Genomic DNA, 123,172 nt, shown 5'->3' on the forward strand with positions numbered 1-123,172 from the left:
AAAAGCCCGTGAACAGCTAGAAGAAACAGAAAAAAATGCAGCCAAGCTGGCAGAACTATTGCCAGAAAGCCCTCCTGATTGGGGGCATGGTAGCAATGACTTAGATAAGCACCGCAACTATGCCGCCGCTGTAGTACAGGGCATGAAGCGCTGTATTAGAAAAACACCAAATTGGGCTAAGCTGTATAATGTTCGACAGGAAAAGAGTGAGAATCCAGCTGCCTTTTATGAACGTCTGTGTAACACTTGTAAGAAATACACAGACATTGATCCGGACAGTGCCAATGGAAAGCAGGTGTTGATTCCCCTCTTCATTGGACAATCTTATGAGGACATCAGGAAAAAGTTGCAAAAATTGGAGGGCATCGGGTAAAAATATAAGGAGCTTTTAGAGATTGCAATGAAGGTTTATGATCGCAGAGACGATGAGGAACGAAAGAAAGGGGCCCATTTGGCACTGGCCCTAAGGGAGGGAAATGAGGAGAAGGGGGCAAGGCTAAAGGACGACCAGGGCCACCGAGTAAGAGTAGGGAAAGGGTCCCTTTAGGCGAAATCAATGTGCTATCTGTAAGGAGGAGGGACATTGGAAAAACGAATGCCCCGGCGACATGCCAAAGGAAAGAGTACACGGACAGGGTTTTCCCTCCCCGTTTACTACAACGGTACAGAACTTTCAGGAGAGAGATCTTCCTGGCAGCACAAGCTGCCAGCTTGGATAAATTAAAGTGGAGGGCCGCCCAATTGAAGCCCTAATCGATACTGGGGCTACCCTTAGTCTACTCCTCAATAAGGCTCCCGTAGAACACAGGAAGTGCAATTGTTCAAGGGATTGAGGGCAGATCACAGTTTTGGAAAAACTCTCCCTCTCCTAGTAAAAGTCGGGGATCAACAAATCTCTCACCAGTTTGTTTGCAGTCCCTCTTGCCCCATAGCATTGCTCGGACGAGACATCCTCACTAAATTACAGGCGGAGATCTCGTTCGAGAACGGAAAATGGAAGTTAGAATCCCGAAACAACAAACCTCTAACTACCAGATGGCTCTCATAAGTGCTGGAAATCACTCCTCGGAATGTCAGGAGAGTGGCGAGAGCCAGCTGCCGGGGGTTAACGCTGAAGTTTGGGCGGAGGGAGGAGGGGCTGCCCGAGCTAAGAATGCTACCCCAGTCCATATCTAATTCGACAATACCCCCTAAGTTAACCATTCGGATCGGGCTGAAACCTCTGATTCAAAAATTCCTGCAGTGTGGATGGCTAAGAGAAGGCACATCCCCATACAACACTCCGATAATGGGAGTGCCTAAGCCAAATGGACAGTATCGATTGGTCCAGGACCTGAGACAGATTAACAAACTAATAGAAGCCCCCTACCCAGTTGTCCCAAATCCCCATACGATTTTAGGCCAAGTACCTAAAGACCACGGGTGGTTCTATAGATTTAAAAGACGCCTTCTTTTCCATTCCCTTGATTTAGAATCTCAAAAGTTGTTTGCTTTTGAATGGGAGGATCGGACACCCACTACAAGGCCCAATATCTCTGGACGCCTGAGATTTTTGGCAGCCAGCTAAAAAGGACCTGGCTCCATTCCTAGCTAACCACCCTGCATGTAACATAGTTCAATATTGTGATGATCTACTCTTAAGCACTGAAACAGAGGCAGCATGTAAAGAACACACAATAGAGCTCCTTAATTACTTTGGGAACAAGGATATAAGGTTTCACGGGAGAAAGCTCAATTAGTTAAGCAACAGGTCACCTTCCTCGGTATCACCTCTGCCAAGGAGTCGCAGTTTGGGGAAAGAAAGAATTCAGGTTATACTCGACAGCCCTCAGCCCGGAACCCCGAGAATTAAGAGCATTTCTGGGACTGACCGGCTTTTGTCGACTCTGGATTCCTGACTATGGGGAAAAGCTAAACCATTATATGAGTCCCTAACTAAGGAAGGTTTGCTTCACTGGGTATGGACCAAGGAAATGGAAAAAGCATTTGAGAGCTTAAAGAAGCCTTGGTTCAGCCTCCTGCTCTGGCTCTCCCAGATTCCTGAAAGCCATTCACCCTATACGTTCATGAAAGGAGAGGGGTGGCAGCTGGAGTCCTGTGCCAGAGGTCAGGGCCAACCTGGCGACCCATTGGGTACTATTCAAAAGTCTTGGACCCCGTCGCCAGGGATGGCCTGCCTGTTTAAAATTAACCCTGGGTGGAGATACTGAAGTTGTGGTGGTGCCTCAGATACTGGGAACTGGTGCTGGGGAAAAGCATCTAAACCCCAGTCGACATACTAGATATGAAGTGGGGCTCCTGTTGGCAATCTGACCTTTAAGACAGTCAGTTCCCTTAACCCGCCCTCTACTGCCCCGACCTCAGGCCTCCTCTGAGGCCGGTCCTATTCATGACTGTATTGAAGTCTTACAACAAGAGACCAAACCCGATCTGATCTCTCAGACCTGCCCTGGCCCAACCCGATGTTGAGGATATGTTGGTCTAGTTATGTGGTAAATGGCAAGCGATTTACTGGGGCGGCAGTAGTGATTAAGGATAAAGGGATACACAAATTTAAACTCAGCCCCAACTTATCTGCTCAGGCAGCAGAACTAGTGGCTCTCATTGAAGCTCTGAAAACCCTTAACTTGTATACTGACAGTCGGTATGCCTATATGGTAGTGCATGCACATGGGACCCTGTGGAGAGAAAGAGGATTCACGGCCTCAGGCCAAGATTGCACATGGGAGCCTCATTAAAACGTTGCTCGAGGCCCTAATGCTCCCTCTCGGGTTGCCGTGATACATGTGCGTGCCCATGGGAAAGCCCCAGAGGCCGAACAGCGGAGGTATAACCAGCTAGCTGATCGGGGGCCTTATGGCTTCTCATGGTTCAGGATACCGAGGCTAAAACCCTCCTCCCAATACGGCCGAGGAGATAGGTCAAGCCCAGGCTGCGGGAGGCCGGCAGGTTTCCTCTGGATGGTGGAGACTGCCTGGGGGAGAGGTTTTTGTCCCCAGGCCAGTACTCCAGGAAATCTTCCGGCTCTTGCATAAAGAGGGACATTTGGGGTCTGGGGCAATGGTTGGATCCTGAAGGGACTAGGTATGCACATGGAAGCCCAAAGAATTGTTAGTAATTGTGCCATTTGTCAGCAAACAAACCAGAAGGGATGTGGCCCTCCTGCCCGATGGGAGGCCGACCATGGGCTATGTTCCCTTTTCAAAGGTGGCAAGTGGACTTCGCTGAGGTGGGGCTATAAATACCTGCTTGTTTTGTCGATCAACTTACCGGATGGGTGGAATGTTACCCCAGCCGGCATTGTCAGGCTGTCACCAAAGCCCTGTTACAGGAGATACTCCTCGCTCCATCTCCCGAGGTAATTGAATCCGATAGGGAAGCCACTTTGTTTCACAAGTGGTCCAGCAGGTGTCCCAGGCTCTCGGCATACAATGGAAACTACATACACCCTGGAGGGGTCAAGTAGAAAGGATGAATAGAACTCTCAAGGATACTCTTACTAAAATATGCACAGAATCTAACTTAAAGTGGCTCGATGCTTTGCCACTCGCCCTCAGTCTTAAACTTTCACCCTTTGAGCTGGTCTTTGGATTTCCTCCCGAGTACTTATCCCAGGGTTGGAAGTGGGAAATGACTTACTATGGAAACAGGTTTCCGGGTTGCAATCTGTTTTGTTACAGCTGCATCGATACGCGGCGCCTTTCCAGGCCCTTCCCTTGGACCAGACCGTGCATCCATTCCGGATCGGTGACCAGGTCCTTATCAAAAAGTGGGCGTGACCCTCTCACGCCCACACTGTTTCGCTCATCAGCCAAGCCGCGGTTAAAGTCCTCGGGAGCGACAAATGGACACACCACACACGGGTTAAGCGGTTCCTGAACCCGAACCTGGAAGCCGACTCAACAGAAGAGGACATCAGCCCTCTGTCGTCTGGGAATATCAAGGACTAGACGGACTAAAAGGATTGTTTAAGAGAAAACGAATGATGGCTATGTATCACCCAGTAAAAGCTGAGGACTGGGGGCCGTAAGGCTCTCAAATTGCTTTTTAGGGGGGAATTGTTAGACAAAAGGGCCAGATATATGCTTAAGCCAAATATATGCTCAGGCATTTGTCATTTTCCCCGCTTGTTTTTCTAGTCGCTATCCATGTCTAAAGTTACATGGACACAGGATATATATGATGTATACCTAAAAAGGGAATGAGTTAAACAGATGTGCCTACCCATGGGAGAGGATGTATGTGAGGGAAAGGGGGAGGCGAATAGATGGCCCCTAATTTCTACCAGACACAAATTTAGAGAATGCATAGGTTAGCAGAATTAGAGAATGCATAGGTTAGCAGAATTTGACACGCTACATTGTTTGTTCATAGGTATAAAAGAACATGTCTTATGCTTATATGGTGTGCTCCTTCTCAGGCACGAGCCGAGAAAGACACCCGCTCAGCTGACCGAATAAAGAATCTGGTAACCGTCCCCCTGTCTCTCCGTGCCTCCTTGGGGTATTTGGCTAACACTAGGGAAATGTGGTCTAAGTGAAATTACTATAAGGTGGGTGAAAAACTGGTTTAAAGTCCATACTCAAAGAGTAGTTATCATTGGTTCAATGTCAAACTGTGGTTCCACCTGGGTAAGTCCTGGGTTTGTTACTATTCAATATTATCACGAATAACTTAGATAATGGGGTAGAGAGTATGCGTATAAAATGTGCAGATTACATCAAACTGTGAGGGGTTGCAAGTGCTTTGGTGGACAGGATTAGAATTAAAAACAACTTTGACAAATTGGAGAATTGGTTTGAATTGAACAAAATGAAATTTAATAAAGACAAGTGCAAAGTACTTTACTTAGGAAGGAAAAATCTAATGCACAACCACAAAATGGGAAATAACTGGCTAGGTAGTAGTACTACTGAAAAGGATCGGGGGAGGGGGGTGATAGTGGATCACAAATTTAATATGAATCAACAATATGATGGAGCTGCAAAAAAGACTAATATCATTCTGGGATGTATTAGCAGCAATGTTGTATGTAAGACATGGGAAGTAATTGTCCCACTCTCCTCGGGACTGGTGAGGCTTCAGCTGGAGTACTGTGTCCAATTCTGGTCCAATTTAGGAAAGATGGAGACAAATTGGAGAGAATCCAGAGGAGAGCAACAAATACAACAAAAGGTTTAGAGAACCTAACATATGAGGAAGGGTTAAAGAAACTGGGCATGTTTAGTTTTGAAAAAAGAAGACTGAGGAGGAACTTGATTACAGTCTCCAAATATGTTAAAGGCTGTTATAAAGAGGACAGTGATCAATTGTTCTCCACGTGCACTGAAGATAGGACAGGAAGTCAGGGGCTTAATCTAGAGCAAGGGACATTTAGGTTAGATATTAGGAAAAACTTTAACTATAAGAACAGTTAAGATCTGGAATAGGCTTCCAAGGGAGGCCGTGGAATCGCCATCATTGAAGATTTTTAAAAACAGATTGGATAAACACCTGTCAGGGATGGTCTAGATTTACTTGGTCCTGCCTCAGCACAGCAGGCTGAACTAGATGACTTCTCGAGGTCCTTTCCAGCCCTACATTTCTATGATTCTATGAACATTTTGGATCCTGTTTACTGAAAAAACATCCAGCTGTACAATGGACTGAATTTGGGGAGGAAATCTACTTTATTAGATAGGAAAGGTAACTATTGATAAGTGTAGACTCTGGTTTGTTTTCTATGATTTTGTTTTGTATTGTAACCACTTGTTTCCATCACTCTCTTATTTCCTCTTAAATCTTTATTTTTACTTAAATAAACCTTACTTAGCTTTATTGTAAGTGCTCACAAGTGCTGTGTTGTTTAGAGGAGTGGTGGTTTCAAAAAAAAAACTGTAAATTGGGGGGGGGCGGCTAGAAGAAGAAAGCTGGCCGGCGCAGCGCAGCGCCGCGCCGCCCTTCCCCCGTCGGGTCCCCCCGCGGCCCCCTCTGGTTGCTTGCCTGAGCTCCTGCCGTGCCGGGGGGAGAGGGGACGAGCGAGCCTGCGCGCGACGAGCCCTGCGCCGCCGCCGCGAGCTCAACCGAGCGCGCAGGAAGAGGAAGAGGGGACGCGTCCGCAGCCGCAGGTCCCCCGCCACCCCGCCCGGTGCGGCCGTGGCCGGGCCATGCCGGAGACGGATGGAGCGCGCACCGAGCGCCCCCCCGCGCTTGGCGCCGCTGCGCGCTGCTGCCCTGGCTGCACACTCTGGGGCCTTTGATGACAACACACTACTTAAGTTAGTAAAGTATATATTTTTATACTTTTTTATATTTTTTTTTTATTTTTTTTTTAAAATTAAAAAAAAAAAAAAAAAAATAAATTCAAAATTTTTCTTCAAAAAATAAAAAAAAAAAAAAAAAAAAAAAAAAAAATTGCAAAAATAAAAAAAAAATAATCTGTGAGGAGACTAAGGCCTGTAGGGTGAGCATAAAGTGATGTAAGTGTCAAGCAACTTAAGATGTAAACTACTCTGCAAGCTCCCACCGATGTAAGTAGCACACAGTTAGCGAGTAGCAGTGCAGAGGCAGTGTCTAGGTTAGGTTGATGCAGTGTCTAGGTAGATCTTTGCACTTGAGCCCATCTTTTGCTGCCTGACAGCCAGAGCCCCACCCCCAGGGGGGGACAGAACCCCCCCCTGGGCTGCTGGGCCAGCAGCCCGCAGGGGGCTGGGCCCTGTCAGGTGCCCCCTGCTCCCCCTGACTGCCCAAGTGTTCCCAGAAGCCCTGATGATGAGTTAGTGAGGAGTAAGAAAAAAGAGATAAATGTGCGTGTGAAGTGCTTTGTACTGTGGTGGCTGGTGGCTGATTTTATTACTTAAGTGAGTGGGCTTGTGGAAGATTTAGACTTTAAGAAGATTTTGAGAAAGAGAACCACTTTTTTTTTTAATTGATTTTTTAATATATATCAAATATATTTTTCAAACCAAATATATGTGAAATTTGGACACAAACTAGTTTTTACACACTAAATTTGCTTTGCAACACAAACTAGTTTTAAAACTGCACAAAGCTACCTAAATTTTTTAACACAATAGATTTTATTTTTAGATATAAAATAGGTAGATAATTACAAAATTATTAAAAAATATAATTTATAAAATAATAAAATAATAAAGAATAAATAATATTGGCATATGCAATGGTAGGAATGGATGGGGCATGATGAGGTTTGAGGGGAGGGGAGCTTCAGGAGGGAGAGTGTGGGAGTGGTGGAGGGAGGTGTTTGTGGTGTAGTGGGTGTGGGTGGAGTGGGTGTGGTTGCACACCAGTGTATACACTGGGGAGGGGAGTTTGAGAGAAATGTAGTACCATTGTGAGAGGGGGGGAGCTGCCCCGCTGTTTGGAGAGGGGGGACTGAGTGACCTGGTGTATTTGGGGGAGTGATGGAGGCCTGGCTGTGTGATGTGTTTGCTGGGGTGGACTGCAGGAACTTGTTGTCAGTGTATTTAGAAGGGGAATTACAAGGGGCCTGGTGTTAGTGTATTCAGTGGGTGGACTGCAGGGGGCTGGATGTATTTGGTTGGGTTGCTGTGGCCCAGTGATATCGGTGTATGGGGGGGCAGGGTGTTACTGGTGTATGGGGGAGTGTATGGGGGGGGGTTGCTAGGCGTTCGGGGTTACTCATGTCTATGGGGGGGGGTGTTGCAGGCCCGGTGTGGCCGGACTATCGGGGGGCGGGGGACTCGCTAGGCCCGGCGGTGTCCGGCCGGGGAGGTTTGCGGGCAGGCGGCGGTGCAGTGCCGCTGAGGGGAGGCGGGCTCTGGAGCGTTATGTCGGCGGCAGGGTGCGCGTTCTTCTCCCAGGCTGCCCCGGGCCCGTTTCCCGTCATGCCTGGCGGGCCGGCCCGTCCCCTCTGACCCCGGCCCGTCGCTCCCCCATCCGGGCTCTCGGCGCCACACGGGGAAGATGGCGGCGGCGGGGGCGCTCCCTGCCGAGTGGATAAAGAACTGGGAGAAATCGGGCAAGAGCGAGTTGTGAGTGCGGGGCCGCGCGGGGGGAGGAGGGGGCCGGGCGCCGGAGCCTGGGGCCCGCCTGCCGGGCGGGCGGCAGGAGCTGGAGTCTGGGGCCCGGTCGGGCGGAGGGGCCGGGAGTTGGGAACGCAGAGGGCAGGGCTCTGGGCTGCCTTCCCCACACCGCACCCCAAAGGGCTCAGCGCCCCTGCCGGGTCTGTGCCCCTTCACCCTCACTAGCGCCTTCCCCGGGGCGTGACCCGGCCCCCCTCCCCCGGCCCGGCTCGGCTCGCTGGGCTCTGGGCGCACGAGTCCCAAACGCCCCTTCCTGCCCTTGGGCTAAGCTCCCCCGAGCGTTGCCCCGTGGGGCTGAGCCCCAGGCTCTCGAGTTCACCTGGCTCCGCCAGTGCCGGAGCGTCAGGCGCCCCAATACTGAGCTTCCCCGGCAAGGCCCTAACCCCGAAATCCTTCGATCCGAGGGATTTAACGCCCACGTCTCTTCCCCGAGCCAGCCCAGAGTGGTCACTACCGTGCATGGTTCACCCCATCCTGGTGCTCCTGCGGGGGGGCCTTTGTGTGCCAAGAAAGTTCCACTCAGCCCTCCCAAATCCATCTGTGTCCATTGGGCTTGGCAGAGAAAAGAAATGCCTTGTCAGTGTCACCTATCAGGGATCGGCAACCTTTCAGAAGTGCTGTGCCGAGTCTTCATTTATTCACTCTAATTTAAGGTTTCGCCTGCCTGTAATACATTTGAACGTTTTTAGAAGGTCTTTTTCTATAAGTCTGTAATATATAACTAAACTATTGTTGTATGTAAAGTAAATAAAGTTTTAAAAATGTTTAAGAAGCTTCATATATAATTAAATTAAAATGCAGAGCCCCCCGGACCGGTGGCCAGGCCCCGGGCAGTGTGAGTGCCACTGAAAATCAGCTCACGTGCCGCCTTCGGCACACATGCCATAGGTTGCCTACGCTGACCTAGATCCTATTCATAAGAGGTCTCCACTTTGGCAGGTTCCCTGATTGTATTTATTGCCCAGTATGTATTGGGGTTGCCTCTGATCAGGAGGTTTGACTTGAAGTTCACAATCTCCTCAATTTAACATTGACTTGTTACTTGGGATGAAGGTTTTTTAATGTAGATTAATCTGAAGAGCTCTTAAAAACTTCCATCTCTCTGCCATTTGTTAAAAGTGATGACACTTTCAAAGTTAAATTTTAAGCGTAGAATATTTTGAGGTGAATTTCAGTGAGACATTATAGTATTCACAGCATCAAATTTCCCTTACTCAAATTGGCACAGCTGTACAGTCCTCTTAAAAGCTGGATGAGGGGAAGAGGTGGTGAGGTGAATGGAGAATGTAAAGGCCCTCTGCAAACACCACTGTAATTCCCTTGATCTCTTCCATTTTGTAGCGAAAGGAGTGGAATAGCTTTGTTGTTAGTGCCCTTGCATCATGCTATATATAGGCTTGACATAACCATGGCTTAAACACGTTTTGGTCTGTACTAAAAACTAAACTGTATTATGACCAAATAAAGAAACAGCTGTATGGTATAGGGTCCCCTGACAATATAGGCCCATCTACACTGCAGTTATTAAAGAAACTAAAGTTCAAACTCCTTTTTAACTTTCCCTGTTTAGGATTCTATGTTGACAACTGAATTCACAATAAACTTGAAAGATAGTGAATAAGTATAGAGACCGTATATTAGCCATTGTTTACAAATTTTTATGTGTATATAGCAAGAACAATGGAATATACAAATGTAATACTTAAGCAGTGTCTATTAAATATATATAAATAGATGTAGCTCAGTAAATTACACAGTATTTTTCATATAACATAGGTTTCACGTACAAGGCATGTAGTCAAGACTTACCATTTTTTTTCTGGTCCAGTTCTTACTCACGTTTGAGTTAGCAAACTGTTCAATATGATTCATTTTTGAATACCCTCTTATGATAGTGGGGTAATAAAAAGTTAATGTTGAGATATATTTCATAGTTGATTGTGTAAAGATACGTGCGTTGTTTGAAGACTCGGTAGTGCTATAAAAGCAAATTTTCAGCAGTTTAGAAGGGATAGATTAGCTTAGTCTTTGGCTATTATAAGATTCATACAGATCAGCTAAACCATTTTCTAACAAAAAGACTATCTTGGAAATATGTTACATGAAAGTATTCTAGCCTAGGTTTTGAGTCCATGCTTTTAAAAAACAAAACAGAATATAAAATGATTTTGGTCCATCCATGATGGCTTATCACAGTGTTATCAGTTTAAATCTTTTAAAGGTGAAGAATTGTATCTATCAAACATTCCAGAAGATTTCTTGCACACCAAAATTCTGGTTTCCTTGAAAGTACATACTGAGTAATTTTTCTAGAATTTTTATTTTGAAACACTGACCAATCCCTTCTGTTAATAAAGAAAAGCATTTATTGATTGCATTTTACATTCATTTTAGATATCGAAATGAAATGCTTCAAAAATATTTTGTAACAGTTCTAGAAATGAGGAATTAGAAGCTTAGAAAAGGTGCTAGGTGCTTTGCAGAAGACCTAGGACATGATTCCAGCTCTAAAGAGCTTGCAGCGTAAATTAAACGCATAGCATGACTGATTAAGTTCGTAAAGTGTGGGAAGGAGATGAGCTGTAGAAGGACACCACCTGTATTTCTAGCAACTAAAGCTAAGTGACAAATGTTAGCAAAACTTGTTTTACCCATCTTTTTCATTGGGGGCAAGCTCCTATTCTCAAGCCTATGTTTTGAACCAAAAAGTGTCTGGGGAACAATCTACGGTTAGTAGGAAGGAAAGGTGAGGACAGCTAGGAAAATTCATTAATTTCTGGTAATGTAGGGTAGCTCATGAGATCCAGCAAGATCACAGTCTGAAATGGTATGTTGGCAAAGTTATTAGTTATCTATACTTAAACATTATTTTACAATTTGGGAATTGTCCTAATGAAATAGACCAAATAGATTCTTGTTTAGTATTTTGATTCTTGACTGTGACCAGTTCTGGATGCTCAACAGGCAGATGTAAACAGCCCACTACATATTGCTCCTTATATAATACTGTATAAAAGTGTGGTGATCAGGTTATGCTCTGAAGCATGAGAGTTGATGGCTTTTGTAATATTAGGGCTGTCAAGCAATTAAAAAATAAATCATAATTAATCACACTGTTAATAGAATACAATTTATTTAAATATTTTTGGATGTTTTCGATAATTTTCAAATATATTCAGTTACAACACAGAATACAAACTGTACAGTGCACACTTTACATTTATTTTTGGTTACAAACATTTCCACTGTAAACCCCCCCCCCCCCAAAGAAATAGTATTTTTCAGTTCACCTAATACAAGTATTGTAGTGCAATCTCTTTACCAGGAAGGTTGAACTTACAAATGTAGAGTTACGTACAACCCCCCCTCTGCGTTCAAAAATAAAACAATGTAGAACTTTAGAGCTTACAAGTCCAGTCAGTCCTACTTCTTGTTTAGCCAATCAAGTTTGTTTACATTTGCAGAAGATAATGCTGCCTGCTTCTTGTTTACAGTGTCACCTGAAAATGAGAACAGGTGTTTCAATGGCATTGTAGCTGGCATGTCAAGATATTTACGTGCCAGATGCGCTAAAGAGTCATGTGTACCTTGGTGCTTCAACCACCAGTCCAGAGGACATGTGTCCATACTGATGAAGGGTTCTGTTTGGTAATGGTCCAAAACAGTGAGGACCAACAAATGTTCATTTTTACCATCTGACTCAGATGCCACCAGCAGAAGGTTGATTTTCTTTTTTGGTGGCTTGGGTTCTGTAGTTTCTGCATCAGTGTGTTGCTCCTTTAAGACTTCAGAAAGCATGCAGTGGAAGTGTTCTTAAAATGAACAACGTGCTGGGTCATCATCCGAAACTGCTATAACATAAAATATATGGCAGAATGTGGGTAAAACAGAGCAGGAGACATACAATTCTCCAGCAATGAGTTTGGTCACAAATTTAATTAACACGTTATTTTTTTAACAAGCATCATCAGCATGGAAGCATGTCCTCTGGAACAATGGCCAAAGAATGAAGAGGCATATGAATCTTTAGTGCATCTTGCACATACATATCTTGCAACACCAGCTACAACAGTGCCATGCAAATGCCTCTTCTCACTTCCAGGTGACATTGTAATTAAGAAGTAGGCAGCATTATCTCCTGTAAATGTAAACAAACTTGTTTCTCTTAGCAATTGGCTGAACGAGAAGTAGGACTGAGTGGACTTGTAGGCTCTAAAGTTTTACATCGTTTTGTTTGAGTGCAGTTTTGTAACAAAAAACCCTAAATTTGTAATTTGCACTTTCATGATAAAGAGAGTGCACTACAGTCCTTGTGTGAGGTGAATTGAAAAATACTATTTCTTTATCATTTTTAAAGTGCGAATATTTGTAATAAGTAATATAAAGTGAGCACTGTATTTTGTATTCTGTGTTGTAATTGAAATTGATATATTTGAAAATGTAGAAAATCATCCAAAAATATGTAATAAATTTCAATTGGTATTCTGTTGTTTAACAGTGAGATTAATTGCGATTAATTTTTTTTTAAGTTAATCGCATGAGTTAACTACAATTAATCAACAGCCCTACATATTATCCTTGCTAGTCTGATCTTTTGTACTTTTTAAAGAGTCTTTGTTTATTTTGATAAACATGTATGACAAATGTATCAAAAAGCATGGAGTGGATCATGCTACTGTAAATTAAAAAATGCAATATCTATAGTCAGCATTGACAAAGAGATTAAGACAATTCAATCTCTATATTATTCTAAGCAGTATGAAAAATACTAAGTCATAACAGATCATAAAGATTCTGGACATATGCATAGATGGCTACTCTCTAAAATAAGAATATAACAGATTAGTCTAAGCAATCAGCAATCCGATTCCTATAAATTCTTCACAGCCCTTATTTATAAGTATTTATAATTGTACACTTTATAAACGAAGGATGTAAATAACATATAAAAACAGTAACTGTGTAACCGATTAAGTTTCTGTCAGTTACACAGTTAAACGTTTACCCATAGGAACTAGGGTGTGTGTGGGGGTACTGCAGCACCCCCACATTTTACATGGGTCCCCGCTGCTGGCCCCTGCGCCCAGGGGTCCCTGCTGCCGCCTGGCATCCTGGCTGCGGGGCTGGCAGCCGCACTGGGATGCCAGGTGGCTGCGGGGCTGGCAGCCCGGAGGGACCCTGGGCAGAATTTAATCGTTAACAGAAACCGGTGAGCATCAGGCTTATCAGTTAACCAGTTAAACTCGTACATCTCTATTCTAACTTAATTTAATGAGCTTTTTTACTGACTTGTAATGTCTAGTCCTTCTTAGACAATTTTTGAACTATTTGTTGCAATTAGTGAGTTTCACATACCAGTTATATATTGGAAACAAGTATTTAAAATTTTTTGCCTTTTAATTTGTGTGTCACTTGTTTTTGAGAGAGGTTAGTTAGTGCTGGTCCTTTTCTTTTCTTTTTTCTTTTCTTTTCTTACTAACTGTTCTTAATCTTCTTTGAAGCTCCCACACTTGTAACTTTATTTTAGTCCTGTGTTTTTTTTAAATGAGGTGACCCAAACTGAACATTGTTCACGGTAAGGTCATTTTTATATGTGCGCGTGTTCACATACACACGCAGAGTGTACATGTGTCTCTCTTAACCCTTCTAAGTATACCATAATATCTTATTTGTGTGTATTTCGCCACTGCTTGGTACTGGGCGGACAGATCCATTGAACTTATACAATGACACCTTTGTTTTCTTGTAAATTAAAAAACTAATCCAGGACCGTGTAGTGTGTCAGAGTAGCTTTAGTGATTTCTTTGGCCACGTTAAACAATGGGTTGATCTTCAAGATGAGCTGAAAGAGCATTCTTGATATTTTGAGTCTCATTTCAGTTTGTTGTGTGTGATGGGAGTTTATATTTGTCTGTAGTATAGAAACAACTTAAAATCCTTGAAATTGCACTAAGATCTACTGAAGTGGACACTTCAGCACACAGTGGAGTTCCATTAACATCACAGCTTGTTGATCCATTATAAAAACTGATATCGGAAGGACTTTGTGCTCCAAAAGGTCTGCCTGAGTGGATCCCAGTGTAGGATCAAGGACTTGGTTTGACGGTTAATTTTAAGCAGATAGTAGAAATGACTGCACATAGGCTGACTGTAATGTGTACTAATTAATCTATTTAATATTTAAAAAAATACATAGTAGACTCAGAAGAAAGACTAGTTTGAGATCAGATGGCCTGAAATAGTTCTTTTGAAGAAATATTGATTTTTGTAAATGCTTTTAAAGGTCTATTTATCTTGGTTAATAATGAATAGAAGAAAATTCACCATTAGTGAAAGAATGAAATAGAAGCTTCTTGGCCCCAACTTTAGAACTAGACCTGTCCATGTTATGTGGTATGTTAGAGAGAATCTATTGTGTTTTCTGTGACAGTAAAAAAGTAATAATAATAATTTGAGCCATACCTTTACTTCATATGGCACAAAAACTTCCATAATGTAGCTGTACAGTGAACCTGCTTATTGCATTATGTTTACATTTGAAATTGCACATTTTCTTAATGTTTGACACAGTATATATATCTTTTTGTTGTTAAAATCATCTAATCCTTTGATTGATAGAACAGCTGTTTGGATCAGATTGGAAGTGAGTTGTGTGCATTGGTTTCAAGCAGCCTGAATGACTGGCTATGATTGTTGTATGAGCTTTCTTTACAAGAGTTAATATATAATTTTGGTTATGATATCAAGGAAGCCTAATATTTTTATATATAATCTACATTATAACATACTGCTATGAGTTTATATATCTTTATGAGAGAATATAGAGATTGCATAGTTTCGATGCTGTCTTCATTTTTAATTCTCTCAGACGCTGAAATGAATTGTAATATATCTAAAGTTGTGGTCCTTACAAGGATATAATTGTTCTCTTGGAAACTTTAAAAGAATCCGATTTGAGCAGTCTACTACATTTTTATCAGTGTAGGCATTTACACATTTTTTAGGTCTCTGCTCTTATGTTTTGGGGCCTAATCTTGCAGTGAGAACAGCGCAGGAAGATCCCGGGTACCCTTGAAGAGCATTTTTGAAGTCAAAGCCCCACCTGGGTGCACAGATAGCTATTTTAAAAAAATAAATAAAAATCTTAAAATATATAAGGTCTTCTCTTTCACAATCCAGTGTTGTTTTTAAAATGGATACAAGATTTAGAATGCTGTTATGTAGACATATTTTTTAAAATATGGGATTTGCACAATATAACACAGACAATGATCCAGAGGACAGAACCCTCCAGCCTATAATTACCTTTTTATATTTTTATTCAAAGATTAAAATAGTTACTTAGTGTGTGCACACTCCTTCCCCTTGCTGGGATTATGTTCTGTGAAATTATGTGAATGCTTTATGCCTAGCATTAAAAAGTGAACAAATATGTCAAACATACATATGGGCAAAAGTTCAATAATGGACATTAGAAAGATACTTGCATGTCACTTCTTAATGATATTATGTAAATGGCAGTGTTTCCTTGCCTACTTTCATGTCCTTATATTGCTTTAATTTCTCAGCTTTCTGGGAGTCGTGCTGAGAAAGTGTGGCAATCCAGAAGTTGGTGTATGGAAGTACTACAACATTTGTAACTTTTCTAAATTAAGATCATAATTTTAGCTTTAAGTATTGAATAAAGGTTATGTTTTGGTTTTCAACTGGTTTGGTTTGTCAAAATAATCTAAAATAACTAGATACATATAGAACAGCAAACAGTACTATATAATTTTATTTGTAACTGAACTTTGACTGTTTTTGAAAACTGAAATTGTATAAAGAATATTTTTCTTTTCAGTTTGCAGTTATGCCGCATGCTCAGTGAAAATAAAAGCCATGAAAATGTGACTTTCAGAGGTAAGTTGATATCACCCAATATACTTGGAGTGTGTATATACACCTCTACCCCGATATAACGCTATCCTTGGGAGCCAAAAAAATCTTACCACATTATAGTAAACTTGCTTTGCTCCACCATAGCGCGCAGCCCCCCGCTTCCCCCCACCCGCCCCCGGAGCACTGCTTTACTGCATTATATCTGAATTCGTGTTATATCGGGTCACGTTATATCAGGGTAGAGGTGTATATGAAATTGATCAGGGTCCATATGTGTGCCTAGATGGAATGTCAATATGTATGGTGATTGCTGCATAATAAGAAGGGGAGCTCATTGCATACAGCAAGGAGGATATCCATTTACACAGATTCAGTTAATCTCAAACATTCACATAGGAAGTATGTAAAGGGAGCGCTCTGCAGACCTGCAACCAGTCTTTGGTTGGGGAGGTGGATTTAATCTCCAAAGCTCCTTGTGAAGTTCCATAATGAAAGTCCAACTGCTTACATTTTGTGGAGAGCTGAGTTTTATTCTAACAAGGAATTAGGTATATAAGAAATGCTTGGAACGTACAGAAGTAGCTGCTTAATAATGCAAATATAAACTCTTAAACATATTGTTGAGTTTGCTCCTATTGAGTTATAGTTCTTAGTTTCCAATTCTGTCTTCCTTGGGTAAATATATTGCCAGTTTTAGTTTCTAAAGTTCCAATTTTTAAAAGGGTTTTAATGTTCATTCTAAAATGCGCATACTTACAATTTTGATGGGCAGCTTTAAGAATTAGAATGATTAAAATGTCGAAGGAAAAATAGAAAAGCATAATTTTTCAACATAAACAAGATAAATTGAATTTTGGCTTTGTTTGCTCTGCATGATTCCCTGAAAGGAAAGATTCAATATTATGGAGTCTGCAATGCTGCTTACTTTGTTTAGGTGGTGTCTGGGGATCTTGTTAAAACAGTTGCCTTGGGAAACGATAAAAGCAGAGGGGATTATTATTGTGAAACACAATGTGATTTAATTAATTTTGCAAAATAAAAAGTATTTAATGTTAAACAAATCAGTAAAATTGCAAAAATATATTTTAACTCCCAAATATGTTTAGAATAAGTCATTGTTTTAATACAAGGCTGATGGCCCAAAAATGAGCTGTTTTCAGTCATCATCTTCCTGTATTGACTTTTATAAACTTGAGATTAAAACTTTCAATACAATTTATAAAGCTGTCTAGAATTTGTGATGTTTCCTTCTGATTGAAGAAAGTAACTAGATTTGGTGACATACTTAAAAAAATGAAATTTATGCAGTCTCTATAATTGAGCAATTCTCATTCAATTAAAACATAAAAGGGTCTGATTCTGCTCTCACAATGATGTAAAATGGGAATAACTCCATTTAAATCAGTGTTTTTTGTTATAAAACTAGTGAGAGGAAATCAGGCCCACAGTCTACTGGGGAACTCCTATTTATCTATTTCAGAAGATAAATTAGCTTCATGAAGACAAAACACTTTAAATTTTATTTTTTTCTTTTTTAAGATGCTTAGATACAACAATGGTGCTTTCAATAAAAAAAAAAAACTGTGATTAATTCATATTATTTTTGTCTGAATTGTTACTACCAGCACTTCTTAAAATTCTGAGAATGTTCTATATCAAATTCAACTGCTGCTTCCTTTATATATTAAAATTATTTATTTGTATTTTGATTATTATTATTGTAGTATCCTAGAAACACCAATCAAGGATTATGGTTCCATTGGGTTATGTGGTATACAAGCAGATAGGACAGTCTGTGCCCCAAGAGTTTTTTTGCTATACTTTAACATTTGCCCCGGATGCTGTTTCTCTCTCAGACTAAGTTGAGATTTAAGCTGAGAACAGAAGGTCTGTAAGTGTAATAGAGATTGATTCTGTCTCATCTGATGACTAAGGTATTAAACTTTTTAAATTATTTCTGGAGCATATGTTGACCTACTATAAAATGCTTCTTTTTGAAAATTATATATTTCAAATATCCTAAACATCCACCCAAAATTTAAACAACCCCCTCAAACATCTACTTCATATTGGATCAGACCTGAAGTTCATATAGTTCATTGTCCTGTCTCCAACAGTGGCCAGTACCATATGCTTTGGAGGAAGATGTAAGATTGCTGCAGTACGGAGGGTTGGGGTTACATGTCCCCACATTAGGTCTCCTCCTGAATTCTAATAGTTAGAGATTGGCTTAAGCGCTGACGAATTAGAGTTCCTTCATCAGAAATACTACATGGGGTCTCGTGCCCTCCCTCCACCCCAATTTTAGCCAGGGTTTGCTGGCCGTGGTCAGTTAACATGCTGCAGCACGGCCCCCTCCCTGCAAGGCAGCTGCTGGATCTGGCAAGCTGGGAGCTGCAGCCGTAGTGAGAGGCAGTGGCAAATAGCTGGGAGCTGCAGGGTGAGCCACTGCTTTTGCTGTTGCCTCTCCCTGCCCCTCCCTGCAGCTCCCAGGTGTTTGCCATTGCCTCTCCATGGAGAGCTAACACCTGGGAGCTGCAGGGAGAGGCTGCTGAGGGTAGGGGGTCATGCCTAAGAGGGCATAACTCAAGCTGTTGGGAGGGACCTTTAAATTGTGCCCCTCCCAACAGGTACCAGTCATCTCTCTCAGAAGTCCCTAACCCCGTCACCCCGCCACCTCAAGCTTCCCCCCCTGCTTCCAGTCTGCTAGGCAGAGAATGAGGGGACTCTGTGAACCATACTTTAACTGTAAAAGAGCCTCATGTGGCTCAGGAGCAGCGATTTGGCCACCCCTGGCCTGTAATATAGTTATACGCATAATGAAAATGTACCTCCTTTGTGTTTTGTCTTTTAGTCACATTAGTTATTATAAATGTATTACTCACACTGTAATAAGGTGTTTTAAAGACAATTCTCTATACATTTAAAATAGTGTAGCCATCTGTTTTTGCTGGAACCATGTGTACAAAACAAGCATGTACTTAATGTTCTATAATTCTCCCCTAACACACAGTCTCTGTTCCAAGGAGCAGTGAAGAACTTTGCAATTTAATGTAACGCTCTGAAGCATGTGACATTACTTAGTCATAGAAGTTTTTCTCTCACTTTTCTCTCTAGGAAGTATTCAGCCTGACAAATTGTTACTTAGTTATTAATTTTCCACCTAAAGAAGTGGATATTGATTATCTTAATTTTTATAGCTGCAACTTAGTTTATTATAGTATTTTTCCTTCGTCATGACGTAATCTCCAATTTATGTGGACTATGCAAATGTGTCTTTATGTTTAACTTTAGCCAGTTAAACTCATATTGTTGTGCATGAGACTGTTGTAATAATTCATCCCATTTTAGTCTATGGCATTTAACTTTCTTTCCATAGAATCTCTAGGGCAAGGACCATATTTTGCTATGTGCTTGTACAATGCCTTGTACCGTGAGGCCAGATTGGGACCTCAAAGCGCTGCCTTATACAAATAAATAATCTGGGTGAAATGGGGGAAAAAATAGATTTTCCCTAAAAGTTAGACCAAGGATTACCTAACACTTGTGATCCTATGTTTTATGTTTGACAGATATCCAGCAGGCTCTGTATGAGCTTGCAAATCACGTTGTCAAGGGAAACCTAAAGCACGATCAAGCTTCTAATGTTCTCAGTGATGTTATAGTAAGTATATATTTGTACTACTTGCTGTAGGTTTATTTAATATTTTAGTTAGCTTATTACTTACGGAAGTCAGAGTAAATGGTTAACCAGCAGAAACACACCAGACCCTGCAGCCATAGTCCCTTAAAACTTCTAAAGAAACTGCTTTTACTCTTGGGGCTTGTACACACTAGCACTTAGTTCAGTATAACTCAAGTGCTCAGGGGTGTGAAAAAGCCACTCCCCGAGTGACGTTAGTTGCATCATTCTGAGCACCGGTGTGGACAGCGCTGTGTCGGTGGGGGAAGCTCTCCTGCTTGGTGAAGTGGACTTGGAAGTGTAACTCTATGCCAGATACTCTGCCCATCTTGTTCTATCCCTCTTCACCCCTCCCCTCCCAATTAAGGTGATACTTTTGACTGTTAGCACCTTATAGTTTCAGCATAACTTTAAGGTCTACTGTGTGTTGTGAAATATCAGAGGGGTAGCCGTGTTAGTCTGGTTCTGTAGAAGCAGCAAAGAATCCTGTGGCACCTTATAGACTAACAGACGTTTTGCAGCATGAGCTTTCGTGGGTGAATACCCACTTCTTCGGATGCAAGACTGTGTGTTGTGAAGAGAGAGGGAATGAAAACACTGAAATGACAAATATTACTTGTATACAGTTATAACTATTGTGCCAAGACCACTGTAAAGAATATGTTGGTGATGCTACATCTTTCCTGTTGAAGTGCACTGTAATTGAATGAAAATTTCCCAAGGCTAGGTTAAAATGGTATTTGTGGAAAGTATATTGAGGATCATCTGGTGAAAAGCTGAAGAGAGAAACAAATGTTTTATAGACATACATGGGGGACATTCTTGACTGGGAAGTTTGGATCTTTTTTAACTTTATTGTTCTTTTGTGTACCCACAATGCTAGCGAAGCCTTTCAGTTTTTACAATCAGTACTTTTACTGTAGAAAATAGTTTAGATACTAGAATGTTCAGGAGGGAGGAGTGGGTGTTTGGGGTAGCTATAGAACAGCGCTGTGGGCTTTTTAGCTAATGCTATGTCTGATTTATGTGGAGCTCACTTAAATTTCCAACATATTTAAAAATACCTCAGGACTGAAGCTATGGGGGGCGGGGGAAGGGTGGACTGATTTAGATAACCTGTTTTAATTTTGTTTGGCTGTTGTGCTTTTTAATTATTTTCTTAGAGAGGTTGATTTTCACTGGTTGGTAACCATTAAAACATATTGATTTGCAACTGAATACAGCCGTTATGCTAATTTTGGTATTTCTTTTTGCTGACCTGAAGGATATGCTATATCTAACTACATTTTTCTCATATTGTATAATTGTATAGCTAATGTGCACTTAATTAGATTCTAAGTTTTTACTTCTTTATTATGTTAAAAAATGGTGAGTGATGCATTTCTTATTTACTAAATGATTATTGTTTTGGATTTTTGCCCAGCTGTATTTGGATGGAAACTGGAATGCACAAAACTAGTTTTACGTCACTTAAAAACTACTTGCTTACAAAATCAGACATAAAAATACAAAAGTGTCACAGCATACTATTACTGAACAATTGCTTACTTTCTCATTTTTAACATACAGTTATAAAATAAATTAATTGGAATATAAATATTGTACTTACGTTTCAGTGTATAGTATATAGAGCAGTATAAACAAGTTGTATGAAATTTTAGTTTGCACTGACTGCTTTTGTGCTTTTTATTAGCCTGTTGTAAAACTAGACAGATATCTTGATGAGTTGATGTACCCCTGGACGACCTCTGTGTACTCCGAGGGGTACACATACTACCTGGTGAGAACCACTGCAGTAGGCTGCCCCAGCAACTTCCACCAGTTCAGTAGTTTGAATATCATTAAATTCTGGCAGCAAACATATACTGTTTGAATATTATTTTTATTTAAATCATATAATAGATTTAAAGTAAATTTAGTAATTAACATAGATTCTCAATTTCAGTTTTAAATAGATTTATTTTTAAAAAGAAAACCATGTATGATTTAATTTAAAACAAACTGTTTTTTTAATTTAATTTTTTTTAATCTACCTTGATTTATATGGCATTGTCTTTTCAATGTACTCAGCCTAGGGTGAAACGGGAACCCCAGGATCTGGAGTTACTGTGTGTTAGTGTTTGGGTACATAGTGTATGGTGTCAGTTTGGCAGATGATTTGTTACATGAAGCCATTTCTTAAATTCTCTGATTTTTAACTTCGAAATTAAGGGAGATGTTCAAAGGCACAAATGACATTTAGGGTACCTACATTCTCTTGACTTAGGATACCTGACTGTCATTTGTGCCTTTGACACTCCACCTCTTATTTACACCATTTCTGAAACAGTCACTATTGTTAAGTGGTGTTCAGTCATTTTAACTTTAATGAAATGTGTGTTTTATATGTTTATATAAGTTAAAAACGATATTATGGTTCGGATTTTGTAAGTGCAAAAGTCAGAACTTTGATTTGTTTGGGACACTATATAGTTTTGAATAATTATCAAAATGAATAAAACTGGCTGTGGACATGCTTTAAACTGTAAACTTGGAAAATTATATTTAGGAAATTCAGTGTACTGTTGATGCACAGTACATTCTTAAAATAATTTTAAATTTGATTATTAATCAAAACTTTTTTGAAGTTAGCTGGCTTAAAGTATTCTTCAATATGCTGTTCAGGCAAAAGAATATTCTTAAGGCATGCAGAATGTCATTTCTATTTAACTGTGTATCACCACCACTTAGAATAACAAAAAGAACCCAAACCCGGTTAATTGAATCTTAATTGTGCACCCAAAAAAGGCATCTTTGGGTTGAAGAATAAATATAAAATACTTAGTTCCAAAACTGAATTGTAGAAGCACTTGAAAACATGGACGTACAATGGGCGTGTCTTGTCAGCCTCTAATAATAGCATTTCTAATTCAGTGCACTTTTAAAACTTATACCATACCCTCAGACATGAGTTTAACTGTTGTTGAGATTTTTCTTACTGGATTTTTCTTTCAGTACTTTTCAGCTCACTTGATAATGATTTCCTTTGTATTAATATGTTCTTTTGTATTTTACCAAACACATCAGGCACAATAGATAGTTAAACCACTCCTGTTCATTGATTTAACAAGAGTAATGTTAGTGGATCTAAATTGACATTTCTGTCAAGACTCTATTCCTTTATTAAAACACTAGACTAAAATATTCTTATTACACATTGTGGTATTCCTGCATTTACTGTCTTTTTTTTGTTTTTGTTAGGAATTTCGGGATGACATGTCCTCCATCCTTGCTGATGTATTCTGCATATTGGGTAGGTTTCTTTCTTCCTTTCATCACACTGAAGGAGAAGTGTGTGTTACATAATAAAACACTACTTATGCCTTACCAAACTATATGTACGTTGTTTAGAAGTCAAGGAAATTGATGGTAATTACAATCTGTTTGAACAGGACTATTATGCATCTCCCTATAACTAGCAGAGTTGAAGTTTCTGCCATTAGTACTAATGCATTGGTGCAGTGTGTCAGGCAATCCAAATTTCCAGACAACAGAGGCAGATTACTGGTCTTAATGATTGACTATTTTTAGCTGAAGATTTTTTGGTAGTTTCCCAGCAGTCTCTAGGCATTATCTGCCCTTTATTGTAGTTTTGTGGAAGAATCCATGTTGGAGATGAGGCTCTTATTTACAAAAATTCCTTTCAGAACTCCCAATAAAAGGAGCAACATATGTACATTTCTGTCCTGATTGTGCAACCTTTACTTATTCCAATAGTCCCATTAAAGTCGATGGAAATACATGCACAAAAAAGTTACAGAAGCTTGCTCTTAGAGGTTGTGAAGTCACTGACTTAGCAATAGTAACCATAATTATGACTTTTAAACAAAAGCTCTTATAAACATGTTAATCATAATTTGTCTTTAATTCTTACAAATCCGGATTGTAAATAGTAATGGTAGTTGCTATTGTAGCTGTATTTACACTTATGCTGTTACTGAAATGGAGCTTAGTCTTACATTATACCTATTGTTCAGAAATACAGTCAGCTGGGTAGGTACAGGAAGAACAATGAGTATAGACAAAACACATACTTTAAAGATAAGATGCAAGAGAAAAAAGTACACTTTATTCTTTTACAATATATGAAGTTGACCAAAACTTTTCTTTTTATATAGAGGTATATAAAATCATGAGTGATGTGGAGAAAGTGGATAAGGAAAAGTTATTTACTTATTCCCATAATACAAGAACTAGGGGTCACCAAATGAAATTAATAGGCAGCAGGTTTAAAACAAATAAAAGGAAGTTCTTCTTCACGCAGCGCACAGTCAACTTGTGGAACTCCTTAACCTGAGGAGGTTGTGAAGGCTAGGACTATAACAGCGTTTCAAAGAGAACTGGATAAATTCATGTTGGTTAAGTCCATAAATGGCTATTAGCCAGGATGGGTAAGGAATGGTGTCCCTAGCCTCTATTTGTCAGAGGATGGAGATGGATGGCAGGAGAGAGATCACTTGATCATTGCCTGTTAGGTTCACTCCCTCTGGGGCACCTGGCATTGGCCACTGTCGGTAGACAGATACTGGGCTAGATGGACCTTTGGTCTGACCCGGTACGGCCTTTCTTATATTCTTATGTTTCCCTCTATCTACTAAAAGTTCTTCCTGCCTTTTTTTAACAGTAGAAAGATGTCATGGTTTACCTTGTTTTTAATTAAGATATTTTATTGAAATTTTCAAACAGACTATATAATATATAAAACAAACTAAGAAGATACTTGCAGGCATGATGTAAATCCACATATATCTGGAAAAACACATACTATGAAAACACAGCTACTAATAAAGTACCTGCTGCCGCAGTCAGATCCGTGTGGACAGACCCTTGTGCCCTCAAAGATCAGATTACCCCAAGAGGGTCAATCTGTGTACAAAAATAAATAAATATAAAATGGTATAAAACACAAGGCAAAGAATATTGTGTTCTAGTTCTTTAATCAAAGGATGAACAGTCATATATTTTAAGCAGTTTATGTAGAAATTTTGGTAATTTTTACAAAAATGGTGCTAACTGACCTATGAAAAATTTATTATATAAGAAGATTCAAATTCAGGAAGATTTAAAATTAGAAGGAACATAGCCCACCCATTTCAAAGGAATATTCTTTCTAGCTACAGTGATAGCAATCAGAAGAGCTGTTTCTTCCCATACCATCAAACATATGAGCTCTATAACTTGATAAGTAACCTGATCTGTTATGAGCGCATTTCTGGCGGGAGGTCAGATTTGTGTTCAATTTCATATATATATATTTAGTGAGATAAAGATTCTGAAAAACAGTTTTAAACTGTAGTTCAAAAAGTTAAATTGAATTGAGATGTGGCTTTAGTTGAGTGAGTGATCTTGCAGTTTCATTTGACTAATGAGGGACAGTGAGTCTTCTCTTAAAGATATTTAAGATTTTGTTATCCAGGAATATATAGCATTTTACCCAAAACTGCTAACATCACTGAAATACTGGCCCAGCTACTACCATTAGTATCAGCAGCAACATCTTCTCTGTTTTTGGTTTGACATCTGTATGGACCACCAAGAAACTCTTGAGACTGTTCTTTTTCTTTCTTTTCCAGATTTGTAATCTACAAGAATGTGTAAATGTAACTGCTGATTTCATTTAGGAAACTGACTTTTTTCTCCCCCTTTATGTTGGAGGGCTCTGTCTGATATTGTGCATTATTGCCAAAATCCTGCAGCAAAAACATGCGTATTTTGGATCTGATTTTTTCAAATGTAAATAAATAAGCAGAAACATTTGGGGCTGGGAAAGAAAGCTAATTTATAAATAAAGGAGATGTCATCTTGCTTTGCATATCACCTGAGTGCTCAACAGTAGCTGTTGAGAGAGTTGTGGCTACAGGAGAAGATAATGCTGGCTTGGCCTACCCTAAATTGTTTCTGAAAACAGAATCCTTGGGATCACTCAAATTCTCCATTAGTAGAAACAAGGGATTGGCAAAAAAGACCTTTTTTAATGTCTCGTGATCGATATCATTCTAGCTTCTATATTAACATAATTTTGATTGATTTTTATAGTGAAGATTGTGGGCTTATTAATATCCCTGAATTAAATAGTTCTGGAATTTGTTCTTTTAAAAAATGTCAGGGAAAATGAGGGCTAGTTTGTGCATTAATGATCTTCCCTGAGATAGGGGTTATGCATTGTTGCATTGTGTCTGGAGTAGTTCAGGAGAGAGATTGTGACTCAGGGCTAATCTATACTACTGTGCTACATCAGCTCATCTGCACCAATGCACGTCTGGGGAAGATATGCTATGCTGACAGGAGAGGCATAATTACTCCACCTCAGCGAGAGGCAGCAACTATGTTGGCGGGAGAGCGTCTCCCGCTGACATACCACTAGTGTGAACAGTGCTTAGGTTGACGTAACTTGCATTGCTTGTGGGGGTGGCTTTTTCACACCCCCTCCACCCCCCACCCCCCTAGTGACATAATTTACATCGCCTTAAGTGGTAGTGTACACAAACCTTCAGTTTGACTGCTGATCTGGGAAAAGTGTAAACTTCACTGGCTCTGTACCTAGCTTACTGTATGTTTTCTGACATGCCAACCTAACTATGCTCTATGCTTCTATAGAGGCTGCTTCATTCACCTTCTGTGTTGTGAGCCGTGTAACGGGTAGTAAGGTAGTAATGGGGCACCTTGTAGTGCTGTACAAGTGGGCCACAATCTGGCCCTAAATGCAAATAGTAGTATTTAAAGCAACATGAAGGAGGTTGAGAAATCGAATGGCAGGAAGTTCAAAATGGAAGTTCTTCCTGCGATATTAACCAGAGCCACGTTAAGTGCTCTGTGATTTTGATATCCTACTTTAATAATACAAAATATATCACTGTTTAACAAGACAAATACATACTACTAGGTACATTCAAAGCAATGGTTAATATTGCAGGAGTAACTTTAACTTTTGCACTTGATTTCTCAGCTTCAGTGTTAAACTAACAATTGAGATTTTTTTGTACTCAATGTAAATGATTAGTTCCAAGTAAGGCCTGGTCCCTTTTCTAGTTCTAGATTTAAAACATAGTTGTAGAAAACATATTTGCATATATGTAGAAAACATATTTAAAAGGATTAAATATTGACGTATAAAAATCTGGTGTGGGTGTTTATTGAAAAAGTCAAAATGATTCTTTCTTTATAGAATATGCAGACTAATTGCCCAGTTACTTTATAGACAAGCCATTATAGTTAACTGAGCGCACAGCTGAGTTAAAATTCACAGTAATTATGCTACTGCATATTATTTGGTAATTGCTACTTGATTTCTACATGTTATGGATAATAGGAAATATAGGGTAGATTGTTTTCTCTTGAATAACTCTAAAAGCTGATTACAAAGAAAATTTGTTCAAAAAATTCAGATGCAGAAACTTAGATAAATTATACAGTATCACATTCACAGAGCGATAGAGCTCAGTTTGTTTAAAAGCAGCAAGTTCATTACAGTTTTTCAGTCTCAGGGCAAATTAATTAGACTTTAGCGGATTTAAAATATTGTTGAATAAAACAGTTGTGGCATAACTGAAAAATCTGGAAAATGTCAAATAATTGTTGATACTCAAATCTCTGCTTTTGTCACAACTGTATGAATTAAGGATGTATACATGCTGGAACTGGGTTCCTTGGCTTGAAGTAGTAATAACTAGGGCTGTTGATTTAATCACAGTTAACTCATGTGATTAACTACAAAAAATTAATTGCGATTAATCACAGTGTTAATCACACTGTTAAACAATAGAATACCAATTGAAATTTATTAAATATTTTGAATGTTTTTCTACATTTTCAAATATATTGAATTCATTTACAACACAGAATACAAAGTGTACAGTGCTCACTTTATTTTTATTACAAATATTTGCACTGAAAAATGATAAAAGAAATGAGAAATACATCTCTACCTCGATATCACACGACCCGATATAACATGAATTCGGATATAATGCGGTAAAGCAGTGCTCCGGGGGGCGGGGGCGGGGCTGCACACTCCGGTGGATCAAAGCAAGTTTGATATAATGCTGTTTCACTTATAACGCGGTAAGATTTTTTTGGCTCCTGAGGACAACGTTATATCAAGGTAGAGGTGTAGTATTTTTCAATTCACCTCAGACAAGAACTGTAGTGCAATCTCTTTATCATGAAAGTGCAACTTACAAATGTAGATTTTTGTTGTTGTTGTTACATAACTGCACTCAAAACAAAACAATGTAAAACTTTAGAGCCTACAAGTCCACTTTGTCCTACTTCTTATTCAGCCAATCGCTCAGAGAAACAAGTTTGTTTACATTTACAGGAGATAATGCTTCCCGCTTCTTATTTACAATGTCACCTGAAAGTGAGAACAGACGTTCGCATGGCACCTTTGTAGTCGGTATTGCAAGATATTTACATGCCATATATGCTAAACATTCGTATACCCCTTCATGCTTTAGTCACTGTTCCAGAGGACATACTTCCATGCTGATGATGCTTATTTTAAAAAAAAAATGTTAATTATATTTGTGACTGAATTCCTTGGGGGAGAATTGTATGTCTCCTGCTCTGTTTTACTCGCATTCAGCCATATATTTCATGTTATAGCAGTCTTGGATGATGATCCAGCATGTTGTTTGTTTTAAGAATACTTTCACTGCAGATTTGACAAAACACAAAGAAGGTACCAATGTGACATTTCTAAAGATAGCTACAGCATATGACCTAAGATTTAAGAATCTGAAATGCCTTCCAAAATCTGAGAGGGACGGGGTGTGGAGCATGCTTTCAGAAGTCTTAAAAGAGCAACACTCCAATGTGGAAACTAGAAAACCTGAACCACCAAAAAAGAAAGTCAACCTTCCGCAGGTGGCGTCTGAGTCAGATGATGAAAATGAACATGCATTGGTCTGCACTGCTTTGGATCATTATCGAGCAGAACCCATTATCAGCATGGACGCATGTCCTCTGGAATGATGGTTGAAGCATGAAGGGACATATGCATCTTTAGCACATCTGGCACGTAAATATCTTGTAATGCTGGCTACAACAGGGCCATGTGAACACCTGTTCTCACTTTCAGATGATGTAAACAAGAAGCGGGCAGCATCATCTCCTGCAAATGTAAACAAATTTGTTTGTCTGAGCAATTGGCTGAAGAAGAAGTAGGACAGAGCGGACTTGTAGGCTCTAAAGTTTTTAATTGTTTTATTTTTGAATGCAGTTATTTTTTGTACGTAACTCTACATTTGTAAGTTCAACTTTCATGATAAACAGATTGCACTACATTACTTGTATTAAGTGAATTGAAAAATACTATTCTATCATTTTTACAGTGCACATTTATAATAAAAATAAATATAAAGTAGGCACTGTACACTTTGTATTCTGTGTTGTAACTGAAATCAATATTTGAAAATGTGGAAAACATCCAAAAATATTTAAATAAATGGTATTTTATTATTGTTTAACAGCACGATTAATCACGATTAATTTTTTTAATTGCTTGACAGCCCTATTAATAACTCTAATACCTGGTTTCTACCTTCAGCACCCTCACTATAAAAATTGTTCCAGCACCACTGGCCATATGTGCTTCATATTTAAATGTCTTTCCTTTAGTCTGTCACAGATCATCGCTCTTTTTATTTAGAATAGAAGTGTATGTGTAATATTTCCAAAAAAGTGCTGTCATTCTATTTTGAGAAAACAAAACGTCAATGGAAAATTGAATTTCAGAGACTAGGCCAGTACATTTCTTTGCTCCCTTTTAGTGAAAATGGTTTTATTTGTATACTGCTGTTATTTTAGAAATCAAACTTGCTTAAAAACAATTTATTAATTTATAAGCTGGATTTAGTTTCATTAGTAACCTCACATGTCCATCGAAACAACATGCTTCCTGTCCCTAAAAAATTTATAATCCAAATACTTGATCATTAATTTTGCTTGGGTTCAAACGTAATACAGTTGCTAGTAAAATTTAATGTAGCCAGGGGTCTTCAGGATAGTAGTTCTGTTTCCAAATCAAATGATTTTTGCGTAACTGGCATTTATTTTTGATATGTTCATTACCTCATTTATTATCTGTAGCTCAGTGGGTGAGTGAATATCAGTTTTACATGCAGAAATAAAAAGATAAAGGGCTGAATTCTCTCTTGTTCCACAAGTGTAATTCAGAGCAAAATTTCATCTAATATTTCTCCCTGAAGAGTTCGCAATCTAAAGTGATAACTGATAACAGATATGGAGTAAGGGATTGTAAGCAACAGGATCAAAGATACAGGCTGTGAGAGGCAGAATACATAATACAACCTGGGGTTCAAAACAGTTATTTTTTTATAATTTTAAAATCTTTAAGGAAACATGTTTTATATAACAATGGAAGACTCGAGTTAATAGGCCTGGTGAAAGGGGGAGTGTTTTTTGAGGAAAAATTTGAATGAGGAGAGAACAGTTGTTCTGTGCACAAGATTAGTTAAACCAGGGGTCTCAAACTCAACTGACTACGAGGGCCACATGAGGGCTAGTTCATTGGCCCAAGGGCCACATCACTGACACCCCCCGTCACAGCCCCCAGCCCTGCCCCCACTTCACTCCTTCCATGAGGCCCCGCCTCTTCCCACCCCTTCCCTGAAGTCCCCACCCCAACTTCACCCCCTCCCTTCCCCCAGAGGGTGCATGAAGGGTGTGATGGGGGCTCAGGGCAGGGAGTTGAGGTGCAGCAGGGGATTGGGGTGCAGGCAGGGGGATCAGGGTGCAGAAGGGGTGTGGGATGCAGCAGGGGCCTCAGGGCAGCGCCGCCCAGAGGATTCAGGGGGCCTGGGGCAAAGCAATTTCAGGGGCCCCTTCCATTAAAAAAAGCTGCAGTACTATAGAATACTAAAAGCAACAAAGAATCCTGTGGCACCTTATAGACTAACAGACGTTCTGCAGCATGAGCTTTCGTGGGTGAATACCCACTTCTTCAGATGCAAGTCATTTGCATCTGAAGAAGTGGGTATTCACCCACGAAAGCTCATGCTGCAGAACGTCTGTTAGTCTATAAGGTGCCACAGGATTCTTTGTTGCTTTTACAGATCCAGACTAACACGGCTACCCCTCTGATATAGAATACTATATTCTCATGGGGGCCGGGCCCAGGGCACTCCCTCCCCCCCCCCCCCCCGGGGGGGGAAGCCCTGGGAAAAATAAACATTTAAAAACCTTCCGCATCTTGGCACAAACCCAGTTTTGAGAGAACTTCTTTTCAAGTCACCTTTACAAGGTATCACTTGTTCTCCGCATCAGCTAGTGCTAAAAGGCACTAAAGCTCATTAAAAGGGTTGGACAAATATTTTCCATCAAAACTTTTTTTGGATCAAAAACTAGGGGTTTTTAAAAAGCAGAAAAAAATCACGGACAATGTCTGCTTTCCTTCAAAATTTGTTTTTTTTTTTTAATTGAAAAGCTGAAATTAGTCTGCCAAAACCTGAACATGGTTTGTGGTTTCAGAAGTGTGTGGCCGAATATTTGCTGCTTGCTGTGTTTGTTTAAAGAAACAATAAAAAATTCTGCTTAAAAAAAAATCCAAAACTTTTGAACCACCTCAGCTTGCGACCAAACGCCTGAGCCCATCCAATCAGAGATTTTTCCAGGTTTCTGATACTCTGCTCGCTTCCTTGACTCATATCTGTCTCCATAACTTTGGGTTCATTTAGCTTAGAACATAAGAATTGCCATACCGGGTCAGACCGAAGGTCCATCCAGCCCAGTATCCTGTCTACTGACAGTACCCAATAACAAGTGCCCCAGATGGAATGAACCTAACAGGTAATGATCAAGTGATCTCTCCCCTGCCATCCATCTCCACCCTCTGACAAACAGAGGCTAGGGACACCATTCCTTAGCCAGGATGGGTAATAACCATTAATGGACTTAACCTCCATGCATTTATCTGTTTCCTAGAGACTGGCTCCATGGGGTCCCTCACAAACTGGAGACAGTTACTGTGGGTTTGTCTTTAGTATAGACTATGTACATACTCCACGAACTGAGCATTTGAGCTTGTTCCAGAATCTGGAATAGGCCTATGTTGTGAAAACTGAAATGCTCAAAATAGCACATGCATGTGAATGGACACAGAGTACTAAAATTAAATTAACTCAGGGGTTCTCAAACTGTGGGTCGGCACCCCTCAGGGGGTCACGACCCACAGGTTATTACTGGGGTCATGAGCTGTCATTCTCCACCTCAAACCCGGCTTTGCCTCCAGCATTTATAATAGTGTTAAATATATTAAAAAGTGTTTTTAATTTATAAGGGGGGGGGTCACCTTCAGAGATTTGCTATGTGAAAGGGGTCACCAGTACAAAAGTTTGAGAACCACTGAAATAACCCCTCTGGAGCCTCGGGGAATGCAAGGGGGGGGGGTCTTCCCTGGTAGGGTTGGGAAGGAGGTAGGTGGTGTAGGATATTGCTCTTCTCATGTGATCCCTCCCCCATGGAAAAGATAATGGCTTGGCTCTTTGTGTTAAATAGCTGTCTGCAAGCCTCAAACTGCTGAATGAGCTTTAGGGTAGGGAAAGCTGTGCCTCCCCAAACAGCCTGGCCCTGCCCCCATCTGACCCCCACCCACTTCCTGCCCCCCCTCAGAATCCCAACCCATCCTGCTTCTTGTCCCCTTACCACCCCTCCCGGGACCTCCTCCCCAACCACCCCCGTGGGACTCCACCCCCACCCCTCCCCCCGTTCCCTGACTACCCCGACCTCCACTGAGTCCTGACACCCCCAAAATGCCCACAATCCAACCCTGTTCCCTGTCCCCTGACTGCCACCCCAGAACCTCTGCCCCCCTCCCTGTGCCCTGACTGTCCCCAGGACTCCCTGCTCCTTATCCAACCCCTCCCCCTGCCATGCTACTTACCCCCGCCTCCCCACTCTTCTGGAGCCTCAGCGCGCCGCATCCAGTAGCAGCCCTGGACAGTGTTGCAATTCCAGCAGGGCCCCGAAGCTCGCAGCCCCGCCCCCTTACCACATGGCTCCGAGCGGGGCAGAGCTCAGGCCCTGCTAGAGCCACGCCGCTTTAGCTTTGTCCAGGGCCGCTTCTGTACGTGGCGCACTGAGGCGCCGGGGAATGGGGGGAGGCGGGGCTGGAGTATTCTCTTGGGGGCCCCTGCTGGGCCCGGGGCCTGGGGCAAATTGCCCCCCCTCGGTGCGGCCCCGGATTTGCAATATCTAACATCATAAAACAATCACTGATCCCCTTGGCCTTAGCAGTGCTGTTTTGGCACTGGTTCAGTCTGAATATAGCAAGTCTCAAACCTGTCACTTCAGTTCCAAGTCTAATTAAGTTCTGCAGAAGAGCCGTTGGGGTTTTCTCTTAGTAAATGGAAACTAAATCCAAATTTCTTAGTGGCTTCCTGGGGAGAGCTTCATGACTAGAAACTTGAACCTCACATTGCCAAATATGGCAGCTGGTCTAAAGAAGTTCAGCCACAAAGGCTGCTCCTTATTTTGAAGAGCAAGTGCTCATCTCTGCTTGAGATAGTTAATACCTGACTGTACTCAAAGATTTCATATATGTCCTATGACTGGGATAGTTCTCCACTGGCTATTGAAGCTGGGGAAGAAGCTTTTAAAGGGGGCCACTACCTTAAAGTATTGCATGTACCCTTTAACAGCTCTATTCTGGAGGTCACCCAGGGAGAAAAATCACAACAACACGAGGACCTGAGATATGGGACTGGAGTGGGTGGTAGCCCCAGCCACACTCCAGCAATCAGGAAAAGGCAGAAAGGCACCCCCTTCACTCCCAAGTAACTTTTTTTTTTTTTTTTTTTTAAACCTGGTCATAGCTTTGGGCCCGTCAGTCTCACCAGGTGAGTCATTTCAGCCCTAAGCTGCACAGCCTTTCTTGAGGAGAACAGGAAAACTGTCTTGGGAATTGATAGCAGATGTGGTCTGGTAACTTGCATGACCCACCACCTTGCTCCCAAGATTGAAGGGAAGGGGAAAGGTTTGCTTTCCATCACAAGCCACCCTGTTCATCTGAATGTCTGCCTACTACAAGACCAGCACATGTATCTGAGCTCATGTGACTCTAAGCAATGGCTGTATTGTACCAGAAGAGAGACTTCATTTAAGGAACCACTGCCATGGTCTTCAAACTATGTGGTCAAATACGCTATCTTTTAAAAACAATCATGCTCTTTATGTGTACTTAATTTCTCACCATTGATATATTTGAGTGAAAATAGATTTCCATTTTCCCTCCAGTATGTATCCATCATTGTCTCGCCTGATTTGAAATCCTCATTTGCTGTGACTTTTAAACACATAGTTTTTCACACTTTTTCTCACTTTCTCATTCTTCATCCCAAATCCACAATCATGGAACAGGAGATGCGGAAAAATGCACATTTTAATGGGGTTTGGATAAAATGTATTGTTTGCTATAATACTACAGTAGTGGGTACGCTATCACTTGTAATTTTTAAAACTGTGCTGGTCAGAGCATTTCAGGATAAATCTGTACTGAAAGGGGGGATAACTTAATAGACTTTGGAGATGACGGTACCTAGGAATCTAAGATTGTGTCAATGGAAGAAAAGTCAAGAATGTGAACTGAGAAAGGAAAAATTGAGGATGCATTTCAGATGCCTTCTCTCTGTGGAATTATGGAAGCATGTAACAAAAGAGTAAAACACATCTAGGTAGTATTATAAAGATCATAATGTTAAGGCAGTCTTCTAGTACATTTAATGAGTACTCAGTCCAGACTCTATCAAACTGAACTCAACAGGTTATGGCAGTGGTTTTGAAACATTGTTTGAAGCCCCTGTTGTGAATGAGTGGGCAATCTGCCTGCACCTCTTGGCATTTTCTCCTTGTTTCTGCTCTCTCTCCATTTTTCTATCTGTTTTTCCCCTTGCATTTTCTTGTAGGTTTTTCCTTTTTTGCTCTTCCCTGTCTTGATGAATTAGAGGGATCTAAAGTGCTCTGGACCGGGGTAGTTTATTGGTTACTGTGTAGTGGAATGTGCACTCCTGTAGGACCTGATTAGCTGCCTGATCGGCTCTCTCATGTTGCTGCTTCAACAGCTGACTGTAACAGCAGAAAGAAAGAAAGAATGTGGAGAAAAAGCACAGGGAAGGTAGACCAGTGATGTAGGGGGAACAGATAACTCTTTACCAGCTTCAGATAGAGAGAATTTTTATACTGTACAGAGTATAGTAGAATCTCAGATTTATGAACACCTCAGGAATGTAACTAAACAAAATGTTATAGTCCTTTCAAAAGTTTACAACTGAACATTGACTTAATACAAATTTGAGACTTTACTATGCAGAAGAAAGATCTTCTTTTAACCATCCTAATTTAAATGAAACAAGCACAGAAAGTTTCCTTACTTTGTCAAATCTTTTTTTAAACTTTCCCTTTTTTTAGTAGTTTGTTTAGCACAGTACTGTACTGTATTTGCTCTCCACCCCCTGATTGCGTACCTCCAGTTCCAAATGAGGTGTGTGGTTGACCGGTCAGTTTCGTAACTCTGAGGTTCTACTGTATGTTGGTTTCTCTACCTCCTGGTCTTATCCCTCCTTCTACCTGCTGTATCTACTGCTGGTCATAGGCCTCACTCAGACAGGGAGAAGGGCAAGCAAAAAGTGAATTCTCTTCTGTAATTCATTCTTGTCTCCCAGCATTTATGCCACCAGTGTTAACAACCAATGGATTTATAGCTGTGCAGCGTGTGAACTCTTTTTATCAATAGAATCAGCCACTAAATATTACAGTAAGCCGAGTGTTAATGAATGGTTAGACTAGGCACAGAATCAGAATGTTAATTATAACTGAATCTTGAACACTAATATGATGTGCAAGCAGATTTTTACCAGGATTTATCACAAAAGGAAGAATGGGCCTTCTACATTGCAGTGGAGAAATCAGAGAGAAACCAGAAAGATATGTCTCCATGACCAGTAATGTCTCATTTTCCCCTGCCCCATATTCCTTTACTTCAGATATCGAAACAAGTTGTTTAGAAGAAAAAAGCAAAAGAGATCATTTTACGCAACTGGTGTTAGCCTGTTTGGTAAGTTGCACTTATATACTTCTTTGGTAGCAAAAAACGTCCATGTTAACATATGACAAGAAAATTGAAATTGGTATCTTTTACCAGATATTTTTTTTAGGGAAAAAATTGTATGTAATGTAATTATTGAGTTTATTTTTAAATTATTACTTATTTTGTAAGAATTACTGTGTATGTATATGACATATACTAAATTGTTGTATATTTCAAACCACAAGTTTTTATTGCCAAGAGAATAACTACAAAATTATTTCATCCTTGTCAGAATGTTTGTTAATGTGAGGTAAAGCAGAATAACAGACTAGATAGACCAGTTGTCTTAGCACATATGGCAAATCCTGTGGTTCTTTATTATGTAGACTTATAAGAACAGAGAACTATTTTAACTAGTTGCACTATAATTGCACAGAATGACTAGTCATTAGTTTCAGGCAAAATAGTTTGTGAACAATAGTGTGTGTTCTTCCTCCTCCAAATTTACTCCTCTTTTATTGGTTAATTCTTTCCCACAAAATAAAGATCACGGAGGAAGGAATTAGATAAATTGTCTATCTAGAATTTTAATGATCCTTAATTTGTCACAGTTTTTCTAGATTTAGTGAATATGTGAGATGTGAAACTCCAAAACCTGTTGTAATGAAGTAAATTTAATTATAGCCTTTCCCCCTCCCTATAATTATTAGAGGCACTCTTGTTATGTGACAGTGCTATTTTGGACCTGTCATGTGCCTTATTTGTATAAAACAGCAGTTTTTTCTTACGTTGTGAGTTTTAGTTTGTGTAAGATGCTGTTTTATTAAAAATGTGTATTGTGTTCAAGTTTTTGTTGAGTTTTTATTAGCTGTCAAAATATTAAGCCCCATTGATCACTGGATGGACTCAAATTACTTTACAGCTGAAAATATCCATTATAGTAGTCGTCAATTTTTTTTCCCCCCATATTTTGGACCATTTCTTAAGATGCTGATCTTCTCACAGACACCTCCCTTCCAATTTTGATTCGACATCTGGGCTTCAAATACAGCATTTGGTTAGTTAATAAAGATCTGTTAGGCCAGTGTTGTACTAGATGAAAATAACCTTGTTTTTATGTGAAGAGGTTTGGTTCTACCTGTTTTTTTCTACACTATTTGTTTCCTTGTCTGAGCACTGGACTGTATTTTAATAATATAATTGGGGCTTAATCTACAAACCTTTTGTCTGGATTTTGAACGTGACCTTTCCTATCCCCAGTGTTTGGATATATTCATTTTTGGTTTTGCTATTATGACAATACCAATGACTAAATTTGGATCTAGGTTTGGATTCCAGTCTCTCACCTTACTAAAATTTGAGGTTTTGAGATACAGGATTTTTCCTTTTGGGAGCATTTCTAATTGGTATATAATATCCCCTGGGTGCTTGCATCCCAAACTGTTCTTATATCTCCATGTCCGTTTGTAGTTAGGTCTGGTCCTCCTTTGTATTTGCTGCTAATCCGTTTTTTGTGTTGTCTGCTGATGTGACTGTGGTGGAGTTTGCACTGGAGAAATGTGATAACATTAAGCAACCTTGCAGTACGTCATTTTTTTGTTTACTTGGTCAAAGAGCCTCTGGAAGCCCTTACTGTCTTGCATGGGACTACAAGTAGCAGAACCCGTCACTTCACCATTGGAACAAAAGTAGCTTTGCACATCACCTTGAAGTATTGCTCATACTTCAAGGGGCTCGCAGATTGGGAACCGTATTATAGACAGCCAACAGGTGATAGTTGGTCTCATTTGAGCATAACATGGTGGATGCTGTTAAAAACAAATAATAATTATTTATTTCCAGGGAATTAAACGAGACTCTGAAGCTCAAGTACTTTGGGCTCATATAGATGGTTTGAGAGCTTGCTTCCAAGTCCCTACTTGTATCCTTATCAGTTAGATGTTTTTCTCTTTGAGTAGTCAATCTAAAAACGTTCACTTATCCAAACTACAGAGAGCAGGATACCATTATAGGGCATCTGGAATTTAATATCAGTGATACCGAAGGATTTCTACAGGAGCTATTTTGAAAAGTGATAGAATTTAATAAAAATTGTTAAATTTTCAAATTCTATAGGATAGTTTAAAAAAAAAATCTGTAAAAAAAAAGATAGCATTTTCTGTTAATTGACAGATTTCTTTCATCAAGGTGTGTATGGGTGTTCTGCTGGACATCCCCTTGGTGCAGCTTCTTTTGTGTCTAGGAGTTGGCCTTTTCCACCATGTAGAATAAGACTTTAGTTGTAAGAAGCTTTTGCATATGAAAATGAGTGTTGCACTTGTTTTTCAAAGCATGTGAAAAGAATATATAGTGATTTTGGCTACAGGCAAAAGTTTTAATAATCAAGCTAAAAAAGATAATCCTATGGTGCCATATACTGCAAACTCCGTAGCCTTCCGTGTATTTTATATAGATTCCTCATTTGTAGAATTGTAGCTTTTCAGTTGCAAGCTTTTGAAACTGAGTTTATATGGTATGTTTTGTATTTGAATTACCTTTAATTTCACTGTTAATATACATTCACAGATAACCCGTGGTCAAGATCAAATGCTATTTAGTTTAATATACTTATCAACTCATATGTATGACATGTATGTTGCATTCTTGTTTTGTGCAGTACCTTGTTTCAGACACCGTCCTAAAGGAGCGTCTGGATCCGGAAACACTGGAATCATTAGGGCTCATCAAGCAGTCTCAGCAGTTTAATCAGAAATCTGTTAAAATCAAGACAAAACTTTTGTAAGTGTGTGTGGGTAGATTTTTTTGGGGGTGCAGATCAATATCTTTAAATGTAGCTTTTTATAATCTATACATTTTCAAAGTAATGTTCTCTGTTGAAAATTGTATGAAATACTTGGTGTTTTTTAAAGTGAAATGTTTTGTTGTACTTAAATTACTCATTGGTAATAAAACATAATTTGTCCTTTTATATTTTTCATAGATACAGTAAAAGCTCTTTTATCTAGCACTTCACCAACTGGCAAGCTCTATAAACTGACATTTCTGATCTGCACTGAAAGTCCAGTTTCGAGTGCAGTTGGTGTGGGGCCGGCTGGGCTGTGGGAGGGGCTGCAGGGCATGCTCTGGGAGGGAGTTTGGGTCCGGGAGGGGCTGGGGTGTTGGGGGGTGCTCACCTCTGGCGGCTCCCCACAAGCGGCTCCCTGTCCCTGCTGTTGCTGGCGGAGGCACAGCAAGGCATCTTGCAGGCATGCTGCCTCTGTCCCCCCTCCCCAAGCGCTGACTCTGCAGCTCCCAGCCCATCGACCGGGAACTGTGGCTAATGGGATCTGCGGGGGGCAGCGCCTACAGACGGAGGCAGCGTGCCTGCTTGCAGAGGCAGAGCCACCTTGTTGTGCCTCTGCCAGGAGCAGCAGGGACTGGGAGTCATTTGTGGGGAGCTGTTGGAGGTGAGCACGCCCACCCCATCTGGCACCCCGAGTCCCTCCCAAGCCCCCTCCCAGACCCAAACTCCCTCCCAGAGCGCACCCCGCAGCCCCTCCCATGCCCCCCACCCCTGCACTCCAAACCCCTCCCTCTGAGTTAACCAGCATTTTTAATTTACTGGCTCCACGACGTCCCGTCCCCCCCCCGGTTCCCCAGCGTACGGGTTAAAAAAGCTTTTAGTGTATATGAAATTTACATCTATTTTTATTATAACCCTTAGTTACCTTTGATCCAGTGGTTTCAAATATTTAAACTTTTAATTGTAGAAAATGCTAACTTGCAAAATACTTAAAAATAAATTACTAATATCTCTGACTTAAGCATAGGCTTTTGATGTTTCCCTAAACTATTTAATGCAGTGTTTTTGGTCTTTGGATTGTAGAGCAATGGTTCTGTATCTACATGTCTACTGTTTATTTTCAGTGTCTATGAAGTGCAATTAAAATTAGTTTAGATCCCTAGAGCTCAATCCTGCAAGGTGCTGATACTCTGACCCCATCCAACAAAGCAGTTAGGAACAAGCTTAATATTAAGCATATGATAGTCCCATTGATTTAAAAGGGATTAATCACATGCTTAAAGTTAAATGTGAGCTTGATGTTTTTGTTGGTTTGGGACCTGTGCTCAGCAACTCAGGGTCCTTAGCCACTATTTGAAATGAAGCTTATTGTTTTCTGCATTCTGTAGTTTTCCTAATGGTTGGAAATAAAACTATTAATTCATAAGCATGTAGTCAATGTTGGTAGAGAAGTTTAATATTTATAAAATACTGTATTTAACCTGTATAAATGTTATTAATATGAATAGCTGTCTTGTGCTGAGCTGTACACCGCATTTTATAGTGTTTAATTTCTACTTATCTAATTGCAGTTATAAACAACAGAAATTTAACTTATTAAGAGAAGAGAATGAAGGTTATGCAAAGCTGATTGCTGAACTGGGGCAAGATTTATCTGGCAATATCACTAGTGATTTAATCCTAGAAAATATCAAATCTTTAATAGGTAAGGAATTTATTGAAGCAAATATAAGTAATTATTTTCTTATATAGTCACCTTGCATTGCTTCTGTAGAGAGCCACTCTGGACAACTTTTTTGGTGTCTTTTGGGGATCAGACAGCAGATTTATGGTGCTAAGGTAACACATTGCATTGTATAGTCTCCGGGGTTGGTTCTGTAGGCGGGAGTTTCTGTGGTAGTGTTAATTTTGTAAATGCTATGTATTTCAATTTACTTGTGGTGCTGAAGTTGTCAGCCCAGCTTTACATGTGTTTCTCCACAATTAATTTATTTTGGACTGATATTTAAGAATGGAGTTTTATGAAAATGCATCCTCCTTTTTAATTGGTGAGAGCATGGTGACTTACCGGTGCCTTTTTTTTATTAGCTTAGATACCCAGAAGAATAAATGGCTATCCAGTTAGTCTAAAAATCAGAAATCAAAGAAATGGGGTATTTCTCAAACGAAATGAAAATCAGTAAATGTTGTTGGCTCCTTTCACCTAGATCCATCTGTGGTTGATTAAGTACTCCTAAAGGATTGAACTTGGCAAAAGAGTGTCACAATGGGAGACCAAGTTAGGTTTAAAAATAAATACATAAATAAATCTGCTCAGATCAGCTATATATAAATTTATTTTTTAGTACGTGCTTGCAAATTGGCCTTCCACATTGAGACTAAAAGTTCTATATGCACCTAATGCAGCACCTTTGGCAAACTAAAACCTTAAGTAATTTAGCTGTTTCAGATTTGCAGTTCTATTAAAAATAGGTAAAATGACCACTTACTACTTTGTTTGCTTAATATTATAAGTGAGCAGACAACAGTAAAATACAGACAGAGTCTGGGTTGCCTGGTAAATTAACCATACTGATTGCTTGTGTGTCTATACAAGCCTGTATTTTAGACCAGGGGTTCTCAAACTGGGGGTCATGACCTCTCATGAGGTTGTGAGGTTATTACATGGGGGTCATGAGCTCTCAGCTTCCACCCACAAACCCCGCTTCACCTCCAGCATTTATTATAATGTTTCATATAAAAATTGTTTTTTTAATTTATAAAGGGGGCCGCACTCAGAGGCTTGCTATGTGAAAGGGGTCACCAATACAAAAGTTTGAGGACCTTCACATTGTCCCGTTCTCTTCCGCCCCCCGCCCTCCATCCTGCCTGAAAGACTGGGCAGGTATTGCCTCCATACGTCATAATCTTCTAACTCCTTTTATTCCCCTGGAGCAGAGGATTTTTTTTATATGGGTTCTTTAAGAACGTAGACCTCCAGGGACAGAGGAAGAGTGTACAGTACTGTGTTTAATGTAAGACATTTCCTGATGTTTATAGGTCCAAGTTTGCTTTCCTTCTTACTAGGATAGCAGTCAAGGAGTTGGAGTGAGATCACTTAGCAGTATTAAGAGTGGGAGATATCAAGTAATCCCACTGAAACAATTAGTTTAATTAAGCTGGACTCAAAACTGGTTTTGGGCATTTCCACCATCAGTTTCCCCAGTTTGTAATCCTCACTTGGCATTATAAAGTGTGGGCTAGGAGTAGCAACAAACCTGCTGTGGAGAGCTGGAGTGAGAGAAACTGATCTTTTATAATGAGTCTCCTTTCAACATATTTTACTTCCTCTGTAATTGATAGTGAGCAAACAATCTCTCTCAGCTTTTAGGCTTTCTCCCCAGAGAACTATCAGGGTCTATTTAATACTTTCATAGTAGAGAGGTTAAACCAGGCATGTCTAAGATTACTTGCACAGGAGACGTTGATAATTTAGTTTTATTTTCCACAAATTAATAAAATACTTAGCAAAATTGATAGTATGGGGGAGATAAGATATATTGAAAGTCTATGAATAAATGAACATTTCCTACACTAAAAAGATTGCAGTGGATTAGTGTGTGTCTTAATAATTTAAAAATAGTGCTTGCCGGCCTTGAGGGAAACAATGATATATAGGCTGCAATGGTGAGTCAAATATTCACCCATCTAATTATATGCGTTTCTCCAAGTATATATGGGGGCTGTCCTAGTTTCAGGATAACTGTACCAGTATTTTCACCCTCTGCAGTGCATGCCAGGAGTGCCCGGGCACATCTCAGTTCTTCTATTGTCACCTGTCTCTAGGTAGAAACCCTTGTCCCATGCCCTTCGGATTGCGGGTTTTAAGACTGCCCAACTCCCGGCCTTACACTGTCATATCCCCAGTCTGCCTAAAGGCTAGCACCTGTTCATTGCTTTTTCTCTGAAGGCTGTGAACAGTGAATTGCTCACAGTTATAAGTTACTACACAGCTCTTTCTAAGCAAGCACATTTATTCTTAAGGTAAAAGCATTACAGAGAGAATGTATAAAATAACCCATAAATTGATTTAAACACACACTAAATATACCAGGAGTCACCCATCATTTTTTAGGGTCCTAGTAGGCCAAAGCCTTTCCCACCTTTCTGCAAGGATTGGGGGCCTCTCATGGTGGCCCCCTCTCTCTGAGTTGCATGTGATCTCTAGCCCACAGTGATACATAAACTTAGTTGGATTACAATATCTGTCACTGGGCCTTGAATAAAGGACTTCAGTTGATATGCTTGAAGATTTGTGGCTTCCCTCTTTTTCAGACCTCTTGAAATCTGATACCTATTTGAGTGGGTGTCTGCCAAGCCAGATGAAATGAAAGAACAAACCCTTCAAGTCAAATACCTCTCTCTTGTTTAGAATCAAAGGGAGCATTTGTAGTAAGCATTATGTTAGGACATATTGTCATTTTAATTAGGTCATTACTACTCATTAGAGATAAGAGGAACAGTTCTGGAAGGTCATCTTTGATTTTTTTTTTTTTTTTTTGTCAGCAGTGTATACAATTTTTGCAGGAATGCAGAACTGGGAATACCTAGATAGCCAGGTGATTTCTCAGCATTAAAAAAGGAGGAACTGGTTGTCTGAATGCAGGGATCCCTGAAGGACTAGACAGCTAATACCTCTGTTTTATTAGAATTACTGTTGAAAGCTAAAATTTTACCAGAGTGTTTGATTAAGGCAATTAAATTAGAGCTGGATAAAATTTGAAGAGTAAATAGCCTATCCTAGGGGTTCTATAGCAAGGACAAAGAGTATGGGAGAAAGTGGGTAATACTGCCTTGCCCCTCTTTAGGAGAAGTGTACAAAATCTGGTGCCACTTAAGGAAGTTTCTGCAAAAGCTAAATCTAAATCATGTGGAGGAGGTATCTCTATTCAAATCCTGTTAAAAGCTGCCTCTGTATATTGGGTAGCTACTTATGTTTGGGGCTTGCTGGGGCTGAGAGAAGAAGGATTTTGCAACAAGACCCTGTTGTTAAACATTGAGCCAAAGCTAAATTAATCTGATTTAATTAAAATGAAGAGGAGACTTCAGGCAAGAGACTTAAATTGTATAGACACTTAACATTAGCACTGGAATGGATTACCTAGGGAGGTGGTGGAATCTCCTTCCTTAGAGGTTTTTAATGTCAGGCTTGACGAAACCCTGGCTGGGATTAGTTAGTTGGGGATTGGTCCTGCTTTGAGCAGGGGGTTGGACTAGATGACCTCCTGAGGTTCCCTCCAACCCTGATATTCTATGATGCTGTGATCAGTAGGGAAATGAGTTAGTAAGAGCCAGAACTTTCAGGCCTCCTTTCATGTTTTAGCATTTAAGGAATAATAGTTAAATTAGATGATGGGGAGAAGATTGCTCCAGTACTCTATACTCTACAAGGGCTGTGCTAACATCTGATAAAGTTCAGCTTCAAATCTAGCAAAGATCAATTTTGTAGTTGCCTGAGGTAGCTGATATTGCAGGTACTTTGATGCTTGTTTTAGAAGAGGGCTATGGAATGCTTTCGCTATTTACTACAGAGAGTATAGTACTACTCAAAATTTAAAATACGTTTTACAGATCACCTCTGTCTTGCGTAGTTCTCTTGACTCAAAATTGTTTTTCCATAAAATATCTGTTCCTTTGTAGTACTAATTAAGATAGGTAGTTAGAAGTATTGCAAGCATTGGGTCTGTTTTTTTTTCCCCCCCTTCAAATCATCTTGTAGCTATTAAACCAGCCATTTTGTTTCACCACAAGGTATTTCCATTGCAATTTAAAAATTAAGATGCATTACTTACTCTTCAGTGTGCAAGTATCTGACACACAATTGGTATATTGTGGATAACCTGTGTCAGTCTTTAACCAGAACTTCCTGTTTCGCAATGGTGAGGTTAACATTTTACTAAAGAAAATACTTGATCTCTTATCACAGTGAATATTTGTATTTTCCCTTGGCAGGTGCGGCAGAAGGAACTGACTAAAAATAATTTTTTTTTTCAAAGTTCATAATGACTTTTTCTTGCTGAGATCTGAGTGTTAATATACAAAAGTATTTAATAAGAACACTGAATTTTTAGCTTTTAGTGTAATCTAAATCTCAATTATATCCTTAACTTTGAAATTCTCATGTTTAATACAGCTTTCAACTTCTATATTTAATATAGTACCATAAAGCCAAAATATACACTGTTCTGTTTAGTTGTGCCTAATTATTTTGATGTAGAGAGAATTGCTTTTTATTCAAAGTAAATGGCTAAAAAATTTTTTTTAAATGGTGCATTTGCAATTTTTCCTGATTCTAATTGAATTGTGTTGTATTAGAAAATAAGAAATAGCAGAACTGAATTTTTAACTTGTATTTTTTCCCCCAATAGGATGTTTTAACTTGGATCCCAACAGAGTTTTGGATATTATCTTAGAAGTCTATGAATGTAGGCCGGAATATGATGAATTCTTTGTACCTTTGATAGAATCATACATGTATATGTGTGAACCTCAAACTCTGTGTCATATCCTTGGGTTCAAATTCAAATTCTATCAGGTAATATAGTTGTATTTTTACTACACCTCTATCCCGATATAACGCGACCTGATATAACATGAATTCGGATATAATGTGGTAAAGCAGTGCTCTGGGGGGAGTAGATTAAAGCAAGTTCAATATAATGCAGTTTCACCTATAACACGATAAGATTTTTTGGCTCCTGAGGACAGCGTTATATCGGGGTAGAGGTGTATGTGAGCACCCCTTCTTCTGTCAACTCCTATTCCTGTGTAAATACAGTGATGTAAGTTTTTGATGCTTGTTTAAGAAAAAAGTTTTCTTTTCACAAAATACTATTAGCATGGGTTGTAGAAGTCCAATTTTAGAAATAGTACGTTTCTCTATTTATGAGACTTTAATGTGGGATAACTTTTTGCATTTTTTAACCATCAATATATAATCCAAAATGGAAATTGTTCAGTACTATATTTGAACCAAGCATTTTTTAGAGTACATTTTAAGTGTTTAACTGTATTGTCCTCCATTTGAACTTGTAGATGAAATTTGCAAGTTCTTACATTACTGGAAATGATGCGTTCTTATAAACAGCAGTCTAGACCCCTAAGAATGAGGAAAGCATGGCTGATTTTTAGTGTGATATCTTACCAACTTAACTGCAGAACTAGTAATTTCATGCAGTCACTGTGAGATGCGAAAGAAGATAATCAGTTGCACATCTTTCTTCATTGAGAATCAATATACTAACAGGACCATATACAATGACAGAATTAATATATTTGATAATGGGGATAGGGAGAGCTTTTATTAAGATGCCTGCTTTCTCTGTTCATACTGGCCCTTGTTATTTTTTAAAAGTAAGTTATACTTTTCTGTGACATTCTTGATTTGCTGTTTCTAAAAATGGTAATGCTTGTCTTTTAGGAACCAAATGGTGAAACACCTTCCTCTTTATACAGAGTTGCTGCAGTACTTTTGCAACATAATCTTATAGATTTGGAAGATCTTTATGTACATGTAAGTTATTTATTTTTTCTCTACATGTTACTAGCAAGAACAATGAATATGAAATTGGGCTTTTTTTCTTAAAAATGTTATCCGTTTAGCTTGCAACTGACCTGTTTCTCATACTGCTAAAACTGTTACCACAGAGACATTCAGATAAAAGAATTTAGATGGATTACCTGCTCCAATCTTGCACACTCTCAGCCAAAATGTGTCCCAGGAGCTCCAATACCTCCTGTGTACTTCAGGCAGGAGCATCTACAGCTTGTAGCTGGTGTGGTCAGCTGGGCAATTACACTTAACAGAGAGCTGCTAGGTGTGTTCATCAAACCAGGCAACCAGGAAAAATAATTTCAACAATTTGTGGGGCTTTAAAGGGGAGGGGCGGCTTCCTGTCTAACTGACCCCTGGGCAGCAGTGTTCACAATGGTGACCAGAGTGATCAGTATGGGTTATTGTGGACAGCTTCTAGAGGCCAGCAACAGTCGATGTAAGTAATGCAGTGTCTACACTATCCCTATGTCAACCTAACAACATTGATCTTAGTTGGATTTCAATACTTTTTTGTTTTGTTTTTTGAATTATTGATGGCTCTGAGGACAGTGTGCAGTATAATTCCTCAGTCTTCCTTAACTTGATTAGGGTATGTCATGGATGTATCGTTCTTTGAAGTGGTTCTGGGAATTTAAAACAAAACAGAAACTCTCCCGCCTAGGCAATGACCTGATTTCTTGAGGAAGAAGAAGGGATCTAGCTTTTTCTCCTTCAAGCTTATTGATCAAAAAGTAGTTTCAGGTGATTTTTTTTTTTAAACGTATCTCAACACCATCCATGTTTTATTTTCTCAGCTTCTTCCAGTAGATAATGCCATTCTTGAAGAACACAAACGAGAGATTGTAGAGGCAAAACAAATTGTTAGGAAACTTACAATGGTGGTTTTGTCCTCTGAAAAGACTGAAGAGAAAGAGAAGGAAAAGGACAAGGAAGAGGAAAAAACTGAAAAGGTATTTTTTCAAACGAGTTAATTATAATTGTAAACATAACATGGTTATTGCTATGAAAATTACTTTTTTGTCCTTTTAATACAGTGTATCCAGTTGTGATGATAAATTTAATTGACTGTTTATCTAAAACAAAACCAGAATTGTATTCAAACTGTTTTCTCCCCTTAAAGCCCTATTTCAACTTCTGATGTAATTTTTGTTATGCAAGAAACCCTTCCCCCCAAAAAAAGTGTTGGTTTAGTGTCTGTTCCTGAATTCATTCAAGGTTGTATATTCAGTTCTATAGTTAGATAGTTTGATTCCCTCCCCTCCTTTTGTTTCTTATCACCTTCAATAAATATCGCTCAAGGTTTGCCTATCTTTTGTGCTGGTTTAACAAACTTTGGTATGTTAATAATCTTGGTAGGAGGTGTCATCATGTAACCCACAATTGATTTTTAACTATGTAGGGTTTATATAATCTATTACACACAAACTGTGCCAAAAGAGCATTATTAAGGTGCAAAGTCAAGCACTTAAAAGTGAGGAATACCAGAACTAAGGTTGCCTGTGCAGCCTCATTGTGTGAGTTCGTTGTGATACAATCTTTAATTACGTGACCACATACTATTTTTTTTCACAGGACCTCTTTCTCATTCAGTCCACAGAATGGACAATGCTTCCTTAATGAGAAGCTATTAAATATTTTTTCTTCTCTTCACAGTTTGTGGCCCATGCCTTATTTACTGCATACTATTCAAACTCTGTGCTGAAAACAGTTATTAGTTTCCTCATGGGCTTTCTTATGGTGCTCGTAACTATTGTCTCTGAGTTCTTCACAGACACTGATTAATTTATTTTCATTAATTGGGGGAGGGAAAAGGGGGCTTATCTCCATTTTGCAGGAGGGGAACTGAGGGCAGAGAGATTAAGGGGATAAGTATCCACTAATTTTGCATGCCCAGTTTGAGATGACTAGGATCTGATTAGTCAGAATACTTAGCATTTTATAGCACATTATATGTTCACGCATAGCTCCCAGTGACTTCACATGCATTAGAATGCTCAGCACTTCTGCAAATCAGGCTGCCAGGGTGTCAAGTTGGGCACCCAGAAAACGAGGAGAGCACAGTTGGTGACTGCCTGTGAAAAGTTTGGTTTAAGTGACTGGCCAAGCATCACACAGGAGCTCTGTGGCAGACGTAGTGATAAAATCCAGACCTCTAGGGTGGCATTCAAGTGCCTTAACTATGAGACCGTTCTTTCTTTTCCTGCAAGCCCCTGCCTAATTCACTATTCACCTTCCAACTTCTGCAACAAACGAAGTGAGGATCAGATAAGTCTCCTTCACTACACAACCCTGATTTGCCCCATAACAGTTCCATTCTCTGCACTGAATGAGGCAGGGGTCCTATGGCGAAAAAATAACATGATTGTGTAATTTTTCACAAGGGGCCTGAATTGTCATCGCACAGGCAACCTTAGTATTAAGAGGAGTTGTGTTGCTGTCTCTCCAAGTTGTCTTTGAAAATCTTAGCCTAATTCTTTTGTAGCTAATATGAAAATAAACCTGTTCTAATCCATGATTTTTGATGCTTTTATTATGTATGGTACAGCTGGGTGAGGACATTTGAAAAGACACAATTTAACTACTGTGAAATAAAGTTGGTTGGATGATGGAGCATGATGGAGAGATGCTCATTACATACATCTTTAGCTGTCGTCTTCAGTGCTAGAAATTAATATTGTCTGAAAACAGACTATTGTGAAAAAGTCAATAGTTTAATACTGAGAAAAAGCAGTATCCACTTTTGCCTGTGGAGATGAGTTTAGTATACTGAATAAACAGTCAGTTTCAGAATACAGGTAGTGCAAGTGTTAGAGGTCGCAGGACAGAGCAATGTTACTAGATTTGTACCTCTGAGAACAGTTCCATGCAGTGAATCTTAGGTGCACTGTGCTGCTGTAGCTTTTCAGTGAAGACATGCACTATTGTGATGAAAGAGTTTCTCCCGTTGCTGTAGTTAATCCACCTCCCTGAGATGTTGTAGCTTGGTCGACTAAAGAATTCTTCTATTGATCTAGCACTGTCTACATGGGGGATTAGGTTGGCATAGCTATGCCTCTTGGGGGCGTGGGGTTTTTGCACCACAGAGATGTAGTTTTGCTGATGTATGTTTTCAGTATAGACCAGCCTGTAGTCTTTTGTATCCAGTGGTGAAAACGAGAGCTGTCAAGCAATTAATCGCGCTGTTAAACATTAATAAAATACCATTTATATAAATATTTTTGGATGTTTTCCACATTTTCAAATATTGATTTCAGTTACAACACAGAATACAAAGTGTACAGTGCTCACTTTATATATATATATTTATATACACAAGTACTGTAGTGCAATCTCTTTATCATGAAAGTTGAACTTACAAATGTAGTTATGTACAAAAAATAACAGAATTAAAAAAGAAAACAATGTAAAACTTTAGAGCCCACAAGTCCACTCAGTCCTACTTCTTGTTCAGCCAATCACTGAGACAGACAAGTTTGTTTACATGTGCAGGAGATAATGCTGCCTGATTCTTGTTTACTATGTCACATGAAAGTAAGAACAGGCTTTCACATGGCACTGTTGTAGCTGGCGTTGCAAGATATTTACTTGCCACATGCACTAAAGATTCATATGTCCCTTCATGCTTCAACCATCATTCCAGAGGACATGCGTCCATGGTGATGATGGGTTCTGCTTAATAACGATCCAAAGCAGTGCAGACCAAAGCATGTTCATTTTCGTCATCTGAGTCAGATGTCACCAGCAGAAGGTTGATTTTTTTTTTATTTTTTTTTTGGGGGTGGTTCAGGTTCTATAGTTTCCACGTTGAAGCCTTGCTCTTTTAAGACTTCTGAAAGCATGCTCCATACCCTGTCCCTCTCAGATTTTGGAAGGCCCTTCAGATTCTTAAATGTTAGGTTGAGTGCTGTAGCTATCTTTAGAATTGTCACATTGGTACCTTCTTTGCGTTTTTGTCAGATCTACAGTGAAAGTTTTCTTAAAACGAACAACATGCTGGGCCATCATCCGAGACTGCTATAACATGAAATATATGGCAGAATGCGGATATAAAACAGAGCAGGAGACATACAGTTCTCCCCCAAGGAGTTCAGTCACAAATGTAATTAACACTTTTTTTTTTTTTTTTACGAGCGTCATCAGCATGGAAGTATGTCCTCTGGAATGGTGGCCAAAGCATGAAGGGGCACACGAATGTTTAGCATATATGGCACGTAAATACCTTGCAATACTGACTACAAAAATGCCATGCGAACGTCTGTTTTCACTTTCAGGTGACATTGTAAATATGTGGGCAGCATTATCTCCTGTAAATGTAAACAAACTTGTTTCTCTGAGCGACTGGCTGAACAAGAAGTAGGACAGAGTGTAGGCTCTAAAGTTTTACATTGTTTTGTTTTTGAGTGCAGTTATGTAACAAAAAATCTACATTTGTAAGTTGCTCTTTCACTATAAAGATGTACTACGGTACTTGTATGAGGTGAATTGAAAAATACTATTTCTCATTTTTACAGTGCAAATATTTGTAGTAAAAATAATATAAAGTGAGCATTGTACACTTTGTATTCTATGATGTAATTGAAATCAATATATTTGAAAATCTACTATGGGGTGGCAAATCCGTGGGCCAGATCTAAAGCCCTGAGGGGCTGGATCCAGCCCGTGGGCCATAGATTGCCCACTCTTGCTCTACTGGAAGAATGGAAAAGAATACCAACTCTTTCACCCTTACTACAAGAGCCCTGTAGTCACTAGTGATCTGCTCAAGGTCATACCTGGTACTATCATATAATGCCCATGTGGGTGAGGAGCAGAGGGACAGATGAGTCACATCAGGCTTTCTGTAATGTCTCAGCTGCAGGCTCCAAGCGTGCAGCATGCCTCCATGGACATCAAGTCAGGTTGGCAGATGGATGCCTCGTCCCCTCCCAAAGGGGGGTGATGGTGGTCGGGGACTGCTATTTTTCTTCCTCTTGGGTGTGATGGCCGTGAGCCTGCCAACCTTGGGGGCAGATGGCGCCTCTTCCTCAGCTCCTTTATTATTGTTGCCAGTACAGCTGTTCACCTCAATGGATGAGGAACCTGTATGGGAGGGGAGCACTGTCTTCTGCCTGAAGTAGCCAGCAGATGATCTTCTCCCTGTAGAGCAGCTGGTTCTCCTTCCTCCTCTGGTGTTGCTATATCTTTTCTAGTCGGCTAGCGTCCTCCATCCTTGATGTCTCCTTTTGCATTCTGCTGATGAAGTCCTGGTATTCCTGGATGCTACACAGATGAGCCACCATCTCCTTTCATTTTAAAATGCAGTATTTGGCAACCTAATTTTACTTGCTATAGAATTAAGTTCCAGATTCTGTTTCTTTTAGAACAGTTGCTGACATCAAAACCTCAGTATACAGCATTGTATAGGAGGTGTTTTCTTCCACTATTGAAAGGGAAACTTACATTTTCAAATTCAGATCTTAGCATCAATAATTAAATACTTTAAATGTTGTCTTTAAAAATTAAGTATATTTAGTTCACTGTAATGTCTAAATACACCATTAAGTTCAGACTTTTCGTTTTTCTAACAGCACTTTGTACATTGTAATGGTATTTAATATAAATTTTCCTATTAAACGAGAAACTCAGTCCCATTTTTAAAAACAACATTCACTGCTGCAAGGAACAATACTCTAGAATTAGTATTTAGGTTTGATTATGATTGTGTTGCTGAAGAGTGTGATCATATCTTACAAATATTTTAAATAACTTTTTAAAAAAATGTATAATAGGAGTATTTACCGTATGGCAAAATACATTTGAAATAATGATTGTGCATAGAAAACAAATTATGTTATCTTGTAGATTTTTAACCCTTCTACAGAAGAGGAAACACGGGTATGTTTTAGGTATGCATTACATTTTTCACTCCAATTTCTTGTTTTCTATCTTTTTCAGCCACCTGACAACCAGAAACTTGGTTTGTTGGAAGCTTTGTTAAAAGTTGGTGATTGGCAGCATGCACAAAGTATTATGGATCAAATGCCTCCATTTTATGCCACTTCACACAAGCCTATTGCCATTGCCCTTTGCCAGCTTGTACATGTGACCATTGAGCCTTTGTACCGCAGGTAAGATGAACAGCTGCCTTGCATTATTAAATGTTGGGAAATTGTACAGGATAGGTAGAGAATGTATTCATCATGTTTGCAGATTCTGTAAGGCTGAGAAGTGTTACATTTCTTTGTTAGGACTAGAGTAAAATACATTATGAACTAAATTGGAGAAATACACTTAATTTAATAAGGACCAATGCAAAGGAGTTAATATAGGATGGAATTTGCCTGCCCTGCTAAATACCCAGTAATTGAGCTGTGTATGCAGGGAGCAAAAAGGGAAGGGAAGCGTGGGGTCATGAGATTCACCATACAGCCTGGACCTAGGGCTATGGTGTACACATGCTCACAGTACTCCAGCTTCTAGGGTTTAATAGCTCCTGTTGCTTTTCTATACCTCCTCCACTAGGGGTGAATCCCACTGATTCGGAGAAAATGAAGATTCCCCTGGCATGCCTCCAACACCAGCCTAGATGCTAGCCTAGGCTGGCCTGCAGACTATTGTCCTTTATGGAGTGGTTCTGGTGGCATGTGAATTTCACCCATAGGAAAGAGTAATTGAATGTATAAGTGAATTCTAGCTAGCCAATAATACAACAGGGGAAGATGTGAGGTTGATAGTAGATAATGCATTGAACAAGTAAACAGTATGAAACCTCAACAAAAAATGAGAGAATCAAATACTGTATTGGGGTGTTGCTAATTTGTGTAAGTAATATAATGAGACAGTTACTCCACTCTAGTAAGTAATGGTTAGGGCCAGTGTTCCCTCTAATTTTTCCCATGCATGTGCAGAATGAATTTTGTTATGTGCACCAATATGGAGGGGCTGAGGGGTTTGGAGTGTGGGAGGGGGGCTCAGGGCTGGGGCAGAGGGTTGTGGTGGGGAGGGGGAGGGCTCTGGGCTGGGGCAGAGGGTTGGGGGGCGGGGAGGTGAGGGCTCTGGCTGGGGGTATGGGCTCTGGGGTAGGGCCGGGGATGAGGGATTTGGGGTGCAGGCTGCCCAGGGGCTGCAGCGGGGAGAGAGGACTCCCCCTCAGCTCTCTCTCCCCGCAGCAGCACTTGGGGTGGGGAAGGGCGGGTCCGTGCTGCAGCCGGTGGAGAGAGGCGCCTTTCCCTCCCGCAGCCCTGAGCCCATGCACAGGGCTTAATGCAGCTGTGCAGCTTGGAGGAAACTTAGGTTAGGGATCTGTGTTTTTCTTGGAGGTTGCAGCGGCTGGCTCTGGCACTCCCCCCAGTGGAGGCCTGAGCAGCCGCTGGCCCCCTGGGGCTTCCCCCTGCCCCGGCAGCTGGTGCCACGGCTTCCCTTCCCTGGCAGCTGGTGCCATTTGCCCCTCGGGACTCCCATCCGCTGGTGCCATGAGCCCCGTCCCCTTCCCCCCCCCCCCAGCAGCTGGTGCCGCGGACTCCCTGGGGCTTCCCGCCACCCCCCAGCAGCTGGTGCTGTGGACTCCCTGGGGCTCCCCCCCGCCCCCCGGCAGCTGGTGCAATGGGCTCCCTTGGGGCTCTTCCCCCTCTCCCCCCTTCCGCTGCTGGTGCCACAGACTGCCCCCGGCAATGCCCCCTCCTAATATTCAACCAGGAGTATTTATGATATAAGTCATGATCAGGTCACAGGCCGTGATATTTTGTTTCTTGCCCGTGACATCCATGACTTTTACTAAAAATACCCCTCATTAAATCATAGCCTTAGAAATGGTAGACGTCAGTTACAATACTGTCAGTTCAGTCTTGGGTATACCTGTGTAAAAAGGGAGAGGGAAGACTTGAATAAATCACATTGCCAGCCTAGCAGTATGTAAAGGGGAGGTTAGGGAGAAGTCAGAAGATCAGTTATTCTCGTTAATCAATAAGGGCGGAGCAAGAAATAAAAGCTTTAAACTGCAGCAAAGAAACACTTAAAACCTATTCCAATGCTTAGAACAGAGGTTCCAAAACTTTTTTTTTGCTTTTTGCTCAGAGATTCATATCCCCATATGCAAGCCCCCTCCACCGCACCCCTACACACCCAGCTACAGGAGAGGGATAGCCCAGGTTGTGAGTGCCCTGCAAGAGATGGTGGGTGGTGGATGCCTGTGGCAGCTTGGGAGGCTAGGTTGCTCTTTGTTCACTCACCCCTCCGTCGCGTTCACCCCATCAGGAGCAGGTGTTCAGCTGCCCCATCCTTTATCTGTTGCTGAGTCTGTTGGCAGCTGCTGGGGAAACTCCACCTCTTCTGTGCTGCTGCTTTCTGATAGTGTGTGGCTACAGCTGCAGTGAATCCTGCCAAATGTGGCTCCCTTGCAATGTGCATGCACCTCAGAATTTCTAGTCAGGCAACAGCAACAGCCTCCTAATGGTGTCACTAGGTGGGGCCTGTCGTGTCCTGGAGGATGTGACTGACTGGAAGGTGCCTTTGCTCCACACTGCTCGCCAGCTCCTTAGTTGTGCCTACCTATTGCAATCCCAGGGGGATGCCCCACAGTTTGAAAACCAATGGTTTAGAATATCTATTTAAAAGTTTGGCAATACAATAAGCTATCATATGAGATTATAGAATTGCCATTATTGGAGTTATCAAGGTCTTTCTAGGTACCCATCTGTCAGATATATTTTACAACTAATCAAAGCACTTCTCTCCTGATACAGAGTGATAGGCTAGATAATTCGACAGGTGCTTTCCAGCCCAAATGTTTCGTGTTTATGTATAACTTTGGTGTGGGAGAACTTGTTTATTTTCCCTTCTTTGTCTAATTCTATCCTCAGGTACATATATGCAACTCTCAATCAAGTTAGTATGGGTTGTACATGTGTATTTAAGGCAGAATTGATTCATGTTGGCTAACTGAACAGTGGACAATCAACAGTCTGTTATAAGTTGATCCAACCGCTGGGCACCATGCGCCTATAAGCCACCTGGATCTTCATTGAGTTTAATCATTATTCCTAGTTCTGCATCTACAGGGCACATTCCTGGGTTCAGACTTTTTATCTGAGCACTTCTTTGTGCTCCTGTGTTGAGTCAATTTTTCCATGGGGATGGCTTGGTAGTTGAGAGACCGTCAATGGCCCTAGATTTTTATCTTTGTGGCTTCTTAGAGATTGTCCTTTAACAAGATATCAAACGCTCCTGAGTAAGATAGCTGACTGGAATACATCATAATACCCTTGAGCAACGTTAGATGTGAGTTCAGCACATAACATAAAATGGATGCCCTAATCCAAAGTGGAGTTCAGAATTTGATTCAGACATATCTCACTCTGCCACTCGCAGTAAATACAGTGTTTGTGTATGGTACCGTTCTGATCTTATGTTAATATGTTTAGCTGTTAAAGCAATTTTCAAGTTTTGCATAGAATGACTTCACTGCATTTCTATTTACTATTTTTTTAATAAATTGTTTTAGTCTAAACTCGTTTGAGAGTCATGCAAACAATAAATGTTCATCTTTGATATAGCTCAGGTCAATACTGTTACCCAGTCCTGGTCTGATTTATTAAAGCAAATCTTAGATATTTGACAGTTCAAAGGACAAGTTCAATTAAAATAAGAATATTTCACTTAATGTACTTAGATTTACTTTAAAGACAGTATTTATTTAATGCGGTGTGAATTTTTTACCATATTAAAAATGAGGATTTTATAAAATATTTTGTACCCACTGGTAGTGATCTTGCAGTTTTTTATTTAATTATGTAGCAACAGAGTCCCTTTGATAAGAAGAGGATTTGGGGATGAAATCCTGATCTCATTGTAGTTAATGGCAAAACTCCCACTAACTTCATTGGGGCCAAAATTTCACCAAATCAATCCAGAAGACTCTAGTACACTGTTGCATTGGAAAAAAACACTGAGAAAATAATATAGAACCATAGTAACTAAAATCAGTTAACTAATAAACTAAATTGTTTGTCCTGACTGTAAAAGTGAATAGTCCTCATGTAGAATGTGAAATTTTATACTTCTGTTTTCACAGAGTTGGAGTACCTAAAGGGGCTAAAGGGTCACCAATTTCCAATTTGCAAAATAAGAAAGCCCCAAAACAAGCAGAAAGTTTTGAAGATTTGAGGAAGGAAGTGTTCAACATGCTTTGTTATCTTGGTCCTCATCTCTCCCATGATCCCATTTTATTTGCAAAAGTGGTTCGCTTAGGAAAAGCATTTATGAAAGAGGTTGGTAAGATAGAGCAACTTGTCTAAAGTTTTTGATGGAAACATAGCATTCCCTTATGATGACAGCAAAACATATTTTATTAGATACTTGTGATGTGTTCACATGCTGAAACAGAAAATGTCCAAACAGTTTTTAAAAGGACAGTTTCCCTTTACTGTTCCCACCCATTGATCTCCTTTATTATAACTATTTTACAATGTTATCTTTTGTGTGGATAGATTTTTATGAAAAAATACTATACAATTTCATTATGAAAAAATACTATACAATTACAGGCTTTTGCACTGGAAAAATGTGAAGGTCATCCTGAAGGCCATGGTGAACAATAAACCAATATGGGACCAATTTTAAAAAGTTGGTTTCTCCCCATCTGTTAGGTATCATGGAGAGTGGGGGATGTGCTTTTTCTCTCCCCTTCAGTGAAAGTTGCCAAATCAAACCCATCCCAGCGATTGGATATGTTGAAGAGCTGCTATTTTCTAGCTGGACTGCCTCCACTGCCACCATGATGTTGCCATATGGTAGCCATAGAGCCTACCTCTCATATGCTGCTGACAGGGATGGGTTTAATTCAGAGGGCTATGAAACCTTCTAAATCCCGAAGTAGCTCACTTTATTTTTAAAGTAGACCCTTTTGGGTGCTATTTTGGCCATGGACCTTACTTTTCTACAAAGTGAGTGTCAAGACTGTGTAGTGATCTTTTTTTATTTAAAAAGGGCAAAGGGGAGTTTTCTTGTATTATGAACTCTCTTGGAATGTAGTCTTCAGATCAAGTCAAGGCCCCTGGGTTGTTTTTGCTCCTGTTCCAGCAATGTTCTGTTGGATACAATACAGGTTTGGCCACTTTGCTGACCTGCCTCATCTTTCGGGTCATCAGTTCAAAACTATAAAAACAGTTGAATCTTAAAAGTGAAAATGAATAATATTTAAAACTTGGTGTGACTTGCATCTTTGCACTCTACGATTAGTGGCTTGCCCACTCCTTTCGTCTCTTCCCCCTGCTTTTTCACTGGTTGCTGTGCTCTCTTAGGCTATGTCTACACTTCATTGTAAGCTCAGGGTTCAGATTCTAACCCAGGGCTTGGACTCAGGGTCCCAGGACTCCATGGGGGTGCAGGGTCCAAGCCAGAGTCAGGCGTGCACCCAGAGTTAAAACTCCATTACTTTGCATTGTAGACACATTCCCAGTGGACTTGTGCTCTGGAAATCCACAAACAGCATCCCACAATCCAACAGGCTGTCCTTTGGACAGTCAAGTTTGGTGGATAGTCAAGTTTCCCCATACTACACCACTAAAAAAGGGCTAGTGCCACATTTTGGAATAAATGTGGTTGGTTTCGGGGCCTGTATAATGCAGTGTAGCCACTGATTGGGACCCAGGGTTCAACCGTTCCTAACCTGGCGTTACAAATGAGTATAGATGCTCAAGCCTAGGTTAACAAACCCAGGATCTGCTAACTCAAGTTCTACTAACCCTGAGCTTACCTTGCAGTGTAGACATACCCTTATTGGCCAAATACCATGAGTCAAATAACATCAAATGCTGGCTGACACAAACTGCAGCAAGATGAATAATCCAGTATCTTCCATTTCCAGTAGTAGTTGCAATAATATTATATAATTTTTAACTTCTCCTGCCATTCTCCCTCCTCCACTTGGATGGATGGTATTATTCCTGTACATCCTTGTCAGAGCAATGAGAGAGCCCAGTGACTAAAACTGCAAATTCCCTAGCACATCTCCCTCCTGCCTACTTCTGGTGTAGAAGACTGGAATTTGAATGAAAATGTGTTGCATGCCAGTGCAGTGTATTGCTATTAGACTGCCAATACTGAATTCATATATGCCGAGGATTTTGCTTATAGGTCTTGGCATCTTATTTAGAATAAACAGACTTCTTTTAATCACAAATTTAAACCTGTGACAGAGCCCTTCTGGTTTGCAAGATACTTAAGTTGAGTAATTTGCAGTTTACTCTGTGGTGATGGTAATTTCTGATGAATCTTGTAAGGATACCCTGGTCCTGGCTTCTTGGACATCTGAACCCAGGCACTTCTTATAGGTATCAGGGGTTTGTCTTGGTGTCCTAGGTCAAAAGTTCCCCTTCTCTTATTGCTGCATAATACTTTTTTTTTTTAGTGCAGAACTAGAGGTTATGTAGTTAAGCATTCAATAAATGGGAAATGAGAGAATTCCAGTTGAACATGCAACAAGAATAGTGCCCCTTTTGAATATATGCATGAGGATAATAATCAGATACTGTATTTTTAGAAATAGTTTAAAAAGTGTAATAATTTTTTATAACCTTAGAGGCACATGAACTATATATCGTAATACTGTGTACAAGTAACTGCGAGAAGTACACACACATACCATATGCTACAAATGCAGTATAGTAAAATTCTTCCTGACTTCTGATGGCAGAATCTTTGGTCATGCATAACTTTTTAAACAGTTCTGTTGATGCGTGAGCTGTAATAGAATCCATCTCTCTCTCTTGTCTGTGCTGTGCAAACAGGAGTAAAACTATACAGTAAAAGCCGTGTTGTTCAGCACATTGGGGGAATGGAGGTTGCCGGTTAGGCAAAAATTCCGGATAACTTAAGGGGCTCATGGCTGAGGTTGGGGCGTGGGAGGGAGTGCGGGGCATGGGCTCTGGGAGAGAGTTTGGATGAGGGAGGGGGCTCGGGGCAGGGGGTTGGGGCGCTGTAGGGTTTTCAGGGTGTCGGATCTGGATGGAGCTCACCTCGGATGGCTCCCTGCTGCTCCTAGACAGAGGCATGGCCAGGTGGGTCTGTGCACTGCCCATGCCCTGCCCTGAGCACTGGCTCTGCAGTGCCCATTAGTTAGGGACCACCAAGGTGAGCACCATCCATTTCTGTTTCCTGAAATGCTGGTTTCTAGAGTTTTATGATTTATAAAGTGCCGGAAAACACAGCTTTTACTGTAAAAAAAAGTTTTTTACCCACTATTGTTAAAAAATGACAATGAAATACACATGTAGTTGTCAGATAGTGCTGTTTTTCAGCATCACTTTTCAGAGTAGAACTACACTTAGCAGGCATAAGGAGTGTCCTATAATAATGTCATGGTAGTGGTGCAGGCTAGCAGCTGTAAAATTCAAAATTTTGTTGTTACCATAAACATTTGCTCTGATTTTAGAAGAGTCAGATCTGCATGACTGGAGGACAGATATTATTAGTCTTAACCTTTTTTTTTTTTTTTAAACCATGGCATTGTGTGTTTTTTCATTTTCTTAATGAGTCACTGATGCAAAAAATTATATTTAATGAACATCACATTTATTTTTACTAACAACACCTCAGAATATTGAGAACATTTTTAAAGATCTCAGCCCACTGACCCTTTAACTCACTTTACAAACGTATCTTACATAGAAATAAGAAATCCAGACTCCTCTAAGGGCTTGTCTACACAGGGACACTCAACAATTTATCTGAATTAACTAAAGGTGTGAATTTAAAATGGATTAGTTAAATTGCATTAAGCCCCTGTATGTACATTCTCATTCACTAAAGTGAATTAAACTAAACTGAATTATGAGTGTGTCCACACTGGGATTTAATGCAGTTTAAATAATCCATTTTGTAGGGCTCCAGTTCAAAGTTACACTGACATACAAGCATGTTTAGAAGGCTATCTCAAATGTGGCTATGTTCTATCTCTACCTTCTCCTCCCCTTTTCCTCATTGCCTCTAGTTAGTTTTTTGTTGGTTCTAGCGGTCTTTTTTTTAATCCCTTCCACCCCGATGGTTTGCAGATTCTCTTGAGGTGGACTAGTTGAAAATAAAATACAGTAAATGTATTTTACCCAGTTTTCTAAGATGCCAGTTGACACACTGAGTAATAATGTGGCCACCTACCTGCAAATAGGAATCAAACAAAACTATAATGCCAGCATTATATAAAGGGAGTTAAACTGGCATTATATTACACATGTGCATAAATCTGAACAGATGTTACAGTATATAAGCCAATCATTAACTTAAGAAATTTAGACAAAAAATGAAGTGAGTGCCCATTTATTTCACCAAGCAAATATAACCTTGTAATTTCACTCTTAACTGGATAGGATAGTAAACTTGTACAGTAAATTCCCTGTAATCAGAAATTTGTCTTCTATGCTATAATCATGAGGTGTGACCATTACAAGTTATTATGCAACTGTACATCACTTAGAGAAGTGCAACTGTACATTTTTATTAAAATTTTAACATAACTTCGTAGTCATGATTCAGTTAAATGTCACCTTTGTCCAAGACCTTTTACTGAAATGAATTTTTTTCCCATGCAACTCAAAGATAAACTATCAAGTTCTCTACAGATACATATTAATATAGTATTGTGTGCTATATTGGATATAGCTATACGAGTCCTGTTTAAATATTGCTGTACCATAGACAGTGGCCTAGTATCTTTCATCTATTTTTTTCTGTTCACAATTTTTGTGACCTGTAGCTGATTTGTAAAAGTAGAATGATTGATACCTGTATTTAAGGACATTTTTTTAATGGGAGGCTTCAACTATGAATATTGGGCTGTGGTGCTTTCTGTTAGATTGGTCTAATCATCTGAAGAGGTTGTCCTGGTTTTTGGGAAGAAGGAATATTTGAAAAAGTAATTCACAAATGTAAGAATATACTATCATATTTGTTTATCATGTCAAAGATCCATTCTTTACTTATGTTAGACACGTCATATTATTCTGTTTTGTCATTTTAGTGGAAGATTCAGTATTTGAAATATACAAATATGATAGTTTAAGATACATAAATGTTATGCTTATGACAAGGATGAGCAACATTATAGCTGTTTGCTTTAGGTTGGAACTTCGAAGAAACTGAACAGTGAGGACAGAATGGTTAAGGTAACATAGGGAAAGTTATTTTTAATGCCTATTGCAATCAGCATGTTATGTCAACTGTTGAAGTTTTCCCATTCATACTTAATATACATGATTGAAATATTTATAACCACAGTGGTTTTATAGAAACTGCCAGCTGACGAATCATACAGTAGTTGATAAACCCAGGCTTCTAATACTGAAAACCTGGCTTTTGTGCTCAAACTTAACTGGAAAGTATTCTGCACTTCATGTTGTTAACTTAATATACATTCAAAAGGAGTGGGGCAGGATAAGAGGGACAATGGGGACTAAAAAACTTGAATAGATATTATTTCCCAAAGGGTGGCTATTAGAAGAGTTGCTGTCTGTACTTTTATAACAGGCTTGGAAATTCTGCTATTCTAGAATGTATAGTTTGAAAGCCAGATATATTTCATCTCTTTCCAACACAGCAGTAAAATATAGTGTACAGAATAGTGACTTTTTTTAACTGATAGTGGTCTTTTAGTTAATTTACATCTTTCAACAAAAATAATATACAGTTAAGTTATTCCATTAAAATGAGCGTTATTTCATATATGGATGTGGATTTCTTTGAGAAATGAATCAACTTGCTCTTCAGTGGTGGCTTTGTATTTTTTTTCGGTTTTGAAAACAAATCTGAAACATAATAATCAGATTTACCTATTTAGAGGCGATTTCATTCTTTCTGCTATAGTCACTGATGGACTGATAAGTATTAGTATGGTCCTCCAGAGAATTTACATATGTAATATCTAAATAAATAGATTTTTTTTTAATTTCTTGGCATAATGAATCTTCGTGAACTCTGTAAAACATTGCACTGTGTCTACTATACCAAAAACATTAAATTTATGAAGCAGTAGGACACAGCGTGCTAAGATTTAGTTTTCTGGTCTGCACTGGAACACAGGTGGTGCACTTCACACGTTTTCCAAATTAGTGTAGTGTTTGCCTTGCAAATGATAGTGTCTAAATATTGGATGTTTATAAGTTGAACTCTGTTGACTTTTCTCCCCCCTTGTAAAGTAAGATGGATATCATCAGATTTTATACAAGGCTGCCCCCTTTTTTTAAACAAAAACCAACACTCACCATATCAACAAATTAGGCTCCCCTCTCATTGGTGTGCATGCAACTCTAACATTGCTTAGAAGAACCAAATCCACCATGCATCGCCAACCCCCCCGCCCCCAACAACAAAGAAACCCACCTCAAGATTGTACAGCACAAATGCTTGTTTACTTCCACAGTACAAAAGCCACTTGTTGGTTCAGTGTTAGTATTGTTCCTAAAATTATAAATTATAAATTCTTCAGATAGTTTGAAATGTGTAACCTCTAGATGACAGAGCTGAACATCTCAGGTATTGAAATTTTGCTGTGTCTTAGTTCCCTATCAAAAACTAATGTTGAAAAGGATGTATTGATTTTGGGGACTATTCCTGATGTTGACTAAATCTTCTTTTAAAAGCTTTGGGGTGAAATTTTGGCCCCATTGAAGTCAGTTGGAGTTCTGCCATTAACTTCATGGAGCTAATATTTCATCCTTGAACTTAAGCAAAATGAAATAAAAGTGAATCTAGAACCCTTCAATTAACATAAAATGCTTAAGAATAATTTAAAGTGTCTGCTTTCATTTCTGGTTTATGTAATGAAAGTATTGATACGTTGTGACATTTTCCACTACAATTTCAATTTTTTTCAAAAGAACTTTAAAATGAAAATTGTTTAAAGAAAAAATCCTTAAGGATAATGAGTAGCTGAATCTTCATTTAGGTGTTACAAATGTTGGGTGAAAAATATTACATTCAAAACAAATATTTGAATTGTTACTCTCTATATGCAACAATGTATTTGTATATGATTAGTAGTCTCATACTTTATACAGCTAAAAAGATACAGATATTGAGATGAAACTTTGGTGCTACAAATTGGGAGTATTATACCATTTGTGGGCAGTCGATTAGATATAGATTTTTCTGAAGTAACTTTGATTTGAAATTAGTCTATTACTACTGAATAGGTATAACTTAACAGTCATATAATTCTACAATTAATATGAATGTCTTTTTTGTAGTTTCAGTCTGATGGAAATAAACAAGAGGATAAAGAGAAAATGGTGAGTTTGGGTCCTGAAAATTACTATAATATTTCTTTTACAAATAACCTCTTTTCATTCACTAGTACTGTCATACAATTTTAAATGAAAAACTTTCTAATGTTTGTGCCTATGCAGTGCTTTTATTTTTAAAAACATCTTAAAAGAAGCAAGTGAAAACTTCACATAGTTGCAACCCACTCTTTCTTGTCAGAAGATAGTCTACTTGCTTATTCAAGGATCTCAGCTTCTCAGGAGTATGCTTGATTCTGCTCTTTCTGGTCTGTGAGAAGAAATCTCATATCTAATTATGAATTATAATTAGACAAAATATTTGCCTATGAACTTTTTCCTCTCTGTATAAACTCTGTTTTATTGTAGGATGAAAATTGGTTTAAGATTTTCATGGCTCACCTATGTCAGAACAATCATGCTTTTTTTTTTTTTTCTTATAAGCTATAAATCTGTGGTTTTCTTCACCAAATTCAAACAATAGATTCGTCTCTTTATTGGCTGCATTCTGCTTATAAACAATCATGAAAAAGATCTTGTCTTCCTCCAATTGGCTCTCTTCCTTCCAGTTTCTGCATATTCAGTCTGATATTCTTCCTGCTGGGCTGCTCTTATTTTATAGTAATGGTCTATTGACTATATTCTGTCTCTTGCTGATTTTATCTGCGAAAAGTGTAGGAAGATCAAGGAAAACAATAATTAGAGCAGAAATTGTGGCAATATTGTATAGTTAGATGGCCAGTTACTATTAAAGTATAATCTGCTAATCCCAGGAAATTAATTTGCCACTTGACTCAGTGATACTTCTGTGAGATCCAGTTTCTCAGCAAGCATAGGAATTTACCTGTAAAAGGTCTGTTATTGAAGCAGATCAGTTTCCTACAGCGTCCTATTCCTCTCATATTTCACATATCACAGTTTTGTGACTTTCTGAGGTATCAGAACAGGAAAATGTTTGCATAGTGCTGCCCAAAAGTGTTGGGAAAAACCTGTGTTTTTGGTAATTGTAGAGTTTGATCAAAGTAGTTTTAGATTTTCCTGAGGTCAGCTTATATTAACCGTTGTATTGTAGCAAAAAGTTAGGCCCTTTGCTTAAAGATACAATGTCACATTAAAAATAGTAGTTTTATGAGATGGTTGTACTACTGTTGCTACATGCAATACCTAAGATTACCATAACTAGGTTTGGAAAGATTAGATTTTTATCAGTAAATGTCAGTGAACGTCTATTTCACTGTGTATGTACAAACCAAAGAAAAATATTTCCGATGATGATAATTTACAGATAGACAAAGTAAGAAAACTGCTGCTTGAGAATTTATTAGAATTTAAGGATGTTTACTTTCTATCTTCTGATATGTGATGTTGATCATTTGTGTGTTAATGGTTATAAAGCTTTAACTTCTTGAATCTCGACATCTATTGTCGTTAAATTGTCTGACTTCTTTTTATTAACTTAATTCCCCTCATAATTTTCTGTAACTAAAAATTTAAATTGATAAAAATTGAAAAAATGCTTAAAAATAAACATATCCATTGAAATGATAAGTAAACAAAAATCAAATTCTGCCAAGCCTAACCGTAACTAACAGAAATAGAGAAAATACTTTTCTATTTTTCATTTTTTTAATGCTATATCCCTGTTCGTATGGGTATTAACCACAGTAAAAGGGAAAAGATATATATATATATTTAAAAAACATGGAAATGGGATTGTGAAAACACAAATTGGCAGGGAGGTTTCAGGAGCAGGTGTAATAACTGAAAAAATTCACATTTTGAAGATTGAGATTTCAAATGGCAAGTTGTCTATAAAGACAGTCCTAATGTAGTATAGGACACCTTTCTATTGGTTTAAAAATTACTTTTTAAAACAATTGTAAAAGTTACTCTCTCATACCACTTGATATCAAAATAAAAAAATGACTTATCGCATTAGTTGGAATTTTATCAATTTGTTGTTTTGGAATTATGACTGTAATCCATTGACTTTTTCTACCATTTCCCTCAACACTATATGGATAATACATTTAGAACAGTGGTTATGAATATCTAAGAAAATATTTCTGCTTAAAACCAGATTTTGTAATGTAGATGTTTTTCCATATAAATAGGAAGCCACACTATATCATGGGGCATAAACCATATAGACATTTTATTAGTTAATCAAGATAAATAACTTCACTTTGACAGTTACTTTTTTTGAACTTGTCTCATACTTATAGCTTATTTTGTGCTATTTTTTTTGTGTTTTATCTCAGGAGATTTTGTTTAGCTGTTTGTTAAATATTACCGACCAAGTTTTGCTCCCATCTCTTACTTTAATGGACTGCAATGCGTGCATGTCCGAGGAACTCTGGGGAATGTTCAAAACTTTTCCATACCAGTATCGGTGAGTAGCATAGAATACATTTTTATTTCACATACGGAAAGTCATTTTAAAAAAAATTTCAGATTGAATGATGTTCCTTTTTCTTTCTCCCATTCTTATCACTCCAAGCTATCGTCTCTATGGACAATGGAAGAATGAAACATACAACAGTCACCCACTTCTAGTGAAAGTTAAAGCTCAAACTATAGACAGAGCCAAATATATCATGAAGTAAGTTATGCTGGTTTTCGTATTTTGCAGTTAATGAGATTTTAGGAGTAACTTTCAGCTGTTTCATGTAGGTGTCACAGTGAATCCTGCCAGCGTTAATACTTGACAAAGATGATTCCTATTTACAGAGTACTTGAGTCATTAAATGCCTTATGAACAGAGAGTCTCTTAAAATTAACGTTTTGTGATTCACTGAAACTTCCATGAATAAATAATGTCAGACTGATTGTTTTGTCAAATTAATGTTCAGCAATGGTTTTGTTTTTTGTTTTTTTCATTTTTTTCAGGACTATGCCAAGTGAAAATAACTTAAATTAATATCTTCTATGGGACAACATTTCTTGCACAGAATCACCTTAAGAGCTCTCTGTTTTCTGCAAGATTTTTCTTTAGAAACAATGCATTGTAATGCAGGCTATCTTGATTGCTGGGAGGATCTCCTAGAATCTCCCAAATCCTTCCCTATAGACAGCTGCACTTCATAATTTCCATTCTGTGGGTTTTCATTCTTGTGTTGTGTATTTTCTCCCAATCCAGACTCAAATGGTGATGTTTGTCATCTTCCACACACATGGAGTTAATTTTAAGTTGAAAAATTATATGTGGTTGAAACTTACAGTATGTGCATTTTGAGTCCCTCTTTGCAACTCTATCTACTATGTCATTGATTCATGTTAAATCCTTTTTTTGTTGCATGTGTGAACTGAACCCGTGTGGTTTTACCCATGCTATAGTAACTTGGTTATCATGTGATTAGAACTCTTCCCACAGGCAAGACAAAATCACTTCACAGATTTTTGATTTGCAGATTTTAAGGCCAGAAGGAACCATTATGATCAACTAGTCAGATCTCCTGTGTAACACAGGCCATAGACCCTCACCATTTTCCTCCCACACAGTAGATTTGGATGTGTAGTTGGTTCCTTAACATTGTTACCATTTAAGAAAAAGTAGGAAGTATTACACATTTATAACCATGTTAATACCGATCATGTGCTCTCACTGGCTACCAGATATGACTGTGTTTCTGCAGAAATACCCATGAACGTGCACTTATCCCACATACAGAAGAAACATGTTGTTTTTGTGATCAAGTACTTTAGTATTACAACTTAATAACAAAATTTTTCAGGTGACAGTGAGGAAGTGAAAACATGAGTGTGAGGAGGAACCAAAAAATACAAACATTAAAAGATGTGTACATACAATGCTAAAGTATCCCAGTCTGCTTTTGCCAATTTAACTCAATGCAGACTGGCACTGCTTTCAAAGCAGCCATTGGGGTGAAGCAAGGCAAACTATTCAGTATTGCACAGCAGTTTTGGTAGAGAAGTGAGGAATACTGTTTACATTATTGGCATTGCAGTTGGCAATTCACTCAGTACATTCTATCTGTTTATCTTTATCTTTACTTATGTGGCCTCCCATTACCATATTATCTCAGCACCTCGCAATTGTCAGTGTATTTATCCTCACAACATCCCTTTGATGTATGGAAGTGCTATTATCCCATTTTATGGATGGGGAACTGAGGCACAGAGATCAAGTGACTTGCCCAAGGTCACATGGGAAGTCTGTGGTAAAGCAGGGAATTGAATTCAGTCTCCCAACTTGCAGACTAGTGCCCTAACCACTGGACAGTTGGCACTATGTTCTCATACATATTTTAGAATAATTAAAAGGTACACTTCAAATTATGATAAACTCTAAATTCAGTACATCAGATATTGAAGTTTAAATACAGTTTAATCAAGTAGACATGATATTGATGCTTTAGGATATGATGTACAGCAAGAAAGAATAACAAGACATTTTTAGCCAATACTATATAACTGACTGAATTCAGACTTACTGGTAGCATTAATCCTAAGGAAACCACATTTCTTTTTCAATGCACTGTTGACAGAAAAACTGAGACATAAGTTTGTGTTTTTCCTCGTTAAATAACTTCAACTGTTCACTTGAATTTTCACAGTCATACTTTATTTTGATTATAAACTTTAATGATAAATGTTTTCAATAAAGGCAGTTTTGAAGAGAACAAAAATCGTTTCAAAACACAGCAAGAATATTAACATTAAACACCTATTCTTCCTTTTACTTTAAGGCAGTTTGAATTAACTCAGTTCTGCTGCTGATTTGGCTTTCAAAGCAGTGAAGTCCTTGAGAAATTACTAGAGACTGCAATGCTGCAGTAATATAATGCTATGATCCCTGAAGCAGAAGTGGTGCCAATACATGTGTAAAACTGCTGAAGTACCACCCTTCTCCTTTTATATTTCTATGAAAAAATTACTTAGTCTTAAGTTTCAGTATTAAGCTTGCAGCTTCATTATCAAATATACTAAAAGTGAAAAATTCTGAAATCCCAACAATGTTTCTTCTGTTAAGTGAGGTTAATACAATTAATTAATTATTTAACTGACAGTTAATTAGGTATATAAAAAAAAATTAGATTTACAGGAATGAGGATAGCATAAGTTAACTTTTCCTAACATAAGAGCTCTGTGCTTGTGGAAGATATCAGTGTGATTGGTCTTTATATTTCAAGTATTTTATCTATGGGACAGATAAAGTCTCTGGCGGGGAGGGATAGGGAGGGGAGTTTACATTGTCCTGTGGCCCCTACACTGTAGGTCCCTAGCCCATTTGCCTAGTCTGCTTAAAAGTACATCAGTCAGTGCTGGTTGTCCACTAGACACTGTGTTGAGATTGCCAGCTCTTATGTGTAGGTAATGGAATAGTGTCTAGATTTTTGCAATTTATGCTGGATCGAGATTGGAAGCCTATAGATGAATTTCCATTACCAATATTCGGAGCATTTTTGTCAACTATTTCCTCTCCAAAAAAAAAGATTTAGGCTATCTAATTGGTAAAGGTGTGCTTAGGAATAAGATGTACATTTGTGAGAGAGAATAGAAAAACTACTAACACCCTGTAGGGTGACCAGACAGCAAATGTGAAAAATCAGGACAGTGGGTAGGGGGTTATAGGAGCCTATATAAGAAAAAGACCCCAAAATCGGGACTCTCCGTATGAAATCGGGACATCTGGTCACCCTAACACCCTGTGAAGGAGTTAATTGAAATAAAGTATCTCTTCTTTTACAGGCGTCTAACCAAGGAAAATGTGAAGCCTTCTGGAAGACAAATTGGGAAGCTAAGCCATAGCAATCCAACAATTTTATTTGATTATGTATGTGATGTGATATGCATATGTTTAAGTATGTATGTGTGGACCTAATCTGTCCTTTCCTTTCTAATGTGAAAGTCCCATTTTAAGTCATTGGGGCTTGTGTGAGGAAGTGTTACAGAATGAACACTATGTATATATATATATTTAAGGGGAGGATGGATTGCATATTTTGTTCATGGTATTTTAGTAAATTGGAGAAAAGTGCTAATTCTATTATTCTTAATTTATGGTAGGTTTTAAAAACATGTAAAAGCAGCAAAGAATCATGCATCCGACCAAGTGGGTATTCACCCACGAAATCTCATGCTCCAAGAGGTCTGTTAGTCTGTAAGGTGCCACAGGCCTCTTTGCTGCTTTTACAGATCCAGACTAACACGGCTACCCCTCTGATATTTAAAAACATGGTAATTCAGTAGAAATGTAAAAATATACACTGAGATTTGCAAAAGTGACTAATAATTTTGGGTAGACAAATTGAGAGAGGCCCAATTTTCAACAAGTCCTGACTCACTCGCTGAAAGTCAGATCCCTATAACGTGTCATGTGTAGGTCACTCGATCACTAGTCACTTTTTAAAATGTATATCATTGTGGTACTTCAGCTTAATAACAATAACTGTGTGATTTCAATCAACTATTGCATCTTTTTTTTTACTTGTTCATTTTGGTTTCTATTTTAATTTCTTGTAGTAAAATCTTAAGTGGTTGAAAACAAGAAGTAAAGCAAACAAACCCCCTTTTCATTTTTGCTCTTTGCTAGCTTTCAGTATGACAATCAGTGGCAGCAATTCTTATTAATGATGTTTAGTTTTTTTGAGGATGGATTGTTATTTATTTGTATTAACATTTAGAAAAAGATATATACAAGAGAAGAAGCTTTTTGGGGACTATGTTTTCTGTTAGTCTGAAGGCTAACACTATCACTCATTTTAAAGAAATCAAATGAGATTACCTTTTGCTATAGAAGCAACTGAAACATTTTGTTGAAACGGGTTTTCTTTGTTTTATGTTTTTAAAACATAGGTATAAATGTTGACCATACTAGCCTATTTACTATAGTAGGTAATGACCTAGGAATTTCTAGGTTTACATGAGATTAAGGGAATGTAGCACTGTTTTAGTTTGTCTGAATAAATCTTATCTATTCCATTTTTGTTGTTTTCAGATTTTGTCACAAATACAAAAGTATGATAATTTAATTACACCAGTTGTTGATTCATTGAAATACCTCACTTCACTGAACTATGACGTCTTGGCATGTATCCTTTATGTGTAAAATACATGTGCTAATTGTATGCCTTGTATCTTAATCCTTGATTGCCCATCACTAGGTGTAGTTTCATGTTGTAGCTGTACTTTGCTATCCACCTTTCTGTTAGGTATCAGGTCTTGCTGTGATAGCTCCTAGGCTGGGGGACTAGCCTCTTCCACTTTCCAGCCTTTCCCGCTTCCTGACATTGTGTGAAAATGCTCCTTTTCCAGAGCTATTTTACTATTTTAATTAACACCTGCCCTTGTAGGATTCCCATGCTTCCTAAATGATGTGGTGGTAATTTGTTTTTTTGGTATGTTGGTTTTATTGTGTCTTTATAATCTTATATGGTTATTTTTCAGCTGTAATTGTCTTCAGCAGCCCTAATCTCTTAGTATATATCATGTTTTAGGATGATGCTTTCTAAATATTCAGGTGTAGTGTTTGCATATTAGAATTTTTGCAGTTGAAGGGACAATTGTACGTGGCTGTTGGCAACTCAAATGGAGATAACTTATTTACCTTAAAGGGATATCTTTAGGTTTAAATAATATTTGTAAAGAAATTTATAGATGTATAGTATTATTGTTAATGATTATTAATGCTTATTTCAAAGTTACTGGGGAAAAATATATTCTTTAACTTTGTAAAAGACTGCATCATTGAAGCTCTGGCAAATCCCGAGAAGGAGAGAATGAAACACGATGACACTACAATTTCTAGCTGGCTGCAGAGTTAGTATTTTTGTTTTATTTAATGAATTAGTGTTTCAGGTATTTATCACAGCTGTTACTTTATCAATTTTTCAAAGGAAAAATCAATATGGCAAGTAAAGGCAATAGAAAATTTTAAGTGGGAGTGTTAGCAATGCATAGCTGAGTAAATGCAGAGGATAGTAATCTTATGTTGAAATAGATGATGCATAACTTTCAGTCACAGCTATTTCTCCCTCTCCATCTACTTTAGGTTTAGCTAGTTTTTGTGGTGCAGTTTTCCGAAAATATCCGATTGAACTTGCTGGTCTACTGCAGTATGTAGCAAACCAACTAAAGGCTGGAAAAAGGCAAGTCTGACCTGTTTAATTTGTATAACACCCTCTGTTTTGAAATTTGCTAGTTGTTTGACAACTGCCTTTTGCTGATGCAAAAGTACTGGTAATAGTAAAGCTGTACTTGAATACCAGTCAGAAAGTTAGAGAGCCAGGGAAAGAGAACATATCGCTGTAATATTTTCCTTTAGTATGTATGGTTATGGCATGTTCTTTTGAGTCAGTGTTTGTTGTCTTTCATGCACTGCAGTACTAGAACCTCTGGTTGAGCCTGAATCACTGGAACACTTACAGTATATACAAGTATATTTAATTTAGAAAAATGTATCCTTATAGTTTCTCTTATTGTTGTTCCCAAAAATGTCTTTACAATTCTTTTTTTTTTTTACTTTGAATATTTAAATAGTGTAATATATTTAATGACTATACAGTTACTTGCTGTCCAGTTGCTCCTTGGATCTCCAGCTTGTCAGCACTGATGGTGTCCTTTTTTCAAAAGTTTTCAGTTGTAAACAAACTTTACAGCGTGAATCCTTTCTTCTTTCCCCTTCCACTGCTTAGTGCACCTTGTTTCTTTCCTGTTTTTTATTGTTTAACGGGTAGTTTTGTCATATTTGGTAAGTATGGATTTATAATATATTCCTGTATTATGAAGTCTTTTCTTAAAATTTGGTGAAAGATAATTTATGAATGCTAATAGTGAGCTACTAATTTATTTGAAATAGTTAAGATCTTGTATTTTTGCTTAAAAAGAGAAAGGAAAACACAATCCCTGCACCAGCAGTAAAATAGGGGCATTTCAGCACATAGTTTTAGGGCTCGGGGAGTTGAAAAATGCAGTCTCTTCCTTCCCCTCAACACAGACAACCTTGTTTCACATGTGCGTACCAATTCCCACCTTATTATGTACTCTGATAATGGTACAGTCACCACTTAACTACAGAAAGTAAGGTAAATAACTTTTCCCATCCTACCTCAATATTGCACAAATATCTTATAAATGCTGTTAATTTATTAAATAGCTTAACATACAATGCAGTGTTGGGCAATGGTGAAAGAAAACTAGACTTCCCTATTTTAGAAAGGTGGTTCAGGGTGTTCATATTACTACTTGTGGACTTCCATTAAAAGGAATAGTAACTACATGACAGATAGTTATGGTCAAAGGGGTGTAGTGGATAAAGCATGAGATTGGGATCCAGGAGGCCTGGGTTCTAAGTCTGGCTCTGCCAGTGGCCTGCTGGGTGACCTCAGGCAAGTCACTTTCCTGCTCCGTGCCTCAGTTTCCCCATATGTAAAACGGAGATAGTTAACATTATCACCTAAAACCAAGGTCTCTATCCACTCACTCTCTTCCATAATTTAGCCAGGATAGGCAGGGATGGTGTCCCTAGCCTCTGTTTGCCAGAAGCTGGGAATGGGCAATGGGATGGATCACTTGATGATTACCTGTTCTGTTTATTCCCTCTGGGGCACCTAGCATTGGCGACTGTCGGAAGACAGGATGCTGGGCTAGAAGGACCTTTGGTCTGACCCAGTATGGCCGTTCTTATGTAGGACATTTTCTTGGTTACTGAAATCAACAGCAAAACAAATTTGATAACTAGAATGAATTTCTGACCTCGATGGTTATGGAGAAATTGGAATGGATGGTACTAGACGTTTGGAATAAGAATTCCTACTGGCTGCAGTTTATTTTAAATTCTGTAGCCAGAAATGTTTTGTGATGTTTTAGATGTTAGAGTTTTGAGTGAGAAATTGTGGTAAAAGAGCTTTATAAACAGTTGTATATGTTTAGTTGTTTAGTAAAAGGCAGAAATGTGATCTGTCATAATTTGCTGCCCTTTCTTTTGAGTTGAACATATCAAGCAAAATTAGCTATTTCTTGAGGAGGTGGTCATTGTGGCTTTTCATATCTTCTGCACTTTACAAGTCAGACACATGTTTAATAGGTAAAGGTGAGATCGCTACATTCACTTTAGATTTCTGTCATTAAACTCTCATTGTGTGCACTGAATCTTCTTCAAAAACAATTCTTTAACTAAAAGCAATTATCTGAGGATTTCTCATTAATAGTTTTTTTTTTAATCTGTTTTGGCTGATATATACATGAAATGCATGTAAAGATAAGAAATACAAAGGAAACAACTGCAGTTTTTTGTAATTAATTTGTTGGTATTGTAAGTGGCACTGTACCTGTTACTGTTTGCAGGACTGGATCCCAATATTTCTCTCCCACAGAACCCTGTGGCCCTGGTCTTGGGCCATTGGAGGCAAATCACTTCGAAAATTTACAAGTAGTAGTCAAAAAGTTTTTCTTCCAGCATTTAGCAGTATTCCTGAACCTTAATTGCCTTGTGAGAAGGAATGTTGTGTTTGTGTTTTGGTCTTGTTTCACTACAGCAATTTTAACACACAATGGTTTTATTTTGTATTAGCTATTGTAAGTAACCATTTCTGTTGCTCATAGTATTTCATTTTTATGTAGTTCTTATTTTTCTTCTGTGCAGCTTTGACTTGCTCATTTTAAAAGAGGTGGTACAAAAAATGGCTGGAATAGAAATAACAGAAGAGATGACAATGGAGCAGCTAGAAGCCATGACTGGTGGAGAACAGCTAAAAGCTGAGGTGGGAGTACAGATTAATTTACTGGTTTTATTGAAGTTCAAGAAATTGGGCAAATGTTGATGAATTACTTATTCTGTCATAAGCTGATACTATATCTATTTACTGTTTGTCTATTTTCTATAATAAAGTGATATTTCTTAATTAGAATACCTTAACTTCTGGTTTTCTTGGCTCTCTGGACAGGGTGGATATTTTGGCCAGATCAGAAACACTAAAAAATCTTCTCAGAGATTAAAAGATGCATTGCTTGACCATGATCTGGCCCTTCCACTGTGCCTGCTTATGGCTCAACAGCGAAATGGTGTGATCTTTCAGGAGGGAGGGGAGAAACATTTGAAGCTGGTGGGGAAGCTGTACGATCAGGCAAGTAGAAACAATTACATGTTTACATTTTTAAATAAAAAGGTTTTTAATTCTTCAGCTAAGTTTAGCTTGCTTATTTGATATAAATACTGCATAGCACAGTTTTTACTGTCAAAATAGTAAATATAAGACGCCTCCTCTTTAAAATTACATACTGAACATATGATGTATTTTCATAGTTATCTTTTTCAAAAATTGATTTTGTGTTTAGGTATTTTTCCCCTAATGTCAGACTGAGATTTGATTCAACTTAGAAGTGAATTGTTTTGAAAAACAGTGGTAGATTCCTAGATCTATTGTTTTGCCATGCAAACTTCACAATGTTTGTTAATGTTAAAATTGCTAAAAAAGAAAAGGCTTTTAGACTTCAGTGTGGGTTCTGTTATATTTTAAATAAGAAAAACCTTTTATAACCTATGACTTATTGGAATAGTACATGAAAGTGCTATATGTATCTTTTCAAAGTCTGTTGAACTATTCTGATTTTTATCAATTTAACACTGTCATGATAAAAGATATTACCTTACCCACCTTGTCTCTCGAATGTATTTCCCTGTGAGTATTCACAGTTCAGGGCTAACTTCCTGCAGATGTATAAATTGAGATATTAAGGTTTGAAAGACCCGTATACTGGTTGTAATTTTGGTAGTTTGTTTTTTCAGGTGTTTTATTTATTAAAATAATAATTTGTGTCAAAAGCTAATTATGTTATTCAGTACAAACAAGTCACAACACTGAAAGAAAAGGACACTTAGCAGTTAGTGTTTACAGGATCAGACCCTTAGTCCAACCTTCATTTAGGGGAGAAGTGGACAAGTAGGCCTAGATATGTCTCGTTCTTTTAGGAATTTAAGAGAGATCACTTATTTATTTTACCTATTGAAGTAATCAGCCATCAGCTAGTGTCATTGATCTACTGATTCCAAATTCAATCCATTGACCTATATGTGAAAGCTTAAAGCAGAGCTCTTCCTTTATACTGGGAAATCTGAACGTAGGCAAGCATATTGATTAAAAAAGCTTTCTCCTCTCTAACCGTTGGGTTAGGCCAGGTTACTCTGCTTATCTGATCTGGTTCTCGAGAAATTTAATTTTAAGGGCTTTTAAAACATTTTCTTGCTTTATCTTCACAAAGCCTTCCTGTTTCTGATTTTTTTAAGTCAGTGGTATCTTACTTGATCATTCACTATTTCTCATTTTGGGCCTCTGTGCTGACAGGTGCAAGTGGCACTAAATTAATTTAGAATCTGTATTGGAAGCTCTCAGGTGTGTGAGGTTAGATTTTTCTTTTTTTTTCCCTGTGACCTCATTAAAGTATCTTAAATGGAGCTTTTGTCCATGGGGAAGCAAGACCTTCTGTTGCCCATAGGCTCAGCTAAAACAGCCTTTGCACAAAAATAATCAAGCTCTGTAGGCTTGCTCTTTCTATGGGCCATTCTCAATGCTGGATCTCCATGCAATATTGTATTTTCAACAAAGAGCAGCGGAGCTTTCAAAAAAATGTATCATGATATAAAATGTCATGGTTCTATATGAAACTTAGACTTTGATATGCTCTACATGCTGAGTGGGGTCTTTCTTTCTAATATTTGAAATGCCTGTGCTGACATGACAACAAAAGCAAAAGACAAAAAAATTATTGAAATAAGTTAAAATCTTAATTTAGTTATAATTTGCAAATTACTTTAAAATATTCGCCTAATTTTAGCAGTTTTTCTAAAATCCTCAAGGGCCACAATAAAGGGTTCAAAAACATTTAGAAAGCAGTATGCTGAATCCTAATTGGGCAGAATACTTTTAGAATTGAATAAATTTTTGTGGTGAATTTATTTAGTTGCAGAACATGGGGCTGGATTAGTTTTCATAAACGGCAGACGTTTTTTGTAGTATGGAAAGGATTAGTATATTATGTTTTCATCTGTAGTTTAAAGTGTACCTTTCAGGAAAGTGACTAGTGGCTTGTTACCCATATGTATATATTTGCCTTTAAAAGGTTGATATTTGTTAAATCTGCTTAGTTTTTCCCCCATAAAAACTTGTAATTGTTCCTCTAATTCTTTCTCTGTTTCAATTCAGTGCCATGATACTCTGGTACAGTTTGGTGGATTTTTAGCATCCAATCTAAGCACAGAGGATTACATTAAGCGAGTGCCTTCTATTGACGTTCTCTGTAATGAGTTTCACACACCCCATGATGCTGCATTTTTCCTCTCCAGGCCTATGTATGCACATCATATTTCAGTAAGTAAAAGCAATCTTTTTGTCTACTTTCTAGTGCTTTAATATTATCAGTTATCACTGAACTCCAGCTACATTTTGTGCACCTCTGTTATGTTCTCACTGAAAATTTGCGTGTAATTTGGGAGCTGTGTCCATTTCTGCCACAAACATTTCTTTGTAACCTTGGACAAGTCACTTAACCCCGCTGTGCCTCAGCGTTCTCAACTGTAAAAACACAACTATGAACCACCAAATACCTCTGTGCAGTGTAAGTGCATGATAGTGGTGTGGGTAGCTATGTTTATACTTAAGTTTGCCCAATACTTTCCATTACAAGATCCTGTTCTTAGGTGCTTATAATTTTGCCATACGTAAACAATTAAGGATGAGGTTATCCATGCCAGGAGTCTGCCTAAACCTGTTTTTTTTCCTGAAGGTTTCAGCTAAAATGATTTTCTGAGAATGACAATAGGGAATATGTTTTTCACGTTAAAGAAATTTTTAGAGCTGTTTTGTAAAGAAGCTCTTGTGCTTGCATGCTGTGGATCCAGGGAGTTTTTGCAAGGGAGCCATCCTGTAGTCACAGATATGCCTTTGGCGTACCTGTGAAAATTTACTCACGCTTGGCTGAATATCAGACTCTTAAAAAACTACAGTTTGCACATTTTGAATAGAGACTTGTTAGAGTTTGGTAGCTAAATTTGCTGAAGAGTGCATCTGCACTGAGTATACTCCACTCCTTCAGAGCTCCTACATGCTGACTAGATTGCACATGTTTCATCCCTGGGCTGCAGGGATTGAGCAGGACTTTCCCTGCAATTGCTCCTCCCAGATACCAGCATACAGGAACTGAGAGCAGGGAGTTTCCATGTGGAAATAAATAGGTCAGAGAGGTTCTTCATCAGAGAAGATGGCAGCCTTGATGGTGCAAAATCAGAGCTGTTCACCACCATAGAAATGTTCAAAGTTTCACAGGCATTTCTTTAATGTTTGGTTTATGTATATAAAATTGGGGTAGGGCGTAAATCTGTATCTATACATTTGATAGAGTTTTCCTTTGAATGATAAATGACATTGTGTAGAAAACCAGTGTAGAAAACTAATGATTAGATATGTAAAACCAATGCAAATCACAAATATTTTTCTTTTTAATCTTTAGTCAAAATATGATGAACTTAAAAAAGCTGAGAAGGGAAACAAACAGCAGCACAAAGTTCACAAGTACATCACGTCATGCGAGCTAGTGATGGCTCCTGTTCATGATGCTGTGATCTCCTTGCACCTTCCTAAAGTTTGGGATGACATCAGTCCTCAGTTCTATGCTACATTTTGGTCTTTGACAATGTATGACCTTGCTGTTCCACATAATAGCTATGACAGAGAAGTCAATAAACTTAAAGTCCAGATGAAAGCTATAGATGACAATCAGGAAATGGTATGTTTGTGCTTGCAAACCTTTTAAAATAGTTGAATATTTAAAATTTACTTCAGTGTTCAAATTGAAACCTAAATATCTCTAAACATGGCAGCCAATGAAATCTTACATTAAAGATAGTTGTAATCACTGTTCTGAACAATATAAAACGTCAATTTTATGTACTGGTACCATTCCATACTAGAATTTTTCGAAATGTCAAACTGTGTTTAGTAGAGGTTCTCTTTTTGATTTTGTGCCTGTGGTAACAAGGTACAAATTGTTGCAGGAAATGCAGTACAGGTCAAATGCTGTTTATTTTTGCAATAAGTATTTCACTACAGAAAATCTTGTTTTTCCTACATGGTGTAACTCAGGGGTTCTCAAACTGGGGGTTGGGGGTCACGAGGTTGTTATATGGGGGTGGGGGTCACAAGCTGTCAGCCTCCACCTTAAACCCTGCTTTGCCTCCAGCATTTATAATGGTGTTAAATATCTTCAAAAGTATTTTTTATTTATATGGGGGGGGGGTCGCACTCAGAGGCTTGCTATGTGAAAGCGGTCACCAGTACAAAAGTTTGAGAACCACTGGTATAGCTGGACTATATTTTGTTGAACAAAAATGATGTTTTAGCAGCACACCACAATAAACTACTTTTGTAGCAATTAAACACTCAGGCATTTAACTACTAATTTACCTAATTCAGTAAAGCAGATCTCTATCTTTGTATTCCTTCTTTACAATGGACATTATCACGTAAATATTTGCAGGTGAAGGTTCAAGTCTACTAAAACTAATTTTACCATAAGAGAACCTTACAGCCCTTACTTGGTTTGAACACTTGATGACTTCACTGAGTAAGGACTGCAGAACTGCTCTCTGATTACGAAAATAAAGTTTGACATTTGTCTTCAGTTTTAGAGGCTCACTTAAGATCTCCATCTATGAATGTTGTGGTTAAAATTATGTGAATGATCAGATAATTAAAGCAGGGTATAGTGGGGTTGGAATGTCTGCCAGAGCAACACATTATTTTATTGTTTAGATGAATATTTATTTGAAACTTGTTTGCGGTAAACCAAATCTTCAATCCTTGTTTTTGCATATAGTAGGGGATAACAAATATTAAAGTGAAATGCATTGACATTTATAGCCTCCAAATAAAAAGAAAAAAGAAAAAGAACGTTGTACGGCCCTTCAAGACAAGCTTCTTGAAGAGGAGAAAAAGCAGTTGGAGCATGTGCAGAGGGTTCTACAGAGACTGAAACTGGAAAAGGATAACTGGCTTCTGGCAAGTAAGTATGAGAAACTTTGGCTGTTTTCCAGAGTCACTGCACTTTCTACATCTAAATTACAAAGTTCTGCTCACTTAACTCTTGTTATACTAGCACTGTAATCATTTGTTTTAAAATCGGTTATTGACATATATTATCAAGACAAGTGAACTTTAATTTCAGTGTTGTGTTTTATTTCAAATTCTAGGCAGTGTGTCAGCTTTTACATTGGCACTTGGTAAATGCTTAATTTACTGGACAGTTAAGTTAGGGCAAAATTCTTTCCAGTGCACAATGCCCTATGTGCTACTTAAGTCCTATGTAAGGTTGTTATTAAGGACTTATTCAGGTGCTTGCATGAGTCCTGTGCCTTGAGTTCAAATTCATCCTAATTGAGGAAGTACCATTTTTCACCAGGCCCATGTTTTTGAAGGATTTTAGTGTTGTGTACATGGCATTGACCTAAGCTAGTGCAGAACTGATACAGTTATTTAAAAAAAATCAGTCAGATTTGGCCAGTTAAAAATAATTTGTTGTAATGCTTCATTAATTTGGCCAGTGTATTTAGTTGCTTCCATTAGTTGTGCCCTGTAGCAGTTCTGTCAGTGGACAGGCATCCAGTTCTTGTTTTAACTGGGACATGTAAAATTGGTGGTCAGGAAAGTGATTATTTTCCATGATCTAATCAAGGATGAGGCTTCCATTTTGTATGTATAACTGAGACATGGTTGGGTTACACCGCAGGACCAGTGTGGGCGAAGTTGTCTCCAGCTGCATATATAGATAGTATTAGCTGTGCTTCTTTCATCAGACAGATGATCTCTGTCCCCAAAGTTCCGTCTCAGGAGTGTTTCCATTTTGTGAGAGAGGCCCCAGACAAGAATGGGGTAGTATTGGTGTACAGGTTTTCTCACTGGATCACAAAAGACTTCCTGGCAAGACTTCCTGCTTGTGATCGTCCTGCAGTTGTCATGGCTCTGATGAATGAGTTGGATTTGGAATTTGGGAGGTGGTGATTTCTTCCCTCTAAAGGACAGATAGTTATCTCCTCTGATTTGAGATTGGGATATACCTTGCCCAGCAAGATGAACTCATTTTGATGGTTGACCCTTAGAGATTAATGGAGACAGCAAGCTTCTATAGGGCTTTGAGGGAGAATAGTGTTGAGCTGATTGGTGACCTGTAGAACTTTATAAGCTTTTGTCCTCTGCCTTCAATTTAGAGGCCCTTAAGTAGCTCTCTCTCATAGCTTTGTTCCTGTATGTCACCTTGATTAACAAATAATCTAGGAAGAGCACTGGGAGTGGAAGTGTTCTGTCACGCTAACGGCCACATGAAATATTTTTGAGGTCTAATGCCATGGCTATGCAGGAGGTAGAGAGACTTCTTTTCCTCTGCTATAGCATCAGTCAAGTTTCACATATCTGAACTACTTTATGTTCTGATTGTGTGGACAGTATTTTATTGTACTATGTATAATGTTTGTAAAAGCACACGGAGCTAGCAAAAGGCGCTAAAATTATTAATAAAAATAAATATTGTTACTAATGCACAAATTTTCATAATTATTTAAAAAAAGAAACCACACGCTGGCAATTTCATACCACTTAGCAAAGAATTAATAACAGGTGCCCTAGTGAAATATTGTAATTACCAAATTTTATTTTACAAAATACTACAGAACATATGATGGTACTAAGTAGTAACATAGGAAATGGAAATTAAACGTTATCCCCCAAAAGAGAGTCAACTTTTATTTTCTGATGAACTATCTTTGCTTTTTAATCCCTTTTTTCCTCACTTTCTTTACTAAATCTGATCATCTGCGTTATGTCTTCCAGTCACTAGAACAAATTAGTGTGAGGTGGTTCTGAGTCAAATCTAGTCCATTGTATATAATGGAGAAAAATATGCATGGTTAATGAATACATTTTATCTGTTAGTTTTCTTGGCATCTTAATAGGGATTATCTATCTGGTTTGAAAGTTTTCCCTGAGTAGTTTGAAAGGAAATTTGGGATGTTAAAATGTTATAATACACAATATATTTCTGAAGCGTGTGTGATAGTTAATTTTGTGGGTTTTGTTTGAATGTTTGCTGTATTATGTACAATTGATGTTGCCATAAAACACTTCCCTTCTTTGTCTTTCTATTTCTTTGTTTTTGAAGAATCAACCAAAAATGAGACTATCACGAAATTTCTACAGTTGTGTATATTTCCTCGCTGCATTTTTTCTGCAATCGATGCTGTTTATTGTGCTCACTTCGTAGAACTGGTGCATCAACAGAAAACGCCCAATTTTTCTACACTTCTCTGTTATGATAGAGTAAGTAACCAGAATGTATTGGAGCTGTGTTGTTTTCTTTTAAGTAAATATTACAAGTCTATTAAAACCCTGTTTTTGAAAGATTACTATTTGTTGAATCCTTTTTCCATGTGAAAAGACACTCGTGCATCAACAGAATCTCTAGAAATATTCCAATTCCAGAATCTGCATTTATCATTATTACCACAGCACTTAAAGGGTCCCCGTCAAGACTGGGACCCCTTTTGCTAAGCACTGTACAAACATAGGAAACCATCCGTACCTGCCCTGAAGAGCTTACTGTCAAAAAAGATCAGATAAAAAGAAATAGACAACATACAAGTTAAAATTCAAGGAACATCTTTTCAGTTATATACACCTCTACCCCGATATAACACGGGTTCACATATAGCGCGGTAGCAGCGGGGCTCAGGCAACGCTTTAAAGGGTCCGGGGCTCCCCTCAGCGGCTGGAGCCCGGAGCTCTTTAAATCACTGCTGGAGCCCTGCTGCCCCTACCCCGATATAACGGGGTTTCAGCTATAACGCGGTAGGGATTTTTTGGCTCCCCACGACCGCATTATAACAGGGTAGAGGTGTACTTCTAAAGGTTTTTCCTGTAAACCTTCCCTTTCCCTTTTGTTCTTGTCCCTAAGCCCCAGAAAGCATGTTCCATCTTTGCTGAGCCAAGGTGTCATCCTCCACTTTGCCTGCCCAAATATTGCATTGCTCTGTGTAAATGGTAGTGATATACAAGGCAAAGATAATCACCTTGATCAATTCAGTCTATCATCCCTCACAGAGAGAGAGCGCAGATCACAACAATATTATTTACCAAGCTCCTATTATCCAGCTAATGCATTACCCGTGCAGCTCTGTTGAAGGCATTGGTGTCACCTGTGTCACCGAGGACATAATTTACCTATATATAAGCAAGATCCAAAAACCCTGCTTGACTTTCAGATCCAAGGTAGAGTTTGAAGGCCTTACAGTTAGAAAAACCATCTACTTGTAAACTTAATGTGTTCAATGTAGAGTCATGGATAGATGGTAAGCATGGGATGTCCCCAATGCCTTTATTCTGTAATACTCAGAATAGAACTACATTTTGTTTATACAGTCACAACAGTTTACATATGTCTGTTGCCCAAGCTCAATGAGATGAGTTAGGAGTTAAGGTAATAACTGATAAGAAAAGAAAGGGCGTTCAGAGTTAAAGGTGGAATTAGTTCTTTGTATTCTAGTAACTCTAGTAACCGTATGAACATGATCTATGAAAACTAAAGCAGTTGGGTTTGGTTTTTTTTACATAATTTTGATTTCATATTACATAGCCTGACTATTGTTTCCGTTCTTTACAGGTTTTCTCAGATATAATCTATACAGTAGCAAGTTGCACTGAAAATGAAGCTAGTAGATACGGCAGGTTTCTGTGCTGTATGCTAGAGACTGTTACTAGGTGGCACAGTGATAGAAACATATATGAAAAGGTATGTAAAGCTGTTAAATTGTAGTCTGTTTCATGAATAATCATACGATTCCTACTGGTAAGCCAGGCCCAATAAAAATGGTTGCTGTAAAAGTATTAATGCAGTAAAAACACGAAGTATGATTGTTTTTCTAGTTTTCTAATTTTAAACTTCATGTATTATAAAACTTTGCTGCTACTTGAAGGCAGGATTTCTGTGATGGGAAAGGAATTCGTGCATACATTTTGAACACTTCTGCTTAATGAATCATACTTTTCATCCATCTGTGTCTAAGTTGAGTTGGAGGAGGTTTAACTTATCAAAGTTTAAGTGCTTTGAAAACTGCATATGGATTAGAAGGTAAATATATCTTGGATTAACCACAGGTGGTCATGAAGATAACATGTGAGAATGATGAAACTTGCTTGATAGCTCTGTCAGAAGCCAGTTAAAATGGAACGACGGGGAGAGATGCGCACACCTCTCTTCCCCTCTCCCAAAAGCAGGCATTTCTTCTACAAATGGTTGCAGATATGTATTGCACTAAATTGTAATGATGTATAAAAGACCTCCCTTTTTATGGGTGGTTCCTGCTTTTTTGAAAAGTCTGATAAACTCTCAAGCTATATTACACTGGCAGCTGTACCCCAATCATTAGGGGACAACAACATGTACAACAGTTCCGTCAGTGAGCCCAGCAGTACTTCAGATAACCAGCTTATCCTTTCAGGGAGCAAGACTTTTCCAAGAGGAGGCACAAATTATAGAGAAGGTCCTCTGACTCTGCCTCTAACCAGTTGGCTCATCCTGTCATCAGCAATCTTCCAGTCGTATCCCCCAGTCCCACGGCTACATGCTTGTGAAGCAATAACCGCAGACAGATGGGTCTTAAACATTGTGTTGGAACACACTATCCCATTTCTAGCTATCCCCCTATTGTGTCTCTTTTCAGGGACCCATCTCATGAGTTGCTGCTTCCTGAAGAGCTCCAGACACTACAACACTGTTACCCTACAACACTGGGGTAAAGGGCCCTACTCACATTACTTTTTGATCCCCAAGTCCAAGGGAGGACAGAGACATGTACTTGACCACCAAGTCTCAAAAACTACATCAGATATATAAGATCCCACATGGTCAACCAAGCAAGGATTCAGTTGAATCATGATTGGTTTGCTGCCTTCAGTCTTCAAGATGCCTGCTTCCATGTAGCAGCTTTATCAAACCATAGGAAGTATCTAGATTCATAGTAGGGGTCAGCATTATCAATACTCAGGACGCCTCAGTACTGTGTGTATTTGCCAAATGCATGACCATAGTGACAGCCTTTCTCAGGTGAATGATTTCCCTTAGCTGCATGATTGACTAGACAGGGGCAAGTCTGAAGGTCAAGTCCTCCATCATGTCCAATTCAATGCTATGTTTCTTCGATTGACGGGCTGATCTTGAACAAAGGAAAGTCCACTTTACTTCGAACACAAAAAATTTAGTTCTTTGGGTCCTACTAGGCTCTATGAGTTTGAGGGGCTTTCTCCTACGTGAATGGTTTCAGTTTGTTGCCTATATCTGCTCCTCAAATCTCACTTCTCAACCACGGTTTGAGCATGCCTGAGGTTGCTAGGTCACATGGCTTCATATACTTAGTAGTTCAACATGTGAGTTGTCCTGGAGTCCCTAAACTGGTGGACAGATCAGAATAATGTATGTGAGGGTGTGCCCTTCGCTCATCCTCCATTGACCAAGACCATAGTTACTGATGTCTCGACAATAGGTAGCAAAGTGCATATAGAGACTTTAGTAGTCCAAGCTTTGTGGACAGATTAGGAAGCATCATTACATATCAGTGTCCTAGATCTTTGAGGAATTTACAGTGCATGCTGAGCCTTTCTCTCACACATCAGGGGCATGTTGGTTCACAGTGTTACTGACAGTACCACCACAATATGTACTGTGTGAACAAATAAGGTGAAGCCTGGTCCAGCCAGCTGTGTCAGGAAGCGATAAAGTTTTGCCATTCTTGTATCAAAGATGACATCGTTCTCACAACCATCCATTTACTGGGTGCCCAGAATCAGTTGGCCGATCAGTTTAGCAGGGATTTCTCTGAGAATCATGAGTGGGCCATGAAGAGCAGCATCCTGAGGCACTTCTTCAGTGACTAGAGCATTCTGTTTGTCAACATGTTTGCAACAAAAGACAAGAAGTACCATCAGTTTTGCTCTTGAGTGGGTTGCAATCCATGCTCTCTGACTGATGCCTTCCAACTGAACTGGGGGTCAGCACTACTGTATGCCTTCCACCCTATTGCGCCCATCCCTCAGATTGTTCTTAAGTTGAAGCTGGATCATACCAAATTGATACTCATTGCACTAGCCTGGTCAAGACAATCTCCTGGAAGGATGGCCTTCTGGAAGGAAAGGAGATTGGGGAGATTGGACTGAAAGGCTATGAAGGTTAGCTGTGGCGCCAGGTCTGTACAGTTTGCACCTCAGCATGGATGCTGCATGGTTAGATTGGGGGAAAGAACTGTTCAGAGGTAGATCAACCTGTTTGGCCAAGTGGAAATGCTTTTCAGTTCAGTCATTGGCTTGGGGAATTTGTCTGGTACCCAGATTCATGACACTTTAAATTGCCTGTTACATCTTAGATCACCCAGCCCTGTCTCAGCTCATTGAGGGTCCACTTGGAAGTGATCTCAGCATTCCATCGCCCAATCCAAGGGAAGTAGGTGTATTCCCAACCCCATAGTGGTTTTCTGCCTCTTCCCACCTGTAAAAGAAGCAGTAGCCCTGTGGGACCTTAACTCTGTATTTCCTGCCCTCATGGGGCCTCCATTCAAGCCTCTGTTCTCTATTCCTTCTTTGCCAAAAGACAGCTTTTCTTATTGCTGTAACCTTATGAAGGACGGTAAGTGAACTGCAGGTCCTAATGGCAGACCCTCCATGTACTCAGTTATTCAAAGGCAAACTAGCCTTAAGTCAGCATCCAAAATTTTTGACTAAAGTGGTTTCACGATTACCAAACAATGTACCTGTCTGTATTTTTTTCTAAGCCACACTTCAATGCAGATGAACGGTGCCTTCGTATGTCGGGTCTAAAATAAGCCTGAGTGTTATTTTTGGACAGGACTAAACTATTTTGATTATCACCCTGGCTTTTTGTCTCCTACGTGGACTAGATGAGAGGTCAGGTGGTTTCGGCACAGACCATCTCCAGTTAGATTACTTCCTGCATAGCAAAACATATGGCATAGCAAATGCCACAGCTCCATAAAGGCTCTTGGTTCATTCAACAAAGGCCCAAGCTGCTTCAAGATGCGTTTCTCAGGGATATTCCAGTATTGGACATACACAGTGTTTCTGCTTGGTCCTCCATGCATACCTTTATCAAACTATGTTATCACAACTGCATCTAGGTCCGATGCAAGCTTTGAAAGAGCAACTCTGTAGTCACTATTTAAGTAGACTAAGCCTCAGCTCCTTCCATTACTGCTTGCAAATCCTCTGAGAGTATGCCTACACAGCAAAGAGAAACCCATGGCTGGCCCATGCCTGCCAATTCGGGCAGCAGGGCTGTTTCATTGCTATGTACACTTCTGGGCTTGGGCTGGAGCCTGAGCTCTGGACTTCCCATTCTGCAGGGTCCTAGAGCCTGGGATCCAGCCTGAGCCCAGAAGTCTACATAGCAGTGAAACAGTCCTGCAGCCGGAGCCCTGTGACTGCTAGTATGGGTGTCTAATTGCTGTGTAGGTGTACTCTGAGGGGAATACAAGTCTGCAACCACTTGAAGAAGAAAAATCTGTTACTTTACTTGTACTGTAACTTGTTCTTCAAGATGTGGGTGCAGATGTGGTCCATGACTCTCCCTCCATCCCCTCTGCATCAGAGTCATCATACATAGATTCTGGTTCATAGGAACTGAGGTGGGTCTGGATAGCACCACTCTGAAATAGCCTTGGGAGGGGCCATGAGGAGACATGTGGTTGTGCCTGTGCTGTCCCAACAAGTTCTGCTAAACACAGTTAACCGGCTTCTGTGCATTGCGTGTGCACACCTGAGTGAAATACACATCTGCACCCACATAGAATTATAGAACCATAGGGCTAGAAGGGACTGCAAGGGTCATCTAGTCTAACCCCCTACCAGGATGCAGGATTTGTTGGAACATGTTGAAGAACAATGGTGACAGTACAGGTAAGTAACTGTTTTGATATATGAAAGTTATTTTAGGAATGTGGCAGATATACCTGTATAAATGTTGCTAAACATTTGTGAACGTTTTAAACTTTGCATATACCAGAGTTAGTGAAAGCAATGTTCTTCAGTTCAGCAAAAGTTAAATTATTTCAATCCGCTGCCTGAATAAGTTTAACTTTTTTTCTTTTCTTTTTACATACATGTAGGAATGTGGCAACTATCCAGGCTTCCTTACCATATTACGGGCAACTGGATTTGATGGTGGGAACAAAGCTGATCAGTTAGATTATGAGAACTTTCGACATGTGGTACACAAATGGCACTATAAATTAACTAAGGTAAATAAAGGATGTTAAGTTGATATGACCCACTTTTTCAAGTATTAATGAGAACTACTTTGATTGTATTTTATACCTTGTATTCTAGGCTTCTGTACACTGCCTTGAAACAGGCGAATATACACATATCAGAAATATCCTGATTGTGCTGACCAAAATCCTTCCATGGTATCCAAAAGTTCTGAACCTGGGTCAGGCCTTGGAAAGAAGAGTACATAAAATCTGTCAGGAAGAGAAAGAGAAGAGACCTGATCTATATGCGTTAGCTATGGGGTAACAACAACTTACTTTCAAAAGAGATTTAAATGGATGATGAAAGGATTCCAAAGGCTCGGAACTCTTCCAGTCTTGACACATTTGGCTTTTGCTGTATCTTGGACGATCTTGCAATCCTGTGTTTTGAGGCTGGTGTGAGTTGAGGCTCCTGGTTTGTACTGGATGACGATGATGAAGTGTGCTAGGTTCTCCACAGGACAAAAGAAAGTAACAACCCCTGCCCTAAAGAGCTTATAATATAATTTTAAACAGGACCAGTGATGGTACTAAGTAGCTGGAAGGAGGGTAAAACAAGGAAAGATGGGGGTTATAGATACAAGATTACACAATTACTCAGTCTAGGCATGTGCAGTTCTAGAAGGTTAAATTAAACAATACTTTTCGCAGTTTAATTATGGTTATTTTTTCATGATGTGGTGAATGCAAAATTATCCATGTTTGTCTTGGTTGCTGGGAAGGTATTTTATTTCATCACTTTCATAGTTTTGAAGCTTTGCTAAATCAATTAGTGTAACACAAAATCACTGGCTTATTTCTTTGAAGATTTTTAGATGGCAGAGGTTTGGAGGGTCAGGGTCTTTAAAGAACTGATGGTAGTAATAGAAGGAGAAAGAGAATACTGCAGATTATTTTCAAAAAAGTGCTAAATAATTCGCAAACTACTCGATTAATCTTTTTAAACAGTAACCCATGTTTATATTTTGCTTTATGTTTGTGCATATTTAACACACTGTGCGACTTTCAGCTATTCTGGGCAATTGAAAAGTAGAAAGCCTTACATGGTACCGGAAAATGAATTCCACCACAAAGACCCCCCTGCCAGGAATGCTGTAGCTGCAACAGTGCAAAATGGACCAGGTGGTGCTGGGCTGCCTGCATCACTCACAATAAATGCAGCTAAACTGGAAGAAAGCACTGCTGAGGAGACTGGTAAGCCATCCATTTTAAAAGATAATTGTTTTAATGCTATAATTTGACCCTTTTTTTAAATTGACTTTAAGGATTGTGTGGTTTAACCTTCAAATTGTAAAACTAACAAGGTCCGTTACATGTTTTTATTTTAAATATTGTTTATTACTTATATTGTTAATCCTTCGTTATTGACAAATACATAGTGATCAATTTAGCTGTCAATAAATTAAGCCTAACTTTAAATGAATTTTGAAGTATTATGTGTTCAAATGGTTGCTATAGCATTGAGCCAAAGTACTAACTCAGTAGATTAAGTTTAGCATCTTTTTCAATAGACAAACTAAAGGAGAAAACTCAGGGTGCTGTGAAAGTTATTAATAAAGCTGCCAATGCAACACCAAAAGTGACGACAAGCAATGGAAACAGTGCTTCTAACAGGTGAGAAATCTATTCTTCAGTTCATCATTGTCTGACTGCAGAATAATGAAATTACATTTGAAAGTGACCTGTCTATTCTGAAGGGTTTTTTTAGCAAGAGGTGAAAATGATCTTCTCTACTTTGTGCAGTAGAAATCTGCAAATTATGTCCTTTTGATCCATTAGATAAAGGAATTGCAAGTGAAGACTGATAAATGAAATGCTTTTCTCCCAAATTATGCAACAAAACGATACTAAGTTAAATGAATAAAGCTTCACTAAAGAAATAATCATATCTAATATGCTGAACTTAAAGATCCATTTTAAATACTGTGAACCCAATCCTTGAAATCTGTTGGAGTGGGCTCGACATCTCACAACAAGTGCTTGGTGGCTCTAATTGGGTACTTGTAATTTGTGGGTATGGCTACACTGGAGTTAAAAGACCTGTGGGACAGCTGTGGTTGACCTGCAGGGCTCAACATTGCTATGTAGATGTTTAGGCTCAGGCTGGAGCCCAGGCTCTGGGTCCACCCCCCACCCCCCATGCAGGATCGCAAAGCTCAGGCTCCAGACTGAACTTGAATGTCTACACAGCAATTTTACAGCCCTGCAGGGTGAGCCCCAAAAGCCCACATCAACTGACCTGGGCTAGCAGCGGGTGTTTTAATTGCTGCCTGGACATACCCATAATCAGTTTACACAACTGCTGGGCTGGAATTACCTTTGAGTCAAAAACATTAATGTTTTGTAATGCCTACTATTTCTGTGTGCATCAGAACCCTGCTAATCATGTAATAGCATTGTTTCCTATATCCTCCCATTTTAGCTAGAAGAAAGGTACTGGTTTGTTGCTATGAAGATGTGTGGAAGAACATTGAGAGACAGGAATTTGTCACTTATTTAGCATGTTGAAAAGGTTTTTTTTGTCTTAATCTTGAAAAGTAAAAACTGATTTGCATTTGATTATGAAAACTGAGCTAGTTTTGATATTGAGCACTCATTGGGCTTTTTTTTATGCAGCAAAATTATTAAAGAAAAAGATGATAAAGAAAAAAGTGGGAAGGAAAAAGATAAAGAAAAAAAAGAAAAGACTCCGGCTGCCATTCCAGAGACCAAGGCACTTGGAAAGGATGGAAAAGATAAACCAAAGGAAGAACGGGCAAACAAAGATGATAAAACAAGAGAGACCAAGGAAAAAACACCAAAATCTGACAAAGAGAAGGAAAAAGCCAAGAAAGAAGAAAAAACGCCAAAAGATGAAAAATCCAAGACAGTTGTTACCAACGCTGAGTCAAAGTTCGCTGCAGAAAAGGAGAGAGAAAAGGAGCCATCCAGAGAAAGAGATGTAGCGAAGGATATGAAATCCAAGGAAAATATTAAAGGAGGAGAAAAATTGTCAGTAGCTGGGTCCTTGAAGTCACCTGTTCCCCGATCAGAAACATCAGAGTCTGAAAGGGGTAAATTAAACTTTTTTTTTTAAGTTGCCTTTTCAAGCTTTGAAAGTTGCTTAATACCTAAAAATGGTTGGGGGCAGGCAGAAGGAGAGTAACTATGCTAATTAGCATCTAATTATAAAAGACCCTTTTCTTTTTAACTTTTTGGTTCAGGTAGTTAAAAAGATCATCACTTCCAGCATTAGTAAGCAAACTGGGGGGGATGTGTTTTCTGTTCCTGCCACCGTCAGTGAGAGCAGAGTATTATAGAGCCCACTGCCTTTAAGAATTTCAAATATGGTTTCATATGAATATCTCTTGTAACAAATCCTTGTGAAGATTCAAAATTGTACTATCATCTAGTAATAGATTACACATGGAAATGTGTATTGATTGTTTGCTTACTGTAACTGAGGTCCCATATACTCTATAGCAGGGGTCGGCAACCTTTCAGAAGTGGTGTGCTGAGTCTTCATTTATTCACTTTTTTTTAGAAGGTCTCTTTCTATAAGTCTATAATATATAACTAAACTATTGTTATATGAAAGGAAATAAGGGTTTTAAAATGTTTAAGAAGCTTAATTTAAAATTAAATTAAAATGCAGAGCTCCCCAGACCAGTGGCCAGGACCCAGGCAGTGTAAGTGCCACTGAAAATCAACTTGCGTGCTGCCTTTGGCACGTGTGCCACAGGTTGCCTACAGCAAAAACAATCTGAATTCTGCAAAAAAATTTTGTAGTGAGAATGTATTACAAACAGCATATGGAAGTTTTTGGAGGAAAGCTGGAGTTTTTGGCATTTGGGTAGGCAACAGCTGGGGCTTTTAGCATCTGAAGAAGGTATGGAAAGCTGTTGGGAATAGTTTCTACTAAAATTGTCATCAGTGAAATAGTTAACAATGTTGACATAAGTTATCTTAGGGCTTTGGTGTTAGTGTGTTTTAGATGAATGAGGTACCTCACATCTCAGAACAATTGTTTTTAGGCTATTTGCAGACTCAGAAAAATGGGTCTGCACCAGTTTCCACTTGTTCTACATTTTCAAGGTTTTCATCATAACGTTGAGGGTTAAACACAGATTATTTTAAATGAAAGTTTAAACATTAAAGCACAATTTTTCAGCAAAACAGGTGATTCTGCAGATGAGAAATTTTGGAATCCATGGGATCAGGCCTGTTACTTTCTCCTGATGATAATCAATAGTTTTAATCCTCCAACAGTAAAATTTTAATTCTAATTTTAAACTCCTTTGGTATTTTGCGAAGTAATATAATCAGATTTTATCCCCTCTTGCTAGGGTTTTAATGCTTACTGCTTCTTTTTCTTTTTCTTTTTCTTTTTTTCTTTTTTAGAACAAAAACGTCGCAAAGTTGATACCCATTCTTCTCCATCACATTCCTCAACAGTAAAGGTTAGTATAGCCTGAGGAAGGCAGCGCCCATATTAGGCTCACAAGTTTGGAATGCCAGTGTCCGACTTCCTTCAAGTTTTGTGCCAAGTATATACTGGAACCACTGGAGGTTTTATCTTGCATTAGAAAATGCATTCCTTTTCTTTATTGGTGGACTCTTTTTTTCTATTAAATATTTTTAATTAGAAAAAATAAAGCTTCAAGGACCTAGCACAAATTTTGTAAATAGTGTTTGAAAAATGCAAGAAAATTTTTACACAGAAGTGCCTCATTGTTTTAAGCAGTCAGTTTTTTTTTGGAATGCAATGGTAGCTACAAGCAAATGAGTCTTTGCAGCAGAATGGAGCATATTTTTCTGCACTAATATTGAAGAATATATAGCACTGAAGATTTTCTGGATGTTACGGGATATACGGATACCTCTGAATTCATCAGGCTTCTTGATGAGCATCATACCGATGTGTGCCTTCCAAGGAGGAGTCTTGAAAGGAGTTCCATTTTAAAGTCTCCTTGGTGATCAGTTCTCCTGTAGTTGTGTATATTCAGTGAGCATGCAGCTTCTGTTGCACCTTCCCTTCGAGGTTTGTTTATATTCCAATGGGTTCCCACCATGTTGAGCCCTGCGTTACGATAAAACCAGATGTGGCAACCAAGCCTACCACCCAGCAAAGAGAAACCCCAAGCATTCAAGCGCAGCACAATACCGTGGGTGTAGCCTACTTGAAGACTCAGGGTAGCCATTCCTTGCTCCATATTTAATTTTATTTCTAAACCATCTAAGTTCATGGAATCTTTGAATTTGCAGTACGTTGAACCTTTAAAACTGTAAGTTACTAATACTTCAAGAGCACTGTGATGGATTATGTGGGGTGTTTAAAACTTCACCGTCTTACCAACTTAAAGATTCAATGTTTTGTTTTGTTTTGTTTTTTTCAAAGAATACATCTTTCTTTATCTGAGTTACTTAAAGAATAATTAATTTTGCAGAAATAAAAGTAAAAAGTGCATATAATCAGTTTTGAGGAACCAGGTGATAGTGATAAGGACTTAATTGTAACATCAAGTATATGTTTTTTTTCTCTATCTATTTTTTGCTAAATGAAACCTAAAGTCATTCTAGGAGACTTCTACCACGTTTAACTGTAAGTGGAGAAGATACATTTAATATATTTTTTTAAATCTTACTTCATCTGTGGCTCACTCATTTTAAAGAATATTTTTCTTTAACTATTGCAGAAATCTTTGTGGGTGGAGGGGAGGTTTTAATATTTTATGACATTGAATATGAACAAATTTACTTTTGTAGTTTAAAGAATCATATTGCTGATATAATTTAGTTTAGAAAAAAGATTTAAATTTTGTTTTCTAGCTTTAGCTTTGTTCAGTATAAAATATTAACATCAGATTTATTCTGGAAGGAGTAGTTGTTTTTTGTTTCAAGGTTCGGCCTGCGTCCCAAAGTTCCTCTGGTTTCTGAAAATTATGCCAGTTTACGTGTCATCTCCATTCATTTTCTACAGGACAGCCTCAGCGAACTCAAGGACTCTTCAGCAAAGGTTTGAATCTTTTATTTGTCACCAAGATTACATTTGTATTTCATGTGGAGAGATTTTACTCTTGTGTGGATGTTATACATTACCAGAGAAATTGAAATGTATGTGCTAACATAGAAACAGATTTTTCAACCATCGTATAAATGTGCTTTACACATGTGCCTTTAGATTTTGATCTATAGAATAAACTACAGTTGGCACAGTGTGCAGTCAACATTGGTCTGTTAATGTTGGCAGTACTTTATAGGGTGGTCACTTAATTTTTCACCTTTCCTTGATCCTTCTCAGACACATTTTTTTCATAGTTCATAGCTATTCCTGCAACTTTACTTTGCATAAAGAAAGCAACACTATGGCAGTATTCATGCTTCTAGAGTAGCCCCCACTCATTTGTGTCTTGGTAAACCTCCATCAATACCACCATCAGTGTGATTCCAGAGATAGTTGTTAGCTACCCACCAAGTTATCTTATTGGTATGCTTGCTTTTTTTCATAAATGTAATTCAAATTTAAAATACTGTAGAATTGTCCTCTAAAACAAATACATTGAAAAGATATTTGAAGTATAGTACATTCTGATATTTTGGGAAAAGGCCATAAAACAAGCATTAATGTAGATTTTAAACATATTTACCGAAATAATCAGATATTACAGTTATGAGCACATAGAAATACTTGAACTTGGTAATGTACTAGAATAATTTCTTATCCTTTTTGGTGGATCTATGTTACTGTGTGTGTGGCGGGGAGTAGATATGTCTGTTAAAACTGACTATTGAGATCTTGTGTTAATAAATAAAATACTTTCCAATAATCATAACATAGGTATTTATTAGCACAAATGTTGATAATATCAAATTAAGCAACTATGAACATTTCCCAATTAATTTATAGATTTTCATCTGTCATTATGCTTTTTCATTTACAAGGAAACAAGTTTAAAAATGCATGAGAGAATTGTTGCTTACTGCAAAGTGTACATCAGGTATTATTGTACCTTTTAGCTCAGATTGCTTAAATAAGTCTTTAGAAGAATTCTTTTTTATATAATTTTCAAACAGCAGCAGTAATTCTGCAACTGCTAGTTTGCTAATCTACTGGGTTTTTCTAAGTGTTTCCAGTGCTAACTGTACAGCATACATAGGAACATTTAGAAAGGGAGACAGGAGCATCAACTCCTTAATGTCCCAAATTCTCATAGTTTTCCTGTTTACACAGTTGTCACGTCTATGTAGCATATGTCATTTTAAATATTTGGGGTTGTTAACTTCTTTTGAAAGCATTGCTTTTCTGATTTCAGAAATCCAAGACATTTCTCTCCCACTCACATCTGTTAACAACTGGTTTGTGTGCGGGTGGGGGGGGTGTTATATTGGAAAAAAATTTATTAGCTAAGACAGTTTTTCCTAAACTAATTTCAGAAGTAAAATTAAATAATTTTTATATGCCAGTGCATTGGTGCATATGATTAACACAAACAGCTGAATTAAACATATGTTAAATAATCTGCAATTTGCTTATATTGCTTTAATTCAAAATAAACAGCTCCATTTTAGTGTTGGCTGCTGAATGTCCTTATGTATTGGACTGTAACATATATTTGTTTGTTTATTTTATTTATTTGTATTATTGTAGCACTTAGGGGTCCCAGTTATGAACCAGGATCCCACTGAGTTAGGCGCTGTACTAACACAGTTTTTCCTGGCGTTACTGTTCATAAAGTGCTTTTCTTCTGAGCTCTACTTTTCACTTCCCACCCTCCCTTCCAGTTGCTCCTTTTTTCTCTGACTAAATGAACCAGCATGCGTTCTGCTGGTAAAATCACAACCCTCATAAAGTAGCACTGGAGTATGAACTCTGTCTATAGAATAAGGAAGTCAAACCCTCTTCTTTCCCTGATGCATGTCCCTAAAAATAAAGGGTGCAAATTTCAAAGACTGAAGTACCCAACTGTCATTGAAAGTTAATGGGAATTGGGTACCTAAATCCTTTTGGTGCTTTTGAAAAGCTCATCTTAAATAACCAGCAGTTGACTAAGGTTTTAAGTATTCTTTTTTGTATACTGTTGAGTAGAATGATTAATTATAAGAAGATCTTAACTGACAGCTAAATATGAGGGAGTGGGAAGAGTCTGGAATAAAAGATCTGAAACTTCCACCATAGAGCAGACTCCATGTTCTCTAGTGCTTATCTATGGTAGTTGTGATATCCCCAAGAGACTGCCTGCTATGGCATTTTGTTGGAGCAGGAAGTGTGCATTGGAGGAAGGGAGCTGAACATTCGGTACTTCATGGATATGAACAAACCAGGGGATGAAGTATGTTTAAAAATTATACTTGCTGCAACCTGGAACTAAAGCAAAGGAAATGAATTAAATTTGTTGGGGTTTTTTACTCATTCCATGATGGTGCTTGTTTTTTCTTCTCACGTCCCCCGCCAAAAAATATTAAAAACAATCACGTTTGTCGCTAATACTCTGAGCAAAGAATATTGAAATTGCTTAAAGATAGGATTAATTTAATTATATGCTGGAAAATTTGCAAAACAAACTTGAAGAATTCTTCTCTCCACTAGCCAGCAGTTTGAGGATTTGTGGCTCAGTTGAGTTGTGTCCGTACTCATGTTTCTTTGATTGTTTATAGTATTGCAGTTGGAGAACCCATTCAGTGTTCTGAGTATCTTCCAAAAATGTATGACTTAAACACTTTGTGGTTTAAGATTACTGTTTAACAAAAAGTAATAACATGTTTAAAAAATAGATCCCATTAAGTCATCCCTGGGTCATTTGTAAATTATTCTTCTATATGCTGGAAATCTGTTGGGATGCTAATATCAAAAAGATGTATCATTTAAGCCAATTTTGACAGTGATCCATAATTGGGCAAATGAAGTTAGTTCTACATAACCTCTGTGGTACTGAAAGTCAGGATTTCCATATTCTAGGTGTACTGTAGTAAGTCCAGGCATTTTCATTGGCAGAATCAACAGTATTGCTACCTGGTTTGCATTGGTTATATTAAGTGTTACTGATAAACAACTTAATGTGTTTTTAATACAACATTATTTACCTTAAGTGTATCTTCTGTTCAAGCTAGTGCTGATTCTTTATGAAAATGGATCTTGAATTTTCAGCTTTGTATAAGACGCTTTTTTAACAGAGTTTTTGAGTATAATGCTACATTTTTTTCCACAGATGGACAATAAAGGTGCCTTTAACCTTTTGCTTGGCTGGAAAGTAATAATGTTTAGTTTTTATTCTTTGAGATAGAGCTGGTGCAGTAAACAGTAGGATTTTTTTTTTCATTTCCACATTTAGGAAGACATTATTAATCCTCAGTAATATTGCCTTAATTTAACAGCACTACATTAACCACACTACTCCCGCACTGTCCAAGAGTAAGGAGAGAGAAGTGGACAAGAAAGATTTGGACAAGTCCAGGGAAAGATCCAGAGAGAGAGAGAAGAAAGATGAAAAGGATAGGAAAGATCGAAAAAGGGTTTGTGACATTTTTATGAAATAGCTTAGAAAGTTGGTGCATGCTTGACTCATTCTTTGACTCTAAGCCATAATAATTATAATTGGTGTGATAGCCCTTATAGACAGAAGTGACCTGCTGCAGGGTTTATTCTTCATTTGCCCTATTAATTCTTAAAAGGTCAATACTTGACGTTAATAGATTCTAATCTGCATTTTAATCTTCCATGTCAAGGGAGTAAGTTCAGAAGCTTTAAACAAACTTTAATCATGCAACTGCCTTTAAAAACTTGAAAAATACGGTGTTTGTACAGTATTCTATTTAGGATTCTGTTTTAGAAATCAGCATCTGTTAATCTGCTAACATTACATAATTGTATTTGGCTTTAGGATCATTCAAATAGTGACCGGGAGGTGCCACAGGACTCAACCAAAAGGCGTAAAGAGGAAAATGGAACAAGTATGTGTTTTATTTCATTTTTCTATGCTTGAAGTGTCCAGTCATTATTATGAATTGTGATATGCGTTTTTTTTTCCAGCTGGTTCTTCAAAACATAGTAAAAGTGAAAGTCCATCTGATTCCCCTCGTTCAAATGAGAAGGAAAAGGAGAAGAACAAATCAAAATCTTCAGGCAAAGAAAAAGGTGATTCAATCAAAACTGAAAAGATGGAGAAAAGTTCCTCTGGTAGCAAAAAGGTAAAATGAATAAACTTTCTTGTTTGTCTATTACTACTAAACCGTTTAATTGAAACATTTTGTGCCAGGTAATGCTTTGGAGTTATTTTTCAGCTTTTGAATGCCCTGGTGTATGGCCTGTGTATTAGACACAGATACTGCAAATGGCAGAGCAAAATACATCTGGAATTTTTGACCAGGTAGCCACAACTTTACTTAATACACTCAATAGTCAACTCTGACTGGATAAGTCATGAGGGAACACCTTTCATGTTAGTAGCAATGATGGAGGAAACCTTCTGTGCCAGATAATACTTATTTTTGAATGCTATGGTGTGAGTTTATAGCCTAGATTGGGGGACTAATATTTTAAAACAGCGTTTTGTATACTTCGCTGGTATTGGGAATTAAGGTTCCTTTTCAGTCCAAAAAAAATTCTGAAATGGAGCCTTACTTAAATATTGATTATGCCAAAGTTAGCTTATATTTGATCAAGAAATCTATATGGGAAAACTCCTTTGGCCCTTGGTAAGGAAATGTGTTCAAATTTGAAGACTATATTCAGTCATTAGAGTGTGAACCAGACTGACTCTACTTATTCTTTTAACTGCAAGTCTCAGTGTAGCCATATCTAAGAAGACACCTAACCACCCATTTAGTGTAGTCTTCTTTCTAAGACATTTTTAAAATGATTGTGACTACAGTAGATCTGTCTTCAACTATGCATATGGAGTTTACTGGAGTTTTTGAGGAAAAATTGTTTACAATAATGTAATATATTGTTAAATTGATAATTGGAAGAGGCAATGATAAGTACACTAACTCACTTGATGTTGTAGTTATGTTCCTGAAAAATGCGACTTCAAGACAAACGTCGTTAAGCTAATCCAATTTCTTTGTACACTCAAACATATTTTACTTTATTTTCCCTATACAAATTTTGCACAGGAGTCTAGACATGATAAAGAAAAAACAGAAAAAAAGGAAAAACGGGACAGTGCTGGAGGGAAAGAAGAAAAGAAACAATATCCTTTTAATTTTTGAACACTGAAATTTTAAGTAACATAAAAAGTGAAGTAAGATAACTCTGTGTTCTTAAGGAATTAAAAAAGCATTTTTCTTTAATGCTTAATTTACTCATAAATCTTCAGACAAGCACAGATAATGAAGACTGTTCCAGTCAAGGTAAGAATTATTTTCATGTTTTCCCTTTACCAAAGTATTGAAGATACCTGCTAAAGTCTATGGGTAAAATTTGCATCTCTGCTGTGACCCCTCTAAGGTGGATTAAAGGACCAGAATGGCATAAAAGGGGATAAAAACAAAAAATTTCCCCTAGCACATAAAATAAGGAAGACAGCCCCAGGCTGCTCTAAGAGGACTCCCTCAGAAGCCTTGATACAGGGGCTGAGTTGGGGGGCAAGAGAGAGATGTTAGAGGGGGACTGCAACACATAATGATGTGGAGATTCTGGGCAGCACTGCTGCCCATAGGCAGCTGGGAACAAGGCTGCTATAATGTAGACAGCCCTTGATAATCCACTTGCTGCTTGATAATCTCTTGCTAACAAGCTGCTATTCTTCAAGTAATTGCTCATGTGTATTCCACATAGGTGTGTGTGCTCGTCATGTGCACCGATGCCGGAAGTTTTTCCCGTAGCAGTAACTGTAGGGGAGTGCCCTAGCGACCCCTGGAGTGGCACATCCATGGCGTGGTATAAGGGGTGCTGCGCACTGGTCCCATCCTCAGTTCCTTCTTTCCGCCAGTGAAGGTGCTTCGGAACTGCTCTGCTCCAGCTTTGCTGTAGCTCATCCCCAAAAACAGCTTGTTCGTTCAGTGTATGATACCTGTAGTTAGTTTAGTTTAGCTAGAGCACCCAGGCCGGGGCATGCCCCATGCCTCGGGTATTAAGTTGTGCAACACTTGTAGGCGATCTATGCCAGTGAGTGATCTGCACGCAGACTGTTTACGTTGTTTGGGGGAAACCCATGTCAGCGATTGCTGCAAGATTTGCAAGTCATTTAAGCCTCAGGCCAAGAGAGAAAGGGACATTAGGCTTCGAGATATTTTGGTGGAGTTGGTGCTGATTGCGGCTCCGGCATGCCACTCTGAGTCAGCAGCGGCGACCCTTGGGCGCCATTGACTAGTCGGCACCGCTCCCCATCCTCTGGGCACGCCAAAAAGGCTAGGAAGAGGACTTCTATGCCGCGGCACCGGAGTAAACCTGGGACAGAGGCTAGACCCATGTTGGGCAGTCCTCGATCCCCACCAGCCTCTAGGCTTCTGACTCAAGTCAAGCGGAGTAGCCCGGCCCATTTGGAGAAAAGCATAGTTCATTATGCCTATGTAGTCTTTGGCCTCTCCAAATAAGATTGGACAATAAGTGAAAGCTTTACATATAGGTCTTGAGAGACAAGTCTAGACAAGATCAACTTCAAATTCAACGTATTCATGTTTAAATTCCAACTTGAATGTGGGTGTGAATCAAGAGAGATGTACCAAAAACATTTTTAATCAAGTTTTCTAAAATCCTCTTCTGAGGCTTTTTAGACATTTACACATATACAGATTCATTAAAATATTGGTAAATAATTTACTTATGCCAAGAAATGCTGACAAATTCGAATTTGAAAGATAAAAACGAGTCTTTAGCAAGCAGTTATGTGTTCAGATATTTTAGGAGTCTCTGAACACTGTTCATTTTGTGGCGATCAGGGAAGCGATGCCCTTCTAGATTTCAAAATAATTCACCCATCCACCTAGTCTCAGAAGCCATGTGTCACTGCCAGCCTCTCTCCAGAGGACAATGGATAATTTTACATTCTGTAAAATATGTGTAATTATGGCTGGTAAATATTAGAGCTGACTGACTAAAGCATAGCAAATAATTTATTCAAAGAATGTAGCCTCTCTGTTTACCAGTTGCCTGTGAGCAGTTTATAATTTTCTTATATTTGTTCTCCATTCAAAATTACTTGATGAATTGTTTCTGTGGAAAATTATTGGGCTGTAGACTCGTTTGTGCATATTTGCAGAAAGCAAACATAAGGAAGAATGCAGCTGAAGCAAACTCAAATTTTTATTCAATTAAACATTTGTTGAAGTTTTAGAGTTAATTGCCCAGCTATAGTAAACATGGTTCTGAAATATTATAAAATGTACTGCCACCTGGGTAAGGTCTTCAGCCTCTCTACCTCCCCTTTATGCCATCAAAATATAGTAGTAAGCTTTCACAACTAGCAAAAAATCAGTGTATTAAAAGGGTGGCAGTACTTAAAACATGAATACCATTCAGTATATTTATATGACAAACAAAGATGGAGATAAAGGCCAGAATATGTATCAATAACTTAAGGGTTAAGCAGAGTAGTTTGTACCATCACAGGACCCCTGCCAAGGAGATATTTTGAAGTGTCCCCCACAGGAAAATTACAGCAGCATCTCTGCTGTGGTGTCTCTGACAGCGCAACCTGGAGATAACACTGCTGCTGGGAGGAGGGTGGCAAAGGCTTTTTGCCCTCGACTCAGGAATACAGAGGTGCAGGAGAGCTGCTTTCTCTTTTCTGCACCACAGATATGGCAGAGGAAGGGGACTTACTTCAGAAGGCATCCTCTTCACTGGGACTATTACTCCAAAAAGCAATTAGTAGAGCCTTGTGAGGATACAAAATTTGTATCCACATCCGATCTGCAGAAATGGTCTGCAAATATAAAGGTGATATCCATGTACCGTATTTATCGGCGTATAACACGCACAGGCGTATAACACGCACCTTCATTTTAAGGGGGAAATTTCAGGAAAAAAACTTAAATTTCAAATAAAGGACTTTGAAGCAAAATAAGGGTAGCTCAGAACTTGCATACAATTCCTTTAAAAAACAAATTTCAAGGACAAAAAGAAAAAGGTAGAAATAAATAAATTGTCAAGATAAATTTTAATATATTTTCCCCCTAAACACATAGCTACAAAATACTAAGCATTATAAAGTCAAGGTTAAAATTCCAGCACCATCCTTAACATGTTCATTTATTACTTCCCATGCATATTCCACTTGCAGGTTACAGACACCCTATAAATAGCACTAACCTCCTGTTAGCTACCATTTTTCACTAACAAAACTGGGAGGGGGGCAGGGGCTAGGGGCGCTCGGGGAGGGGGACGGATCTCGGGCCGCTCGGGAGGGGTCGGGGACTAAGGACGCTCGGGGCTCGGGCCGGGCCGCGCGCCGCTCGGGAGGGGGCGGGGCTAGGCGGTGCTCCGCGGGTTAGGGCCGCTCGGGGGGACGGGACGGGGCTCGGGCCGCTCGGGAGGGGGCGGGGGCTAAGGCGGCTCTGGCCGGGCCGCTCGGGAGGGGGCGGGGCTAGGGCCAGGGCCGCTCGGGAGGAGGAGGGAGGCGGGGCCTCGGGCCGCGGTGGCGGGGCGCGGGGGCTCGGGCAGCTCGGGCCGGGCCGCTCGGGTGGGGGCTCGGGCCGGGCCGCGCCGCTCGGGAGGTGGGGGCTCGCGCAGGCCGGGGCTCGGGGCTCAGGCCCCGCCGCTGGGGGGGGGGGAGAGGGCGGGGGCTCGGGCCGCTGGGGGGGGGGCTAGGGCCGCGCTGCTCGGGAGTGGGGCAGGGGCTAGGGCGCCGCTCCGCGCCGCTGGGGGGGGGGCGGCGCTTTTCTTTTCTGCCTGGGGCGGCAGAAATCCTAGAGCCGGCCCTGTTAAGGTTATATCGGCGTATAACACGCACACATCATTTGCCCCCTATTTTCAGGGGAAAAAAGTGCGTGTTATACGCCGATAAATACGGTATTTGCAGGGCTGTAGCAATTAGGGACGTTGAGTTGGCTTGGCTATTAGAAGGGTTTTGACAGTTTGTCCTGGTGACATTGCTTGCCCAGCCACTAAAGCCAAAAGCAGGTAACTGAAGTAACTGCGTAATGAAAATCACACTGGTGCCCTGTGCCCTTTGGTGGGATCTAGGGGGAAGGAGATGATGCTAGGAGTCAGGGCCCTAGCTATTTTGGGGACACTTTTTTCTCCTTTTATATCATTCTGAGTTTAACCAAGGCACTCAACTATATTTGAACAGCTGGGAGCTGTGTTCTCTGAAGGGCCCTCATTTATGGAATTTACTTCCCTTGTTCATTCAACAAAGCCAGTATTTGCTGACCTTTGGGAAATGGTCTCAACCATATTGATTTGCTTAAATGTTTTCTTGAGGGAGTGTGCTTGAGCAGGCTGAGTTCTGAGCCTAGGACAGAGTTATTTTGGGGCTAATCTTGTGTAGCTTATCTTGTATTAAAATACCAAACTACATGTGACCAGAAGTTCCTGTATGTGTGCTTTCATAAATGGAGAACTGAAATACATTCAGATGAAGTATGATCATAAAAATACAATTTATGTAGCATAGTTTAAGAAACAAGCACTTAAGTAAATGTCAGTTCTTCAAGTAGTGCTTCAAAGGTGCTGCACTTCAGGTGTTGGTGCATCCTTATGCCTTTGATGGGAGAATTTCAGCAGCAGTGCTTGTCTGGGCCACGTGTGCACGCTCTACATCTCGCACTGCAGGACAAGACACCCTCCCACTCCCACCCCAGTTCCTTCTCAACCATCCTCGGTCTGACATGGAGTTCCCAGCAATGTTAAGACTGATAGCTAAACTTAGAGTTTAGAGTAGTCTTTAGTACCCTACTTAGGTTTACTTATCCCTTTCTCCCCATTTATTTCCTTTAATTCTTTTTTCCTTTCCCCCTTTACTCCAAGTTTGAATACTCCTTAGCTTAGTTAGAGTTCACTGTTAAGGTTGAGCCACTATAACTTGAGCCATGCCCAGTTCACTGGGCTTCAAGCACTGCCTTTCTGGCTAAGAGGCGATCCCGATTTCGGACGGGCACTCTGTGTGTCCGGTACCTAGGGGAGACACATGAAGCTCACACAAGAAAGGACAGAAACCCACTCCTCAAACTATGGTTAATGGAGAAGTCTCTACATCCAGCATCTGATCCAGGTCTGCAGACCTCCCCTGGACAATTTTCCATGGCAACTTCACCTGTCTCACAGTGGAAGGCTCACTCTTCCAAAAAGGCAGTGAGGAAAAGTGCTTCAACTTTTTTCAAGGAGCCACCAAAAAAGAAGCACACTCTAGCCCACTCCTCATCCTCGGTACCAATTGCACCGCGGCTGAGTATTTACAAGGCACCAGGATCGTCTGGTACCACACATACCGTGAAAACCAGTGACCCTAAGTGTACAGGTTTGGATCAGAGATGCAAACAGAAACCTACCTCCTCCGCTACAGCACCGACAGAGCTGCCTCAACGCAAGTTATGGCGCCACCTCCTGTCCCAACAACTCGGAGCGCTCCAAGGTCAGCACCAACAATTGCGACTACAACAGCACTGTTGGCACTGACTACCTTCATACCGAAACCATCGGCACCGCACCTCTTCCTATATCAGGCAGACCTTCATGTCTCATTGATGCCTGAATCACCTTTTCCCACTGATGTTTCTCTGGCACCACGTGGCACAGCACCACGTCAGCCCACTTCACCCACTGGCCCCACCATTCTCTAGTGAGGAAGAAGATACTGAGGACGAGTTTGCCTTCTCATCTCAGCATTCCTCTCCTGTTCAATCTACTTCAGCACTGGATCCACCTGTACAGCTTAAAACCTATCACAGGGCTGACATTCACTACTCAGTTGCCCTACTTGGGGGCATACAGGAGACAGTACCCCAGACACCAAGCCCATACAAAATGAGGCTTAGAGCTCCCTCACCACTCTCAGTTGCTGTACTTTCAGAGCCCACTGAGGAGAGCATTTGAAGAACAGGAGGAAACCCAAGAACAGGATACAACACCAACATCCAACATTTCTTCCTCGTCCTTGGGCGAGGCAATAATGCTACCGCCACCTCCAGCGGTATATGATTTTAAATGTGTTCAAGAACTCTTTGAAGAATCACTGATACCGTAGAGATTCCTCTAGAGGAGGTCCCAGAGTCCCAGCACAAACTACTGGACATTCTCCATACATCCTCCTAATCTAAAATTGTGCTGCCCATAAACGACTGGCCAAAAACATGGCAGACCCCGGCTACAATACTGCCCACCTGCAAGAGAGCAGATAAGAAGTATTATGTTCCCTCTAAAGAAGTAGACTTATTTTCTCACCCCGCACCAAATTCACTAGTGGTCGATGCTGCCAACCAATGAGGCAGACAACAACTGAGATCCACTCGATACAACAAAGAGTGGAAAGGTTTGAATCTTTTTGGCCGCAAGGCCTTTTCATCTGCCACTCTTCAGTTCTGGATTGCCAATTATGCTGCCCTAATGGCAAAATACGACCACACAAATTACTCCAAACTCAGTGAATTTATTGACATCATACCGGAGGACAAAAGAAACCAATTTAAGTCAATAATTTCAAAGGGCCAACTCCTATCCAGAACAACCTTACAGATCTCTCTAGATGTGGGCGATATAGTGGTGTGCTCCACAGCCACTGCCATAGCTATGTGCCGGACTTTGTGGCTTCACCTGTCAAGCTTCCCAAGGAAGGTACAATCCACCATCGAGGACCTCCCATTCAATAGCCAGAAGCTGTTCGTGGTAAAAACTGATGAGTCACTTCACACTCTGTAAGACTCAAGGGCGACGCTCTGCTGCCCTTATATACACACCTGCAACAAAAAGAAAACAGGGTAAATATTATCCCACTCCGCACACAAAGTCTGTCCTGTAAGCCTCACAACAGAGGCACCATGACACCGAAAGACAGAGGCCTCCAAAGCATCATCAACCATCCCACCAGCCCTCTTCAAAACAACGATTTTGAGAGTTTGGTTGAGGACCCAAAGACCTTCCCCATTCTTCAGTGCTGACACCATCACTAACCATCCACTGTTTTTGGAGACCGCAAATGTATGGCAATCCATCACCATAGATAAATGGGTTCTGGAGGTAATCCATTCAGGCTATACAATACCATTCATCTCCATCCCACCCTCCCTCCCTTTCCCTCTTCAGAGACCCCTGTCATGAACACCTTCTACAGCAAGAAGTAAACCATTTCCTACAACTGGGTGCCATGGAACATGTACCATCACAACACAAAGGGAAGGGTTTTTACTCCCACTACTACTTAACCCAGAAAAAGAATGGAGGATGGAGGCCTATCTTAGACCTCAGAAAACAAATTCATAAGGATCCAATGGTTCAGGATGGTCATATTAGCAGCAACAATACCAGCACTGGAACAGGGGAACTGGTTTTTGACCCTCAATTCAAGATGCCTATTTTCACGTAACCATACTTCCCATACACAGGAGGTTTCTCAGGTTTACTCTGGGGACAGAACATTATCAATACAAAGTTCTGCCACTTGGCCTGTCAGCAGCGCCTCGGGTATTTTCCACAGAGTTCCCGGTAGTGGTGGCACACCTCCGCAAACAAGGAATGACAATTTTTCTCTATTTGGATGATTGCCTGTTAAAGGCATCCACCTGGGCAGATGCCATAGACACTATGCAGACGACAATCTCTCTCTTCTTGCAGCTGGGACTACAAATCAACACATGGAAATCAACACTAACACCCGTGCAGAAACTGGACTTCATTGGGGTGCATCTCGATGCTATAGAGGCCGAAGTGTCGTACCACCGACCAGATTTCTCACTATAGCCAATCTGATCTCCATCATATTGATCAACCCACAGATATCGGCATGGGCTTACCTTCAATTACTAGGCCATATGGCAGCAACCACATTCGTGGTACAACATGTGCGTCGTCACATATGCTGCCTTCAGGGCTGGCTAAGAACCACGTACCACAGAAACGCAGCCTAAACAGATGCTGTTTGTAATGTTGTTCAAAGTCAAAGACTCGCTACACTGGTGGACACAACCCAACAATGTGTGCATGGGAGTCCCTTTCACACAGACTCCACCTTCAATAATTCTCACAACTGACGCCTCTTTGATAGATTGGGGGGCCTATCTACAACATCACACAATTCAGGACAGGTGGTCTCCCATCGAGACACTGTTACACACAAATCATCTGGAACTCAGAGCAGTTTGCAACGTGTGCTTGCACTTTCTGTCATTGATCAGGTAATGACTGACAGCATTGCCTGCATGTTTAAATAAACTGGCAGGGAGGGGCAAGGTCGCAATTCCTATGCGCCGAAGTCAAGAAACTATAGAATTGGTGTATCCAGCACAATGTCAGCATCTCAGCCTCATATCTCCCAGCACATCAAAATGCCACAGCAGATGCATTTTCCCAGGACCATGAATGGGAACTAAACAACACAGTGCTACAGAACATATTTGAATGCTTGGGTCACCCATCCATTGATCTCTTCACGACCTCCCAGAATCACACATGCCTGCAATTCTGCTTGAGAGCAGGTTTGGGCCCCCGTTCTTTGGGCGATGCCTTTCTCCTCAAATGGGCCATGCCTATCCTATACACCTTTCAAGCTATCCTCATGCTATCGAGGGAAATACACAAAATAAGAACCAAAAAAGCCAAAGTCCTCTTGATAGGCCTCGCATGGCCCAGACAAACTTGGTACTCGCACTCTTCTACTCTTGCCAAATCTTCTCATGCAGGACAGGTCTGCCACCCAAATCTGGAGAGACTTCACCTGAGAGCATGGCTCCTACATGGCACCCGCACAATGAACCAGCCTGCTAGGAACAGGTGAAAGACATATTGGTAAACAGGAAGAAGACAACCACATGGAATACTTTCCAACATCAATGGAAGAGATTTGCCATCTGTTGCCAAAACAAACAAGTACAACCTGTTACCGCTTCCTCACCAGTTATTTTAGAATACATGCTGGAATTAAAAAAATCCAGCCTATTTCTTAGTTCACTTAAAGTACACCTCGTTGCTATTACTACTTTTCAACCGAAGGTAGATGGGATATCGATTAGGGATGTAAAAATCATTTTTAAAATTACCCATTTAAACTATTAAAATTATATCTGTTAACCGTTTAATCATTAACAAGTTTACAATCTACCCCACATATATATTATCTTTGTCAAGTGTCTTTACTAACAACAAAAACAGACAGACTTATGTGTAAACCCACTTTTTCAATGACCCGCTACACTTCATTAAGTCGAAAATACTCAGACATTCCTCCATGTCATTCTGCCATACTTTCGGTTTGTAGAACTGTGGATCGAAGCTCTAGTCACGAGGTTACACAACAAATTGATACATATTTGCTGGTATTGCTGCAGCATTTTTAATGTGCACATTAGGTATTACAATGTCACAAAATTATTTTACCAATGTGTTTTAAATATTAACTGCAATATATTAACGGTAAGACTAATACTTATTGGATAACCATTTAATTGCTTAATATTTTACATCCCTAATATCTATATTTGTCCATCCTACCACCAAACAATTTCTATGGGGCATCAGAAATATTTATCCTGAAATATGAGTACCTACCCCACTTTGGGGTTTAAAATTGGTATTACTGCCTTACCGGAGCCCCATTCAGACTATTAGCAACATGCTCTCTAACACATCTGTTGATGAAAGTTAACTTCTTATTCACTATCATGTCCACCCAACAAGTGGAAGAGTTAAGAGCCCTCATGGCACACCCACCGTATACCATCTTCTTCAAAGATAAGGTCACCCTAAGACCTCACCCTAAATTTTTTACCTGAAGTACCCTCCTCTTTTCACCTGAGCCAACCAATCCATCGTCCCTCATTCTTCCCCAAACCCCATGGGAGCAACGGAACTCAATATTACACACTCTGGATATCAGACGCGTATTAGTGTTCTACCTTGAGAGAACCAAGACCTTCAGAAATTCACCAAGACTTATTTCAACTTCAGTGTGATCTAAAGGTCAGCCATTTTCAAGCAGAGGCTGTCCAAATGGATTTCTGGGTGCATTCACCTATGCTATCAACAATATGACATACAACCCTCACTGGGTATCTGAACTCTCTCTACCAGGTCATTATCAACCTCAGTAGCTTTTCTCAACAACATGCTGATCATGGACATGTGTAAAGTGGCCACCTGGGCATCCGTGCACATGTTTACAAAACCTGTGCAATAGATCAGAGCTCAAGATCGGGTGCATTAGTAGGACTTACAGTACTATCCTCAATTACCCATGCAACTCCGAAGCCCCTTCTGTCCACCAAGGGCCACTGCTCAACAGTCACCTAAAGTGGAGCACCCACAGGGATGCTCCTTGAAGAAGAAGAGAAGGTTACCTACCCTGTGCAGTAACTGAGGTTCTTTGAGATGGTGTCCCTGTGGGTGCTCCACTATCCACCCTCCTCCCCTCTACTTTGGAGTTCAATCTGTGGACTCGGGTGGAGAAGGAACTGAGTCAGGATCTGGTTGCGCGGCACTAGATAGGTGCTGACAGTAGCATGAGATGGAGAGAGTGCATCCATGACCAGACAAGAACTGCTGCTGAAATTCTCTGATCAAAGGTGCCCACAGGGACATAATGTCAAAGAACAGGGTAAGTAATCTTTTACACATTTAGGTAATACACATCCAGTTATTTCTTGCAGTAATTTAAGGGGGCATCTGGTATAACATTCACCTTACTCTCCTTCATTTGCGTGGGTAAGTGTGTAAAAGTGCTTTTACAGCAACACAAAATTGTGGCAGCTAATTCCATTTCTGCTGCTTGCACAACCTCTTCTATTACATTCGTAATGTGCGTGTATTGTTTTATATTCAATTGCTTTTATTTCTCATTTAGAGGTATTAATCTTCTCAGGACAGCTTGTTGAATTTTACTTTTGCCAATACTTGTTTTTGTTGAATTTTTATCTATTAAGCAGAGTTTTTCATTATTTTTATTTATAATCCCAGTGCCTGATTGTGTGTGTTAGTGTAGTTCTCATTACAAAGTAGGAAATTGAAGTAATTGTCTGTAAAATCTAAAGATAATCAGAGTGGCCAATTAAAATAGTATTTTTCCACTTTCATTGTTGGGCCTGTGAATAGAAATAAATTCTAACAAGTTCTGAATCTTCTGATTCTTTAGAAATGACATCTAATTGCATTGGCATATGTATTTGTTTTAGGGTGAGGTTGAAAGTGGAAGATATCCAGCTGTGACCAGAAATGTATTTTCAAGAGTATAGATTGCACAGAAATTTGTGAATGAAGAGGACCCATCTGCATCTCCTTAAATTATTCAGTTCTCTGCTTTATTTCCCCCATGCTGAACATTTAATTGTTGAGTTGTACATTACTGTATTTTAACTTGTTGCTTAGTTTCTCACACATTTATTTTCAGTACCTGGCTGAAAGTGTTACCTATTCCATATTTTAGCACAATGTGCTGCAAACAGTTGCCATAGTGCAAATAAGGTTTCATGTGTACAGAGTTCCTCTTTAGGTTGTCTAAATACTGCCTGAGTTTAATGATTCTTTCAATCTGAAATGCATTCTTTTAGATGTCTGAAAACCATAAATAAACAGTTATTGAACCATTTTTGAATTTACCTCATTTAAACTCAGTTTTTATTTATTACTTAGCCTGTTTTTAATATCAGTCACTAAAAACCAAGTGGGAGCACTGTTTTCATGCAATGCTTAGGAATTATTTGTATATTATGTGTACAACATTGAGCTGTTTAAAAAAAACAAAAACAAACAAAAAAAAACCCCACCCAAACCTGCATTCAATTGTCCCTTGCCACACCTTTGTTTGTCATGATGTTTTTAGATAAATTGGAAAATACTCTCTTCAAAAATGAAATAAATTAGGTTTCAATTCTACAGCTACAGGAGCTTTGTATCGCTGAACTTTAGTCTGAAAAGTTTCAAAATGACATTTTTAAAAAAGAGAATTTTTTTTATCTGCTGAATTCTACCAGTGTAACCTTTTTTCTAAATAAACAATAGTTTTCTCAATGGGTCGTAAATCATTGTGTCTGTGTTGTCGCTTTATTGACAAAGGTAGTGCTAACAAAATTCAGTTTTAGTCAGTGTGAACTTACTTCTTCCCTTAAACCTCTTCCACTATGGCTAAATCCTCTTTTCAGTTGGTCTGCCTTACAAATCAGATCATACATCTGGAAAAGACCTGGGTCATCTAATATGTCCCCCTGCGCTAGTGCTTGATCCTGTCTCTCCATTGTGGATCAGGCACAGAAATCACAAATCTGCATTATGCTTTTGAATGCCTTTAATGATACTATTTCAGTAACTTCCTTTATCAAGGAAGTCCACTAATTAATTTTACAGGGAATTAGGAAATACCTAACCTAAATATCCTTTTTTTGTTGTTGTCCATCTTAAATATTTTTCCAGCCCCTAGACATGAGGATCTGAATTTGTGCTTACCTCAGGAGACTGTATTAAAGAAATATTTTATGCTTCGGAAGCCTGATCCCTTATTTTTCAGCCTGATAACTGTTACCTAATGGACTAGTCCTCACTTTCCCGCAAGTAAGAATTTGCAGGATCAGCCTTTAAATTTGTAAAATCAGAAAATGAACAAGTACAACAACTAATTCATTATCATAATAAAGTAATAAGAACAAGATCTTGTTAGTAATAGCATTAATCTAGTGGCCTTCCTCTGATACTACATATTTTTAAAAACCTGGTGTTAGAGGTCTTTGAGACCCCACTCAGTTACGTATTCTGTTTAATACTCTGTAGCAAATGTGGTTTAAACAGTTTTTTTAAATATTTAAGTGACAGTTCTGGGGCTGCACTGCAACTCAAGGACACAGATAGTTTCAGTTGCTTTATTGTTTTTTTTAAACTACTTTAAAATATAATTTATGCTAATTTAACAAAATATTGTAAATATTTACAGAAATACACCAATACTAATATATAGAAATATCAAAAATGGATGAATAAAAATAACTATTGATGTGAGAGGAGATTACATTGAGAACAATGTAATTGATGTAAGGATAACCCTTTTGTGTCTCTGTTGATACAATTTTTAAATTGTATAATTATGGATTAAGATTCTTAAATTCTTACCATAAAAATGTTTGTTCATGTACTTTAGTGTTCAGATTCCAAATCTAAGACAAAAGTTTACATGCTTTATTAGTCATAAGCACAAGGACGGGAAGGCTATGTATATAAAACTCGATTTAAAAAAAGCTGCACTGAGAACGGTAAGGATGCACAAGTGAGGCACTCAAATCAGACAATGACAAATTTGCTGTCACAACCTTTCCTCTGCCCCCTAATGCACATTACAATAGTCTCTCATTACATTATCACCCACTTCCCTTCACAGTCCATGAGACTGAGTCAGAGCCCAGGACGGGAGATGCTGAGTGAATAAGGCAGCTGTTTTTATTCTCCTTGTTCAGTGTGCGCCCCTCAGCTTTATTTAGACTGGTCCAAAGCTCAGTGAAATGTGTATAAACGCTTCCATTTGATTCTGAATCAGGCCCTTACTATACACTACCCAGAGTTAGTCCTAAATATGGGATTCAATAGGTGGAGAAGTATTGAACTTTCCCTAGATGACTTTTTATATTTTACTGAATCTTCTTTCATGCTGCACATCATTACAACCTTCCCAGCTAGCTTGTTTCCTCTCTGGCCTGACTAGCAGGCGGCAGGCAAATAAAATCTCCAGACAGACGCCAAAGCAGGGACTCAGCGCACTGCAGCGTGACAAGCGTAACGGAAAGCCAAAGAATCAAATGGATGCGCATGACTGGAGGACTGAAAGCATCCCCAGTTCCTGCAGCCCTCCTAAATTATTTGCATTCATCCTCATCATCAGCATAAGCTGATCGTACAAAATGATGAAAATCTATCCTCATGATCAGCAGCTGCTGAGGACTTTTCTGGTGGATGGATGGTGCAATATGGCTGGTAACCATCCTCATCCATAGCAACATCACTAACAAGTCAGTGTGTCTTATTCCTGCATTCTTTATTAATTCATCACACAAGTCAGGCACTGGGATCTCAACCCTATGGGTCTGTGTATTACTGCCTTACATTTTGTTTTCTGCAAATTTAATCACTGTTGAGTTTACATCTTTTTCTAGGTCATTTAGGGCCTTATCAAAAGCCCATTCAAATCAATGGCAGTTTTTCCCAATTTCCTAGTCAAGTGAAATTAAGGTCCTAATTTGCTGCCCCTTAAACTTTGTTTAATATTCTTAATTTGAGAGGTTTAAGGGGAGCCTTTACGTTGGCTGTGGGAGGGAGGAAAAGTCTGTTTGAAACTTTATTGCTTGATTGAGATTGTGCTGAATATGCACTTTTTGAAGGGGTATTTCCTTTCTTTATGAGTTGTTCCTAATCTTACTGAAGTCAATAGCATTGCCGTTGACTTTAATGGGATTGTGATCTGGCCCTTCATACCAGACAGGTGGTACTGTCCTGGACTGGTCATTTAGTAAGGCCCCCTTCATTTTTGTAAAGAGTTCTGTGGCACCTTATAGACTAACAGACGTATTGGAGCATGAGCTTTCGTGGGTGCATACGTGCATCCGACGAAGTGGGTATTCACCCACGAAAGCTCATGCTCCAATACGTTTGTTAGTCCATAAGGTGCCACAGGACTCTTTGCCACTTTTACAGATCCAGACTAGCACGGTAAACCCTCTGATACCTCATTTTTGTAGTATGTATCGGTACTGGCAGTTGTCTCAAACAAATGCACTTATACACACACTCCCTCTCCCAACACCCTCCCCAGAGATAAAAAGTTCCAATTTGGGAAACTCCAGTTCACACCCTCCATCATGCAAGTGTCATTTCCCTCTAAAATCTTCTCCCCAAGTGGCTCCTATAAACTGATCAAAATGAAGACCGGTTTTCTATTTAATGTGAAAAATATGGATTGTGAAGGAAGGATTTACAAGAATCGGAAAAGGGTGGTGGTGCACATTCTGTCCCACATGGTTAGTTGCAATGTGGAGAGGTAGAGCCTTGGAGGTCAATTTTTCAATCCAGGCACAATAGTTTTCCTTATAAAGTTTTAAATAGATGTAGTAAATTCACATTTACTGAAAAGCAGAAGAAAGCAACCTTTCTCCTACCAATCTGTCATTTGAGTCCCTTACACCCCCACCCCAATCTCTTCCTCTTCTTTGTTTTGAAGGTGTTGTGTGCCCTTAAACTGTCCCACATCTCTCAAGTTGCTGCTGCTGAACTCCCATTACTCTTCTAGGAGACTTCTACAGAGCTATGCCTAGCCAGTGCATAAATACTCCCTTCAATCCAGGGTATTGTGCAGTGACTACCCATGAAGAAGGTGTACTCTTAAAGCTGGAAGTGTAATTTCCAGCTTGAAGAGACATACCTGCACTAGCTCTGATCAAGCTAGTTGCTAAAAATAGTGTAACCGCATTGCCCTAAGTGGTGGGAGGAGCTAGTTGCTCAGAGTTCAGTCCCATCTGAGACACTAAGTACATACTCAGGGTGCTATCCCCTCATGCCAGTTGCACTGGTGCAGCTACACTTTTTGTAGCGCACCAGCTCAATCAGAGATAGCACACGTATGTCTCCTCAGGCAGGGAATTACACCTCCAGTTCAAAGTGTAATCTAGACTTACTGTTAGTAGTTAAGCTGTCACAGTCACTGGTGCTAAGGGAGCTTATATATACACCAGACACAGTTCCTTTGAAACACCCTAGCAGAGAGAATTCCAAGGTATAGCTAAGCCCTGATAACCATTGAATATACACTTCCCATTGAAGTGCCACTTCTGCCAGGTTCTTGAAACTCATTGTATCTTGAAGATACTGACTCACACTCTGCTTCTTCAGTCAAGGAGACCCTTCAAAGGAACCAAGAAGTAAGATAGACCAGCTCCAAAGGGGAAGAAAGATACAGGTGGCCCTCTGACAATCTCTGCATGTACTCACGAGGGTTTCTCTGAACATTCTATGCTTCCCTGGAGAGCTGCAATTGCTCCTTCTGGCTGCTGGTGGCCCATCCGTTGCTGGACACCATAACTAACAGCAGAAAGTGTCTTTCCTGTGCATTCAGTGCCCTGTGCTGCTGCTGCCCAGACATTATGAAGGAGGTGGAAGCAGTCTTATCTGACTGCAGAGAGGAGTAACAGTGGGGAGAGGAAAGGGGAGAAGGACAAGCTGAGTGGGAAAGGGGCAGAGATGACAAAATGGGGCAGGCTGGGGAGGGGGAATAGCTAGGGGGGAAAAGAAGAGTCTGTAATGACTAAAATTAACTCTTCTCCAGAAACTGGGATAGAACTCAGGATTTATGATTCCCAATGTTCCTCCATTGTCTAGCACATGGCTGTGAAACCCACTAGCAATGTACCTTATCCTCTTCTAGTGGTTGATCTTCTCAGTCTAAGTCTACATTAGGAGATAGATGTGTGATAGTTGCACTAGCTCTCATCAAGCTAGCACGACAATAAATAGCAATACCGCTGGTAGTGACAGTGGAGGCAGGGCTGAGCTGTGCTGAGTACACACCCGACTCAAACTAGTGGGTATATACTTGGCATGGGTCAGCCATGCTGCTGCTGCCACTACCTGTGTTACTGTGACGGCTGCCATTTTTTTAATGCTCATGCTAGCTCAATGAGCGCTAGTGCAAGTATTTTAGAGCAGCAGGGAAATAACACCCATGTCTCCTAGTATAACACCTACTACTGCTACCACTAACTCCATTAGCTCAAGCCGGGTAGAGGTTTGTATTGTTGATCTAGATTCCAGTCCTGACAATGTGTGTGGGGGTCAATATTTTTCCACATGATGGAATTTGTCTTTTTAAAACTTGGGAAATTGCACTTAAAAAACCCCAAAAGTACATTAAATTGCAAGCCAAGCATTCAAAATTAGGAGATGCCAGACTGAGGGTTGCTTATGGAACCTTAATTAGTCCCCTTTTGGGTGTGCATTATGACAGGCTCTAATTACATGGTCACGCTATTTTTTCCACTGGACCCTGCCTCATTCAGTGTGCAGGACAAACAGTACGCAAAGAGTTGACTTTAGAACCTTAACTTTTTAATGAAGGGTTTTTTGTATGTTTTGCAATTAAAAGGGAACTAGGAATGACTGGAGGGAGGGGCATCTGGGTAGTTTATACTGAGTGAGGAAGGGAAAAAAATAGAGCACCTAACATGGTATGTCTCATTCATTTGCCTGACCATTCTGATTGTATGCTGTGCCCTTTTCCCTGCCTTCCTTACCTGCCTGAAATTGAGCAGTGGCAAATTCAAAACACGTATAAGTAATCTGTGTAACTCATTGCCCAGGATGCAGGTAAGACCAAGTGTTTAGCAAGACCAAGTGTCAGAGGGATTGCACATATTTATGGATAACAGGAATATCCAGCATTGTAAGAGTTCATGCTAACAGTTTGGAAGGCGGTATATAATCTCAGACTCTTCAAGCCCATATAACTATTAGGGATCAGGACACTTTAAGATCCTTTCACTGAGGGAGACTTTCCCACATAATCTCCCTACTATCAGGTTTCAGGCTTCTGGTGTTAGCCCCACTGTTAGTGACAGGTTATTAAAAATGCAATGAAAGTAAGAGGAAAGGGACTTGCATCTGTGAAGTGAGAGGCCAGCTAAAGTTGTCAGATACAGTTTCCCACAATCCTCATCTGACTGAAATATGTACGTTTTCTAAATCAAAATAGGACATCGACAATCCATTTTCCTCATGTCACTTCAGAACAATCATGACCTTTTAAAAATAGTGGGAACTACAACTCTTGCTGCCGGAGTGCTGGTGGAATTTACCCTATGTTTAAAAGGCCACACAGGTCTAATAGTAGAGAGTCACAATCCCTCAACTGGAATAATTTATTTAGCGGATACAGCCACGCTAGAAAGGATCCTATGAAGCCGTGCAGAGGAACTGAGGGAACTCGGCAACTTGTAAGACATGAACCATAAATGTGGAGGTGGGTGCTATAGATTACTTTAAATAAACAAAGAAAAAAGTTCTGATAGCATGTCATCATCCTCGGTGGAATTATCAATATATATGATTATAGGACTATAGTACACTCCTTTACATGTAGGATATGCCTATATGGACTTAATAAATATTCTCATCTCAATATTTCATGGTAAGGGATAACTACCAGCCAAGATTCAATTTCTTGCTTTAATAATCAAGCCTGCAAACTGTTTATTTCATATCAATAGGTTACTTTGGTTTGTATGGTTGCCTTAGGGTACGTTTACACTTACCCGACGGGGTCGGCGCGCGGTTCGAGTTGCTCATTCAACTATCGCGCCTGATCTGATCTAGATAGTTAGATTCGAACCCAACGCTAGTTCGAACTCTCCTCTCCACCTCGCACAGGAGGAGTGCCGGTCGAGCTTCGGCCTTGCCGAGCGAGCGGGCGGCGCGCGCGATATCGAAGTAAGTAAAAACTAGTTTATTCAGCACTTTTTTTTTTTTGGCTGAATTGCTGTCACCCTGTTCCTAGGTACGACAGTAGAAGATGTACAACAGGGAAATTAAATTGCTATTGAATTTTTGCTGGCTTAATTGTGCTTACCTGAGTTAAAGCAGTTCATAACTCTCATTCATACTTGAAAAAGCATCAGCAGGCTTTCCTGTTTTCTGGTGGTGTGCTCCGATAAAGGGTTAATTGAAGACTATTAGTTAAATCGATTCAAATCCGTTTAGATCTGCACAGGGAAATCAGTCTTTATTGAACTGGTTTGGAAAGTAGGGTTGTGGAATGCTCATAAAGCCGTGTGTATAAAATTCAGCCGTATCAGAGCAAACCGATTTCTCATGATTGTTCTACCAGAGAGAAATACTTAGATTAAAATGCTCAATATTCTGTTATGTAGAGGTTTTAACAAAAAGTCAGTTAACCAGGAAATGAAGACGCCAAATTAAAAGCTTTTAAATAAATCAGGTTTTGAATGAAAGGGGAATTTAGCAACTGAGATCAACATGAATCATGTTGAAGCAAAAAGTTACTTGCCCTTCATGCATTTCACACATTTATCAATATTGTTGCTAATTCCTTTTTTTTAAAGTGTAAGATAAATTTCTATTTTGCTCCCAGCTCATCCCCTCATCCAGCATGATCCTGCACACAGCTAGACGAGTGAGTATAAGGAATTCATGCTTCTGAGGATATTAGCTTTTTTTTCCCCCATGGAAACATACTGAACTGTATTTGCTACAAATAGGATTATACGTAAGGCCCTACTTGAATCGTGGGATGATCTTCAAATAATTGCAGCTGAGTGTGGACAAGACACGGAAAATCATGGAAAAGCAATAATGGGCCTTTATTAATAGCAGCAATTTGAAAAAGCCAGAGTAGACCTATTTGTTTAAGAAAAAATTACTGGAACAATAAAAACTCTCAAGTATTGTGTTATGCCTGCTAATTTTTTTCCTAACCAGATACTTTGCCGCAATTCTGTTATATTCATTAAAAAAAAAGAAAAAAGAATGTGACTAGTACAATATAAAATTCAAAAGACTAAAAGGCTTAACACAACTGCTGTAGAAATTGAGTCCAGTTACTTTAGCTGTTTACATTTTACAGACATTGAATGATGATGCAGTACACCCCTCTACAGTGATTCACTTCATGCCGTCTCTGCTTTTTTGAAGACTTGTCCATACTGAGATATTAATTAAAATTTTGGTGGAAGCCTAATATTGCAGGATCCACAATTTTCACAATATTGTGAATGAAGTAAGGCCTAAATTTTATGAGTATAACTTCATTAAGGGATGGAGCTGAGGTAGAAGATAAGTTATGGGTTGAAGTAAAGGTGTGGAGCATAATGTGCTTCTATGAAGCTACATTGATATTTATTTAGTATTTGTACATGCTTACTAGCGTAAAAATCTGCAGTTTAAAAATGTATATTTCATTAAAAAGACAAGGCAAAATCCCTCTGTGTTTTAACACTAATGAAACTGATGGAGTTTCATCAGGCATGAACTTGGTCAATTAGATTCACAGCATGAATACTTCTTTTCTGATGACATTTCGCTTTACATAAGCTGACTGTAAACTACAGCTATCTGAATTATTTGCTACAAACAATTTATCAAATTAATTTAGCCCATATTTCTGTTCATGATTTACAGTGGAGACATTTAAGACGTTTCTGTGGGCTGTGAGACTTCTCCAGAATTTTATGTCTTGGGAATATCTTTGAGCCAGATACAGTCTTTCAGAATGGAAGAAACTTTTAAAGTGCAGTCACCATGTCTTTGACCAGGTTGTGATTTTCATTAATTAATTTGCTGGACATTGCCTAATTTGTGCACAGATGTTAGCCTATGGTTTGTTTGCGAGCTGGTCACCATGGGGATTTGCTATTTGATTGATCACATGATAGCGTCTTTCCCTGGATTGGATGACCTAAACTATACAGTCAGGAGGAATGATCCTTTTTCTGTTTCCAAATTATCCACAAACATTTGTAATTTGTATCTATTGTGCAGACAATGTAAAGATCTTTTCACCGATGGCTGCAAAATGGGTTCAAATGCTGTAGTGAATATTCAGTTGCTCTACATTCACAACGCTTTCTTTCTGGAAACTTTTTTACTAGTGAAAACTCATTTGTCTGCTCATGAATCAGTGAAGTAAGGTCACGACTCTCAAAAGTCACTAATGATTTTGGGTGCTGCTTATGGATGCCCATCTTGACATGCATTAAAGAGGACAGATTTTGAGAAAATCCTATGCAAATTAGGTCCCTTTAAGGGATCACAGGCTGGGAACCCAAAATCACTAGTCACTTTGAAAATCTTGGCCAAAAGAGTCTGCAAACATTTGTGAAACAAACAGATGGGTTTTATTAATCAGTACTTTATTGCTGCGCTCCCCCATCTCTATTGAAAACAAGCCCAACAGATTATTCACAAACTTTGAATTAGATGAATACAGCGTCGAATTATTCCAACACATGGGCACTATGGAGAATTTGTCTCCCTGGTGTGGAAGACTGCCCAAAAACACATCACTAGAGGATATTGGACACTATATGTACCTGGGTTTTCAGAACAGACAAGCCAACAACGTACGAGATATTCCAAGTTGTTTGACATGGATCTCTTCTGTGCTTATGACAGAGATTGAAAAGGAAATGCACAACCACTGGAGGGAGCTGATTGAAACAACAAACCTTGTCATAATAGCAAGAAAGATGAGCCACTATTCTCAAGCTGAACCCTGATGGGCAATAACCAATGCACATCATCACAGTCTCTCCCAACCAAGTCAAACACCAACTCATCCTGAATGGTAAACCGGCCCAAAAAGTGCAGAATGAACCAAGTGAAGCAGGAACTTTGCTCACTCCACAGAGACAGCGAAGTTCACAATGAGCAGCTCAACAATGAGGAGCTGACAATAGTCATGAAAACCTGACATGTGGGAAGGGAGCTATTCTTGGTGGTAAATCTAGCAAACTGTTACTACACTTCGGGATGAGAGCACCGAAGTGGCTCCTTGACTTCTTTAATTTCTGCATGGAGATAATGCAGATTGTGGAGATAGCCCAAAGCGATTTCACTACACAAACCACATAAAGACCCTAACTCTGCAAAGTTTTCACCCAGTATCTTTATGCACCTCAACCTACAAGCTTTATGAGTAGCTTCATGATAATGAGTAGACTAGCTCCAACAGTGGAAGGGCAGCTGATTGATGACCAAGCTAGTTTCTGCCCAGAATGTTCATGCTATGGCCAAGTTGTAAACCTAACTAAATACATTCAACATGGCTTTGAAACGTAAAATTACAGTTGTGTTGGTTGATCTGTTGGCTGTTTACGACACTGTGAACCATTGTGGACGTCTATTGATATTGGCAAGAATTTTGAGAAATATCAAGATAGTCCAGATCATCTCCTCCTTGCTCAACAATCAATGTTTCTTTTTCAAGATGGATCATCAGAAAAGTTTATTCCATATGCAATAAAATGTACTAGCCCAAGGTTCCGTGCTGTCACCCTTGCTGTTTAATATTTACACAAATGACAAACCAGAATTCCCCGAGATGAGAAAATTCATTTATGCAGATTATCTTTTCTTTGCTATTTAGTCGGAAAGATTTGAGGACATTGAGTGCATTGTAGCTGGTTCACAGACCATACTTGGAAAATACTATCACACATGTTTCCTGAATGCTAATCCTAGGAAGGCAAAAGTGTGCACTTTCCACTTGAAACACCATCGGGCCAAGCACAAACTCTAGATACTGTGGGATGGTACAATCATTCAGCATTGTGAACATCCAATGTACCTAAGCTCATATTGGCCTGAATGCTGACATTCAAAGCATCCATCAAGAAACTGAAAAAGAAAGTGAACTTCAGAAATTGTGTATTCCAGAATATGGCTAAGACAAAATAGGGAGCTGTCTGACACCAAAACACTCCAAGCAACCAGTCCTGCCTTGTGTCACTCATCTCCAGAATACTGTACCACATTATGATCACCCTTAAGCCATGCACGCAGAATTGATACTGAACTCAATCAATCCTGTAGGATCACCCCAGGGACTTTAAAACGGACTCGCACACTGCTGCTACTGTCTTGTAAGGATTACACCACCATCCATGAGGAGGGATGCCTTTAGTAAAAAGAAGAAACAAAAACAGGCGCATGATCCAGGACATCCCCTGCATGGACACGTTCCACCACCTAAGAGGCTGAAGTCCAGAAAGAGCTTTGCCTTTGAAAATATCTTACCCTAAAATACCTCCGGGGAAAGCTACAGAGTAACAAAATGGCAGGAAATGTCAATGACCTCGGAGAACCTGGTTCCTTCAGAACAACTCCTTCCAGGCACGGACCTGGAATGAAAACACTCATGTACTCTAAATGAGTGGTGCCCAACTCTTATTTCACAGGAGGGCCACATAAACCAAAGCACAACCTTGTGTGGGTCAATGAGATACTACGTATTTTAATAAGATTTTACGTCACCTGTACTGATTTGTATTTTAAGTTCAGCTTGTTTTGTATGTATTGAGATAGGTTGTCTCTATGTCCAGTACTGTCTATTTACAGAATTGTGTAAACTAAAATGATGTACACATGATGACAAAACGAGAATGAATTGGCCGTTAGTATATTGTGTTGAAGCAGGCTGCAGGCCTTATGAAACGCTGTGGTGGGCTGTAGGTTGGGCACCTCTGCTTTAAATGGAGCGAGAGCTGAGGTGGCCATGACTGGTGACAATATGACCGAGTGGGGAATGACTGCACACGTGTATACGGAGAGCCAAGGAAAGCACTTGAATGTGGCTGGACCCCTTGTCAACATCTTGTATTCCAGAGGAACTATTCCAGAGAAAAGTGACAGCTCCAGGTCTTGGCTGTGGTTTTGGAGCAATAAACTATGATGATTATTCACAAACAATAATTACAAAAACCTAGCATTTTATTACCAAATATTCCCTGTGATTAAACAAAGATGCTTATATTGATATTTTAAGCATTGCTAAAGGAGAACAATGAATTATACACATTTTAGTTTAAAGAGATGGAGATCAAATCATAGTTGGTGCAACCTGGTGGTCCCTATGCACTCAGAGCTTCCACTGAGGTCAGTTTGGGGGCTCAAGGAATGAGAATGGGACAAAGACTCAGTGGCAATGGTGGAAGTATTGGATGGTAAGGCATAGCATGCTCATAGGCTGAGCTGCAAAAATCCACTGCTTAGATTTGTCTTGAGTAACCAGGGATAATAGATGCAAGAATTAAATAATAAAATAAATAAATAATAATTATTACCGGTAAGTTAGATCTGGATGCCCCAATGCAGGCAAGACAACTCCTTGGTACGGGAGAGGAATTGTTTAGGGCTATTACTCAGCGTAATGGGATTAAGCTGAGGAAAGGAGCAATAACACCGGGGTCTCTGACTATAGAGTAGTCTCCCCAGGGACTTGTTATATGCCCTTTCACTTCAGCCATTTACACGTGAACTGGACAAACCACTTAAGAATAAACTGCAAGGATTGTACTTGTATTGGTAGGATAATGGGTGAGATGATGCAGCCTTCATCTGTGATTTCTATGGTTCTGAGGTAAAATCAGTGCAGTCTCTAATTATAATGGCATCTGAAGCAGTCAGGGCAGAGGAAACTGAAGCGGAAATCTTATTTCTTAATCTGTGCCTTGTGTGCTAAGTGTAGTGTCAATAATAAAAACAGAACAGCTTCACATGGGAGCAGTCAAAACAGAAGAGACATATTTGACAGTGTGAAAGTAGATAATGTATTGGAAAGGAATAAAGTGTTTTCTAGAAACACCTGAGTTCATGACAATGGCCGTATTAACCAATAGCATCACCAGGTTCAGACCTACATGACTTTGGGAGTGAGATTTTTCAAGGAAAAACCGGGAAAGGAATGTTAACCCTTTCACTCCTGAATGCTTTAATTTAGGTGGGGGG

General features: G+C 39.3%; 1 protein-coding gene across 2 annotated transcripts; it reads left to right on the forward strand.

Moving 5' to 3' along the window:
* Positions 1–7,845: 7,845 nt before the first annotated feature.
* Positions 7,846–110,709, forward strand: THOC2 (THO complex 2). Of its 2 annotated transcripts, XM_039487931.1 has the most exons (40): positions 7,846–7,994; positions 15,889–15,947; positions 19,499–19,590; positions 22,849–22,900; positions 35,646–35,716; positions 38,346–38,467; positions 40,043–40,176; positions 44,879–45,045; positions 45,931–46,023; positions 46,860–47,015; positions 52,000–52,172; positions 56,114–56,309; positions 61,155–61,199; positions 63,279–63,320; positions 65,573–65,703; positions 65,812–65,913; positions 69,024–69,108; positions 70,273–70,366; positions 71,013–71,093; positions 71,326–71,422; positions 73,918–74,035; positions 74,219–74,398; positions 76,475–76,639; positions 77,778–78,053; positions 79,187–79,328; positions 81,477–81,634; positions 82,974–83,102; positions 87,484–87,615; positions 87,704–87,888; positions 88,637–88,821; positions 89,139–89,241; positions 90,244–90,680; positions 92,008–92,066; positions 93,587–93,622; positions 96,979–97,116; positions 97,485–97,554; positions 97,634–97,791; positions 98,719–98,795; positions 98,908–98,955; positions 109,864–110,709. In XM_039487931.1, the coding sequence occupies exons 1-39, from the start codon at positions 7,927–7,929 to the stop codon at positions 98,933–98,935; spliced, it is 4,836 nt and encodes a 1,611-aa protein (XP_039343865.1). In that variant the 5' UTR covers positions 7,846–7,926; the 3' UTR covers positions 98,936–98,955; positions 109,864–110,709. The 2 variants fall into 2 exon arrangements, with proteins under 2 accessions (XP_039343865.1, XP_039343866.1); XM_039487932.1 differs by lacking the exon at positions 61,155–61,199.
* Positions 110,710–123,172: the final 12,463 nt, after the last annotated feature.

This window comes from Mauremys reevesii, linkage group 9 (assembly GCF_016161935.1).
Source record: "Mauremys reevesii isolate NIE-2019 linkage group 9, ASM1616193v1, whole genome shotgun sequence".
Lineage (NCBI taxonomy): Eukaryota > Metazoa > Chordata > Testudines > Geoemydidae > Mauremys > Mauremys reevesii.

Excerpts from the sequence above, each read along its gene's own strand:
- THOC2 (XM_039487931.1), top strand. The coding sequence starts at position 7,927 with ATGGCGGCGGCGGGGGCGCTCCCTGCCGAGTGGATAAAGAACTGGGAG. Across the intron at positions 70,367-71,012 it reads GAACTATGACGTCTTGGCAT|ACTGCATCATTGAAGCTCTG; the intron begins GTATCCTTTATG and ends ACTTTGTAAAAG. Across the intron at positions 89,242-90,243 it reads GGAAACAGTGCTTCTAACAG|CAAAATTATTAAAGAAAAAG; the intron begins GTGAGAAATCTA and ends TTTTTTATGCAG.